The sequence below is a fragment of the Lepidochelys kempii genome, chromosome 4 (assembly GCF_965140285.1).
Source record: "Lepidochelys kempii isolate rLepKem1 chromosome 4, rLepKem1.hap1, whole genome shotgun sequence".
Lineage (NCBI taxonomy): Eukaryota > Metazoa > Chordata > Testudines > Cheloniidae > Lepidochelys > Lepidochelys kempii.
Window position 1 is genome coordinate 89258477 of NC_136383.1, and position 144179 is coordinate 89402655.

A 144179-nucleotide genomic window follows, 5' to 3' on the forward strand; every position below is an offset into this window, starting at 1 on the left:
TATTCGCAGTGTAGCACTGAGAGTCTGATTTGCAAACCCTTAAGAGCTTGGGAGTGGCCACGCCTGCTCCACTAAACTACAGCCCACACAAGCTCCCCACCCGCGACACAAAACCACGCAGCAGCAATGTGACTTGGCTCAGAGTAGGACAGTAGATGTTAAAAGAGTGCCCCGGGGAGATTAATAATGCAGCACGAAGGCTTACAACACCTCTCACTGGGGAGGTTAGGTCCGACCAGTGAGAACTGAGGCTGCTGGTGAAGTCTGCAATATCTTTGGCCCAATCTGCTTTTCGCTAACAGCGCCCACAAAATGTAGCCAATTTGTTTTGTTTAACACTTAGTAATATTTTAAAAACACAGACAGATGGGATACATATGGTTTGAGAAAGCTGGCTGCTAACTGATTAGCACTGAAGAGAACTAAATATAGAAATATTTTGTATTGGCTAAAATGTGTTGTTTGAAAGGTTACATGGGAAAAATTATAGCCTCCTCAATGAGGAAGATCATTTTTCACTAAATGGATTTCTTCTTTTATGCAAACCTTTGCCTCTGGCTGGAATAAACATAAGCAAGTGTTTTAGGCTAATTAAATCATATATGGGTGAAAAGTTGAAAACAACTTCAGTAGAAGCCATTCACAATATTAATTTCCCAATGGCCACATCCTGTATTCTCTGTACACCATAAATTTCCACTGAAGCTGATGTAAGTGATAGGTGTTGGTGGATTAGATGATGAGGCTCTTTTATCATCAGTAATTTAGAGGAATTTTGCTGCAAAGCTATCACAAAGAAACAGTAGGTCAATACCCATCCATCACTTTTTAAGCAGAAATCCCCATTTTACTCTTTGGGGTGCAGTTTCTCATGATTAATTTTACAAATTTCTTACTTAATTTAGTTAGATTTTAATTTAAATTCCTGGGGTCATAGGCCCCATGGCCTGTGGACTAAAAAGAGTAAGAACTTAGGCCTAGATCTACAAAAGTATTTAGGCTTCTAACTTTCACTGAAATCCATGGAAGTTAGGAGCCTAAATACCTTTGTGGATCTGGACCTTATTCTAAAAGCTGCCTCTAAATTCTATGTGCAAGGACAAACCTCCTTATTCAGTTCACTCTCATATCAGTGCACAAATCTGAAACAGTTCCATAGAAAGGTCTATAAACTCCACCCACAGAAGAAATGTGGGAGGAGTCAGAGCAAAGCCAATGTACAGTGGAAGAAAATTGAGTAGGTCACCTCAGAATCTGCAGCATTCCCTAGTACTCCTCTGGATGTCAACTTTTCCGTGTCCCTCAAATGCTTCCATACGAGGCAACATCATGCCGTCCACTGCAGCTATGGAGTAGAGTAGATAGGAGAGTAGATATACCCTATCATTGAAATCAGCCTTGAAACCAAAACAGTTAAACCACTGCAAAAGGATGCATGGACATTTATTTCTGTATAATTAGCTGGGTTGTTGGTTTTTTTGAGTACCACCACTATCTCTGGGTCTGATCCGAAGCTCATTGAAATCAATGGCAAAACTACAATTGACTTCAGCAGGCTTTCACACATGCCCACTGCTAATAAAGAAATGCTCTGGACTTATACTGCACTTTTCACATATACACAGAAAGTAATACACTTTGAAATAGATTTTAGTAATATTGGCTCTGATCCACCAAAAATTGTAAGCACATGCAGAACTTAAAGCATAGGAATAGTCTCATTAAAGTTAATGAAACTACTGATCCATTTAAAGTTATGCAGGTCCTTAAGAGCTTTGCTGGACTGGGGCCACAACCGAGCCTTTTGAATCTGATGCCAGCAGAAGTGTTGCTTTTCTAGCCAGTTGAGTATGCATGGTATTAGCAAGGAGAGCCACCTCTGTCACCGAAAGTATATGAACCAGATTATTGTAGGAACTTTGCAGGATGCTACATTTAACCTATTTAAATTAGCATAGTTAGTTTACTTAAATAAACCACCTATACTATTTTTTTTCTTTCATAAAGTGAGTGGCTGGATTTTCTCTGCATATTGTGGCTCACTTATTTGCTACTGTATTGCTAGGTAGTTGAATAAGAGTTGATAGTGCCTCCCTGTAAGTAAACAATAATCAATATTAACATACAGTGGTATCTTCAGACTGCTTTGAATTATCAACTGACTTAGAAGTAAATGATTATTTAAGTGAATATATTACTTCAGGAAACAAGTTGGTCTGATCTTCTTGGAGCTAAAGTCCACTACTGTATTTATCCATAGAACATGTAAAGCATGGGCAGAAACAGGGCTCTAGCCTTGTGCATCTACTCCGTAAAGGAAAACCATCTCAGAGACTGAGGAGGCAGTTCATTTTCCCATCTATTTAACCCTTAGCCTCTCTGCAGAGACTACCAACAAGGGTGGCAAATCTGGTGGTGTTCTGTGACAGTGACACTTATCTGCTAAGGATTGGACTGAGACTATTAACTTATTTTACATTGGCCATAAGGATACTGAAAGAAAGAGGCCGCCCAATCATTGGCGTTTCAGATCACATACTGAATTTCCTAGACTGAAAGTTTAAAAACAAAAAAACATCTAATTTTGAGTTAATCTGGATGTCTCAGGGAAATATGGAAACACACAAGGTCCTTCCTACAGGCAACTTTTTCACAGGACAGTCACATTTAAAGCGGCTGTCTCCAAACCTGGAAGATCCTGAACAGGATCTCTGAATACATTTGAATGAAAACCCTTCTACAGTGTATATCCTTAAATGTATATATTTGTACCCTTGGTTCAAAACATTGACACTTTATATTTTCAAGGAAGATGGACCCAAGTGTATAATTTTCCTAAAGTGTTCTACATTGAAGTTTCTTGCCATATAAAAGCAGACAACCCAGTTTTGTTGCCTTCTTCTTTGAAGAGATTGAAAAGTTTATTTTCTTACATTTTCTTCATATAAAAACAACCATCTTATATTATTAATTTTAAGAATCAGCCCATTTGCAGTCCAGTGATAGGGGTTAAGTAGTTAATATTTATTCCAGTTTCTTGCTATCTATGGGAGACGGGAGTAATCATTTTAGAGATTCAGTCATATTTGCTAAGACAAAAACAAGTGTCTTCCAGAAAAATATGAACTATCCAGTGAGATATCAAAGGATGTGAAAACAAGGAGGAAAAATAAAGGATGGAGGTGAAAACCTGGCCCTATTAAGTAAAGAGGAGTTTTGCCATAGAATTCAATTGCACCAGGATTTCACCCTGGGATTTTTGCTAATCATATTGAAGTTCCACTTAAATGTGTCTATACATTAAATTTACACTCACTTTAAGGTCCCTTTACACTGCCAGAGTGATGTGAGAATCAGGCCCAAAGTGTCCACTGACAACTGTTTTAAGCAATTCCAAAATATGTTGTTCTTAAAGATGATCTTCAGGAGGTAATGATTTGGCATTGTACATTTGTCATTTTTAAAAGACTTCTTAAAATCTTGAACTTGCTTTAGGACTGTTGCATGTTTGCTTTTAAAAATATATTTTATACTTTGCAGACCTAACATGAACAAAAATATACAAAAACATGTCAAGGTGATGAACATTTTTGCAAGAACACCTAAAATTTTATAGGTGCCTTTGTGTATGTGTGCATAATATGGTGTGATCACAAACAAAGTAAGCAAGGACTCTGTCATATTATAGCTCTCTCTTATGAAATAAGTGACCACACACATTCCCTACTTCAGTGATTCTTACTACTAAGAACAGGGGGAAAAATTAGTGGAATGCTTAAAAGCATATGAGAGTTTATCTTGGCAGTATATAATGTGGAACACAAGTAGTTCTTTAAGTCAGGCATATTACACATTCTTTCTGGATTAGGGGATTCTACCCTCAATAATGTGTTGTGTCATGTGGTCCTTAAGAGAGGCAGCATCCAACTGCACCAGTCCACAGATCTGAAGTTACAAGGGATCTATTCTTCACTATACTTTACTATATTTTAAGAGCATTGAAAAGGAGGATATCTGATTTTTTTCTTTATAAGGGATCTATTCTTTACTGTACTTTACATGGGGCTTATAAAGAGTCTCTTTTGAAGAAGATACGACACCTCTACATAAATACCTTTTGAACCCTCTCCTCATTAGTGTCACATACAACATCTAGCTTCTTATATTATAAAGGAAAAACAGAATAAATGACTTGACTGGAACAAAAAGGACATAGAAAAACATGAAGAAAATTGAATCCACTCTCATATCTCTTTGCTGTAAGGGCCCAGTTCTGCACCATTAAAGTGAGTGACAAAACACCTGAAAACTTCAATGGTTCAAAATCAAGCCTCAGTTGAGAGTATCTCTTCCCTTTTTGGTTTACAAAGAGCATTTTTATTCAGATAACTGTAGATAAGGAGTTTGCAAACTAAAAGATGCATCAACATAAACAGATCAGCAAACCTAGACAGGGAAATTACATCAATTCTCTGATTACATGACATGGATTCTTTTTACTGGGCTAATAGTGAATTGTATCTACTTTTCCTTTCTTGATTGTGCCCCTCCATGTCTCTATTAATACATTAAACTCAACCCTTTTTACTTTTCTGCTCATGGTTTGGATTTTTTGTTTGTTTAATGTTATATAATTAAACTACATTGACCTTTAGCTCCTTTTCCTGTTTTGGATTGTTTTTGTTGGTACCTTGAGAAGAAAACCATCAGACCCCTTTGATGATCAATTTCTTTCTCCATGTGACCTTACATATTAAGTTTTCCTATTTTTCATTAGTCTGCCTTTTTCAAGTCTATTCTTCTTTCCTGATGCTTTCATCCTTCCCTGGTTTTATCACTCTGACATTTTGTGATAACTGATGCACAGCTGTTACCTACAGTTTCCAAGATCCCAACCAGTTAATTCTTGTTCATTTGTATCTGATCTAAAGTAGTGTCTACTTTCTCCTTCTATCCTTTCAAACAGAATGATGTTGATACCATTTGAGATGTACTGCAGGCCTTGAATTTTGCTATCCTACTTTTCAATTCAGATACCTAGGTAAGTAAAGCCTCTCTTCCAACATCACTATCATTTCTTGGGGTGTGGGCACTGTTTATCTTTCTCCCTAGACATACTTTGTCCACCTCTTTTTTCTGATTTGTTGACTTTTATAGCTTACCCCCTTAATGAATTCCCTTCCATTCCTTATCTTTATCTTAACTCAGATACTTGCTGTATTTTGACGATGCAACATGAGCCGTCTTTTCTTTCTCTGCCTCTGTGACACAAACTTTTCCTCTTGTAGATTTTCTAGCTCCTATCCCCCACACTTCTGTCCTCTAGTGCCTTGTCATGGCAGGACAGCTTGCGTGCTCTAACGATTCTCAGAGTCTCTGTCGGCTGGGGCTTTTTGCTCCTGGGGTTCAACCATGCCGGATTGGTCTGTGGGGGAGAGGCCAGACAAAACAGACATCCTGGTCCTCCAGGTTGGGGGTTAGGCACAGGGTTAACAACCCTGTCCCATAAAAAAAAAATTGTTACGGAAACAGCAATGGAAAAATCGACCATTACTGTGTGTGATGGCCTTCAGGAGTCAATGACCTGTAAGACTGCCAGCTGTGAAAGCCAAAAAGAAGCCACTGGCATGAAGACTGAAGTGCTCAACACCAAGACAAAAAACAAACTTGTTTTTTGGAACATATGGACAATCTATGAACAGGGAAGCTAGCTCAGGTCACAGCAGAGATGAGATGCTACAGCTTACACATCCTGGGTGTCAGCAAGAGCAGATGGACGGGATCAGGAAGATTAAGAACAGCCTCGGGAGAAACTTTGCTGTTTTCTGGACGGGATGATGGACAACACCATGAGTGAGTTGCCATCCTTTTGAAGAAGGGAGTGGAGCATTCCCTGCTTGAATGAAAATCCTTCAACAGCAGACTTATGAGAGCCAGACTGAAAGGGAAACATAATATCACCCTGATTCAGTGTTATGTCCCAACAAATGACAGTGATGAAGTAGTAAAGGACAAATGCTACCTTACACTAGAGGTGGAGTTAGAGAGAATATCACACCACGACCTAACTATCGCCATGGGAGACTTGAATGCCAAGGTCGGTAAGGACAACACAAGCAACAACAGAGCAATGGGAAGACATGGGTGTGGCACCATGAATGAAAACAGAGAAAGGCTTGTTGATTACAGTAATATAAATGACCTAGTCATTGGCAGAACCCTATTTGAACATCATGAAATTCACAGGCTGACATCGTGTTCTCCAAATGGCAGATAAGAAACAGATTGTCCATATCATGATCAATGGCAAATGGCGACGCTCACTGACAGATGTGAAAGTGAGAAAGGGTGCAGATATTGGCAGCGACCACCACCTTGTGACAGCCTCCAACAAGCTAAAACTGAGACCTGTGGGTCCACCAAACAAGGGACATAGACATTATGATATTGACAAGCTAAAGTCCCTTGAAATACAGAAAGCCTTCATTCTGCAGTTAAAGAACAGATTTCAAGCACTTGCAGACCTTGATGAAGAGGAGAGGAATGCAGATGAGGAGATCAACAAGAAGTAGGGCAAAGTAACAGCAATTTATAAACAGAGCAGTGAAACCTGTCTAGGGTACAGGCAGAAGAGAAGGAAGGCGTGGATTACACCCAGCACATGGAACGCCACAGAAACCAGACGAGCTCTGAAGAAAAAAAGTTTTAGACACAAAATCCCAGAAGTGAAAGGACAAATACCACAAGCAGTATAGCAAGGCCAGGTCAAACGCTTTGTGAGAGTGGACAAACAGCATTATATTGATAATATGGCAACACAAGCAGAGGATGCAGCTGCTTGTGGTGAATAAGGAACCATCTACAAAATCTTATCAGTGGTAAACGGCAGACACCAACAAACACTCTCATAAGGAACAAACAAGGACACCTACTAACAACCGAAAAAGAACAAGAAATACGCTGGACAGAGTATTTAAAGAATTGCTGAACAGGGCGCCACCTAAGGAGGAAGCAAACATCCAGGAGGCAGAAGAAGATCTTGATATCAACACAGACACCCCAACTAAGAAAGAGATCATTCAAGCCATCAAATCCTTAAAAAATGGGAAAGCTCCTGGCAAGGATAACTTGAATACAGAATTGTTCAAGGTAAATCCTAAATTAGCAGCATCTATCCTGGCCCCTCTATTTATAGCAGTCTGGGAAAGGGAAAAAGTGCCGGATGAGTGGACCAATGAGGTTATAGTGAAGATACCAAAGAAAGGAACTCTCAGTGATTGTAATAACAGGTGTGGTATCACACTTTTATCTGTGCCAAGCAAAGTACTGTGTAAGATCATAGTCCAGCATATATCAGAGGCAGTTGATAGCATTCTCAGAAAAGAGCAAGCTGGTTTTCGGAAAGGGCATGGATGCACAGACCAGATCTTTGCTCTATGAAACATAATAGAACAGTGCTTAGAATGGCAATGGCAACTCTACATAAATTTCATAGACTTTGAGAAGGCTTTTGATAGCATTCACAGGACCAGCCTATGGCGCATTCTGCGGGCATTTGGAATTCCTTTCCTTATAATCAATGTAATCAAAAGCTTCTATTTCAACTTTACATGCAGTGTTGATCACAGTGAGCTCAGTTTGGAAGTCAAAACAGGAGTAAGTCAGGGGTGTGTCATGTCTGCAGTCCTCTTCAACATTGCCATTGACTGGGTAATGCAGCGTACAACAGAAGACAAGCCAAGGGGCATTAAATGGACACTCTTCTCAACCCTTGAAGACCCGGACTTCACAGATGCTGCTGCTTTCCTATTACATACCCAACACCATATACAAGAAAAAACTACTCAACTCAACATATTCAGCCAGCAAATTGGACAGAAAATCAACTGCAGTAAGACAGATATCATGACCTTTATTATTGCCTCACCATCACCAGTATGGATAGAAGATTATGTTCTCACCAATGTAGAAACATTCACATACTTGGGCAGCACCATAAGCCAGAACGATGGAACAAGCCAGGACATCCGGAACAAAATCAATAAAGCCAGGAACACGTTCAGGAGCTTAAATACAGTCTGGAAATCATCAAAATACAACACCAAAACCGAACTCAAGATTTATCAGAGCTGTGTACTTTCAACACTACTTTAAAGTGCAGAATGCTGGGGAATAAGAAAGTATGACATGTCCAAACTGTTTTCATTCCGTACAACCTGCCTCAGAAAAACCCTCCTTATCTTTTGGCCCAGAACAATCTCAAACCAAGATCTACTGACACGGTGCAGCCAAGAGGATCTGAGCACCATCATTGCCAGGAGGCGCTGGAGATGGGTCGATGTGCTTCGGATGGAAACTGATTCCATCACCAGAGTAGGAATGAGATGGACACCTGAAGGCAAGTGAAAACGAGCCTGCCTGAAAACAACATGGCAAAGAGCTGTGGAAGCTGAGCTGAAAAACCTGGGGCACAGCTGGGGAACCACTGAAAGACTTGCCAGAAACAGACAGGAGTGGAGGAGCTTCGTCACTGCCCTAAACGCCAGAGGCTTAATAGGAACATCATGATGATCCCCCACACTTTTCATCTCACTTCTGTATAGAAGCTATTTGTTTTTTTGGGTTTTTTTTGGGGGGTGGGGGTTATTTTTTGTTTTTACACATCTTCCATCATCTTATCCCATCATTCCTCTTGATATCTCTCAGTTCCATCCTGAAAATATCTTTGGGGATCTGGGCCATATATTTTATGTAGAAGGCTATCCAAAACCAATGCAAGTAATCAAGGCAAGGAAGTTTAAATAAGTATCAGTGACACTTTGAATAGGCTTGTGGGGAGCTGTGTAAGAATTAGGGAGTCCAGAGATGCCTAGGGCATAAGCCAGGGTTTCAGCAGAAGAAATGGCAGGGGAAAGGATGTATTCTGTAGCAGTTACAGATGAAGAACCAGGAGCATTTGGTGACAGCTTGGATGTGGAAAGCCTGAGAGGTTTTAGACAATTCTATATTTGTATCAGCTGAACTGCACTATGATGTATGTGAATATAAGTTCCCTTTAGCCTTCTCTTGCTCCCCCCAGCTTTTTCCTCTCTCTTACTTTCTCTACTTTCTCTGTTCCCTTTTCCTTGCCAGTTGCCACCCACTTTTTCTTTTAACCCTCCCCTCGCCACTTCTCATAACTAATCAGGGTCAGGCCTGAAAAAAGAGGTTGTTGCTGCCAGCTTTCTCTGCTGCTTGGCAGCAGGAGGAGCTTAAAGAACAGGTTCACTCCTGGACCTGCTGTTTGTTCTTTGATGCCCTTCTTGAACGAAGCAATTTCACTTTAGAAGCCCAGATACTTGCTAATTAGCAAGAAAATGATAGGGGGAAACAAAGAAAAGGGGAAGATCTTCACAAGAATGGGAGAAGGAGTGAGGAAAAGAAGGGGGAGGTAAAAAGGAAAAAGTTAAAGATGAGCACGGGGGAAAGCATGAAGGAAGGGAAGGAATAAGGCCAGGAAGCAAGGAGAAAAATGGAAGAAGAAAGGGAAAGCAACAGGGCACAGAAAAAGAAGAAGAAGAAAGAAATCAAGGAGCAAGAGAAGAGGGCAATAGGAGTAAGGAAAGGAGCACAGGAAAAGAAGCAAAACGGGGACGGGAACAGGGTGAGGAAAAAAGCAGGAAGAAGAAAGGAGGTAAGCACTTATTGGTAGTTAAGATCTTGGTAGGTGGGAACACAGCTTGCTGCAGCAACTCACCCCCAGACACCAAGATTGACGTTGAAAACAAATACACTGGGTGTGCTAGTAATAAGTTATCACATGTATATTTTTGCCATAGCTACTGCACCTTTACACAGAATTTCCAGTCCAACTACTGGCACTTAATTACCAGTGTAGTAGGTGCCTTATAAATACAAGATGCTAATACAAAACTGTAGTTGTTCATAGTGTTCCCAGGGGAGTGACAGGTCTGAGTTGCTTGCATTTAATCTACTGAAAATCATTGTAAGCAGGGCTGGTAGTGGAAAAATGGTCAGGTGGTTAAGGTGCTAGAATAGAAGTCAGCAGATCCAGGTTCAATTTCCTGCTCCATTAGACATCTTGGGCAAGTCACTTAGCCTCTCCGTGCCCCAGTTCACCATTTGTAAAATGGGGTAATAGCAATTCTTTATGCAGGGGAGTGTTGTGAGGATAGCTACATAAAAGATTGTGAGGTGCTCAGATACCATGTTAAGAGGGTCACATAAGTACTTTATATTCAGGTTGCCGGACACTCCCAATTAGAAGACTGTTTTCAGTTGTCTAAAACTTTGCCCAATTTTAAGTGTTTGTGCTAAAATTTTCCGTGCCAAGTGTCTGCCACTGACAATTATTTTGAAGTTTGTCAAAAAGGTTAATGCTTTTCCAAGAATGAGGCAAGGGAAAATAGATTGTTTTGACATTTAAATTATTTTGGGCAACCCTTCTTTTGAGAATTGCTAGAGCCCTGTGCTTTGGAGCGGAGACTTGAAATTTGATAGTCGGGAGGAGGCGCTTTGTATCAGGTATGTGCCTTTTGCCATCCCCCAATTTTTGCCAACTTGTAAGCCTTTGAAAAATCACAGTTCGCATGTTCAGTAGAGAATTCTTGGGGTTTATAGAGAAAATCTCCAAAGATTCTGTTCTCACTCAGCATGATTCAGAAATGGATACTAGGACTGGTTGGGAAAGGAGACTAGGATGAGAAGTGGAGACTAGGACAGAGTAGGTAAGAAGAATGAGACTGTGATAAGGAGTCAGGGGTGGGGAAAGAGACAAGACAGGGACAGGATGGAGAGGACAAGACAAAAGGGGACAAGCCTGAAGGGAATGGGCAGAAGAACCTTTGCCCACTAGGACACATTGCTCTCGTGAGCCTGAAATGGAAAGCAAGAATCCAGAGTCTCACCATTCCTCTGCTATCAAATTATCTGTGAAACCCACTGGCACAGTGTGTGTCACAACCCCTTTTAGGACTAATCCACACAGTGGATGTCAACTTACTACTGCTATGTTTTGCTCTGTTAATTTATGTGGCAGAGGTCTGTGCAGTGCATCTCAAGGTTCCAAATCAGCTGATGAACCATATGGGTGTCAACATGATGCCACATGACAGAAGTTCTGTTTTTTCAGTTTTTTTTTAAACGGAAGAAATTACACGAAAACTATGTTAAAAGAACATTATTAAGTTTGTAAAGTCAAGCATTCAAAAGTTAGGAAATGCCAGAAATGAGGATGCCTGCCTCATTTGCTCCAGAAGTTGGAAGGTGCCTCCATAACCCACTAGTGCAGATGCAGCCTACGGCAAGAAAAGCATTTTTTCTGTCAGTGGAAGACCACCACCTCCCCAAATTAAGTTAGCTACATAGACAAACATTCTTCATTGACACAGCTGCATCTATACTCTGGGCTAGGTCGGCATAACTGTGTCAGTCAGGGGCGGGTTTTTTCACACCCTTGACCAACATACCTATGTCGACCTAACTTATAAGTGTAGACCAAGCCTTAGATTCCTTGCTGGTCTTGCATGTGGCCTGTGTTTTGAGCAGTACCTTCTACCATCAAAGCTATTTATACTGTAAAGGAGCTTGATCACTTTTTAAATTTACCCTGAATGAAAGGCAGCTGTGTTATACCTACCACTTTACCAAGGTTTCATGCAACCCCAAGAACAACAATATGATCTGGTTTTACAGTGGAACTTATGTCACACTCCAGTGTATCCTGGAGAACATTTTTATCAGTGATTATCATAAATGCTGTTGAAAATAGTAGATGAAATCCACTACTGTGAGATACAGGAAGCAATCTGGCAATCAATATTCTCAATCAATTCACCCTTTCATGGCAGCCTATTATACAAAGGCTATAGACCCATCACCTAAGCACAGGATCTAAACGTTTCTGCACATTTAATAGTTTATTAGCTTACACTGTCCAAACCAAAGATAATTCTCCCTTTCTAAAATGCCATCCTGTTCCCATTAAATCCCACACCAGCACGGTCTATGCTTTGTTGTCACAATAGCCAACAGTCTGTTACTAAAAGCCTTATTATATTGCTAGAATTTTGTACCCTTTACATTAACTTCCAGTTTTGACAAGTGTTAATGGTGCAAAGGAAAAACCAAAAGCTTTTTTTAAAAACAAAAAAACAACAAATGTATAGAGTCCTAAATGTTGTGGGGAATGGGGAAGGTCTTCTCATTGTTTGGATTTTTTTTAAGCACATTATAAATGCAAGTTTTATCACTAGTGTTCTTCCTGGAAGACACTATGTAGTATTGAAGAACTGGTAAGATGATGACATCACCAGTACCAAGAAAGTGAAATCTAAATAACAGAGTATGGAAGAGATTTTCTGTCAAATTGTATTTCGTTTGCTTTTTTTAAGGCAACTATTTAATTCAAAACCTGAGTAAAAAGTTGGGAGAAAAGTTCTCATTGTTTAGAGTTGAAGCAGAAGGCTGCTAAATGATGGCTAACAAAGCTTCATTTCCATTTCTCTGCTCCTCCAACAAGAACTCCAGCAAAACCAGTGAAGACTTAATAAACTTAATAAACAAAAAACTTAATATTTTAAGGTAAAAAAGAAACAGGAAACCCCCTGCCCTGCTTCATAACTCATAAAGAACAAAAAGAAGGGTGCAAACTGGGCCATTCACCTTTAAAAGAAAAAATGGTGCTTAAAAAAAGGCCTCGTATCAATGTTGCCATGTGGGTGATGAAATGGTCCCAAGGTTGCTATAGATAGCTAAAGGGCATGGGCAGAGGCCGATTAAGATTTATTGGGGCCCTGGGCACAAAACACCTGGGATCCCTCCACCCCATTAGAAACACAAATGTATCAAAATACAATAATACAAAGACTCCATGCATGCCCTTAACATTTCACATTTCTTTTAAAGAGATTATGTGTTGGCGTCATTTTGATTCTGTGACTTGTATCCCATCTATTGAACAGAGAGTAGCTTAGGAAACTAATTACAGCCAGACTTTCATTGCGTATCATTCCCAGTAACATCAGTACATAGCAATGGAAAAAATGTGCTACAAGTAATATACTATAAATGTCTCTCTTTAATGTACCCATTACATTTACATTTTAATAATACTATCACATTGTGTACCCAAAAACAAACATACAAAACATATCATAAGAATGTACAGTCTCCTTTTAAATGATTGCTTGCTTCTGAGTTTTGAGGGAGGAAAAAATCAGGTATAATGTCAAAGTCCATTTGTCAAACCAGTTCTCACTCAACTGCCATTAGAGACAAGGCATTCAGACGCCTTTGATGCATTGTTGATCTCAGTTCGTTTTTTATCCTTGCCATCTTGGAAACAGTACGTTCTCCTTCACAATTTGTAACTGGTAGGGTATGAAACTTCTGAGAGAAAGATACGTATTAGGGAATGTTGACTGAAGGCCGCTTTGCTTTAAAATTTGCAGCAAATGGGCTGGAGATTTGTCAGGCTCATCCTATACAAAGAATTTGAATTGTATGAGTCCATCAGGAAAATTTTGTTCCAAGTCATTCGGGTAAACTGCAGCATGCCTGTGAATGTTAGAAATGTCCAGCAAGTTGTTTTCAAATAGTACTCCAAAGTTGTCATTCAACAACTTACAGGCATCTTGTCGGTGATGAAGACAAGCTACATAAAAAGTCTCTGTGTGAAACTTTTGACTTCCCTCAAGTAAAACCTCAGGTCCTCCCAATTCATCTGCTAACTGTTTTTGTTTTCAGTAACAACTCAGATCAGTTTGATAATTCTATGAAAGAGTCTTGCATGTGTTTGTAGCAGCATTTTCAAAAATTTCGAATTAATCTCATAGAGAAGCCACAAATGATTGTAGTAATTGCAGTAAGTGAACTGCTGTATTCAGGTCGATGTCACTTTTCTGTAACTGCAAGCTGGTCATTTTAAACTGTTGAAGAATGATGTCCCAAAATTGTGCCATAAAGACAGTTTCCAGATGTTCCATTTTGCTCTGAAGGGAAGCCGCTTCCAGTTGGGTGTCAAGTTACTAGTTCACATCTTTTGACATGCTTTCTAGGGCATGTTGAATTGTATTATAGTTCTGATACAGGGCCCTTGTAGAATCTGCCCAACTGCTTCATCATGTGTCAGACAGACTTTTGACTGTCAAGAATGAGTGGCTCCTAGCATCATGGAAAACCTGTTTCCATTGATATATAGAGGCTGAACAGAAAACAAAGTAACTGCAGAAACCAGAAAAAATTAACTGCATTTGAACAACGGTTGTTAATACTGTTGACTCCCACTAAATTTAAAGAATGAGCAGCACACAAAATGTAGACAATAAGAGGGTTTAGTCGATTTAGATGTGCCTGCAGACCATTATATCATCCCAACATATTGCTGACATTGTCATGTTTGTCCACGGCAATTAGATTTGTCCAAACACAAGCTGTTTGTCATTGCAAGTACACAGTCAGCGAGGCTTGCACCTGTATAAGTCTCTAGCAGCTCAAATCCAATGAATCATTCTACAATTTGTCCCTCTGACTTGACAAATCTGCATACAAAAGTGAGCTGATCAACATGCAACATCAACTGTGTTGAATCCACAATAACAGAAAAATATTTGGCTTGTTGAAGTGCTGCAACTATTTTGTTTTAACTTTCTGGCCCATCAAATCAATGAATTCTTCACAAGTAGTCAATGACAGATAAGAGGTACTGCCTTTACTCTTCTGTCCCAATTTAGCGATATGACCTGCCAAAAATGGATCAAATTGAGCAATTAGCACCAAAATCCCCAAATAATTACCATAATGTGGTGAACCTAACAGCTCATCGTGGCCACGGAAAGTGGGTCCGCACTCACTTAAGAACTTAATAACTGATACAACATACTTAAAGACATCTCTCCAGTACTGACTCTCTGTCTGAAACTGCTGAGCGAGGCCTGGATCAACTCTACCTGTTGCCTTTGCATGCCGTATCCATGCCAGCATACAATTTCAGTGGTCCAAGCTTTTCTCATGTTCAGAAAGACATTCAGAGTGTTTCCAATCACTGAATCCTTCAATAAAGGCATGGGTTTTGGTTGAAAGAAGTTTGCAGGCAAAGCAGTAAACATTTCCAGAAGATGGTGAATAAATAAGCCCGTGTTCTGTAACAGATTCACCTTTGTGCAGCCGAGAAGAGATCTTCAGGCAGCAAACGCGTCTTCCCTCGAACCACCTGAGCAGAAGCAGATAATTTTTTAATGTTTTTACTTTAACAAGCAACTGAATCCATAGCAATCCAAAACCTCCTAAAACTTTCATCAATGTTACTCCACAATGCAGGATCAAGGCTAAATTTATTTGCTTGTATGGCATTTGTCTGATCACCATAACTCAGTACCAGCTTGCCTGCTTCCCGTAGATCCCAATCTGTACTTTCCTCCTGAAGGCCAAGGCCTCCACTGCCAACAAGAGTGTCTTCTGAACCAACCTTGTCGTCTTTGTCCGCTGTTTCTCCTTTCTCTCTCTCCTTGAAGTATTGATTTATTGTCAGTATCTTTTGTAGCAAAGCAACTTCTTTTACCACCTTTGCTTGTTTCTGCTTTCTGTTAGCTCTCCTGCTTAAGTAATGATGATCCATATTATGGGTTCTGTAAGCATATACAGCGGCAGTAAGATTTTTTTTCTTTTACTGTCTGTCACTTCTGACACTGTTGGTGTCTGACCAGTTATACAAGTCATTTGCATATTGCAACAGGCTTTGTCAGGGGCGGCAGGTTTGTAGAAATTTTGATGGTGCCCAGAACTTCCAGAGCCTGCTCCTCCAAACTCCACCTCCCACCTGCCTAAAGCTCTGGGAGGGAGTTTGGGTGGGCGAGGAGGTCTGGGGTGCAGGCCCTGGGCTGGGGCAGGGGATTGGGGTGCAGGAGGGGTGCAGACTCTGGGAGGGAGTTTGGATGCAGAAGGGGTGAGAGGTTGGGCTCTGGGAGGGAGTTTGGGTCAGGGGGGAGGTCTGGGGTGCAGGTTCTAGACTGGGGCAGGGGGTGCAGGAGGGCGTGAGGGGTGCAGGCTGTGGAGGGGTAGTTTGGATGTAGGCTCTAGGAGGGAGTGCGGAGGTGCAGGCTCTGGGAGGGAGTTTGGGGGCAGGAGGGGTTATGTGGGAAAGGGGTGGGGGTGCAGGCTCTGGGAAGTAATTTAGGTGCTGGGTGCAGGCTCCAGGCTGGGGCAGAGGGTGGGGGTGCAGGAGGGGCTGAGGGGTGCAGGCTCTGGGAGGCAGTTTCGGTGCAGGCTCTGGACTGGGGGTGGGGGTGCAGGATTTGGGAGGGAGTGTGGGGATGGGAGGTGGTGTGTGGGAAGGAGGTGGGAGTGCAGGCTCTGGGAGGGGGTGGAGGAGTTGCGGTGCTTACCTGGGCGGGCCGGGGGGCCTCTGCATGCTGCTACCCCCAGTCACTGTCCCCGCAGCTTCCTATTAGCCATAGGGGTGCTTGGGGCGGGAGCAGCATGCGTAGACAGACACAGACCCACCCCACCCAGGGGCCACAGGGAAGGGCCAGCAGTCACGTGGAGTGAGCAGGCAGGAAGCCGCTCAGCTCCACTGCGCTGCTGGTGATGAGTGGGGGCCCCGGGCTGTTTTAAATCTCCTGGGGGATGTGGGAGTGGAAGTGGAAGTGTGGAAGGTGGGGCCGAGGGAGAGACCTAGCCTCAAACATTGCTGGAGCTGGGCCCCGGGCCAGGAATATTCCTGGTGCCCAGGCACCACCGGCCCATAGAACTCGCCGTTGTTTGAAAAGACACATTTCTGTTAAATGTTCCTGATGTAATTAGTGAGAGAAAGGAATGGCAGGGGTTTCTCTTGGATTTTTTATTTTCTTAGGCTTATTGATGTAATGACATCCTCAGATGCATCTTCAAAGCATGCTCCATTCTCCTGCATCATGTGGGGACCTGGCATGTTGGAGATGAGTGACAATTTTACCTATTCATCTTGGTGCAGTGCCAAGAATCTGTATGTTTCTGAGAGCCTGGTGGAGGGAATATCTAAATGGCTATGAACCTTCATGGTTTGGGGCATGAGTCAACCTCCAACTGTCACCCCCACTTGGGAACCCCATAATTGCACCTTCCTCAAACCAGGGCACAGCAGGGCAGCAGGGGAATGCTCTGTGGAGCGAGGGGCTTGGGATGGGAAATCAGGGCACAGCAGGGTGGACAGGATTCCCCCCACCTTCCCTCAGCACTGCACCCCACCTCCAGAGGTGGATTAAGAGGAGGCCCTAGACCATCCACCTGCCCCGGGTGGGACACCCTGCAGGGCAGGGACATGGGCTGCTCCTGGGCTCCCCAGTCCTTCACCCAGGGCAGGTGGAGGGCCTAGGCTCCCCAGTTGCCCAGGGTCCTGTGTGGCTCTTACCACAGCCTAGGGCAGTAGTCCCCAAAGTGTGGGGGGTGCCCTCTAGGGGGCACAGAGGAATGTTTCGGGGTTTGTGTGGCAGGGCCCGAGTCAGCCCCCACAAAGGAGGTGGGGAGGGAGCACGACCCAGCCCTGTTCTGCCCCCAGTCCCACGCTGGCCCACCCCCAGCCATGGTTTTGTTCCTGGCCCTGCTCCTGGCCACAACCCCACTGCCAGCTCCACAGCAGCTCCTGGCTTCTGGGGGGGAGGGGGAGGGGGGCACAGACCAGGTAAGGTGGGGACACAACCCAAAAAGTTTGGGGATCCCTGCCTGAGGGTAATCATACCTTCCATTTTGGCTCCAGGTGTCCCAACTTTTTTGGCAAAACTGGGCATTTGTCTCATTTGCTCTTGCCAACTGATCACCAGTTGTCAAGGGCAAATGGTACAAATGCCCAGTTTTACCAAAAAGGGGTTGGGGAGGGGTGAGAGGTGGGGCTCAGTCCAGCCCTGTGTGGGGTACAAGGGGGCTTGGGAGAGTGGCTCAGGCCAGCTCCAGGGGGTAGCAGGGGACGGGAGAGGGGGCTTGTTCCAGCTCCAAACGGGAGGGTGGGGGCGGAGGGGGCGGGAGAGGAGAGGCAAATCTACCCACTCTACCACAGGCTCCATCACCTTCCAACCTGGCTGGGGGCGGGGCCTCAGGGGGAAGAGGCGGAGGATGGAGCAGCCGGGGGCGTGGCCAGAGTGCCAACGCTCCTGAGCAGTCCCCAAGCCCACCACTGGGCAAAGGCAACATTTGCCCCGCTGCCCTAATTACCGCCCCCGCCCTAGTGCCCCCTCCCCACACCTGTGGCCCCTGACCCTTCCCGAACTAGCCCAGCCAGGAGAAACGCCCGCCCGCTTTCCCCCGTCTCCACCCAGCCCCTCCCCCGCTCCCTGCCTCCGCCCTCCCGCCTCGTTCCTAACCGCCGCCCCCAGCCGCGCGCTCGCAGCCCCCAGGAGAGCCGGGGCCGCGCGCAGGAAGCTCTCGCGAGGTTGCGGCGGCGGCGCTGTTGCTGTGGTTCCCTCGGCTGGGGCGGAGCTAGCGCTGGCGCCGCGGCCCGGCCCGGATGTTGTTGTTTCTCCCCCTCCCCGGATAATGACGGGCGCTTCCTGCCGCTGAGCTGCAGCGACGCCGGCTCAGCCTCGCCGGTGGACCCCGGCCGCCTGCCCGCCCTTTATCCAGACACGCAGCGCGGCCCGGCTATGGCGGATTTCGACGAGATCTACGAGGAGGAGGAGGACGAGGAGCGGGCGCTGGAGGAGCAGCTGCTGAAATACTCGCCCGACCCGGTGGTGGTGCGCGGCTCTGGCCATGTCACCGTGTAAGGGCCGCGCCGGGGGGAAGGGAAGGGGGCAGGCCGCGGGCACGCGATGGGGCCGGGTCGCGGGGAGAAGGTGGCGAGCCTGGGCTCCAGCGGGGGAGCGGGCAGAGTTGTGCCCTGTCCAGCCCCTGCTCTGGGAGCTGGATCGGCCCTGGCCGTGCCCCGTGGGGTGTGATGCGATTGGCGGTGCCTGCAGTCTACCATCTGGTTGGAAAGGACCTGGCGGAAAGCTCCGCTGCTGCAAGGAGCCAGCCGGCGAGTCTGGCTTTGAACTTCCAGCCCAAGTCGGGGGAGCGTGGCTCCTCCCTCCCTCCCTGCTCCCTCTGCGCAGCCAAGCGTGGGGGCACCTGTGGCGTTTCCCCTGCGCCGCATCTTGCATTTGGTCGCGTTGTAAAGCCCTACAGATCGTTTATTGAGACAGTAAGAAAACAAAGCTGACCTGGGTTGTGATTAACAGAGGTATGTAAAGTATGAAATCCAGCGATGAGCTGTCAGGAAGTATTTTTTTTCTTTAACTACACGACCTGTAGTCCTGTAGGTCTTTTATGCTGCTGTTAGTCACAGTCTCAGCCTCCTCTTTTATCAAGCCTCAACTTTCTGCTGTGGTCTGAAAAGTCTTAGTAAATGAGAGCAGCCAGCCAGTCTGACAAGCACACCCAAAACAATGTCATTAGCTGTTTGGCATGTGATGAGGGTGACCCACTGTGCTGTGGGGTGTTTTTTTTTTGGCCAGGTATCAGTGCGGATCTGGTGGTGACTCCAACATAAAAGTGTATTTAAGTTTTCAGTAATTTCACAAGCTAGGTTGTTTTCTGTGATCTATTCTATTAGGAACTCTATTTTTAAAAAATCACTTAGTGCTCATGAATGGTACTGCACATTCTTGGAAACTTAAAAAGAATATTTGCAAAAGATAGAATAAGGGAAGCACAAGCGTCTTCGTGTTCTATTCACTACTGAACTGGGCTGGATTTGAGGCAGCAGCATAGAAGTTAAAGGCCCTGTATTTATCAGATGTGATGCAGAGCTATCCAAGATATTGGGGTTAATTTTGACAGTAGTGTGGTAACTTTTCATTAATTTTGTTTTACTATGTTGTTAATGTCAGAGAAAGTTTCCGTGCAGAAAGAGATTGATTTGCTCTCTGGTGAGAAATCAGAAAGCTTCCATACGGCCTAGGTGTTCTTTGGGAGAGATGTTAGGGGTTGAGAAGATGTTGAAAGAGAGGGAATGATTTGTTTGTAGGTCTGTTTGAATACAGATCTGGTTTGTAGTTGTTACCATCCAATAGCATATGTGAAATAGTTAATTTTTAGTGGACAGCTGATCATATATTATATTAAAATCATAACAGTTATTGCTCACTAGCTGGCAACCTTTTCATTGTTCTCATTAAAAAGGCAAAGAGGACTAAAGGAAATTAAGACACTTCTCTTTTCTCTTCCTTGGTTGTGGATCCAGTGGGCCAAGATCAAGGCCCATTGGTGGAAAAGCATGGAAAAGCCTTCACACTTGTGACTCATAGAAGGAATTTGGCTCTGGGCTGCCAATCCTGCCAGTTGTTCATGCGAATTGTTTTAATAACAAAAAAAAAAAAAAAATCTCCTAATCTCTAGTACTTGATCTTTTGGATGGCCAAAAGAATGCTTCCAGCAGTTATTTTGAGTGGTCTTCATCTGGTTTGTATATCCCACCCTTTATTAAATATGCTCTGAATGTCCTCAGCCACCCATTTTCCCTCTCTTCATCCTAAATTACATCTATTTAATGTAATTCCATGACATCAGAGAAGACTGAAAATTCCTATTGAAGTCTTTCACCTCTTTCCTTCTAATGAAATAGCAACCCATTTGTAATTCCTACTTCTGTATCATCACATTTCCTTAAATGAGGACTTTGAGACTAGAGATAAATTTCAAACATATTGGGGATAAGATATAAAAGCTATTTTTCATTTAGATTTTTGTTATAGAACTTGCATGCAAAGCATTCTTCTTCCTTGATTTACAGAAATATGCATTTTAGAAGTCGGGAAAATTTTATCACAGATCTAGCAAGGAAAAGGAATACTTATGGTCCTCTCACTGATTCTGCAGTTTAAAACAGTTGCTGACTATTTGTATTTAAATAAAGGCTTCCTCCGTCATAGTCTATTGTCTTATCCTTTCTGATCTTGCATTGAAGTCATAATGTTGAATTTGTATTATCAGTCATTTTCATGACTACAGATTAATGTCACAAAGACAGAATTATTACTTGAACATCATCCACCAGAAGGAGAAAATGGCCTATGTGTGATAGAGTCCTTAGTTAAAACTATTTAAAAAAATAACAAAGGGAATGCAGGTAAATACTGTGTAAATAAAATGTTTAATGCAGGATTAATCAATTACTTTTTGTCAAGGTCCAAATTTCTTGGTCAAAATATAGTCAAGGTCCAGACTCCAGAGAAAATGTTGTTGTTGTTGTTTTTGTATTAGTTAATAAAAAGATTTTGTGGTCAAATCAAAAGTGTCTGGTGGTCCAGATTTGGCCCACGGTCCACCTATTGACTGTCCCTGGTTTAATGTATAAAGACGGTTTTCCAAGTTTGCTTTCTAAACAGAGTTCTCCTTTAAAACAAGCTAGAACTATATGCAGAATGATCCAAATAGAGTAAGAGGTTAAAGTCTCTTGTCATTTAAAAACTCCCTCCACCCGCCCCCCCATTTAATTCAGGTCTACAACTTTCAGACCACCAGATTCTACTTGGTATGGTACCAAAGTATGTACACTGCTGGTGTTATCACTCCTACTATTTCATTCTACTACTAAGAGTCCCTCTTTTTTAAATATTACATATTTCTCTAAAGTTCTAATATCTTTAAACTTGACAAACCATAAAAAGTGATTTAAATCAGGGAGTTAACCATTAAAGTACTTATTTTTATATCAGTAGGTCATCTCAAGTTTTTAGTGGGGGGGTGGGTGATAGGGATGACATTGCTAGCAAAATATGCATGCTGGAGTGTCTCACCAACTAGCAGCTGGTGTTCTCTGTTGGGTATGAAAACTATGTACTTGGAAGAAAGAGGAGAAAAAGTTACGTTTTCATTGACAAATTTGCTCAGTGTTCCTATTCTTGATTATTTGAAGCATTTATAAAGCTCAAAGCTTATACATTATAAAATTGTTTGACTTTTTGTAAAATATGTGTTTCAGGTTGTCTTTCAGTGCATGGATTTCATGTTATTTGCCTCTTATACGTTGTATTTGAAATTGGTGTATATATCAATAACGAAGTATGGAAGGTTAGGTGTATTAATTTAAAATGGCTCATTCCCTACTGGAACCAGACAGTGCCCATGAGGAAGTTGCCTGATTTGAATGTCAAGAGGACAAGAACTGTACCTGGGTGGGGGAGTATATTGGGACAAGGAGCCTGGAGGTGGGACTGGAGGCTGGAAAACAAGGGAAGGGGAATGGGACTGGCTGGGCAAGGAGACAGGAACTGGGAGTCAAGGAGGGAAATAGGGAGTGGGGACTGGCAGAAAGTAAGGAGGGGGAGACCGAGATTGGGTGAAGATCAGAGTAGGAGACTGAAACTGGCCTGGCAAGGATACTGGAACTAGGACTCAGTGAGGTAGGGTGAGGGGATGCAGATCTGAGCTACAGTGCTGCACAAGGAAACGGGGACACCGAGCCTAGAGGTGGGGGAACACTGAGATTGGATGAGGCACCTGGAGAGGGAGATTGAGACTGGGAGCCAGTTGGAATGGGGAATGTGGAGGTTGAACATACAGTTTGGACGAGGACCAGGAAAATTGGGACTGGGTGGGAAAGGAGTCTGGGGTTGAGGAGTAGGGGGCAGATGGGATGTGGAATGGCTGGGCAAGGAGACTGCGACTGAGATGAAGAGACGGGATTGGGACTGGCTCAGAGAATTAGACTGGGACAAGGAGCTAAATGTGGAAAAGAGACAGGACTGGGACAGGTTGGAGAGGATGGGGTAGAAGGGATCAAGCTTAGGAGAAATTGGCTGAAGAGTATGTGACTACTAGAGCCTGGAATGGAATGCAAGATTCCTGAGTCTCACCCATTCCTTTGCTGTCAACAACTGTTTGTAAATCCCATTAGCAAAGTGGGTGTCTTATCCACCTTTAGTGCTGGGCATTTAGAGGATAACTTAATTACTGCTATCATTTACTCAGTCTGCTCAAGTAGCAGAGATCTGTACAGTGGAGCTAAAGGTTCCAAACCTGTTGAAGGCAATATGATGCCACATGATGGAATTTCTGGTTTTACAGTTTGCTTTTTAAAAACATAGGAAATTACACAGGAAAAAAACCTACATTTAAAGAACATTAAGGTTGCAAAGTCAAGTGCTCAGAAGTTAGGAAATGCAGAATTAGAGTTGCCCGTATAATGTTAATTCACTCTCCCCCTTTGTGCATATGCACTATGGTACGGTCTCTATATGGTCATATACCATTTTTTCCACAGAACCGAGCCTCACTCAGTGCAGATGATGGAGGTTGCTCATCAAATAAGCTGCTATTCAGTATTTTGTTTTCCCATTGTTCAATGTGTGGCCATTGGTGGATTGAGGTTGATGTAGGAACACAACCTAACAGTTTTTCTACCAGTGGTTCTAAGGCTACAAATAAGGTCCCCCACTCCTAGAGGAACATATCATACAGGAGGCTTTGGAATTCATTATGCAGTTAGATTATGGTAGGGGAGAGAATCAAGATTACATCTGAGATTCAGAAAGTTCTTCCTTTTTGTAGAATGTCAAGTATTTCAATGCTTAGTAATTGATAGGTACCATCTTTTTGTTTTTTGTTTGTACAGCACCTTGCCCAATAAGATCTTGATCCATGACTAGGGCTCCTTCGTACTACAGTAATACAAATAATAAATAAGTTGAGAACAGATTGATTTAATTCCAAATATTGTTTCAGAGTTTTATTTTTAATCTTTGAGACTGAAAATGTAGTTTAGAGGATCTCTTCCTTTTATATGTTTCTTAACATAGGTGCTAAAAAGGAATCATCATGCAGCCACTTTCAGGATGGATTATTTAAAAAAAGTGAATTTAAATGGGATATTTTAGTTTTTAAAAATACATTACATTTGTTGTAAAATTAAATTTAAGGTTAAACTCACTAATTTATAGTTATTTAAATTGAGAATGAAAGCTTAGCGAGTTGAAGTGGATTGATATTTTGTAGTATCTAGGGTAGATGTAAAAAGACCATTTTCAAAATTTGAACGAGTTTATTTTAATTTTGAAAAGCTGATCACTATGGGGAAAGCAGGAAAACTAGTTTTTCTTTGCCAATCAGTGAACAAAAAACATCTTTCAATCCCAGTTTCCCTGTTTATATAATCAGTTTATCGAAACTTGGTTTTTCTTGTTTTATTTGGTTTTTATTATGTACCACATCAGCAAGTTTGAGTACAATGAGGTGTTTTGTTTTTAACTGCAGCTAATGAAAACAATATTCTGAGGAAGGCAAAGTCAACTAGTAAGTTGCACTGAAGTGAATGCAGTTTAGTTATAGTTCTTTTGTTATAGATGAAAAGTATTAATCATTTAAAAACAAAACAAATAACCACAGGCATGTGACAAGGCAAGACTGGAGTATCATGTTGAATAATATAACTCTAATAAAAGCAAGAAACTTTTCATGATAGTTGTACCTTTCTGATTTAATTATGATAAAGCTTACGTTACACAGCACCAGTCTTGGCTCCATAGTTAAGGTTGAATTTAGTTTTGCACTTAAAGGAGGTATTCATACCTCTAGGAAGAATACAGGATATCCTCCCTAAAACACAGCACTTACTCTTCAACCTTTCCTTTTTTCATTCTCAATCAAGTTCATTTGGTATTTGTTTTCCTCTACCAATCTATGAATAAAAATCAAGCGTGAGAGGATGAGGTCTACTAGATCTATAATCTTGTAGGTCATAGTGACCAGAAACAATCAGTTCAATACACCAACTACAGCTAACACTGCCTTTGTTTGATAAATCAGTTAGTTTTAAATGCAAAACCTGTTCTGATAAATTTACTTTTTTTCTTGTGTCCAGAACATTTAAAGGAGCTTTATTTCATTAACAAAAAGCAGTTTTAAAATGCTATTTTGTGAAGTTAACTGAATTCAAATTTCCATCCAAATGCAGCTTGACGCAAATCACAAGTAAAAAAAAAAAATTTAGTAAATAAGAAATGTGTAATTCACCATTTTCTAACGCAAAAAAGTTGCAAAGTCAAGTGCTCAAAAGTTATGAAAAGCCAAAATTAAGGTTGCTTGTGCAACCTTGATTCAGCCCCCCTTGTGTGTATGAATTATGAGAATCTTTAATTACATGATCACAAACTACTTTTTCCACAGGACTCCTATCTCATTCTGTGTACGTAATGGACCTGCTTTTGGGATGAATCAGGGCAGTGTAGATTAAGAGACTTATTTGTAGGATCCCAGCCTCCTTTGTTGCAGAAGTTGGAAGGTGTTTAGTGAATGAGATGGGACTGCAGGAAGAGAGAGGATGAACTGACAGCTGCAGCAGCACAGGAGCTAGCAAACAGAGCTGTAAACAGGGGAGTTTGAGTGGGAGTTCTGTTGGAGGAGAAGGTATTTGTGTTTGTTTGGCTTTGTATTGGTAGTATTTGTATGTGTAGAGGCTTGTAGGGGCTTTGTGCTGGAAGAGAAGCTGAGCCCTGATTAGGGGGCGGGGCTTCACTGACTAGGGGTCCTATAAAGGTAGCAGCCAGTCAGGCAGCAGCACAGACAGCTGCAGCAGCACAGGAGCTAGCAAACAGAGCTGTAAACAGGGGAGTTTGAGTGGGAGTTTGAAAGCGGAGTTTGTCTTGTGGTGCTTGTGTGGGGTTTGGTTTTGCTGTGGGTGGTGGTGTTTTGGTGTGGTTTGTGTTTCCCAGATTAACAGGATTTAGGTGGGAAGGCTATGACAGATTCAGAGGTGGCAGTGGGAGTGACCCATGTAGCAGATGACACAATGAAGATGACTGGATGTGGAAGCTGTGGTATGTACATGATCCTGGAGGGGGCACCTGGTAAGAGTTTTGTCTGCATGAAATGCCGTCTGATAGAGCTGATGGAGGAAAAGATCAGAGGTTTGGAGATGCAGGTGGAAAGTCTGGTAGAGTTTAGGAAGGGGTTTGAGCAGATTATGGAGCAAAGACATGAGGTATCTGAAGGGAAAAGCTCAGACTTGCAGATGGAAGCAGGACTAGGGAATTTTGAGGGGAGACTGGGTGAGGAAAGTGGTCAGTGGAAGCATGTGACTAAAAGAACTAGGCAGAGGAAAAGACGGGCTAGTGAAGGAGAAATAGAGCTTCAGAATAGGTTTGCAGAGTTGGAAAATGAAGAAGGGGCTCAGCAGGTAGTCACTGAAGGTGACAGGGCAAGGAAGAAGAGAAGAGCGGTTAGTCCTATAGGAAAAGGGGAAGAGTTAATGGAGATTACACCAAATATGAGCCCCAGGAGGATACAGGATGGGTTAAAAAGGATTACAAGGGAGAATGGGAATGGAAAAAACTTGCAGCCAGAGGGAACAGGGGATAGACTGGAGAATAGCACTGTCACTAGGAAAAGGCAGGTCTATGTGATTGGGGACTCTTTATTGAGAAGAATAGATAGGCCTGTAACCAGAGCTGATCCAGAAAATAGGAGGGTGTGCTGTCTTCCAGGTGCTAAGATACGGGATGTAGACCTGAGGTTAAAAAGGATTCTAAAGGGAGCGGGAAAGAATCCCCTAATTATCCTTCATGTGGGAACAAATGATACGGCTAGATTCTCACTGGAAAGTATTAAGGGAGACTATGTTAGGCTGGGGAGGACGCTTAAGGAAATTGAGGCTCAGGTGATCTTTAGTGGGATTTTGCCTGTTCCTAGAGAAGGGCAACAAAGGTGTGACAAGATTATGACTATCAATAGATGGCTTAGGCAGTGGTGCTATAAGGAGGGCTTTGGGATGTATGGCCATTGGGAGGCATTCATGGATAGAGGACAGTTCTCTCGGGATGGACTTCATCTGAGTAGGGAAGGAAATAGACTTCTAGGATGGAGGCTGGCACAACTGATTAAGAGAGCTTTAAACTAGGAATTTGGGGGAGATGGTTGGGAGATGTCCAGGTAATCTCCACGCCAGAATTTAGCATAGAGTGGAAAGAAAATGAAGTAAGAGTGGATACAGCTGTAGGTAGGAGGAAGGGCAGTGTAGATACAAGTCTAATAGGTTATACTGGTAGTAAAATAACCGTGCCTAATAGGGTACAGAATGTGAGTGAGGCCAAACAGCAAAAATTAAGATGTTTGTACACTAATGCAAGGAGCCTAGGTAACAAAATGGAGGAACTAGAGTTACTGGTGCAGGAAGTGAAACCAGATATTATAGGTATAACAGAGACCTGGTGGAATAGTAGTCATGACTGGGCTACAGGTATTGAAGGGTATGTGCTGTTTAGGAAAGACCGAAATAAAGGTCAAGGTGGTGGAGTAGCACTGTATATCAATGATGAGATAGAATGTAAAGAAATAAGAAGGGATGAAATGGATATGACTGAGTCTGTCTGGGCAATAATTAAATTGGGGAAGAAAACTATTAGAGCCTCCCCTAGGATAGTGCTTGGGGTGTGCTATAGACCACCGGGATCTAATTTGGATATGGATAGAGCCCTTTTTAATGTTTTTAATAAAGTAAATACTAATGGAAACTGTGTGATCATGGGAGACTTTAACTTCCCAGATATAGACTGGAGGATGAGTGCTAGTAATAATAATAGGGCTCAGATTTTCCTAGATGCGATAGCTGATGGATTCCTTCAACAAGTAGTTGCTGAACCGACTAGAGGGGATGCCATTTTAGATCTGGTCTTGGCGAGTAATGAGGATCTCATAGAGGAAATGGTTGTAGGGGATAATCTTGGCTCAAGTGATCATGAGCTAATTCAGTTCAAACTGAATGGAAGGATTAACAAAAATAAATCTGCAACTAGGGTTTTTGATTTCAAAAGGGCTGACTTTCAAAAATTAAGGAAATTAGTTAGGGAAGTGGATTGGACTGAAGAATTTATGGGTTTAAAGGTAGAGGAGGCCTGGGATTATTTTAAATTAAAGCTGCAGAAGCTATCGGAAGCCTGCATCCCAAGAAAGGGGAAAAAATTCATAGGCAGGAGTTGTAGACCAAGCTGGATGAGCAAGCATCTTAGAGAGGTAATTAAGAAAAAGCAGAAAGCATATAGGGAGTGGAAGAAGGGAGGGATCAGTAAGGAAAGCTACCTTATTGAGGTCAGAATATGTAGGGATAAAGTGAGACAGGCTAAAAGTCAAGTAGAGTTGGACCTTGCAAAGGGAATTAAAACCAATAGTAAAAGGTTCTATAGTCATATAAATAGGAAAAAAACAAAGAAAGAAGAAGTGGGACCGCTAAAAACTGAGGATGGAGTGGAGGTCAAGGATAATCTAGGCATGGCCCAATATCTAAACAAATACTTTGCCTCAGTCTTTAATAAGACTAAAGAGGATCTTAGGGATAATGGTAGCATGATAAATGGGAATGAGGATATGGAGGTAGACATCACCATATCTGAGGTAGAAGCGAAACTCAAACAGCTTAATGGGGCTAAATCGGGGGGCCCAGATAATCTTCATCCAAGAATATTAAAAGAATTGGCACAAGAAATTGCAAGCCCATTAGCAAGAATTTTTAATGAATCTGTAAATTCAGGGGTTGTACCATATGATTGGAGAATTGCTAACATAGTTCCTATTTTTAAGAAAGGGAAAAAAAGTGATCCAAGTAATTATAGGCCTGTTAGTTTGACATCTGTAGTATGCAAGGTCTTGGAAAAAATTTTGAAGGAGAAGGTAGTTAAGGACATTGAAGTCAATGGTAAATGGGACAAAATACAACATGGTTTTACAAAAGGTAGATCGTGCCAAACCAACCTGATTTCCTTCTTTGAGAGAGTAACAGATTTTTTAGATAAAGGAAACGCAGTGGATCTAATTTATTTAGATTTTAGTAAGGCGTTTGATACTGTGCCACATGGGGAATTATTAGTTAAATTGGATAAGATGGGCATCAATAGGAAAATTGAAAGGTGGATAGGGAATTGGTTAAAGGGGAGACTACAACGGGTCCTACTGAAAGGTGAACTGTCAAGTTGGAGGGAGGTTACCAGTGGAGTTCCTCAAGGATCAGTTTTGGGACCAATCTTATTTAATCTTTTTATTACTGACCTGGGCACAAAAAGTGGGAGTGTGCTAATAAAGTTTGCAGATGATACAAAGCTGGGAGGTATTGCTAATTTAGAGAAGGACAGGGATACCCTACAGGAGGATCTGGATGACCTTGTAAACTGGAGTAATAGGAATAGGATGAAATTTAATAGTGAGAAGTGTAAGGTCATGCATTTAGGGATTAATAACAAGAATTTTAGTTATAAGCTAGGGACGCATCAACTAGAAGTAACGGAGGAGGAAAAGGACCTTGGAGTATTGGTTGATCATAGGTTGACTATGAGCTGCCAATGTGATATGGCTGTGAAAAAAGCTAATGTCGTCTTGGGATGCATCAGGAGAGGTATTTCCAGTAGGGATAAGGAGGTTTTAGTACCGTTATATAAGGCACTGGTGAGACCTCACCTGGAATACTGTGTGCAGTTCTGGTCTCCCATGTTTAAGAAGGATGAATTCAAACTGGAACAGGTACAGAGAAGGGCTACTAGGATGATCCGAGGAATGGAAAACTTGTCTTATGAAAGGAGACTCAGGGAGCTTGGCTTGTTTAGCCTAACTAAAAGAAGGTTGAGGGGAGATATGATTGCTCTCTATAAATATATCAGAGGGATAAATACCAGAGAGGGAGAGGAATTATTTAAACTCAATACCAATGTGGACACAAGAACAAATGGATATAAACTGGCCACTAGGAAATTTAGATTAGAAATTAGACGAAGGTTTCTAACCATCAGAGGAGTGAAGTTTTGGAATAGCCTTCCGAGGGAAGTAGTGGGGGCAAAAGATCTATCTTGCTTTAAGATTAAACTCGATAAGTTTATGGAGGAGATGGTATGATGGGATAACATGGTTTTGGTAATTAAATATTCATGGTAAATAGGCCCAATGGCCTGTGATGGGTTTTTAGATGGGGTAAGATCCAAGTTACCCGGGAAAGAATTTTCTGTAGTATCTGGCTGATGAATCTTGCCCATATGCTCAGGGTTTAGCTGATCGCCATATTTGGGGTCGGGAAGGAATTTTCCTCCAGGGCAGATTGGAAGGCCCTGGAGGTTTTTCGCCTTCCTCTGTAGCATGGGGCACGGGTCACTTGCTGGAGGATTCTCTGCTCCTTGAGGTCTTCAAACTACAATTTGAGGACTTCAATAGCACAGATATAGGTGTGAGGTCTTTTTTAGGAGTGGTGGGTGAAATTCTGTGGCCTGCATTGTGCAGGAGGTCAGACTAGATGATCATAATGGTCCCTTCTGACCTAAATATCTATGAATCTATGAAACTCATGATTTAAAATAGTTGAATGCTTCCCTGGAAAACTGGATTCTATCCTTGCCTTGGTCACAGAGTCCCTGTGGGTATGTCTACACTGCAGTCTCCATGCCCAGGTAGATAGAGTTGCAATAGTGGGGCTTGAGCACACTAAAAATAGCAGTGTGGATGTTGCTACAGCAGCAGAGGCTCAGTCTAGTCATCCAGCTGCAGTGTAGACATACCTTATGTGATGCTAGGAAAGTCACTGAAACCAAACTTTTCACAGGTAGTCACTAATTGTGGGTGTGAGAGAGATGGCAATTTCTGCAAGATCTTTGAAAAACCTATTGAATTAAGTTTAAGTATCTTTGGAGACCATTCTATTAAATGTGCAAAGCGGGGTGGATTTGATTTAAATCGTGATTTAAATTGCTAGTCAGGAAGACTCTATTTAATCATGGATTTCTACATAAAAGTGCATTCTTGTTGGTTGTTATAACCTTAATGCATATTCTTCACAACTCAGAGATAGATGTATGTTTAGTTTTTAGAAGGTACACACTATGCATTTTTAAAGTGATTTATTTTGAAAACTTTTCAGATTAGTTTTACAGTTATATCAGAAAATGAATGAATGATGGTTATTTCATTTACGAAAGGTAATTGAAGCAGATATTTATGAAAGCATTGGGAAGTGAACTATCTCCAGTTCAACAAGTTAATCATTAATATTTGGAGGATTTTCTTGCCATGCTGTATTAGGAGGAGAACATCACCAGAGAGACATTTAAATTGTTGTATTTAACTAAAACAACAACGTTATGTATTCTGGATTTTTTTCTTCAACAGCAAGCATATAATATTTTAACAAAACAAGCATATGAATTTTTGAATGTAGTTAAACATTCAAGTTTTTTAAAATCAGGTTTGTTTTTGTTCAAATTGTTTTTAACTAAAATAGTTAAATGAAATATTTAAAAACAACAACAACAAAAATTAAATTGACTGTCAACCAGGTCAACATGAGAAACTTAAAATATTGGCTTCTGCAGCTAACTCAGTCGTCTTCACCTTCATTTTCCTGTTTCTTCATAATCTGGAAAAGAAAAACAAGGTTTCCTGCTTTTTCAGGTCCCAAACTATTTCTCAATTTGAAATGAATTAGTCCAAAGGAAGAAAATGTTCTTTCTGTACTGGCAGAAGAAGCTACTGCTGTTAAAAGTGAGATTATCACTTCAACAGTCTCTGAATCCAAGTGCTTAAGTGACTTCCACCAGTTCACTAGTCTGACTTTCTTTAAAACATCATCAGCAAACACATAGTTCTTGAATGGTCTACCCTTAGGTCTGAAGTTTATTATAGTTGGCATTATGGAGGGATGATTTCTGGATGTCCATGTCCTAGCCAACTCCTCTTCTTCAGTAGTTAAGGTTTGGCCCTGGTACTGAGTATTGAGAATATTTGGAAGAAAATGAGCTGGAGATAGTGCTTGTCCCATTTGTTTTTTTAATGCTTGTAATTTAACTCTGTCATTGCATATTTCTCTTTTTAAGATCTCACTCAGTTCCTTCCAAATTTCAGCAATAAAACAGCTATTTCCCTGCATTTTGTTCAAGGCTACAGAAATAGGCTTCAGGGTACTCGGCATGTGTTCGACATTTCTCTTAAACCCAATGCTGAGAACTTTGGCTGTGACAGTGCCATCTATTTTTTCATGATTTTGTTCACAAACTGTCATCAGATTAGGCCAGTTCTTAATCTAGTGCTCAAAACGGTCCACTACTGAGTTCCATCGTACATCTTGTGGGAGAGTTAGCTTGGTTCCTCCCACTTTTTTCAGAGCAGCTGCTGCAAAGTGGTTGTTACGGAAGTAGTTTGCCATTTCAACAACATTAGCCTTTATTTCTGGAACACTGAAGTCTTTGGCTAGGAGGTGCATCAAATGAGCACTGCAACCGTATGTTATTAGCTTGGGACTCTCTGCTAAATAATTTCTTCTCATTTTGGAGACATTTGCAGCATTGTCTGTGACCAGGCTGCGTACGAAACATTTGAATTTTTTTTCGGTTTGTTATAGCTTTTACTGCTACTTCTTGTAAGTATTCTGCTATGTGTGCATTTCCCTGATGTATCAATTTTTTCTGTAAGGAAGACATTCCCTTCTTCTGTTGTCACACAAGCACATACAACAGGATCATTGCTCTACCCATCAAGACTAAGGTACAATTTTATCCTCTAGACCTTTTACACACCGCTCAATTTCTCTTTCATACACTTTATCCAGCAATTTGCCTGCAACATCTGCTCTGTTGCGTGGACTGTATCCTGGTCTTAATGACTGAACCATATTAATGAAGTGTGGGTTCTCAATCATACAGAAAGGAAAGTTTGTTGAATAAACAAACAGGGCAATTTTTTCATCAATTACCTCTTTTTTGTAATCTGCTGGTTCTTATCACACTTAGCTATGGTTGTTTCTGGATGATGGAGGTGTTTTTCTTCTTTTTGCTACAGGTGATATGCTGTGGCTGTGTGACATACATGATGTGACTGAAATGCTACCATTGGCAGATAACTCTGAAACTATAGAAAATGATGGTGATCTTGAAGGTGGATAGTCTTGAGAATCCCGTATATTGAGGATGGATTCTCTTAAACAAAATAAGTCAATGCAGTTATTTAATTATTATTACTATATTGCTCATTGCATTCACTGACACTCAGTACTATTTCAAAGGTGAAATTGTACAAGGACGATCTGTCTATTTCCTCTATTTATTTTTTATCCCAACTGCATCTAAAATGATAGTACCATAGAGTAACAACTATATTTTTTGCTCAAACGTGAGAATTTAAGAATAGTCCAGAAGGAAGACAGGCAGTCCTTAAGACAGAAGTATAAAATAAAAAAGTTTACCAACCTGAAGATCCTGCATGTTCAGATATGTTCCTTTCATCATCTTCTGCACAGCTTCCTCCTGAAAAGGAACACTTCTTATGATGTTGTTTCATTCGAGCAACCAGGCCTTGCATTTCTTTATTGCACTGTTTGCATTTTGCACGCATGCCTGTCTTACCCACAGGTAGAGGAACTTCATTAAAATATTCCCAAACTGGGTCTCTTTTACGGCCTGCTGCCATTATAGGTTTTCCCTTCCAGTGAGAGAATGGTATGGTAGATCTCAAATCAGTGAAGGCTACACTAAGAAAGACCTCAAGACTTCTAGAATATGCTGCTCAAACAGTTTCACTTTTGTTTGTACTGCCTGTCCCTCCCTTCTCACACTTATCTCCAGCCTACTTCTCCTTGTCCAGATCTATTCTGCCCCCAACAATCTTCTATTCATTGAACTTTTTGAAACTTTGCACTTTTAGAGAGAGGTAAGGGATTGACTCTGTGTACACAAATTTGCAGAGGGACAACAGGGTTGAGGTCTGTTATTTCTCACCCCCCCCCCTATTTATATATTTGAAACCATTTTTGCTGTTAACAAGCATGTTCTCTCTGGAGACACAAATCCACAGTTTGTGAACTGCAAAACTAAGCATCTCTGATGGTATCTTCTTGACTGAGCACTGAGTCCCGTTGGGTAGATAGAAAGATTAACCTAAATAATCTATACAGAAACCCCTGGAACCGCATAAGATTGGGTCCCTAATTCATGAACTATTGGAACTCATTTACAAACTTTTCTTAAACATTATATGACTATATTGTCTCATACTATAGAATCAGAATTTATAATCCCTATTCTATGATGAGATATCTTTGAGCTATAATGTATCTTAAATAAAACTATCTTTCAGATAGGTTTTTTTCCTCAAAAAGCATTTTATCAAAAAAATCCGATTTAAAGAAATCATTGATTTTTATCCACCCTGATCCCAACCAATACCACTGTAGAACAAGAGCCTAGGTTAGAGAAAAGCAGACCAAAGGAAATTTTGAGTATGGATTTCCAGCTGGGTTATGTATAGTAAGACTTCTTGGTCAAGGTACAGACCTTTTCTTAAGCACCTTATTCTATTCCAGGGCTCTCAAACTCAAATTACCACGAGGGCCACATGAGGACTAGTACATTGGCCTTTGTCTCCCCCCCCCCGCTTCACCCCACTGTCCCATTCCACCCTACCCCCTGTTCCCCCCAAGGCCACCACCTCACCTTACATGTGCTTCTTCTCCAGGGTCCAGGCACCTAATTAGTGGAGCCACGCCTGCACAGCTCCACTAGTTAGGAGGGTGGCCCTTCATTCTCTTGTGTGTGGCTGCCCAGGTGTGCACCTTAAAGGGAACTATCCGCGGACCACCCGAATGGAGATCGTGGATCACCAGTGGTCCGTGGAACACAGTTTGAGAACCTCTGACATAAAAAGTGTATGTCAGAGTAAACAAGCTGAAAAAGACAGATTTTTTTCCTCTAAACGTTTTAAGTTATGGTAATCTTAGAAGTTGCTTTTAACAATAATAGGTACAACATTTTCAGATGGAAATGTGATTTTTTTTTTTTTTAAAGTTTGAATGCTTGTGCAAAGGAACCTTCATGATGTGGTATTCATTAATCTCTTCATTGAATGATCGTGTTTCTGGTATGATCTACTTTTTTTTTCTTTTCTTTTTTTTTTCCCAGATTTGGACTGAGCAACAAATTTGAAGCAGAATTCCCTTCTTCATTAACTGGAAAGGTGAGTATCTGTGGATAAGACTCAATTAGAAATGTACTATAACGGCCTCTAAAACTTAGAATTTGGGTAACAAGATTTTGCTATTAGAAACGATTGGTATTTGGGTTTCTACATATAATTGAGCTTTGCAGGAATACTCATTAATTTACATTATATTGCAGTAGTACTGGATTATTTTTCTTTCTTCACAGGTTGCACCTGAGGAATTTAAAGCCAGCATCAGCAGAGTTAACAGTTGTCTTAAGAAGAACCTTCCAGTTAATGTTCGATGGCTACTTTGTGGATGCCTTTGTTGCTGCTGTACATTAGGTTGTAGTATGTGGCCAGTTATTTGCCTCAGTAAAAGAGTAAGTTGGACTATATTATCATTTGGCATTCTCTGTTGTAAATCTGGAAATTGTGATTGGATTCATTTGTGTATTGTTTTTTTGTTAATTTTCAAAACTCTGTGTGTTAGGTCTGGTCCACGCAGAGGGAAAATGAAAAAAGGTGTGATTTAAACTTATTTAGTTATTTCAGTGCAAGTTGTGTGCAGATCAGTCTTTAATATTACAGTGGAAACTAAACAGAACCAGTTTAGTATACTTAAGCAAGTACATGCTATTTTGAATGTTTCAGGTAGCATGGCTATACGTATACATTTTTATTAGGGCTGTCAATTAATTGCAGTTAACTCACATGATTAACTCAAAAAAATTAATCGCAATTAATTGCACTTATAACAATAGAATACCAATTGAAATTTATTAAATATGTTTGGATATTTTTCTACATTTTCAATATTGATTTCAATTACAACGCAGAATACAAAGTGCACAGTGCTCACTTTATATTATTATTTTTTATTATAAATATATGCACTGTAAAATGATAAACAAAAGTAGTAGTATTTTTCAATTCACCTCATACAGGTACTGAAGTGCAATCTCTTTATTGTGAAAGTGTAACTTACAAATGCAGATTTTTTTTTTTGGTTACATAACTGCACTCAAAAACAAAACAATAACACTTTAGAGCCTACAAGTCCACTCAGTCCTACTTCTTATTCTGCCAATCGCTAAGACAAACAAGTTAGTGTTTACATTGACGTGAGATAATGCTGCCTGCTTCTTATTTACAATGTCACCTGAAAGTGAGAACAGACATTTGCATGGCACTTTTGTAGCCAGTGTTGCAAAGTATTCACATACCAGATATGCTAAACATTTGTATGACCCTTACATGCTTTGGCCACCATTCCAGAGTACATGGTTCCATGCTGATGATGCTAGTGGAAAAAAATAATTTGTCAATTAAATTTGTGACTGCACTCCTTGGGGGGGAGAATTGTATATCTCCGGCTCTGTTTTACCCGCATTCTGCATACATTTCATGTTATAGCAGTCTCGGATGATGACCCAGCACATGTTTGTTTTAAGAACACTTTCACAGCAGATTTGATGAAACTCAAAGCAGGTACCGATGTGAGATTTCTAAAAATAGCTACAGCACTCGACCCAAGGTTTAAGAATCTGAAGTGCCTTCCAGAATCTGAGAGGGACGAGGTGTGGAGTGTGCTTTTAGAAGTCTTAAAAGAGTAACACCCTGATGTGGAAATTACAGAACCCAAACCACCAAAAAAGAAAATCAACCTTCTGCTGGTGGCATCCGACTCAGATGATGAAAATAAACATATGTCAATCCGCACTGCTTTGAGTCGTTATCAAGCAGAATCCATCATCAGCATGGAAGTATGTCCTCTGGAATGGTGGGTGAAGCATGAAGGGACATATGAATCTTTAGCGCATCTGACACGTAAATATCCAGCTACAACAGTGCCATGAGAATGCCTGTTCTCGCTTTCAGGTGATATTGTAAACAAGAAGCAGTCAGCATTATCTCCTGCAAATTGTACCCAACCTTGTTTGTCTGAGTGATTGGCTGACCAAGAAGTAGGACTGTGTGGACTTGTAGGCTCTAAAGTTTTACATTGTTTTATTTTTGAATGCAGTTTTTTTTTTATATAATTCTACATTTGTAAGTTCAACTTTCATGATAAAGAGATTGCACTACAGTACTTGTATGAGGTGAATTGAAAAATAATTTTTTTTGTTTTTTACAGTGCAAATATTTGTAATAAAAATATAAAGTGAGCACTGTACACTTTGTATTGTGTTATAATTGAAATTAATATATTTGAAAATGTAGTAAACATCAAAAAATATTTTAAAATAAATGGTATTCTGTTGTTGTTTAACAGCGTGATTAACTGCGATTAATTTTTTTTAATCGCACGATTAATCGCGATTAATTTTTTTAATCTCTTGACAGCCCGAATTTTTATACATACAAGAATAATAATTTTACTTCAGAAAATAATTTTCAACAATACAAATAAATACAAGAACTTCTGTTACTTCAGCTTTTCCATAATATCCTGTTTGTTCTTGTCAAAATATTAGACAGTTGTTGTTATTTGGAAATATTGGTTGAAATGAGTTTTAAGTTTTGAAGAGGTATTGATTATACTGACAAACTGATTACAGTCCTAATGATTACAGATGTTTTAGTGTCTTTCATTTCAAAAGGCCTTTTTTAAAGATATAAGTCAAATGAAGTGATCTGTGATCAGAGTATTGGATCTTCTTTCCAGATTCTAAATGAGGAAAATACTTTAGTGTGTTACTATCTAGACCTTGTGCTGGGGTCCACACTTCATTGGTTCTGTAGGCTGAGTACATTGCATACACCAGGGGCTCCTTGTATTCCTTCCCATCTAGCTGTCTATGTGCCACTCTCCCATTCCCTTCTATTTCAGGGACTCCATACAAACCCCCGTTCCCATGCCAGGGACTCTGCGTAGCCCCCATGTCCCTTTTCCCCCATTCTACTCACCCATGCCAGTTGCTCTGTGTACCCTCTTATTTCCCCTCTCCTCCCCCAGGTCCTTTGGGTCTCCATACCCGGGTCCCCTATTACCCACAGCATGCAAAGATTTTAATATTACAGACAGACAAATGGAGAAATGCCTTTGAGCTGAGCGTAAGACCTCACTTCTCTCAGCTGATAAATCAAAACTGAGCTCTTAAATTGCAGTAAGGCTGTTTTTTGTTTGTGATTTTAAGATTAAAACCAAAATAATTTGAAATGAGTTCTTCCACTTATCTTTTAAAATAGTTCAGGGTCCTGAGGTTCTGTTTTTTCTGTGCTATGGTTGATGACATCACTAAAACCAAAAATAGTTAAAGGAGCTTGCTTGGGATTAGATGTTAGTGATATCCTCAAATATTGCAGAAGCTATGCAGGCACTTGAGACCCACAGGTATTGGTAGGTAAAAAGCATTTTTAAAACAGCTTCTCTTACCAGCATTTTTAGAATATATGTTGGTGGACATAATGAAGACTGAAGAAGAGACTCTCTTTATTAGGCAACTTCCTGTCTTAAGAAGCCTCCCCAAAGTGTCTCCATTTCTGCTCTTTTATTAGTTAAGCAGTGACTTTTTGTCAGTCCCCTGAGTGATTGCTTGAGACCAGTTTTACTATATGCGAAATAAAATTAAGGTACATTAAACCTTCATTAGAGCTGATCCTGCTTCTGTTTGAGTCAATTGAAAACTCCAGTTGACTTCAGTGGGAAAAGGGTCAAACCTTTGGCTTTTGTCCGGGCTTGAAACTGTCATCAGCTACCATGGTTCCTTTCTGTTAGACTAGTTCAAGATGGTCATATGTCCAAGCCCCCAAATCCCTATTACAGTTGATCGTGATTAAACAAATCTTAAAGTGATTAACCACTTGGATGGCAGTCTCAGTAGAGATGCCATGGACTGAATGTGCTTGAACTATCTACTCAGCCCAAAATGTCCTTTTGCAGTTAGGCTTGTGGTGCAACGGAAGGGAAATCTGCACTGCTACTACTGAGGCTGAACTTGTTCTGTGGATAAACAGATGCATGGCATGCTGATCCTGCAGTCTTGATCTGACCCATTTCTTCTCTACATTGGATCAACTTCAGTGTGCTGTTGCAGCAGGAAGTCATTAACAACATGTAACAGGGTGGTAGGCTATAAAATTCTGAATAAGGATGCAGGTTTCCTTGTAATTATCCTAATGTGAAGTGCTTCCGCCCTGCATAAAGAGGCACAAAATTATAGCTGAGTTATTCTGACAGATGCATCTTATCTCCAGTCAGGATAGAAGAGGTTGGAGTATAGGAGACTGAGGGAAGTAGGGTTTGGGAGGAAAAGGAGTCCTGCTGGGAAATCCTAGAAACTGACAAGTTTGCGGAAAGTTGCACCTCTGGTTTGTTCTGTTTGTTGTTGTTTGAGTTACCAATAAAGGCAAGGTGTACCAAGGGGATAAATTTGGGGGGGTGTGTGTGTCTGTGTCTGTCTCTCTCGGAGGGAGGGGGCGGGAGAGAGAGAGACACACACCCTAAATATATTCTCTCTCTCGGAGGGGAGGGAGGGGGCGGGAGAGAGAGAGACACACACCCTAAATATATTCTCTCTCTCGGAGGGGAGGGAGAGGGGGGAGAGAGAGAGACACACACACTGAATATATTCTCATTCTCTCTCTCTCCCATTGACACCATCATTAAACACATAGCTACCATCCTGCTCCGAACAGAATATATTCTCTCTCTCTCTCTCTCTCTCTCTCTCAGGGGGTGAGGCGGAGAGTGAGAGAGAGAGAATATATTCTGTTCGGAGCAGGATGGTAGCTATGTGTTTAATGATGGTGTCAATGGTAGGATAGACCACTTTGCACAAGGAGAGAAAATGAGCAGCTCTGTGAAATGGATACTTAACAGAAACAATGACAGCAAGCCTGGGTTGCAGCACCCACAGGCATGGCTGCCGCAGTTCCGGGGTTTGCCCACATGCACCACTCATGCTGCCAGTAAATCCAGTCTCTTTCTTAGCAAAACTGGAACCAGAAGATAACCCAGAAACACATCTGGTTACATGAAGAGGGTTCAGCCAGGTATCTCTGTCTTATACCTGATAAGCAAAGTGACTCATTAGCTCAGGTTTGAGACCCAGAAAATAGGGACATAGATGGACCTAATAAAGGATCTTTACTTACAAAGTCTGCCTGCAAGAGTGCAGATGTGGCAGAACAATGTGTTCACACTGGCTGCACAGTGCAGCAAACAGAGAGCATCTTGGCGGCTGATGCATCCGAGACAACACAGCCGCAATGTAGAACTGAGAGAGCTTGATTGTTTGTCCAAACGATTGTCACAGAGAAGAATAAAAAGACTTAGAGCCTCAGAGAGAAACTGGAAAGGACAAGGATGCTCCTCCAAACTGAGATCCTTAATCCCAGATCTGGCTGGGGGAGAATTCAGGAGTTGAGGAAGACAACCACAGGCTGTCTTCCAAGAACTGCCTTGCAAACCCTGGTGTAAGTTGCGTGAAAGAAAGGTGATGGGTGGGGCATGCGGGGGGTGTGAGCCACAGGGTGTAGAGATTCTGGGCAGTGCTGCTTCCCATAGAGGTTTGGTAATAGACTGTGATAGCTTAGGCAGGCCTCCAAGATGAAGATGTGCTGGGGTCCACACTGACCCCCTGAGCAGCCCTGAACCTGGAAGGTACACTTTAGGTTCCCCCTTTTCCCCTAGGTTGTGAGTGTTGCACCTTTTAGAGGTTCAACACAGTATCTTGACCCCAGACTCTAGAAGAAAACCACCAAGTTCCTCCTTTTCTGTTTCACTTGTGATCAACAGAGACAGGTACAAATATATATTCTGACCACTGATGGAGCATGAGCACGAGGAAACGTAATCTTGCTGTGGTAATAGGGTCTGAAAGCTTTTAGCTTGTGTGTAATGTACCTATGCAACTAGGTGTGAGGGATGTTATCGTTATAGATGTGGACTGTGTCCAAACATTAGTGAGGGAGGGTTTGGTCAGAACTGAGCTCCTGCAGGCAGATCCTCTTTGTCCATCGGAACTTGTATACCCATTTCTCATTGTGTAATCCCCCTACAAGGAGTAAAATAAATGGGCTTCAGAGTGAGGTATCCTGCTCATTACCCTAACTGGTTGTTTTGGGTGGTCCCACTGGTCCATTAGATGCTAAAATAGTTACCAATTAATGCTATTAAAATTTGGAGGAAGCTTGGCAGGGAAATTTTGAGGAAAAGGGATAGAAGACAGGAGCACTGCAAGAAGGAGGTGGTCGTAAGAAGGAAGGCACTAAGATGCACAGTAAAAGATAGCAGAGGAAAAACAGAAGATAAATGTATCCTTTGCCAGAGATAGCACCTCTCTTGTCAGTCGACAAAAAAATCTAGCTTCAAGAAAAGCTGGTTCAACCACCAAGAAATAACAGGAACAATAGGGGTTTGCTAATTCACCTGTTGGAAGGCAAGCTTGTTAGCTTTTTTTTTTACGATCCTTCTTTTTAAAATGTGTTCACTACCTTTCACATTTTGTTTTTGGTGGGATATGTTCCCACTTACACAAACTTAGGAATTAAACCCTGCAGAAGACTTCAATCTTCAGGGCTCTCAATCCCTCAGAATTCTGGAGTACTAAATTTACCTTAAAACATGTTAAAAATGGGAGTGTGAACTAGCCCTTCTGTGTTGGGGACTGGTTGTAGACTAGCCTTGCTGGTTCAACTGCTCATCATAGTAGTAATAATCAAGATGTGTTAGATTGTAAATTCTTTGGAGCACAGACTTTCTTTTTATGTATTTGTATAGCACCTAACACAAAGGGATCTCACAAAACGGACTGGGCAACAAAATATTGATTAAATTCAATGTTGTTAAATGCAAAGTAATGCACATTGAACATAATCTCAACTATCCATGCAAAATGATGGAGTCCAAGTGACTGCACATGTCCATCCCTCTGTAGGGGTGTGTGTGTAGTGGCGTGAGGCGCCAGAGGGTGCTTGCACTGCCCTGACTGGTACTGCTGAGGGAAAAATCTCCAACCACTGTGCATAAGGTGCGCGCACACACCTACAGTGGAATGGTATGTGCTACATATCTTGAAGAACAACAGTTACGGAAAGGTAAGTAACCATTTTTTACCACTCAAGAAAGAGATCATGGAGTCCTCATGGACAGTTCTCTGAAAATATCTATTTACTGGGCAGTGGCAGTCAAAAAAGCTAACAGAATGTTAGGAACCATTACAAAAAGGATAGATAAGAAAATATCATAATGCCACTGTATAAATACATGGTACATCCTACCTTGTATACTGTATGCAGTTCTGGTCACCCCATCTCAAAAAAGATCTGAGAGTTGGAAAAAGTACAGAGGAGGGCAACAAAAATTATTAGGGGTATGGAACAGCTTCCATATGAGGAGAAATTAAAAAGAATAGGCGTGTTCAGCTTAGAAAAGAGATGACTAAAGGGGGGATATGATAGAGGTCTGTAAAGTCAGGAATGGTGTGGAGAAGTGACTAAGGAAGTATTATTTATCCCTTCGCATAACTAGGGCCCTACCAAATTCATGGCAGTGAAAAATGCATCACAGACCGTGAAATCTGGTCTTCTGTATACTTTTTCCTTATACTATACAGATTTAATGGGGAGACGAGCATTTCTCAAACTGGGAGTCTGGCCCCAAAAGGGAGCTGTGGGAGGTGGTGTTGCAGTGTTATTGTAGGGGGTTAAGGTATTGCCACCCTTAGTTCTGCACTGCCTTCAGAGCTGGGTGGCTGGAGAGCAGTGGCTGCTGGCCAGGCACCCAGCTCTGAAGGCCATGCCCCACAAGCAGCAGCAAAGAAATAAGGGTGGCAATACCATACTATGCCACCCTTACTTTTGCACTGCCTTCAGAGCTGGGCAGCCAGAGAATGGTGGCTGCTGGCCAAGGGCCCAGCTCTGAAGGCAGCACAGAAGTAAGGGTGGCAATACTGCAATCCCCCCGACACACACACACACACTCACTCACTCTTTTGGGTTAGGACCCCTACAGTTACAACACCATGAAATTTCTGATTTTTAAAAATCCTATGACTGTGAAATTGACCAAAATGGACCATGAATTTGGTAGGGCCCTTCGCATAACATAAGAACCAGGGGTCGCCAAATGAAGTTAATAGGCAGCAGGCTTAAAACAAAAGGAAGTACTTCTTCACACAACACACAGTCAACCTGTGGAATTTATTGCCAGGAGATGTTGTGAGGCCAAAAGTAGAACTAGGTTCAAAAAAGAATTAGATAGGTTCATGGAGAATAGGTCCATCAATGGCCATTAGCCAAGATGGTCAGGGACTCAAGCCCATGCTCTGGGTGTCCCTAAACCTCTGACTGCCAGAAGAGGGGACTGGATGACAGGAGATGGATCACTCGATAATTGTTCTGTTTTGTTGATTCTCTCTGAAGCGTCTAGCACTGGCCGCTGTTGGAAAGCAGGGTACTGGGCTAGATGGACAATTGGTCTGATCCAGTATGGCCGTTCTTATTGTGTGTCTCTCTCCATGAATGTTAAAATATTATTTTGGAACTTTCTGGAGATTACTGACACATTTCACTTGTCAAAATTTAATGAGGAAGGTTTATTTTCAATTGTCCATATGTACCTAAAACTTACAATTGGAGATGCACTGATATTTGCATGAATCATTTGGAAAAATGACATAATATGCCAGTATGCATGATCTATAAACTAATGAGATTCATGTCAACTTCTAGTGACTTGGTTTTGGTATTTTATCTTGATCAGTTTTTCATGATTCCCCAGAGGTAAAACAGTAAGAGTAGTGGAAGAAGCTTGGAAAACATTGTTTTGGATTTCTCCGGCTTTATTTCAGCCAGATAAACACACTTGTGTGGTTTTACTGGTTTTCATTGTCTTACAATACAGCTGATATTTATCAGAATATAGATTCATCACTATCTGCTTGTTCTGTCTACAACTATTTTAAAGCATCTGTAGGTTTTTCAATATTCTCAGTTGTATATTGTATTTTTCTTTAATGTCCTATAAAGCCCTAAATGTTTTTGAGTCTTACTGAGTCTCTGTTCTTTGGATTTCATGGTAGCTGCCATCAACAGTCACATGAACTAACAGTCCTCTGACTTTTAAAAAGATTGTAAAGCTGGCAGGGCATTTTAGTAGTGGGTCCTTGGCTCAGGAAATCACTACTCCACCTTTGTAGTATCAAAGCCCAGTTTTAATAAACTGCAGGGCACTCTGCAAAGACCCTGTCTGTTTTTTACCAGGCTTTTTTGGGAAGTAGAAAAATGAGTGAGGTTTTGGAGTAAGTGGCTGAGTCAGTGTCTTTTTATTTTGCAACCTTTTTTTGTTAAATATTAATTTTTGGCATGAAAGAGCATCTATACGAATATGAAGTAAATTACAAGATATATTCCGTGATATATAAACTTTTGTGTATTAAAGTTCATTTTTCTCATATTTCAAAAATGTTTTAAAGTGGATTCAAAATTCAACATACTAGAAAGCCTGTAAGGAATGCTACTTATGTGAACATTAGAACATAATTTTATGTATTCTGAATAAAGTTCTGTTTACATTTCAATTTAGGTGTAGGATACGCCTTTTAAATATAAGTGCAGTCATTTTTCAAAACGTGTTAGTGCATTCTTTGAATGCCGACTTACTGATCTTTCTGAAGTAATTGCATTTGTCTGTTGGAATTATGCCTTTGAACACTTAACAGTAATCCATAAAGGATATACGTCTACATATCATGGCAATATTTGAAATGTTTTAGATATAAACTAACTACAATATGTAATACATGGAAAAAATAAACCAAACAAGTTTTGTTGACCCTAACATTAGCTTAAAAAAATAAAATCAGTAAATGTTTAAATAGTGATGTGGACCTAGTGGCTTATAGTCAAAATATTCACTACTTATAGTGATGGCTATAATCCCAGCAAAGTGCAATTAACCAGTCTGAAACTGAAAGTACAGAAAAGAAGAGCAAATATACAGAGAAGCAGAGATTGTAAAAACATGAGACTAATAAATTACACTGGAATGATTTATGTTTGAATGAAATAAGTCTGGTATATTTCCCATTGGCATAAAAGGAAATGTCCTCTTTTGGCCCTAATGACAAGGAAGCAAAAAAGAGTATATTGGTGAAGGCAGAAAAGAAACAAACTGGACCTGTCCTAAAGGTACTGTAGCTAGAGCTGTGAAAATAACCTGATTTGTTTTTTTGGTTCATTATCAGTTTTGAAAAATTGGCAGAAGGGGTAAAATTAGTTTGACCCAAACTGAAAATGACCGTTCTTAGCATTTTTGGCAAATTGAAAAAGTTGGGAACAATTTGTTTCTGGTTGAATTAAATGTTTTGTTTTGGGGGCACTTTTAACTTTATTTTTTTTCCTGTGTTTAAAAAAAAAAGAAAGACTAGAGTGACAAAACCTGTGGTGCTGGTACAGCCCCTGTTCCCCTTCTTTATGATGGCACTCACCTGGGATGTGTGGCACCCTTCGGAGCAGAGACTTGAACCCAAATTTGCCCCCTCCCAGGTGAGTGCCTGACTATAGGGTATTCGTTGGTAGGTCTTGCTCAATCTCTGCTGTGGAGATTGTTCCACTTTGTATGAAATTGTTAAGTAGTCATTGGCGCAGGGACTGGAACCCTGCCAGCTCAGTGTCCTAGCCACCAGGCTATAGAGTCATTCAGTCTCACCCTGGCCCAGTGACTGTGGTTCACCAGAGGGGAGTTGTGGTCTAACAGGCCAGAGTTGCAGAGGATTAAAACCTTTCATGTTGCTCAGGGAGAGGAAGATCATAAATGGCTTTTTTGTCCTCATCTTTGCATGTACATCCCAAATGCCTCTCCATGGGACAGCACAATCGCCTTGCCATGCCATGCCTTCCACGCCAGCCACCTTCCACGGTCCCATATGCATCCCTACTTCTTCTCCCTAACTCCACACAACCCATCTCACTTCTACCAGAGCACCAGGCTGTAGCCCCTGGGACATTTGGATTGGTGGAGCAGGGATGTGAAGTGGTAGGGAGAGCACAGTTTTGTAAGGAGTGCATGGAGAAGTGGTGCTCAGGCTGAACAGGGAACCTGTGGTGGAATAAACAGAGCAGAGGGGGCTGCACTTTGATGAACGGGGGAATCCTCTGTGTTCTACTTTTTTCATCCCAAGCAAACCCAATGTACCCTATGCCCTTACCAATCAAGCTTTTAGGTATTCACATATATTTTGATGATAGATGAGGGTTGTGGTTGACGGTGACACTCATTGGCAGAAGTGTGTTAAGGAACAGGGCTGTGAGAGATGATGGGAGGAGTCAGCTGTTTGCAAGTCCAGTAGGAGAAGTGGAACAGGAGGGTGGGGGTGGGGGGGTCCAGCATTGGAAAGATATTAGAAAATCTGTAAGATTTCCCCAAACACACACTTGCTTAGCTTACAGTTAAGGTTGCTCAAGTGCACAGCCTCTCAACACAAACAATAAAACCAAAGGAAATCACAAGTACATAATCCAACCGCACACTTCAGTTGTGCGTTCAATTTACCTATCACGCCACCTATGTCACCCCACAACTACACAGACCTCCTTAGATTCAAATGCATGACACTGTGTTGATATACAACAATGCTAAACACTAACTCTCTACAATGACATTTTCACATGATTACAAAATCGAATCTCTTTTCATAACTCTTAACTGCATTACATTCTCACAAATTTCCTGCACAAATATAATCCCTCCGTTGTTTTACTTCTCTCACTGTATTACCACCATACCATATTTCAGATATAAGAACTACGTGTTAACTGTTCCCACAATCTCAACCTAAACACATTTCTCTAACTAATTTGGTAAGAATTGAGGTAAGCATTTGGTTGTAAAAGGGAGAAGGTCTGTGTGGCTTTTTTTGTAATCTGGGATGGTGAGGTATGTTGAAAAGTGTGGGAGAAATTTATTTAACTTGTGACTTCCTTGGCTTTCATTGTGTTGGTAGGATGTGTACCTGAGCAATTTTAACTGGAAGCTAACACATATTTGTATGGAGATAAACAAGAAGTTGTGTGTAAAATTTCCTTTTTAGGATGAAAGAAGCCTAGGTCAAGGTACAGATAAGATAAGGAGCCTTTCTGTCTCGATATTTAGTACAGCAAATGTTCAGATGCATAACCACAAAGGCCCCAGTGTTGCAAAGTCCCAACTAAGTGGTCAAGCATACACATAAGTCTTTGCAGGATCAGGGCAAAAATCATTATCATTTGATTGTGTAAAGGCTTATGTAAAATAAATGGTGATCTTGGTGCAATTCTTATTGGGCATGTTAGCACCCTTGTCTGCAATTTCAGGAAAGAAGCCAAAGATCGAATGGACATGAAAAATAAACCTCCCTATCAACCCCAGAGGAAAGTGAACAAAATTAATGGGTTGGGTGAGAAAGCCGTATTACTACTGGCCTTGTCCCTGTTCTGTTTGTTGAATAGAGGGACTTCATTCTCCAGGACTGTCACTGTTACCATTCATGAACAATACAGTCCTTTAAATATTTACAAAAATGTAGTATGACTAATCCTTAGGAATCCACACCTTAAAGTATAGGGAGGTACTCAAATAGCATTATGGTAGGTGCCAGGTTATTATAATTTAATATTTGCATTGCAGTAGCATCTAGAGGCTTCTATCAGGATTTCCCCATTCAGCCAGATGCTGTAAACATGTACGTGGAGAAGGTAGTAGGTTAACTTGAAATTGAATGATATGAGATGTTATAGGATAAGTGTTAAGCAAAATTGTAGGATGGGGTATGTTGTGTTCTTTTTGGTCTTCATCCCACAGAGAGACAGAGGCTTGGACTCGTGGACGGAAGCTCCACCCAGACTGCTCATTTGGAACTTTGAGGGGGTTGAATTTGAAGGATCATTGTTTGGCTCCTGCAGAGAGGGGGGGTCTAGACTGTGATCAGCAAGAGAAGCACTGCTGAGGTTTTACAAGATTATGCTTTCCCTAGTGGAGTAAGAAGTAGAAGGGTTACTGAATGCAACTGTTATGTATGTTATGTTTTTTACTCTGGTTAAATAAGTTTAGTGGTTTTTCAAATCCAGTAGTTGGAGGCATAGTCAATCGGTGGGTTTTGAAGAGATCTTCAGTAAAACAGAGTTACGAAAAGCAGCCAGAATCATCCGGTATTTACTGACAAGAGGAAGATAAGAGGGGTAAAAGGGCTAGTCTAATGATCCAGAGACACCAGTGTTGAAATAAGGTACGTGCCCAGGAAGAAACAGGTTGTTGCCTCACATAAGAGAAAGCTCTTACAGTCTAAGTAATTTTGATAGATAACACTTCATTGGTGGCTGATAATGACTTGTCACACTCATATTGCACCTGAAAAAACCACACAAATTAAATAACTAAAGAAACGCAATATAGCTTTTTAGCTAAAGGGCTCAACTTTGCTCCCTTTGCAGACAATGGCAAAACTCCCATTGACTTAAATGGGAGCAATATCGGGCTGAAAGTGTTTATTTTGGCTTTATATTTCCTGGTGGTTGGCAGAATAATTTTTCAAAGGAGGCCATCAAACATGCACATTTTAGAAGCTGAGTCAAATCTAACTGCATGTAGGAATTTAAGCTGCTATGGTTTCATTTTACTGAAATGTCTCATTAAATTCTACATCCAGCCAGTTAATTGAAGATGAATTTATGTTATGCCACTTTTTTTTAATGGAGAGTAAAGGTCATCTGATTTGTCACATCATCTGTCCTTCAACAATTTTTTAAAAAAAATCATAATCAATTTGAATTGGTAGTTTAGTTTTGTTACAATACTGATTTTAATTTTTTTTTAAAACGTGGACAGTATGAAATCTTCCTAATAACTAAAGCTTTCTTCCACTTAATTTGTGCTTTTGTTGCTACTAACAAATAATTTGCAGTATGGGTTTTTCTGTACACCATTGATAGACTCTATGTGCTTGTCATCCCAGTATACTGGAAATGTTACTCTCAAATCAAGGGTTCCTTTCTGGTTTTGTATGTCCTCACCTGCTCCTCACTGTAAATCATTGAGATGTCAAGTGTAGTGATTAATTAAGCTGCACGTGCAAGTACTTTTTTTCACCTGTCAAGTAGGAAAGAAGACTTGCTATAGAGAATTGTGTGATGCTGTTTAATTCACTTCTTTTTCCCCAAGCTGTGGAGTTTGCAGTAACGTTTTACATTTAAATTTTCTTTCACATTTTTATAGCTGTAATTCAGTGTTGGTTTATGAATTTTAAATCTTACAAGGCATATTTACAGGGGGATATAAAGTATTATAGTAGCAGTTTTACATAAGTGAGCAAGACCAACTGTATAATATAGTGTTATCAAAAGTTATATAGTCAAAATCTTACTAGTTAGAGTAGTTCTAATTGGATACAATAGATTCGTTTTTAAACAAATTGATTAAACCTACATCACTAGCCTAACAGGTTTAATAGTTGTAGTGATATTTTTACTGTAACGAAGGATCTTTTAATATTTTATGGAAAGTACGTTTGGTCCATTCTGTGTGCAAGATTTTAATATTGTATGTTCAGTTTCTTGTGTGTATGTATTATATGCCTTATATAGTACACTGTCTATACATATGTGTGTGTATGCGTACACGTGTGTGTGTGTACACACAATTTTATTGGAATTTGGAAAGCTTGAATGTTTGTTCCACTCTTTTTCAGGCAAGTAGTAAAATTAAATTGTATTGTGATTTTAATCTAATTATTAAAAGGTCCAGGAAAGGAAGATTACAAGGTAGATTCAGGTTTTGAATCAGTTTTGCCATTGGTTTAGCAGCGGGTGGGCAGGCAGATGCCTGCTCAGAGTAGAACCTATTGCCATTTTTCACCATTGATAGAGTAGCCTTTCAGAGTCAATGAGCTCTGTCAATGTGAGCTTGTCAAGGCTACAACTTCATAGACCTGAGAGGCGGTTTGAGAGGTCAGCCCTTTTCAGGTTTGCTGTGATGCAAATGAACTTTAATGCTTAAACAACTATTGGAATTTTTATGTCTGCTCCTTGTTCTTTTTTCTTCACAAAGTCATTGACGAGACATTCAGTGCTTTTTAAATTGGAAGTTGCATTGTGCTAAAGACCTAGTACAGATTTACGGAGGGCTGAAAGCAGTTAGATCATGTTCTTTTCATGGTGCGATTAGAATCAAATCGATTTCCCTACAGCCTTCAGCATTCAGATGGCAATTTTAACAAAGCTTGGGGGCTAGACAAGGGACAAAACGACTGAACTGAATGTTAATTACACTCTGCAGCCTTATTTTCTTTTGATTTGGAGCTGACTGGCAACTAAATTAACAAAAGTGTGACCATAACTGCTGCCCTATTTTCATTTAAAAAGAGAGCAGACTCTAAAAGGCTATCTTTACAAAGAAACAAGTTAGGTCTGCTGATCATTGTTAAAGGACACTGTCTTAAAAAATAGTAGTAGTTATAATAATAATAATAATTAATAATAATAAACAAAAAGAAACCCTGAATTCCAAAAACTGATTAAATAAATTTAGTCACTGACAAAGCCACCTTTTAAAGTTCTTGTAATGTCTGCTTTTAAAATATAATGTAGTAGAAACACAACCCAATAATGATTATTCATAGATTATAATTAATTTATTTTTAATCATATGACCATAGCTCAGGCTTAAACATGTTTGGTGTTGAAAGGTTGTATGGTAACTAGAGAGCAAGTAGCTGATTTTAAATAAATATTAACATTTTGCATTTGAAATGCCAAGCCAATCATTTGAAAACAGTTGAATTTTTATTTTATTCAGCTCATACTTGCTTGACTCACAGATTTCTAGTTTGTGATTGTGAGTGTTTGTTTATACTACCTCTGTTATTTTACAATAATAACAGCAAGATGCTTCCCCCCTTCATCCCCATTGCTTTGTAAGGAAGCTGCAGCTGCACTAAGTTGCAGTTGATCCTTGTCAGAGCTGCGTCCTTTTGCACCTGCAGCTCTGTTGGTCTCATCTTAACACCTGGCATCATGAATTATCCTCTTTTATTCGTACTTGCTAGCAAATCCCATTAAGGGCTGAGCAGTAGACATTGCGGCAGTCAAATGACCATAAATGTCAGAGTACATTTCTAAAATGTAAGTATAACTAAATTATTATACTTAGATACTCAAAATATCTCTAGGCATGAAGCTGTACTTCAGAAAGATTGCTGTTTTTCATTACATTTTGCATACATGAAGATTGATAAGTTATTAGAATTGCATACATGCAAAATTTTATTTGTAAAGATTTATCAACGTTTAGATTTCAGAATGTCAGAATTCTTTGCATGAAATGTCAAATGTAAAAGCACAAATGTCCAAATCTTGAGAATCTGAAATATTGGTATTGCACTGCATTTTTGTGTAAATCCTAGATTTTTTTTTTAACCATTTAGCATTTGTGCAAGTTACCATCCTACCGTTCCATATTCGGATTTTCCTGGCTAGTTTTCAGAGCTAAAGATATAAAAGATTTTCTTTAAGGTATTGGTTAGATAGAATATTTATACTTGACCTCTTGCATTACAAAATAAAGTTTACAGCATCTTTCAGCTGTTCAAATAGGGATGTTTTGGAAGCAGTATATTCACATTAATATTTTTGTGTAACATTCTTGCTGAGACTTAAAAATGGTCTGAAAATTGCTGTTGAGTACTCTTAGGAGTCCAAGCAATTAAAACATATGTATAAACCATTGTGCTCAAAGGTTGCAATTCTTTTTTCACATTGTCACTTAGTTTTTACTTTTTAAAAAGGATCATTTCTGCTCTAGTTACTGTTTAATACTACAGAAGGTTTGATAGTATTGCAGACCACCCTGTACTCAGTCACTGTCCTATACCTCTCCCCTTTTCACACAAAAGCAGCTGCAAAACAAAGTTTTTCTAAAACCAGTCAAGAGTAAAATTCTTTCTCATTTGTCTTCCAGACACGAAGATCGATTGAGAAGTTATTAGAATGGGAAAACAATAGGTTATACCACAAGGTGAGTGCCGCAGGGAGCAGCTTCGTACTGTTGGAGTCTGAATTGCACAGTATGGAAACAGATGCTTTTGTTGAACGAAAAATATGAAAGGTGGACAAATGGGCTAGTCTGTGTGCTGCAATAAAATACAGCTCATTTTTCTTCTTTTTCTTTCCTCCTTGTCTAGCTGTGCTTGCATTGGAGACTGAGCAAAAGGAAATGTGAAACGAATAACATGATGGAATATGTAAGTTAAAGGGCTGTTTTGTGAGTTTCTCTATTAAATGATCATTTATTTTGCTTCTGATCTTATTCTTTTCATGATTATTAATCAGTAAAGGTGTCAGGAGCTTAATCGCCTGAGTGCAAGGATTTTCTACGGTTCACAGATGCATGGTTTCATGTGCAGGACTGATTTATAAAGTTATGAATGACTTGAAAACAAGGCTTCACTGTGTTCTGAAAAATAATAAATTAATTGCCAAGATAAAATAGCTTGAACGTGTGTTGATGGAGTGTGAAATTTTAGATGCTGTATAAAGAATAACCACAACTTTGGTTACGCAGCAAGTCAGATATGGCTGTTTTATATAATGCTAATCAAGTCTAAAAGTATGGAAGAAGACCTTTCAGCTAAACTGTTGGAGCTTAAGAAATCTTTAGCCTTTATAGATATTAACTGCCCCACATCTCAACTGTCTTGAAAGTATCTTTATCTTTAATAGGGTCACCTAAAATATTTGTAAAGTCAGTCTTACAAGTAAGCTACAAAAGACACTTCGGTTTGGTTATTATTCCCTAAAAAGTTCTCAAGTTATAGAAATATATACACTGAAAAGTTGCATGCCTTCTTCAGTCAGTCAGTATGACATTTCAGTTTGCTCACCTAGCTGCCTTCTTGCTCTTTTATTTGTTTTCTGTTTTATTACTGTTTTCAAAAACTTTTGAGTGTAGTCAAGGGAGAGTGAATGTGGTGAGATGAGTCTGTTAAATTGATTACATCACTGAAATATGTAGGATTTCCTTAATTGGAGAAGTGAGTGGGCCAGGAAGGGGTTAACTATTGAAAATAAAGACTAACCTTGGAGAAATACTTAGGATAGCACTTCTTAAATATGCATGGTCTTTTGTTATGTGATATTTTGTCTATTCTTTGAAACAATAAAGCCATCATAGAGGCATATAAAAAGATTGGTTAAAATAGTGTTTAAATAATTAGAAATTATCTTAAAATCATCTTTTCACTGCTAGCATTCCCCTTTCTTCCATTTTCACACTAAATCCTATTTCTAGCCTGAAACATAAAAGGATTTTTAATGTCTCTTTTCACAGTCTAGCTCTATTTACTAAACTGAATAAGTAGATTTTTTGTATCATTATCTATTATATAAAACATGTTAATTTATGACAAGATACATGATATTTCACTATAAGCAGGAAAAATAGCAAATTTCAGTAAGCTGTTTTGAGCTTTACCCATATGAAGATGTCCTGCTTTTTTCATCATGGAATGCTTCTGTTTTTCTACAGAAGTAGTTAGTATTGTCACTTCAAATCCTTTGCAGACTAAACTGAAATTAAGCAAAAGAGGCTACAGTTTTTTTAATTAATTTTGGAGGGTGGCTTATTAGAGTTTCAACAAATGTTCATCTTTTTTTAGGTGAACTTGTATGAAATTATAGTCACTTTTTATATAGTGGACATTCTGTTAACTAAAGATTTTAAATCAATTGGTCTACTTACAGGACTAAAGTTAAGCTTGTGCATAAGTGTTTGCAGGATCAGGATCGAAGAGTGAGAAATATTTTTAAAAGCTTCTAACAAGTTAGCTGTCGAAATATTTAATATAGTTATTTTAATCCAACATTGATTTTCCACAGAACTTGTGTTCCATTCTTTTGTCTGTAGCTAGTTAAGATGCTGGTTGTATTAAAGCTGTCTTAAATTTTCCATTTATAAGTTAACTTTAAAAAGAAGTGGGGTGGAAAAATGAAGCTAAGACTTTCAAAAATGAATGCGGAAAGTGAGGCTTCCATATCCATATTTTGGCACCTAAATAGGGCTTGTCTACAGAAAGGTTTTATCTGTTGGTCTTGATGCTAAACAGTGTGCAAGTTGTTTCACTTCACCAGTAGAAAAAATGACTTGCACCTCTTCAGCTTATTCTAGTTTGAAACATGGCCTGAATTTCAAAAGCACTCAGCACCCAGCAGCCCACTGAGGTCAGTGGTGCTCAGCATTTTTGAAAATCAAACTACTTACTGAGTTGCCTAAATTTATATTTAGAATCCTAACTTTAAGGCTTTGAAAACCTTGGCCTCAGGGATCAAATCCATGGATTAAACACCCCCTGACCCCCCCGCCATACACACCTTTTTATAAAAGACAGATGAGGCATTCATCCTTTAAACAGCCAGCTAGTTTTTTTCCTATGCACCCAAATGTACCTACTGAGTGTCAGCTTTTTGTCTGTTTCAGGTAATATGCTTTTTATATGATAGGCTTTTGATGATGAAACGTATTATTTAAAAAAATTTTAGGAATGCAATTTTAATTGATTAGAAGAAAGGCTACCTCCTTTTACCAGTGTGCTTTGAATTGCACAGTTAGAAACCAATAAAATTCAATTACATTCCTTTGTTGAACAGAGTAGAGTGTTAGGAGTCCCAATCTTACTGATGTGTCAGTAATTTTATGGACAATTTTATGGAGAGGAAAGTTTTGAAAGAGTAGTTTTTCTTAAGATGCCCTTCAACACACACTAAGGGGTAGATTATATTCAGATATGTTATATTGATGGCCTCCTATAGCAAAATGGCTCACACATTAGAATCTAGCTCTGAATATTCATGTTGAAACACAAGTCAAGTTTCTTGTTACCTACCTGAGAATTTGTTTGATATGGAGATGGGCCTTGAAATATGTAAAACAGATTATTAGTGGAGTAGTAATTAGTACTTTTTATGGAAAATCATTGAAACTAAGCATGTTTTTTTATTTTCAATTGATTGCAAAACTGATCTGAACTGAGAACAAGTATTTATAGTTTAGTTATAAAGTTGTTTTTACATGTATTCATCTTCTCTTTTTAACATCCATATCTTTACATTTTGTTAGAAAAAAATTATGAGCCAGTTAGCTGAGTTTGTCAATGGATAATTAGCTGGTGGCTTATTTTAACATGACCCGTGAGCCATATGTTTCTCTATCCCATATGATACTCTGGCTGTTAAGGTTTACTGCCCTTAGATTGGCACATGATGTGTATCATCATTTCCTAGTGGTCCCTTACCTAATGAGGGTAGCATGGCCCTTGATTGTTCATTCCTTCCTCTCTCCCCACATTTTTAGATAAATGTAAACAAATTTTGTGAGTGGTTGCTGTGATGAACTTCAGTTAATGGATAAGACTGATGCCAAGTTTCATTAAATTTGTTTTTCTTTTTATACAGGTCATTCTGATAGAATTTTTACCAAAGACACCGATTTTTCGACCAGACTAGCATTTGCTTTATTTATAGAGACTTATCCAAGTATGTTGTCTTTCCAATGGTGCCTTGCTTGGTGCTCTCCTGGTGGTGATATAGCATTGGTTCTACAGATTATTGTGGTGGTTTTTGTTCTTTTTATTTTTTAATAACAGCATGTTCTAAGTGCATTTTGTCAAAATTTGCAAAAGTCATTTCATGCAAATGTTAAGTACTACTTAAGTTATTACTTGTACTTCCTATGTTTGTTAATGTATCTTGATTTTCAGAGTCTTTTATATGTGTGTGTGTATATACATAACATAAATATACAGGTGAAAATAGCCTACAAGCGAGCAGATATTTTTTTAACCCATAATACACATAATGAGTTGACTGTAAATTGTGGAAGTTTTTAATATTTAACCTGTATACCTAAGTAACTTCTATGACCCTCCCCAGATTTTGCCTGTGACATTCTAGTTGTATATTTTTATTCCCCCCCCCCTTTTTTTTTTGGCCGGGGAGGGGGGGGAAACAAAGGGAATATCAGCCAGCCACCTCTACTGAGATAAAAAGATATGCTTGTTTGAAACTGTCCATTTTGGAACCCAAATGTCAATGCACCAGTAGAAGTTTCTGTGCTCTTTTGTGAAGAAATCTATCAGCTGGTTCTGAAGAAGTTCTATCTTAAAGGTTAATAAACCAGGATTTGAAGTATTTTATTCAGACTGGAAAAATCATGGAAAGGTTTGCATGCATCTAACGATTACTAGAGCTCAGGATCACAAAAATACATTAGTATTGCAACTTATAATGTATATATCTTAATTCAGGTTAATGCCATGTAACAGCTTAACTCTTTACTTCTTATTGTTTACCAGAGCTTGTACACAAGGGTGCAAAAATATTTGTTTCAGTAAATTTATTGTCCCAAGAAAATCTTTTCCAGGTTTTTTAGGGCTTTTAAAAATGCATTTATAACCTTACGTAGGCCGTTGTTTGAGAGAAATCTTGAAAAATACAGTTCCAGACACAAATGGAGATGGATGCCTTGTATCACAAAATTAGTCAAAGCAGGGTACGCTGGACAATAGTGAGAACTTAAGAAATGTACTGGATAAATATTTATTGCACCCTGATTTCTTCCCATTTAGGTTTACAAGGTTTATTTTCTGCACAAATATGATTTTAAAAAACCTGGATATGTGATGTATGCTTGGGTCAGGCCAGTCCTATTTCATTCTGTTACTTATCTCACTTTGTTGTACGTATCTTCATATATGCTTGTTTTTAATAGCTACTCAGTAATCTTATTTTTAAGTTTGTTCTTTGTATGACTGGAATTACTGTACATGAACATTAATGTATGCTAAGAAACTGTTACTCATACATCTGTGGTAGCAAGCAATAATGTGAATAACTATGACAAATATACTCTGCTTAATATTCGTATGAATGAAAAGTTGATATCACGACACAAATACCTTTCTCTTTTTACTCTTTTTACTCTTTTAAATACAAGGTTCATTTCTCATTAATATATACAAGTACCTGGATGTTATGAACTATTTTTGTATTCTTCTTCAAAATAGTTATTCTCTATAAATCTTCACTAGTGAATGTCATATTCATTGTTTGATATTGGGAGCTGTCTAGAAAGGTCAAGGGTTTTCTCTGAATTATCTTAATCTGTGTTCTCTATATATGCTCCAGAATAGAGATCTTCCATTACTCAGCTTTTATCTATTGATTCCTACTCTCTACTTTGAAGAAAGGAGCTCTTGTGCTTTTTGTGTAAGCTGCAGGTATGTTTTACTGTTATCAAAGTTCCCAATGGACTGTATAAAATAGCTCTTTCATGGACATATTGTTGGGTATCTGTTATCCCTTCCAGTTCCCCATTGGTATTTCATTAATGAAGAAGTGTCTGAGTGGCTTAAAGATTTGCACTTGGGGCATATCTCTTGTAAAGCTCTTATATGTAGAGCTCTTATATGTAGAGCTCTTGTGTTAACACAAGAGCCATGACAGCTCAAGGTGTCAAATGTTTATTAACCAAATGGATGTCAGTCTCATTTTATCAGACTTTACAGCTCATTTTTTAAACTTCTGTATCACTCTTTGAATATCTGTTGTAGAAGTCCAAATTAGAGTTTTTGTAGATCAAAAACTTTGGAAATTCCTTGACATGAAGGACAAGTCAAAAATATCTGAAATGCTCGAAGAAGCAATTCTCAATGTCTCTGAGATGATTGGGATGGCTCTAGAGAGACTCAGGAGTTTGGGATCATTGAGGCAGTTATGGCTGACCAAGATTCTTAAATCCTCGTGGTTTCTCCTGTCAAAGTAGACCATTCATCCAGTAGTAATTATAAAACTTCTTTACACAAATCCCTTAACTTCTGAACAAAAATAATAGAAATTAGAGATGGAAAAGACCTTAAAAAGTCATCAAGTTAATCTCCGTTGTGGCCAATAGGGATTTTTTTTAACATAATTTCTAGTGTTTTGTCCAATCGGCAGTAGGTTTACGTGACTCTAGCAATGGTTTCTTTCCTACAAGTCCCAACTACCAAAATAAAACAATTTATAGTTTGGGCAGGCCGCAAGACAGTGGTAAAGAGAAAAGGGAATCAAAATGCTGCTCTCTGTTGCAGGATATTTTCAGGCTGCCCTTTTATAAATGAAAAGCAGTTAACACACTAGACTAGTCTGTGTGTTAACTGCTTTACAATTATAAAGGATAGCCTGAAAATATCCTACAAAAGGAAGTAATCTTTCTGATTCCCTTTAACTAGTTAACTTATCAGTCTTTGCTTGAACTGTGAAGGCTGGATATGCACTTAATTAAAAAGGCTGGATATGCACTTAATTAAAAAGAATACTAATGAGAAATCTTAACACAGTATCTAGTTATGCCTATTTAACCTTTAGCGTGAAAAACTGGTGCTAAGGGCATCATTGACTGTATTTGAAAGTTATTTTAGATAGTTGATTTGTAAATGCAGTTGCCTTTAATTGTTTGGCCAGGATTTCTCTTTCTTTCCATAGTATAAGCAAAGAAAATCACTTGTCTCCATCATCAAAAGATGCACTGTAGTTTTTGGGGAAAGGCTCCCATTCCGGAGGGCTTTGGATCAGGCCCTACATGAGAAGTCCTGATGGTATAATATATTTACAAGAGCCTTTAACAGTTGGCCATTGGTTAAGGTCTGAAGCTTCCAGTGGGATTTGCAGAGTTTGCAGTGAGCTGTTAATTAGAGGAGGGAATCTTTATAGATAAAAGTTACATAAAGCTAGTAAGCATTTCACAGTCCCTTTGTTAAGGGTACTTTTTAATAAATTTTACAAGTAAATCCAAGAGTCCCAGTTATACTCATCAAAATAACTGAATTTTTCATTACCATATGATGTGGATTCTGAGGACTTGTAGTAGTAGAGTTCTAAATATCATAGGAAAGGGTTTAAAAACTGTTTTTCCCCAAATAGTTACCAATTTCAATGTTGCCAACTCATGATTTTTATCACAAGCTCCTGGAGGCACGTGATTAGGTTAGAGTGTCAGCTTTTTTTTAATTAAGTAAATTTGTAGCCCTCGTGTTTGCAGGCAAAAGCTTGAATACGTGAACCCTAAAGGCTCAGAAACTAGAAGGAAAAGAACCCTCAAATGTATGTATTTATTTATTTAAAATCAAGAGACATTTAAACAAATCTAACTTTGAGGAGGAGTGACTCATGATTTTGCAATAGTTGAGGTTGGTAATCCTGCAGATTGCTGATCCAGAAAGCTTAATACTGAACAATTTAAAGAGATATATAAATGGGACATGTACCTCTTAAATCCAGTAACCTGTGCTATATATATATATAGACAGCTCTAGTCTACACTTCAAAGCACTGCATTTTTGTAGATAAGGGCCTTCTCCCTCCCTGAGGTCAAATTTTTTAATGTGAAGGATACTTAAAATCAATCAAGGATGCATCCTTGTCTCAAAAGATGTCTTGGATTCATTGTAGGAACCCAGTAGTATGGATGGTGCCTTCAGCCTGGCTGGCTTTGGATCCATGACTAAAACCAAGTTCTTGCTTAGATAATTTGCTTTTGAAAGGAGGGTGTTTCAGAAGAGAAATCTGTATTCATCATCATTACTAATTCCCTCCAATTTCTGTGATTCTTTCCCTAAAACCATCCTTCCCATCCTGTTAAGTGTACACTATATACTGATTTTGTTGGCCACGCTTAGGTGAAAATATAATTCCTGAGGCATTAATAGGAAAGATAATAACAGAGCTAATAGGCTGAATGGGCCTGACTACATGGAAGCTTATTTTACAAATTGCTTCCCAGAAGATTACTTGGACTTTAGTATGCATGACCATTTAAAATGTAATCAGCCTGTGGCCAAGGCAGCCCACTTCACTGTGTGGTGCGAGGATGTTAAACACAATGAGCATTTTAGATCACCAGATAAGGATAGATGAATTCCCTTGCTGTAAATGCAGAACTTGAATGTTTCCAAGGAAGACTAGTTCCACATTGAAATGCTTTCCATATGCTTCCCCTTTCTATGACAGGTGTGTCTGCAAACTGGGTGAGCCAGGATTTTCTGGTAACGATAAATGCAAATGTTCTTTTTGCTGGGAGACTTAATCAGCGGGTGCCAGTGGGAAAAAGTGCAGTGGAAGCAAATGCTCTTGCTACTGTGTGATGTGGCTCATGTGTGCCATATCCTCAGTTAATGCAGTGCTCTAGTTCACCGCCAGATTAATATATTCAGTTTTGTTAGTAACAGTGTGTCAAACTTTGGACTTTGTTATTGTCTACTGATATAGATAGCATCGTTCTTTACTGCTGGAATCTCCTGGAAAAGTGGTAGTCAGTGTGATTTGGTATGTTTTGAGACTAGTTGTTAAAAAAAGAATCCTCTGAGTTATGTGTATTAAATTTAATTTTGTCAGTGTATATCCCCACCACATCACAGCTGGATGAAATAGATTTTTTGTAACCTAGATTGTTTTGTTTAATTGAAAGACACTCTTTTTAAAAGTTCATCCAGGCTTATTTCCTTTGATACTGCTTCATTAAAATCAGCTTGTCTTGGAGAAAATGAAGTTACTCTCCCATTTACCCTCAGGAGTCAAGCATTTGTGAAAGTTACAATAAGGCAATGGTGCAATCAAGGTAATTGTAATAAATTTTAGTTAGGAAGGCAAGGTGCAAAAGGCTGAACATAGAGCTTGGTAACAGAACTCTCTGAGTGTACTTCAAAATGGGTTTCTTTCTGTATCAAACGGTATTGAAGGATGAAGGTTATGTCAAGGCTAATTGAATCCCTTTCCTGAGCTTTTTGTAGACAATGTTCTAATTCCCACTACATTTTGGGTCTCCAGTAAGTGCCTCATTAACCTTTTTGGCTGTGCCCTAATTGATAGAGATTTCTCCAGCTCTGTTATTTATGAGAAACACTTCCACTGTAGAGATAAAGCATCTTCTACTTTTCTGTTAAACTAGTTTAAAACTTAAGATATCTAGCTCAAATAGGAATCATGGATAAAAGTGGGACAGCCTTAATTACACACCAATCTCTTCCAAAGCTAGAGCCTGTAATGCATGGTTAATTGTATTCAAAGAAAAATCTTAACTTGTCCATACATGTGACAACACATATAAGACCCAAGAGTTAGGATCCAGTGAGGATAGCTTAAATTCAGGTAAATTAAGTAGATTTTGTAGCTGGGTGTGTCTTACTGAAATGGAACTGTTAAATGTTCATCTTTAAGGGGCAGATATAACATTTAATGGTTCTTGCAGTTTAATTTTCTCTTTGTAACAAACATTGAAAATTACTTTGCTTCAAATGTCAAAAATTAGGATCAATCATTGTAATCTAAAAATTTTGTTTCAATCATTTTTATTTTGTAAAAATGGGGTTGTTAATCCATTTTATAGACCATGCTTTAGCAACCTTTTATAAATCAAAATATGCTGGTGCAGTGTAATCCTAAAATACTTTAAGGAGGGTCTGCATATGGAGGAACTTTCTTAAGGAGCTTTAAAAGTTAAGTTTGTGATCTCTTATGTTATGGTTACAACACACTTCCTAATCCATCAGGATATGCTTTGTATATATTTTAAAATAGAAGGTTTTTTTCAGAGTAAATTATTTCAAGGAAATTAGAGTAGTTCAGCATTAAAATGTGTAACTTATTAGATATCCCTAAAAGACCTGAATTTTGCAGTGAAAATGCTGACCTAGGTTCAACTAAAATAAGGACAATTTATTGCAGATTGTATGGGCTAAATTAATCTCTCTGTAACTCAGCTGATTAAGTGAAGTTACAGAGATACCGTTGACTGTATATGGTTAGTAAAATCCTGTGAAACACGGTTATAAATCAGTAATCCTAAAAATGACCTAAGAGAGCTGTCAAATTGGCCAAATAAACAAACTTGTTAAAATAACCACACTGCATCAATCTATGTTAAATAAAAACCAAATAAATAAATTTACTTTACATTAAGATTTAGTAGCAGCCTCCCAAATACCTAAATTCAAAAGTAATCATGTGATTTAAGGGTATCATGGTAATAAACAGTTGAGAATATTAGAAGGATTGGATTGCTGTGACTTGAGGATATTAACATTACTCTTCAGATATTTTAAATCCAGGATGAGTGACTGAAAGCTTAAAGGCCAGTACTATGTTAATGGGGAAGGGAGGGAAATGAGTGAGGAGAGGATAATTTTAAAACTGCGCAATTGTAAATATGCACATTTAACAATATTTAACCACCTCTGCTACTGTTACTGAAGTTAATCTCTTGTTGAATTTCACAACTTTTTTTAATGCATCAACCTTCTGTAAGTTTTTTCTGACCTGACCCAGGATTGGAATGGATTCCAATACAAAACCTTTTTAAAGCATTTAAGTTGTATGTATTACAAACTAATAAAATAATTGTGAAGCTATTTACTCAGGCTTATTTTCTTCTATAAAACATTGAAAGTTGTTTTATGGCATAATAGCTTATTTTAAGTGTTGAGAGACAAGGTGGGGGAGGTAAGAGCTTTTATTGGACCAACTTCTGACAGTGAAAGACAAATTTTCCTTACACAGAGTTCCTCTTCAGGTCTGTTTTAAATCATATCAAGTTAATACTTTAAATCTGATTTAGATAGAATGAAAAATCAATTGTGAGTGATTTACTGTTCATAAACTCTCTAGAACTGCATTATTCAAATTGGATAGTTTTGCCTACACTGAATTTTTCAAACTAGCTTTTATTTAACTCTGTGGCTAAAGTTCTTAAGTATTTCATACCAGAGTGATATTGGTATATATTACCATTATGGTGGAGTAAATAACACCATTGTTAAGGCTGTGTTTCAGTTTTGTTTTATATCTTACTTACTTACACAGTTAATATATTATTTCCATCCAATTGACAAAGTCACCAGCTTATTCCCATCAGAGTCATTATTGTTTCCTTACTTCATATTAGGCAAATCTACCAGACTGTCTTACAAAACCTAGTAATGTTCCTTAAACTGAACCTTAATGAGCAATATTAACTCCACTTCTATCCAGTGCTGTGAGGAGAGCGTTGAATTTAACCAGCCAACTTATTTCTTTATGTATGAAACATTTTACCCTCTTCGGTTACTCTGCTTAGGAAATCCCTAACAGCCTCTTTTTAGATATATTTAAAAAAACGCCCTGGAACTATTCTGAAGCATGCAGGGTGTTGTAATTTCAGCTTGCAAAGCGGTATGATACAATGTTGCTGAGCAGAAAAGCGCACGATAGATTTAATGTAGCCAATTGTGTACTTTTGAAAAAAAGAGTAACTGTTCAGTGTGAGTTAATTTTGGATTTTTTCAGCATCTCTCTTTTAGGCTTTGTGCTGCATTCTTCTAGACAAATGCGTATTCCATGTGGGCCACTGTTCTGCTAAATGCTCTCAGTTCTCCCTTTGCAATCAAGATTATGTTGCTAAGGAGATTTTGCTTTTATTGGTGCCATTGATTTGTGTTAATACGTTTTGAATACCTCTCGGTATTCTTCCGTAGACAAGGCCAAAAGAAAAACTTCCCCGAGTTTCCCGATTTACATTACAAATGGAGCGGTGGTGTAATGAAGCCGATATAAAGTGGGCAGTTGAAAGGGAACTAAAGAAGGGCACTCAAGTGAGAAATGAAGAAATGTGCCGAGTGCAGTCTGCGGGCCGCCTTCGGCCCAGCTGCAGGAACTGGCTCATCAGGCCCGAGGGAGCAGAGCGAGCGCCTCCCTCCGCACAGACCACCCACTCGCTGCTCTCCGGGGATTACCTCACTGCGCACAGCGCTGCTCTGCCGGCCGGGGCACGCTCGCTCAGCGCCGCAGCTTCCCCTGGGGGTCCCCCAGCCAGGCCGCTCGGCTCCCCGGGCTTTTCCCGGCCTCGCCCTGGGAACAACCTTAGCGCTGCCCGAGGGCGGGTGTCACCTCGCCATCGGACCCCTCCGTGCCCCCTCATGCTGCTGGGCAGCTTCAGTTCGCTCTCGGGCGGGGCGCAAAGGATCGGCTGTGGCCGGCGGGGCACCTGTTGTGAATGCCAGGGCAGGAGGCAAACGGGGAGAGCGGCTCCCGCGGTGTGCCGGTGCTTTCCATTAGAAAACGTGGATTCGCGTCCGACCCCCCCCCCCCGACCCCGGCCAGCCAAACCCCGCTGCCTCGGGCCTAATAAACAGTGAGCTGACTCACTACTGCAGCAGCCGTGCTACAAAGCGGCTCCCCTTGACACAGCTCCTCTGGCGCCTGCAAAATCAGGAGCTGAGGGAGGGCCCCACCGGCGCCGGCTCCCGCTCCTCCCAAGAGGAGTGTTGCCAGAGGCTTGAGCAATTTGAAGGCAAGTGCTCATCGGCACGTGATAAACTGGGGCCTCTTTAACGTTTGCACCGAACCATCAAACCCCCCAGGCGAGTCGGTTTTGGAAAAGAAACGGTGGTCGCAACTCGTTCCTGTGCGAGCAGGATCGGTGCACGGTGTAGGGCATCGCTGCAAAGGTAGGACCCGGTCAGATCAGGGACAGAGGGTGTTTCCTCCCCCCCCCCCTTTCAGCCTTATCGTTATCTGTCAAAGACCTGCTGGGCGAAGCGGGAGTTGGTTGGGGTGATGGCGCTGCCAGGCAGCACTGCTAAAGGCGGACCAGGCACGTGTGCAAACTACCAGGGTAAACACCGCATTGGCGGACAGGCACTAGGTATGTCGTCAGGATCTAAGCCGTCAACGCAGTTTCTAACCCGATGCAGCCAGAGGACTGAAAATGGATGTTTAATACTGATGCTAAAAGAAAAGGAGGACTTGTGGCACCTTAGAGACTAACCAATTTATTTGAGCATAAGCTTTCCTGAGCTACAGCTCACTTCATCGGATGCATACTGTGGAAAGTGTAGACGATCTTTTTATATACACACAAAGCATGAAAAAATACCTCCTCCCACCCCACTCTCCTGCTGGTAATAGCTTATCTAAAGTGATCACTCTCCTTACAATGTATAGGATAATCAGGCTGGGCCATTTCAAGCACAAATCCAGGTTTTCTCACCCCCCTGCCCCCCCCCACAAACCCACTCTCCTGCTGGTAATAGCAATAGTATTACAATATTATATTATTACAATAGTATTACAATAGTAATAGTATTGATGCTGTTTGTCCCATCAGGTCTCCAGGCATTTGTGCTCCCTTCCTTCCTTGTCCCTCGTCACATCAACTTGTTTCTTTTTCTCCTTCCAAAATGTGCACAGCTGAGGAGCAACTTGACCCTTTTTAAATATTTGGCCATCATGTACACAGTTGGCTTGCTCATCTTTTTTAGGACTATGGGCTATGCTGTAGCTCATGAAAGCTCATGCTCAAATAAATTTGTTAGTCGCTAAGGTGCCACAAGTACTCCTTTTGTTTTTGCGGATACAGACTAACACGGCTGCTACTCTGAAACCTGTTGTTAGCAGTGAGTATCTCACTGCCTTTGCTTCTGCCAAGAAATTAGTACAAAAATGCAATTAATTAGCAATTCACTTTGTAAACATTCACCAGGCAAACAGTTTGTTCTGCTACGGAAACCGCAAGGCTCAAGCTCTGGGTTAGGTTTTGGTTTATTTTATTGTTTTGAAGGGGGGTTTCAAAGGAAGGAAACAAAATGTAACCCCACTTTCCGAGAAAATGAACCATGCTTGCTTCTAATAACCCTGCTGACCAAAGCAGTTTGATACAGCCAGATCAGAGAACCAGAGTCAGTAATACCCTGTGAGCAGCCACAGCCCAAGAGCTCATGCTAGGCTAGAAAAATGTCCTCATTTTTTCAAATGTACAATTGTTTACATTGTGTTAGATGTCTTACAAACTGAAAAAATGAGCATTTTCACCCTGAATATCAATCCCTCTCTTTAGGGATATCATAAGTGCAATAAAGCAGTGAATATGTGCTGGTTGAGTGACTTCATTACCTTTCACTTCCTTATGAAGGTGATAGCCATAGTACTGATGGTGTCTAAGTGTCTTTAGTTAGAGAGAGAGAGAGCAATTTAGCTCTAGTCCATACCATTTCCATGCATTCTACTTTTCCAGAAGGCTGTAGAAAGAATGAAAAATAAAACTTCCCCTCCTTTTGAAGATTTGGTACTAATGCATCAGATCTTCAACTATTGAAGTGAAAACATTTTTGTAACAAGCATATTTCATTCCTGAATTAATGGGAGCAGGTAGGAAATCCAGTAGCCAAGCCTAGTAGTAGATGTTACAGCATTCTATATAATAGAACACTTTTTCTTCTTCCCTACCTCTTATAGCAGAGGAGGCTTTTAAAATTATTTATGCCTTTCTGCACAATTCAAAGAAAACAGCCCAGTTTCAAAAAGGGAAATCACAATGGCTGTATAGCGGTAGCACTGTGAGAACTCCTTTAACAGACCCCCCCCCCCCATTAGTAACAATTGAACAATATTTTTCGCTTTCATTTAAGAAAGTCAAAACACTTAATAACATAACAACGGCCATACTGGGTCAGACCAAAGGTCCATCTAGCCCAGTATCTTGTCTTCAAACAGTTGCAAATGCCAGGTGCTTCAGAGGGAATGAACAGAACAGGTAATCATCAAGTGATCTATTCTTAGTTTCTGGCAAACAGAGGCTTGGGACACCATACCTGCCCATCCTGGCTAATAGCCATTGGTGGACCTATCTTCCATGAATTTATCTAGTTCTTTTTAGAACCCTGTTATAGTCTTGGCCTTCACAACAGGGGCCATTTAGGGATTTGGGTCAGAAATGAGGGATTGGTCCTGCTTTGAGCAGGGGATTGGACTAGATGACCTCCTGAGGTCCCTTCCGACCGTGATATTCTATGAACCTCAACAAACGTGAATGAAGCCTCACTTCAACTCCGTTATGCCCAATATACTGTTGGGTTAGCTGAAGTCAAGCGATGTTAAGTGAGTTGTGGGCACAAAGGACATCAGTAGGAGAGCCAGGAAGGAGAACCCAGCTCTCCTGAGTCTTAGTCCCACATTCTAGTCACTAGATCAATTCCTTCCCAAAATAATTCAGACAAGCTGTTTTTCTGTTTTTAAGCTTACTAATTATTTTCTAAGAAGTCCAATAATTGTTGCTTAATTTGAACTAAATTAGCTTAGAGGCTTAAAAACAGTGTAGTCTTAACAAATATGAATTTTTCCAATATAAGTTGTATGTATTTCATATACAGTTTTACAGATCACAGGTGACTCACTTCACGGCACTGTTCCCTCTAAGCTGTGCGCGTGCGCACGCAGATCCTAAACCCCGCGCACATGGCGAAACACCATGCATACAAAACTTTGCACAGAAGCACAAAAGAAATTTTTTGCACACACAGCCTGTCAAAAATTGGCACAGAAGGAATTTTTTGTGCAAACGGCCTGTCAAAAATTAGAGGGAACATTGCTTCACAGTATGTTGTGCCAAAAAGGAAATAGAGAACAATCGGATTCTCTTTCCTTTAAAGCTTGCACTTGTAGTGCACCACAGTGCTTATGTACTGCTTACTCCATGTACATAGTTTGTTTTGGGTTTGCAAAGGGCTCATGGATTTTTGAGACCTTTTAAAGAGCAGTGAACAAAACACTTTTTTTCAAAAAGGGGACACTGGGAACTTCCTTTTTAAATTCCAGAAGACAGTTAAAAGAACTTAGTACTGGCTATATATTTAACTTGTGCTTATACTGTCTATGGCTATACAATATACGTTATAACCTAAACCAAGAATTATTCTTTTCATGGGGTAGTGCAAATAGCTATAATAAAAGGCTCTAAACATCAGCAGGAGAAACGTAGGTTATTTTTTTCTCTCTAAAACCTTTAATCTGATGCTCTCAAAGCTTTTTACAAATAGTAGTTAAGCTTTTATCTTACCCTTTGAGGTGAATGCTAGATCTGTTTTACAGATAAATAAACAGAGGAATGGTCCTTATGCTGTGTAGCAGCTCAAGCAAGGAGCTGTCACAGAGCCCCCTACTAGTCCTGCAGCCAGGAGAGAGAGTTGGGTACATATAATGGAAGATACACCAGAACCCCATAATATGTAGGACCTTCTTCTCTACTAGTCACTCTTCCTCCATGTGCTTGAGACCTGCATAGCCACTAGAATATACGTAGAATAGGCACTCAATCCCTTAGGGAAAGGGCATGGCAACTGTGAAGAAGCAGAGAAACTGCCCACCAGCAAAGCAGGGGTTAAAGAGAACCTTTTGGGCCCAGCTACTCCAGCCCCATTATACCTGCAGCCAATGCCAAGTCTGGAGGGGGGAAGAAAAGGAGAATACCTGGCTCAGTTTGGTGCTGAACGCCAAAGGCAAGAGCTAGCTATCTCCATACCTGAGAGGAAGGGTCACTAGCCTGCCAGCCAGTGCAGCCACCTGGTAGTAAGTATTGTCTCTTCAGCCAAGGAGGAGACCTAGGAGTCTCCTGCACCTGAGGAACTGGTCTATGAAGCCCAGAGACATTGTGGGGTTCAGCCTCACCATCTCATGGCTGCCCCACTTGAAGGAGCCTAGGACTGTGGCAAGGTGCCGGCAAGATCCATGAGAGGGCACTATGAGAGGCAAGTCACCCAGCGAATTGGACTAGAGGGCTAACACCCCGAACTGAAGAGACAGTGGAAGCAAGAAGCCCAGGGCAGTAGATTTAGACTCTCTTTTTCTGGGAGGCTGCTCCCCCCTCACCCAGTTCAAGGGTCAATGCACACAGGGCCAAGGGCTGGAAGCCTGTGGAGAGAGATGGTCTGGGTCCCCCTCCTTCCCTGCCTTAAAGACTGAGGCTCCTCAACCAAGCAGTGGTCTAAAAGTCTAACGTTCCAACCACTAGGCTGCCCAGCACCCCAAGCCCCCTGATACAGCAACCTTCAAGAAGAAACTGATGAAGATAATTTGCCTGTAACCCCTGTAGATTAGATCTAGTGGAAAATCAGATCTCAGCCAAAATATTTAAATATGTGGTGTGCAGACAGATAAAGAACACCAGGATCTGAGAGAATATATGGAAACAGATAATCTTGGGTTCACACATGTTTAAAATCCCAAAGAATGTTCACATAATCCAGGAATGCCATCGCTTGGCCTCGAGTGCTCTCTTTTGCAGTGATCAAATCTCTCACACACAGTTTGACTTCTGAAAGTTACAAAATAGAGACCTAAGCCCAATTACACAGTATAGGAAAATTTATTGGTGTTTGTACTGCAGCATGTGCACCTGCCAGTCAAGGTAGAGATACACAGTATATATATATTTGAAGACCCACAAACTTGTACCTAATTAATTAATCAAATTAAAACAGCATTCCAGTTTTCAAAAGTGTTGCTTCCCTAAATAAGAAAAGCCCTGTCATGACATTTAATAGTGTTTATCAATATCTTAGTACTCTCAGAGGATATCAGTACTTTACACACATCTTAATTATTGCACACCATCTCTGTGAGTCAGGTAAGCATTATTATAGCTATGTTCCCCACTAATGGGTAAATGAGGCTTGCCTCAAGATTACAGAACTGGTAAAAGAACCAAAAAGCATCTTGACTCCCTGCACAAGAGAACCCTATATTCTCATATAAAAGAGGGCTGTTTATCACTTACATTATGAATGCTTGAGTAGTCTTTTTGTGGCTGGAGCTCAGACTGTTCTCACTGATATAAAGTGTTAGTGCAGTTATCTCATATTAAACTTGTTTTGATTTTCAGTTTGTTGTTCCATATTGTGCAAATAATTTCATTCTAAGGTTTAATGACAGCTGGACACATTGCAACCTCTCCGCCCACTGATTTCTCCAGTGCAATGCAATGGGAATGCTAATAGTAGAAAGATCGATGCCTCTTAGGGTTGGATCTTGAGTTTGTAATATAAACACACTTAGCAATTTCTTAAAGTTGTAAGTACTACTTTTCATGATTGGGTACTTAAAGACAAGAAGGTAAATCTTTCCTTAAAAATTTTGCCAACATTATTTTACCATTCGACCTTATTCACAGCATATTATACTATTTGAGTGTAACTTTATTAGTCTCTCAAATTAAATCCTTCCATAAACATTCACAAGTCTGTGCCTGGGTATCAAATGCTTGGTATGTAAAGTTCTTCACAGACTTTAAAGGCGTAACTTTTCCAACATGCTCCAGGTAAATCCTGCTCCCGGAGAAGACAATGAGAGTTTTGCCCATTACATCAGTGGGAGCAGGATGAGGCCCAAAGCTCCTACTGGATTGCGTATAGCGTACATCTTTTAAAATCCTCTTTTTTGTTTATATATTTAGCATTCAGAATGCAACTCAGTTGCATGTTCAGCTGATTTTAATGAGTATCCTCTAATCAGTTAAATGGGAATGTGTGGAAAACCTGAAGAGTTACTTCATATCTGCAGAGAACGTCTGTTTACATTGTTGTGCCTCAGCTCAGAGGACACTTGGCATGTACGATGCATCTAAAAGAAAAATGTGGAAAGCCAAAGAAACCTTGAAGAGGATTGGATCCAATTCTGCTTCTCCCCCACTCCACAATACAAGCTCTGATGACTTAGTATTTTAATTAATGTCAATCCTTACCATCAAGGCTCATGGGAGCAATCATTAAACCAACACAAAAACATTTTAAATGGTTGGCAACCTACCAGACACTGAGCTAAGCATTCCCATGGTAGACTGGATTGCTTCATCTCCAACTCTGCGTCAGATTAAATACATTCTCTGTTAGCACAGACTCTAAAGCATATTATTTTCATACTAAATAGTGCAAAGTTTCAAATGGTTTCAAAGTTTTCTATTTTAGAATGTTTTTATATTGACTTTCCAACACGAGTCCATGATAGTTATATGGATGTGGTTTACTTTGTTTTTTGTTGTTCCTAAAAATTATTTTCTCTTTCATATTCTTTTTTCCACTTCCTCTCCACTAAACCAAAAACATTTTCTCTCAAGAAACTCTCATGATCATCAGACAAAGTATAAACCAATGATGGTTGTGTATGTAGTTCTAAAAATTGCTGGCTGAATAGATTTTAAAATTAGACAAATTTATGCCTCTGGCACCTAGTTTCACATTATTTCACAATAAGATCATGTTGGTGTCCTCCGCTATCTATCCTGGTCTGTATGTGACTCTCATCACTGTAATATCTGAGCACATGTTCTTTCTCATCCCTGCCAGTCTTTTTTCCTCCCACCTTCTGTGTTTTCTGTTAGCTCAAATTGTTTTAACATGATGCTCAGTGACAGGCTATTAGTGCTTGTCAGAGCCACACATAATGTAGCCATATTTTATGTAAGCTTGACCTGAAATACCTCTGCTATTCCAATCCGTGGACCGCTTCCTGAGCAGATACTGTCACCCGTTCTAAGTTACGATGAACTGGTGAAATCAGATATTGGGCCAAATCCTGCTTGGCTTTCTCACATGGGTAGCCCCAATGCATTCAGTGAGTCTGCTTTGGTAAGGAGAGCAGGATCTAACCCTTTGTCAAAATGTTGTAGGAAAGAGAGAGAGAGACCTGTTCTCTTTCACATGGGATATCTCTCTCCCCAGGTGACATAACAGTCTAATCTATTGTGGTGTCTCCTTCTCTCAGCCTTCCATTCTTTCTTATGTGGACACCTCTTGCTTAAAGGCCTGAGGACATACCGTATACATTTAGTTTTTGATGTGGCAGTCCTGTAAACAAACAGATGACAAAGGCGTTGACTGTGTGTTAGGCAGTTCATTAAAAAGAAAATGACTTCCAAGACCTGGGTGACAGCAGAAGACTGCAGAGGGAATCTTCTTGATGATTCTGCCTGTGTTGAGATCAAATGAAGCAAAAGAGGAGCAGGATAACAGAGGCAAACTGATCTTGGCGGAGTGAATGTAAAGGGGGGTTTGGTTCATAAAGCACTGCTCTTTCTTTCATGGGGGTGTGATGGGTGACCACCCACCCAGGACTGAAAGGGGTTAAGGTGGCCAGGGAGGCTATTTTAACTCTACAGGCTGCACCTGGAGCAAGAGGCAGGGAGCTAATCAGTGTGTAGGAACAGGCAGGACCTGTATAAAGCCAGGTAGCTAACATCAGACAGCAGTGGCTGCTGGGAAAGGCTGCAGGAAAGCAGGCAGTAGTCACTTCCTTAGCAGAGGGTTTGGAGTTAGTACACCCAGAGAGAGAAGGGGAACCAGGTGTGGCAAGAAGTGGTCCAGGGAAGGAGCAATGAGGGAAAGCGCAGAACTGCTGAGCTCAGGGGCCCTGGACTGGAACCCAGAGTAGAGGGTGGGCCTGGGTTCCCCTAGCAGCTTCTAAGAGAGTGGCACTAAAGAAGTGGAAGGGAAGACTGCCTAGAACTGGTAGAGAGAGGGGACTTTGTTACTCTGGAAGGGAGGAACACTGAGTCACCTGGATGGAGGGCTGAGTCACGAAGAGGACACTGCGGTTCCTGGGATGAGAGTAGCTGCAGGCCTGAGTGAGAGAGAGTGACTGCATGGAAAGGGAAGTTGACCTCAAGAGCTAATCCCCAGAGTGGCCAGGAAGAGGTGCCAGACCAGCAGTGAGTGGTGCACCCCATGTCAGGGGATCAGAGAATGAATGGGCCCAACTGGAGCTAAGGGATGGGAATTGTGGACAATCAAATGGCTACATTAGTACATAAGGAGCTGTGGCTCACAGGATTCATTTGCTGGGAAGAGGGCACTAGGTACTAAGGGACGGGGATGAATTGGATTAGTAGGGTTTTTTGGAGGGAGGGCTGAGGCCAGAGGATCTTTAAATGAGAAGGAGGTTGGGGTCAGAAATGCAATTGGCTGGAGGGAAGGCCTGCAGGACAGAGGATGGCTTGATTAGAAACTGGTGGGGACACAAGCTCAATGGAGCTGTAGGGGTAACGGGCTGGATGAATTGATGTGGATGAAGTAGGGAGGTGGTGGAATCTCCTTCCTTAGAAGTTTTTAAGGTCAGGCTTGACAAAGCCCTGGCTGGGATGATTTAATTGGGGATGGGTCCTGCTTTTGAGCAGGGGGTTGGACTAGATGACCTATTGAGGTCCCTTCCAACCCTGATATTCTATGATTAAGTGTGCATGGAAATAAAGGGAGGAACAGGACAAGAAGGCTATGGGGGCTCCAGCAACAGTGGATGGTAAGAGAGAAACAGTTTATGGAAACTGGAGAAAAAAGAAAAGAAGGGAAGTGATGGGAGCAGCTCAGCAGAGCATAGGGAAGCCATTGGTGGAGTGGGGCATAGACTGGCAAGAACATGAGAGAGTAAACCTAAGCAGAAGTCAGAAGATTACTAGCAAAGGAAAGCAGATAATGTGGGAAGGGTGAATAAAAAGAAAGAGCTGCTGGAAGGGCAATGGCAGAGACAGATAACTAGAAAAGGAAAGATTTGGAGGAGGAAGGGGGGAATGTGGAAAATAGACATAAGGAAAGGAGACAGCCATGAAAAGAAAGTCAAATGAAGATAGAGGAGACATACCTCTCTACCCCATCTCCTCTCAGAAGAAAGGCAAACACATACTTCATTTATTATTATTTGTATTGCCATAGTACCTAGAAGCCCATTGTACTAGGCACTGTACAAAAACAGAACAGAAAGACAATCCCTGCCCCAAAGAGTTTACAACCTCCATAGAGGGCAGGAAACAACAGATGGATACAGGCAAATGGGGGCATACAAGGAAACAATGAGACAGTATTAGTCAGTGTAACAGGCAGTTGTCTCAGCACACCAGCAGGCTAACCATTGTCATGGGTTTTGTAGGTATGAGGACAAAAGAGAGTTGTGAGAAGAGATTTGAAGGGGAACAATGAAGTGGACATGAGAAGCCCCAATCAAGCAAAATGACAGAAGGTGCATCTCTCTTACATTTTTTAAAATAAATAAGCTGCCCCAGTGTTCTCCCTACATCCATTGTCTAGGACTGACCCAGCCAGCTCCTTCCACCATTGCTGCCCAAATGTGTCACCCTTATTTCAGCCTGCTCACTTGTTGGGAGAGGAAGTCTGATTTTTTTTTTTATAAATTCTCAGAAGCCTTCATATTTCCTGACTCCTTTCCTTCAGAGAGGCAGTTGTCTTTCTCAGTTTCAGTGTGACTAAAAAGAGTGAGTAAAACATCTTTAGATGTCATAGAAGAGCTGTATCTTCTCAACCCTTTGTGTTGCTCCAAATGTTGCAGCCAGGACAATGGGGTCATCATCATTCCTGCCACATTTTGCCTCCCGCCAATGGCAAGCACATGGTTGTTTTTTTCCCCTCAGATTAGTTTAATGTGCAGGGTAAACTTGATTTGAAAAAGACTTCTCTTCTCTTGCGCTAGTCAGCACAGAACTGATTCTGTAGCTCCAATAACAAAGCATTTAGAGCAGTCACTACTTTTGAAAATGTTGATTCAACTCTTTGAGTGACCATGGCAACAAAGATAGGATGGAGACCTTTGAAGAAAACTTTGAAGACTATTTAAAAGAGGAAGAATGGATGGGGGTGACAGAGGGAAAGAGAATAGGATTCATTTGCTTCTTAGTGATGCTATCATTTTAAGAGGCTGTACTAATTCCTATAATAGATTTCGCTCCTGGGCAAAGAATGCTACCGAAAAGCCTAGCATGAGTGCCACTTCCCATTGAGATAATGTCTAGGACTGTAGTCAGGTTTTTTGCTATATTTGTTTTGACAAGTAGATTCCTTTGCTTTATCTCTCTTAAACAAGAGAAGTTTTAAGGCTTAAAGATTTGAGCCCTCTGAGAAATCAAAACTTCAGTCTTTGAGGTTGTGCTAAGTATATTTACTCAAGATTTATGACAAATCCCACAGAAATAAGGAGAATGCTTAATACAATTCAAATAGGCTGGAATTTACCATCTAAATAAGTACTAATCTACTGCCTGCCTGTGCTTCCCTGGTAAGAGACACCACTACTCTCAATGTAAAACAAAAGAGGACTTTAAGAAACTAGAAAGTCTGAAAATCCTCATCTTCGATTCATGGGATATTCCCTTTTAACTGAAATTTCAAAGGTTATGCCTGCTCATGACAAAGGCATTTTTCAGGTTTTGCAGCAGTTTTATTCTTTACCATTTTTAGTCTGTGTTAAGAAAATCCCATCTCTTAGTTCTGTATCATATTCCTGCTATAAACGAGTAAGTTTCTTGATCAGCAAGCCTTCTGCACTTCTAACAGCTATCTTTCATTGTACTGTGTTTTCTTGTCAGTTTCATCTATGTGTTTTGAAGACAAACAGAAGTCTTCTCAGATTTGGGGTGAGATACAGTGGAATACTTTATCTTCTTGAGGCTTTATCTCAAAGCCCTGATGAGGCAATAAAAGGGGTGTCCTGCAGCAGGAGCCTTTAACTTAGTTTAAAGGAGGGATAACAATGGATTCTGCTTTTGTATTTTCCTTAGCATTCCCCAACTGCCATGTCCAGCCATCCAGAAATGGAACTTTGTTTCCTATGAACAAATATGGACAGGAATTAATTACAAGTGAAGGGGGTTCAGGAATACACTGCCCTCCTCTTTCTCTAAAAGCAGAAGGAGAAGTCCCCTCCTCCTGCCTTTTCACTGGCTGGTAAAGAGACAACTTATTAGGCAAGACAAGCAGCAGGAGCAGCTGGTACCTGAGTGGGGAGCCTTCTCATCAGTAGGTGGAGTAGCAGCAGTACTCACACTGTCCCAACTCAGAGTCACTCTTATGTCTAATCTCTGTAGGAAGATTTGTTGCCCCAGTGCCTTTTTCACTTCCTTTAGAATAGTCTATTTCAGTGAAAAATCCTTGTGCTGCTGTCGAATAGATTCAAAGTGCATATTGCATCAGCAGCATTCTAGTCTTAGGCCTTTGTATTTTATCTGTTGCTGTTAAATAGGTTCCCTGTTAGTTCTTGGTTCACTGGATTCTGAAAATCTCAAAATTCATTGACTCAATAGACTTTAAGAAGGAACCATTCTAGTCAGTTTGCCACCCAAGAAAGATAGTGGGAAAGCTATGATTTTCACTTGGATGAGGTGATCATCTGACAGAGAGAAGTATGTTTTTTATGTTCCCAGTATCCACCCCTTGGCTAAAGCTAGTCTAGTATGTGTCTGGCTGACAGTAAAGATCTGGAGATAACTTGGGAGAAACCAAGTATTTACCATGCAGGTCAGGATACAAGGTTGTTGATAGAATTGTCTAGGTGGGTATTTAAGTCTCCAAGGACCTAAATAAATAAATACAATCTAGAGGACTCCCACACCATACCTGGCTCCCTCTGGTAATTCCTCTAAGGCTTGAAACAGTAGAAGTCCCATGTTTCTTGTCCTTTTCTACAAAATAGAGTACTCCAGACATCCTTTATTACTAATAAAGCTGGCCACTGAAGAAATTTCTGTTTTGCAAGAAATTTACAGGTTGTTGGTGTTTCATTTTGTTCCACATCAGCGTGAAACATTGACAGCACAGTATTTCTGGCAAAACAGAGCAATCAATTTCAGGGCCCACCAACCGAGGAGCTAGCGAGCTGGCTGGCTTGTTGACTGTCTAGCAAACGAGCAAACAAGCTGAGGCAGCCCAGGGAGCTCACTGGGCAGCAGGTGACACTGGGTTCCTACCAGCCCCGTGGCTGGCTGGTGGGCGGACTGTTGGAAAATCAGGTTGAGAGGGTGGCCATGAGGCAAGCAGCCTGGCCAGTCCACCAGTTAGCTTGTCTGCCTGACTGGTTTCCCTCTAAGCTTTTGGTGGAATTGACGTGTTCCCATAAAATGTTTAAATTCCACTGAAAACTGAAAATTCCAAAGGAAAACTGTTCCATCAGAAACTCTTCTACCAACTGTTGTCACGCATACACGGTACTGTGTTGTTTTTTGCATACAGGTCTGAGTTACATTTCAGCTAATTATGTAAAGTAACAGTGATTTACACATATAAAACCTTACTTTTTATTTAGTGTAAATTACATTATATTAGAATTTCGAAGTATTTGAGGAGGGAGTGTTTGGTGGATTATTTTATTTACATCAGAACCACAGGATAGCTAAGTGAAGTCCACAGGATAAATGCAGCTGGCAGAGTTCTAAATGTTGGCCTCTCGGAATCAACATGGGGCATTGCGTTCTATGAACTGTAGTTTCCATGGCCATGGTATTAGATTAAAATGGCTGCTCCAATTTATGGAAATTAGGTATGGTCATTGGTCTTTGGCATATTGCCAATGTAGCCCTGAATTGGCAATCCTGGTATAAATGACCTGCCCGTGACTTGCTGAAGGTCATTAAATGCATAAACTTCTAACCCTATCAGGTCTCCTCCAACAGAAAATCTTTTTTTAAATGTTGCTTGCTCCAGTCAATTCAGTAACACTGTTTGCTTTCTTCTGTGTTGACATGATGGCTTAGCCTTAGCTTCATCATGACTGTTTTATTGTCTGCTAGATCTTTATTTTCCTTTCCAAACTTCCTGTGAACAAACCAATTGTACTTCATCAGATTCAAACTTTGACTGTCTGCCAATTGCTTTCAAATCTAAAAACAATTAACCAAATTTAAGATCATTCAGAAAACAGTGAGAGATGAGCACTTCCACTTCACAAAGGTTAACCAAATGTTTGGGCTGGGTTTTTTTTAAACTTGGCTTTTCAGCATCTCGGCTTTATTTTATATGTCAGTTCTCAACACTGTGCCTGACTTTCCCTACTATACATGCACACAAACAGTCTGCTGTTCAGCTCATCATTCAAATTCTGTTCAGTGCAGACTACAGATTCCAGTCTTATCAGCAATTGCCAAGAGAGATGCTTTTTGAATACATGTGGAGGATATCTGCTTTCACTGTTGCTGATTATTATAAATCACATGACTAGAAAAATAGAAGGACAGTTGCATCCTTTCACAGACAACTAATTTTGCTTGTTTTAAAGAACTAAAGAAAAGATGTCTATAATAATTTTTTTTTTCAGAGTCAGATTCCAATCAGTTGCGTATCTTGGAAGCAAAGAACACAGCTAGCTCATACAAGTGTCAGGGCTAAATGCAATTTAGTTTATCAGGGAAAAACTCATTCCAGTTCTAACACTACTAAAGTTAATGGAGTTTCACTATGGATATACTTGGCCCCAAAGTTTTATTTAAACCTTAAGAACTCCAACCAAAGAAATACGACACAGTGTAATAACCTACCATTTTCCCTCAGTGTGTAGCTTTTTCATGAGTTACTGCATGTAGAGCCCAAAGTATGGCCCCTTATCCTCCATGTGGATCCATCTTAATAGCCATTGCATCTGCACAGTCCCATTGACTACAAAGGGGCTCCATGTGTGTGCAAAGGGCCACTCATTTGCATCTAACTGCAGGATTGAGTGTAGTTTTGTACACAATATGTACTGATCTCCTGATTTGTGTACTTCCCCAAACTGTGTTCTTCTGTGGATTTGAAAAATAAGTACTTCACTATAAGTTTTTCAATATTTTATTTTTGTCTTAAAAACAAAACAATAGAAAACAATGGAAAAAAAACCTTGGGTTATCTATTCAATTTCCAAATGCTTTTTTGCATCTGAGATGGTCATATTGAAAGCTAAAGGGAGGGGGCTAAATTCTGCTGTTACATCAAAGTCACTCCATTGACTTAAATGAAAATCTGCTATATTTACATCACTGTACTTGGGAGGGGAGCAAAATCTGGCTTAAGAACCTGTATTTTCTACAATACTACATAGTTTGCCATTCAATCCTTGTCGTGCCACAGAATTAGGATACAGAATATAACCTTCCTTTAAAAAGTGTGTAGGCCTCATATTTGTGAAGAAAATCTTCTAAATATAAAATGTTGCAGTGTTACATATCAGTTTGCAAACATGCAGCAAAACAATATATTTGAGAGGCATCAACTGCCACATTCTTCTCAAGGGGGTATTAACTCTAAAACACAATTATGACAATTTAAATGTCACTTCAAGCTACTGATCATTTTAGCAGAAATATACAGATAATGTTCCACTCCATCACTGCTGAATGCAGTAACAAATACTGTTGGAGGAGTGAAACAGGGCAAATAGTTGTTCTCAAAGGTTACAGGGGGCAGAGAAAGAATGGTTACTTACCTTACAATTACTGTGAGTCTTCCTAAGATGTTGTCCACATAGTTTCCTCTTGGTGCATATGCATCCAAGATTGGATTCTTTTGGACAGCAGCATACAGCGGTCTACACTGCCTCTTTGTTAGACTGTTCACTGCCTTTTGACTATTGAACCCAAAACAACTCAGACACTTGCTGATTCTTGTGTCTCAGGTGGGCACCAGAGAGAGTTCCTTCCTGCTGCTCTCTTGCTCTCCAGGATGCAGGCAGACAACTATGGACTCTTCTTTGACATAGCAAAGGACCTTGGGCTAGAATCTCTTGGCTCACTGGGACTCTTACAGCGAGGAACTGACCAAGGTCTGAGGTTTATATATTGTTCTTCCTGTTGATGTCTAACAAGGCTTGCATAAGTGTCTGCCATAGGAAGAATTTTAAGAAGGCTGCTCTACCTTTTTGAGTCTACTTAGAGAAGGAGAATTGCTCAGGAAAATCATCTTCTACTAAACAAACAAGGCACCTTTAGTGCCTGTCATTGAAGCTTCAGTGCTGCTTAAACAAGGGTCAGGTTTGAACCCCAGAGGTTTCACTTATGCCATACTGCTAGAGCCCCTGCACAGAGGGTAGGGTCTAATCTATAAATTAAATATCTAACTAAAAATGTTTGGGGCTTTTTGTGCCAACAGGCAAAAAGACTAACACTACTAATTAATTAACAATACTACTAATTAACACTAATGCTACCACAGTGCTCAAAGAAGCAGGCAGACACTACAGGGATTCTGTCTCACTGCTATGATTGGTAGGGAACTGAGGGATGGTTGAGCCTATTCTGCCTTTTACACCTTTGGGTGGTCCAAGCACGAGTTGCAGGTACTGGCCAAAAATATAATCCATGTGGACAGTCACTTGAGGAACTGAGTTTAAGCCCTGCTAAAAATGTCAAATTATCTCCACCCATGTCCAATTGGGGGAGGAAAAGAAGAGATGCATCCCTTCTCCAGTGCCAACAACATACTTCTCAAGTATCAAAAACAAGTGGTCTTCTACAAACAATCCAAGATTCCTCCCCAGTGTTCAGATCCAGCTATAGTCTGTATTTTGTTTTATTTTTTAATACTTCCCCAGAAATGATCACACTAGGGTACTTTAAGAAGTCTTAGTAACAGCTTCAAATAGGTGTGACAATTCCTCAGAAAAGATTTTTGGAGTTTAATGTCCCCACCTTAAGCACACCCACATTATATGTCATTTGAAAGCTTATTTTATGTATGTTTAGATAAGGTATGATGTGGAACTGTCAAGTGGTGCCGTAAGCCTGTAGGCAAGGTGAAACAATGATACCCCAAATGAGTCTTTTTGTTGTTGGTGCTGCACACTTCCAGAAACACTGCAACATGACTATGACTTCAGTTTTCACCATCTGAGTTAATTTCAACACCTTAATGTGGTATTTATTGATCAAAGCTATCACACAACAATGTATTAAATTTTTTTAATTGGTTTTGCATGGGCAAGTATTTTTGCCACACACTGTTGGCATATGGCAAATATTGCAAAATGTTCATATACAAACAAGAAAACACGTTTTCACATCGTATATTCTTAATTGTCAAAGTATTTCAAATGATAATAGTTTTCAATTGAAATTTGCTGACCAAATATGTCTCTCACTGAAGGCTGTGCATCGGTAGCAGTAGATTGCATGTACTGCATAGTGGGTAGATATAAATGTATGCGAATTCCTAATGTAATGCTTCTCTCTTTGTAAGCTTTTGTACATACTGTCTAGCATGTAGTCTGTCTGGTAGAAGGTTTTAATTTGTAACTGCCTACCCATGCAGTACTAGCCTTTGAAACATTCTAGAAACTAGCTTTTTAATTCAGTGACACTTATGCGCAGGTCAGTATTCGTGTTAGAGATGGCAAATCATAGCTTCGTATTATGAATATGCAAAAGCAATGAGAGAAAGAAGTGTTCTAACAAAAAGTGTGAAGACAAAGTCCACGAACAGGTCCTTGCCTCTGCTTGTTGACATGCTTGTTGACCCCCCTCAAAGAATTCTAGGAGATTGGTGAGGCATGATTTCCCTTTACAAAAAACATGTTGACTATTCCCCAACAAATTATGTTCATCTGTGTGTCTAACAATTTTGTTCTTTACTATAGTTTCAACCAGTTTACTTTACTATAGTTTCAACCAGTTCAACCGGTACTGAAGTCAGGCTTACTGACCTGTAATTGCCGGGGTCTCCTCTGGAGCTCTTTTTAAAAGTTGGCATCACATTAACTATCCTCCAGTCATTTGGTACAGAAGCTGATTTAAATGATAGGTTACAGACAACAGTTAGTAGTCCTGCAATTTCACATTTGAGTTCCTTCAGAACTCTTAGGTGAATACCATCTGGTCCTGGTGACTTATTATTGTTTAGTTTATCAATTTGTTCCAAAACCTCCTGTGGTGACACCTCAGTCTGGGACAGTTCCTCAGATTTGTCACCTGAAAAGAATGGCTCAGGTTTGGGAATCTCCCTCACATCTGCAACCGTGAAGACCGATGCAAAGAATTCATTTAGTTTCTCCGCAGTGGCGTTATTGTCCTTGAGTGCTCTTTTATCATCTTGATCATCCAGTGGCCCCACTGGTTGTTTAGCAGGCTTCCTGCTTCTGATGTACTTAAACATTTTTTTGCTATTACTTTTTGAGTCTTTGGCTAGCTGTTCTTCACATTCTTTTTTGGCCTTCCTAATTATATTTTTACACTTTATTTGCCAGAGTTTATTCTCCTTTCTATTTTCCTCATTAGGATTTAACTTCCACTTTTTAAAGGATGCCTTTTTGCCTCTCACTGCTTCTTGACAACTGTTCTTAGTCACGCAATAGGACCTGTGCCTACGTCCCTCATCCATGTCTATGGAACAGTGAGAAAAACAGAGAAAGCTGAATTAGAGCATCAGCTGGAACCTCAAGCAGAAAGACTTTATGAGCTAAGAACATACAACAAAGAAACCACAGTGTACATCAGAGATGCCATGCTAATAATGCAAATGATGGCTGGAGGCAAATTTTACACATTCAATGTATTGGCTGCTGAGTACTCGAGGCAGGTACTAAAATGATTTGACAAAGCTAATTCTGTAATCCAAGTCTTTGCCAGTCTATGACAACAGGAACTCTGTGAAAACTGCAGAAAGACAGGACCAGACAGGATCTAAGATTAGACACAAGAAGTACCTGATGATTGGTAGATGCTCTGTTCCTCCATGGAAGAAGTTTCTAAATGTGGCATCCAACAAGAAGCCACTTGTAAAATTCTTCTATGAATATATGGTTTAACATGCACCCTAGACTGTAAGAGCATACCCAATTCAAACACTTCTTGACAGAGGCTTTTCAAATGGTGAAGTAGTAAAGACCATCACCAGTAGAGGTGTTGAGTACTGTATAAATTAGGGCTGTCGATTAATCGAGTTAACTCATGCGATTAACTCAAAAAGATTAATTGTGATTAAAAAAATGAATCGCGATTAATGCAGTTTTAATTGCACTGTTAAACAATAGAATACAAATTTAAATTTATTAAATATTTTGGATGTTTTTCTACATTTTCATATATATTGTGTTTGTAATTGAAATCGAAGTGTATATTTTTATTACAAATATTTGCACTGTAAAAATGATAAACAAAAGAAATAGTATTTTTCAATTCGTCTCATACAAGTACTGTAGTGCAATCTCTTCATCCAGAAAGTGCAACTTACAAATGTAGATTTTTCTTGTTACATAACTGCACTCAAGACAAACAAGTGTGTTTACATTTACAGGAGATAATGCTGCCCTCTTCTTATTTACAATGGCACCAGAACTTGAGAACAGGCATTTGCATGGCACTTTTGTAGCCAGCATTGCAAGGTATTTATGTGCCAGATATGCTAAACATTTGTATGCCCCTTCATGCTTTGGCCACCATTCTAGAGGAGATGCTTCCTTGCTGATGATGCTCATTAAAAAAATAATGTGTTAATTAAATTTGTGACTGAATTTCTTGGGAGAGAATTGTATGTCCCCTGCTCTGTTTTACCCACATTCTGCCATGTATTTCATGTTATAGCAGTATCAGATGATGACCCAGCACATGTTGTTCATTTTAAGAACTCTTTCACTGCAGATTTCACAAAACACAAAGAAGGAACCAATGTGATATTTCTAAAGATTGCTACAGCACTCGATCCATGGTTTAAGAATCTGAAGTGCCTTCCAAAATCTGAAAGGGAAAGGTGTGGAGCATGCTTTCAAAAGTCTTAAAAGAGCAACACTCTGATGCGGAAACTACAGAACTCGAACCATCAAAAAAGAAAATCAACCTTCTGCTGGTGGCATCTGATTCAGATAATGAAAATGAACATGCATCGGTCCACACTGCTTTGGATTGTTATCAAGCAGAATCCATCATCAGCATGGACGCATGTCCCCTGGAATGGTGATTGAAGCATGAAGGGACATATGAATTTTTAGCGCATCTGGCACATAAATATCTTGCAACGCTGGCTACAACAGTGCCATGAGAACACCTGTTTTCACTTCCAGGTGACATTGTAAACAAGAAGTGGGCAGCATTATCTCCTACAAATGTAAACAAACTTGTTTGTCTGAGCGATTGGCTGAACAAGAAGTAGGACTGAGTGGACTTGCAGGCGCTAAAATTTTACATTGTTCCGTTTTTGAGTGCAGTTATGTAACAAAAAAAATCTAAATTTCTAAGTTGCACTTTCACAACAAAGAGATTGCACTACAGTACTTAGGTGAATTGAAAAATACTATTTTTTTTTACAGTGGAAATCCTTGTAATAAAAAAAAGTATAAAGTGAGCACTGTACCTTTGTATTCTGTGTTTGTAATTGAAATCAATATTTGAAAATTTAGAAAACATCCACAAATATTTAAATAAATAGTATTCTATTATTGTGTAACAGTGGGATTATGAAAATATTTAAACAGAAAATAAGCTGCAGTTTAGATAACATCTGGACTGTTATGCTGGAGAAAGACAGACATAAATGAAATAAGCGGAGTCAAAAGAACAATATGTCACGTGTCAATAGGATGCATTGAAAAACGTAAAGACTACAATTTGTGAATATGTTCTTCATGTTAGCATGAAGTGGAAGCTTTTTATTGCATGTAAGGAAATGATGAATGCTCAGTCTAAAGAACTGTTGCAAATTTCTGTGGAAAGCATTGGATAGCTCCATCTACTACTTCAGGCAACTTTCTGTACCACATTAATATCTCTTATTTTTTTAATAGACAGTCTCAGTTTTCACTTTATATAAGCTGAATGATACGCAGTGTCATCTGTGTGGGGGGATTTTAGTTTTATGAGCATACATAAATTAAGATGAAAATATGATGCTGAATTGTATGCTCTAGTGAATCCTACACGTACAACTTCAAGTTAAAACTCCCAGATTTACAGGCACTTTGCTCTCACTTCTCAGAATGTGCTATAACCACAGAATATCCACAGCCATGAATTTATAGAGCACATAGCAATGAAATACCAGTGAGCAGATATTATTACCTTGAGTTGTGGAGAAAAAGGATGGGAAAGCTACCTGTAACTATTCATTTGACCTTCAGCTTTCTCTTCCTTGTTAGTATTGCATTGTTACCATGAGATATTTGAAACTGCCTCTTGAGACACTCTCCCTCAAAAGTCGTTGGTGTACATCCAAAACTTTGTGGAGTCAGTTTTCCACAGAGATGCAGAATTTTCTCAGTCAGACCGAGACATCCCACACAGCAGTGAGCAGTCCTGCACTGCTTCTCAGGCTACTCAGCATCTTCACTCCCGGATTACCTATTGTGAAATTAATGCATTCCAGAAAAAGGTGGAATTACTTCAGCTTCTGGCTTCCGGCTGGGAGGATGGAGGTAAAGCATTCCTTGATTTTCTTGACACTACAAATGATGCAAAACCAAACATGCTTATGGATGAGGGACATATAGGTCAGAATGTGACTACTGTTCCATTTACCTCCTTAAAGAAGGAATCATCAGGGCAAGCAAAGGTTTTCTTCCATCCATCTGTTGCCCATAAGACAACTTTTCATCATCCAGCTAATATTGAGAAAATTGTTTATCCTTTACCCCTCACTCATTGTCACTTGCAATGTTAGATGGCTCTCTAAAGACTGATTCTACTTATGACAACATATCTGGACTACTACAGATGTTGAATGCACACTTACCAGTAGTAAAAAAAAAAAAAATCAGGGTAATTCAAAGTTGTTCAGGAACAATTCAGAAAATATAAGGGAGAATTCTTGTCACATTTGTAACAGGGAAAAGCCACCACAACCAGCTAATTATGATATAAAAGTCTCCTGGGTGGGCTGTAATGATATGTGCTCTCGGTGGTTTCACTGTTGTCTGCCAGCTTCTGTAGACAGGAGTCTACATGTATATGCAAACGGTGTTTAGTGGCTAATTTAGAATTAGTTGTGCTGTACAGCCAAGGTGACTTCCAGAGGGGGCTTAATTGAATGGGAAGGACGGCATGAAAATAAGAATTCATAACATGCTGGTTGGCTATTCTTTTCATCTTAACTTATTTTCTTTCTTATAAGCTCTGTTGCTCGTATTTATATGTGTTAACTATGGACACATGACATTCTGGTGTGAGAATGAGGGGAAAGTAGAAACAGTTCCTTTGGTCTTCTTCCTCCCACAGCTTCTCTGCTGAGCGCCCAGGTATGTTGTATAGAATGAGCTAACTATGAGTAGGCTAGCGGGTTCACTTATAGAATTGTTCTGAAGCATGAGTGTCTTAGCTACTCAGCATGGGTCAGCGAGGAGGACCTAACCACCATAGAAATGGTAGAGCATAAAGGAAACCAGAGACGTGGCAGCAGCTTTTTAAAAAGACCATATTTATTTCACCAGATTTTACAGTCACTTTCAGTCCCGTTTCTCCATGATCATTGTGCCTCAAGTGTGATCAAAATAATTGCTTTCTGGGAAGTCCAAAGTTTCTATAGGGAGACAGGTCCCACCCAGTGTGTCAAAATTCAGTACCTTCTTCTGTAACTTTTTCAAGCAAGAGAATCTCTTCAGGCCTCTACCGAAGTGTCCCCACAGGTTTAATCTTCTCAGGATCCTTGGAACTGCATTTCTTACCCTGAATGTTATTCTTAATACACCTCTACCCCAGTATAATGCGATCCGATATAACACGATTTCAGATATAATGCGGAAAAGCAAAAATGGTTTTCTGTCTTGTCTACAACATTGGTTCTCAAACTGGGGGTCGCAACCCCTCAGGAGATCACAACCCGGTTATGTGGGGGGTTGTGAGCCTCGACCCCAGCGTGCGGCTGCTAGTTGTGAGCCCCGACCCCAGTGCCGGGCTGTGAGCCCTGACCGCGAGGCATGGCTGCGAGCCCCGACCGCTGTGTGGATCTGTGGGGCTACAAGCCCTGACCCCGGCATGTGGCTGTGAGTCCTGACCCCGACCCCTGTGCCAAGCTATGAGCCCCGACCCTGGCCCCGGCGCGCGCCTGCGAGCCCCGGCACCAGGCTACGAGCCCCGGCCCCAACAGGGACGCATGGCTGCGAGCCCTGGCCCCGACAGGGATGCGTGGCTGCAAGCCCCGATCCTGGGCGTGATGTGAAGGACAACATCAGATGTGCCCTATCTAAAACAACACCAAGAATAAAACTTTTTATGTCAAATACTGTATTAATAACGGAAATGCTCAAGGCCAAACCAAGTTTGATATAACGCGGTTTCACCTATACCGTGGTAAGATTTTTTGGCTCCTGAGGACCGTGTTATATCAGGGTAGAGGTGTATTCTCTTAAGAGCCTGCCTTTACCTGGCATTGTCTCTCCTCCTGCCAAGCCTGTATTGCAAAGGCCCCAGAACCCTCCCACTCCCAGCAGGCTTTGCTGAGGATTAATGGCCTATTGAAGCCAGATGGACCACATCCTAGTTCTAATTCCTGTGGTAGTCACAAACTATATACAGTCTGCTTCTTGGTAAGTCTCACTTCTTAAAGGGCTTGGGTTTTTTTCCTTCCTTTTCCTCCTGTGACAGTTTACTCTGTTACAATGAGATTCTGGCCTCCCACATAGATGCCTATTGGCAAAATAAACTCCAGCTGGGAGGAATGAGTCATGTAAAACTGGCTTGATCCCAAACAGCACTTATTGTGGTGCTTCAGAAAGTGGCAAGAGACTTCACAGTTGTGGCAAAGCTTTTAAGGTGCCAGTGGTTTCTTGATATATGTATGCCAATAGAATTCAATTTCCTTTCCTTTATTGGAAGTTTCCATCTCACTCCTGTATTATGACTAAGACTAGGCAGATGTTAGTTGTGGTGATATAAATGTTTGGCGTGATGAACTATAGAATAAACATGTAGGATATGGTTGAGCAGGACCATAAGGATAATATGGACTGTTCATCACTAGGCAGTAAATTCTGTTCAGACACACACACAAACAGAAACTATGTTAAAAGAATATCAACATTGCAAAATCAAGCACTGAAAAGCTAGGAAATGCCAAAATTAAGGTTGCCTGTGCAACCTTAATTCAGCCCTCTTGTGCATCTGCATTAAGACAAAGTCTTTAATTACATGATCACATATTATTTTTTTCCATAGTATTCCTGCTTCATTAAGTGGTCAGGATGGGGCTTTCTCTGGTGAGGCATAAGATTGTGTAGTCAAGGAGACTTGTCTATAGTACCCCTACTTCATTTGTTGCAGAAGATGGAACATGTTAATTGAATGAGACACAGAACTGCAGGAAGAGTGAGGATGGTTGATTGCCACCCTGGAGAACTAGATTCTATTTCTACCTCTTCCAGAGTTTGTATGTGATGCGAGGCATGACACTTGGACCAAACTTTGCACAGGTGGTCACTAACTATATTCCTCATTTTCTGGGTGCCTGACTTGAGACCTGTGGGTTTAACTTGCAGAAGTGCTGAGCACTCACAGCTGTAACTGTGTCAACAGGAGCTGTGCTTTGAATGTATTGCTTTGTACTTTGAAGAAAATCAGATCCTAGGTGTTTCAACAAGGGCACCCAAAATTAATGGATTTTTTTAACCTTAAACTCTGTGCCTCAGTACCTCATCTGTAAAATAGGGATAATACTCACTCACCTCACAGGGGTGTTGTGAAGATAAATTCATTAATGTTTGTGAAGCATTCAGATAATATAGAGATTAGTACCATGGAAAAGCCCATGAGGAAATTAATATGTCTGTCTTCAGAGCAGGGTCTGAATACAGTCCACTAAATTAGACATGGAGTCACATATTGAACAATGAGGAGAAAACAAAACATTGAATAGCTCCCCATAAGTGAGCACTGTCCATCCTGTGCACTGAATGAGGCAGGGGGCTGTGGAAAAAATGGTATATGATCATGTAATTAAAGACTATATCCCACTGAATACACTGGAGATGGGGGAGAGGACAAATTAAGGATGCCTGCCCCCGTAAATTATATGCACAAATGCTAACTAAAAACAGAAATTCCATCAAGTGGCATCACAATGACAGATGGGCACAGATTATTTTGCCCATTTCCCCCCAAGCTCGACCACTTCTGCCCCATCCCCTCAAACCCGTTCCTGTAGCAGCCCTGTCTCGTCCACAGCCCTGGCTTCTTGTCCCAGTCCTGTTCTCCTTACCTGGCCAGTAACAGTCTTCACTCTTCAGACTCCTCATTCCACTCACCCAAGCAAATCTCCTTGCCCAACAAGTCTTAGTTTCTCCCCAACACCCAGTTTCCCTCTTTCCCCACAAGGCTCCTTGTTCAAATCTACTCCCACTATTCCACCCCTCCCAGTACAGCTCTTGTCCCCTTTTCTTTCAAACTGGGCAGCTTTCTCCATGATGCCTGGGCCCAGAATGGTGGACATTCAGAACACAGGAGACACAGGCATCCTGCTGTTAATTCTGGTAGTAGGCCCACAGCAGCCCGGAACTGCAATTGTAGGGGGAAAGTCCTGCAGATGGAATCTTCAGGAAATTTAGGTGCAAAACTGTAGCAAAATTCTAGAGTGCGAGCTGCAATTTTTCAAAGCTTTCTAACTCAGCCAGATTTTGGCGGATTTTCACAGGGATGGCAATCTGACACAAAAGCCACTTCCTGCCAAATTTCATATCCCTGCTCCAAAATAAGGGGGTACTAGAGCTCAGAGAACAGTTTGCCAGAATTTTTTTTAAAATGGGCAAAATCAGTGTATTTTCCCCTATCCTCATTCTTGGAAACAGCATAACCATTTTAATTTAAATTTTCCCCTTTCTCCCAATGGCTTCATTGGGAGTTGAGGGTGCTGAGCTCACAGGTTCAAACCGAAAGGGATTCAGTTGACTCCAGTTATCTCCATGGAAGATGGGTTCCTGCTAAATACTACAACAAGATTATTTAGAAATTTTTGAGGATAGGAGGGGACCACAGGTTTGTTTGCTTTTTTAATGATATAATATAGGGTTGTACATCTTAGAAGGGAGAAGAGGAAGGTGAAGTTGGCTGCATTCGCCTACTCAAATGTTCCCATATCTCAAAGAAGAGGGTCCTCAATGGAATAATTTTCTTTGCAATATACAGTACTGCCACAGTATGTTGCTAAAACAAGAAGTTTACTTAATATTCAATATGGAATTAAAGGCTTGTAAAAAGAGCACCTGCAATTATACTAACTAGTATTAAAAATGCAACAGCACTTGCCATAATTCTTCAGTGTATACATTTGACTGGGATTAGAAATGATGTTTTTCTCTATATCCATAAATAAGCAAGTGTACTATATGTTCATGGGTTTTTTGTCTGTCCATGGAGTAGCAGGTGTAGAATATAAGATGCTAAATCATTGGCAACAATGACAGGATGCTTATGCTATCTCTGCAAGCAAGCACTTGGGTAACTTAGTCACTAGCTCTGTCTTTCCAAAGGCACTCCAGCTGGTTATGTACATTGGGATCTTACTGAACTAATGGTTAGGTACAGAAGGGAATAAGTGATCTGGACAGGTACCCTCCCCTGTCTTGCAATAAATAAATAAATAAATAAAAATAAAAAAATTGGAATTGTGAGGGGCCAGTAACATGACTTGGATAAGATTTCTTTTCCTTTTTCTTCCCTTGTAACTCATGCTGCTGTTCCCAATAATTTAAAAAATAATATGGTCTTTATTTAATGATTTTTTTAATCTGCTGTGTAAATAAACTAATTTTTTCTTGACAAACATTTTTGTGTAATGTTTAGCGAGATGAGAAAAGTAAAATTCTTCAATGGTTAAGTGACTTTTACACCAAATATTTGGACAACTTTCATCTCTACATGTGTTCAATTAAATACAAAAATCCATTCACTTCATGTCTTTAAAGTAATGTAAGGATATGACATAGCATATCATAGAGAAATTGCATCTGAATCAGATCCTTCCAACATAGTTCAGCACTCAAGATGTTCTTCTGATTGGTGTTGTACAAATACCATAGACAATCCAAAGACTCATGGATTACTACTTTCAAGTGTGTGTTTAATGGTCCTTTGTTTCACTTCTAGGCAAGGCAAAACATGCAAACTGGGTAGTAATACTATAGAAAATAATGTTCATTAAATAGGATTCCTCCTACCTGTTAGCATATGCAAAAAAGACAGTTCTTAGGAAGGAATGCTCTAGCTCAGTTTACCACCCGAATGAGCCAATCTGCCAGAAATAAAAGGGTGTTTTTTTCTTTCAGAAAAATTCACCACCAATTGCTAAATGAGAATTATACACCAATGCTAGGAGCCTGCATAATAAACAAGAGAAACTAGAATTGTTCATTTATGAGCATAAATTCAATCTAGTTAGTATTACTGAAACCTGATGGGATGATTCACATAAATGGAATGTTAACATTAATTATTATAACCTATTTAGAAAGGAACAAGTGGGCAAAAGGGCAGGGGGGTAAGGAACTCTGTATCAAAAATGACGTTACCTGTTTCAAGTCACTGATAACGTGAAAGAAACTGAATGCTTAGAGTGTTGTTCCATAACCGATAAAGCACAAGATGGGGTACTAGTTGGTATCTGTTACAGACCACCAAATCACACTATGGAACAGAATGACCACTTCCTTATGCATGTATCTACAATGTGTAGGGAAAAAAGCTGTGTGGTCAGGGGGAGACATTAATTTGGGTGACACATGCTGGAGGTTTCATGCTGTCAGTACTAAAAGGTCCTTGGAATTTCTAAACATAATAGATGACAATTTACTAAATCAACAAATGTTGCAGCCAAGATGGAGGAATTCTATATTAGACCTTGTCTTAACAGATAAAAAGGAACTGATCTCAGAACTAAAAGTTAATGATAGCATAGGTACTTGGTGCTTTAATAGGGGCAATTTCACAGAGCGGAAAACAATTTTGAGCCAGATCAGGTGGGAGAAAGAATTTAATCAGAAAAATGTGAATGATGATTTGGAATCATTTAAGAACACTTTATTAGATGGCCCAAAAGCCACAAGTGAGGAATAAGGCTGTGTTGGTTTAAAAAACAGCCTAGTTAAGACAGGAAGTGAAAGCAGCTGTAATATATATATAAGCCAAGGGAAGAAAGGGGGAGTTGATTGTAATGAATATAAATCAGAAGTTAGGAACTGAGATGTGTTAGTATCTGATGCAAAGCTTACTGACATCAATGAAGACATCCATTGACAGTAGTGGGCTTTGGCTCGGGCTCTGAGTTGGGTACAGAAAAATCTCGATTGTAAAAAACATCAAAAGAGAACTGGGCTCTTTTCATGCGCCATTCACAAAAGGAGAATGAAGCAGGAAATGACAGTCTTCCCGGATCACAAAATGGCAACACACCTCTAAAAGACCATAGTCCTTGAAAGCCCAGATTGGGGCTCTTTATGGATGTAGTAGCAATATAGAAAATTGAATCTGTAAGAAAAATAAGGAATGGGAGGAATACAGCTGCCATACTGCACACCAACTTTGGTCTCTTCTCTAGCTCCGTAGTTCTTTCTGCATAAAGCTGAAGCTCCAGGAAGCCAGGGGAGGGGCGGCGAAGCAGAGCAGGGCAGCGCTTTCAGGGGAGAAGGCAGAGGCGGAGCGGAGGTGAGGTGAGCTGGGGCCAGGCAGGGAGCTGCTGGTGGGTGCTCTGCACCCACCAAATTTTCCCCGTGGGTGTTCCAGCCCCGGAACACCACGGAGTCGGCACCTAACGTGCCACTTTTGGCCAGTTGTTAAATTTAGAAGCCAGTTCTAAAAGGGCTTCTAAATTTAACAACGGCTTCCAGTGAACCGCTGTGAACCGGCTCCAGCTCACCTTTGGTAGTATCCACCTACTCCAATGGCTTGTTACATTTTTTCCTTTTTAAAAAAGGATGCAAATATAACAGACACAAATTCATATACTAATTAATAAAAATACAAAGAGAAACAGCCAGGATGCAAGGAAATGTATTAGACAGCTGTTAGTGTTAGGTGACCAGGTCATAGGAGGTCAGGCCTTCTGGTCAGAGCAGGAGTCATGCCTAGTGGTCAGAGTCAAAATGCCAGGCCCATGTGTTGAGACAGAGGCAGTAATCAGAGTCAAGGTCAGAATCAGATTACCTGGAGTCAGGAAAGGCAGGAGCAGGGCTGGGTGCAGGGCAGAGTCTAGACTAGAGTAAGGCTGGGTGCAAGGTAGGGTCCAAGCAGGAGCAGGGCTTGGAATGAGGCAAACACAGGCAGATAGAATTCACAGGCATGTACACTGAACAGCCACTGATCCTCTGCAGCTGCTGGGCTAAAGAGCAAGCCGCCAGACAGCTTTAGCCAATCAGGTGGTTCTGTTGTGGCCCAGCTGCGCTCTTTGGCTGCCCAATGACTGGGTAGGTGCAGCTGCAGGCCCTTATTCCTGATAGTCAGTAACTATCATTTTTGAACCTTGTTTTGTTCTCAGAACAGTTGCTTCTGCAGGGGCTGATCTGACACTGAGCCTGTGTTTTCTGCTTCTGGTGTCTCGTATCATCAATGAGTGGATGAACATATATTACTTCAGTCAAAGAAATGCTGATAGTGTTCTGGATGCTCTCAAGAAACAGAGGGTATGTCCTTTGTGATTATGTTTATATTTCTTGGGTTGTTCCTGAAGGACAGACCCTCTGGGGTGATTATAATATGTGACCTTTTGTGGAGGGTATAGCTAGTCACTTAACAGGTTGCTGTCCACTTTGTTTTGAAATCTAACCCTTTCCTCCTTGGGGGGGGGGGGGGGAATCTTTGGTTTTCTTGTCATAGTATTTCTTCTGTTCTAGTTCCTAGCAGATAACTCTCTTGTAAGCAATTCAGTGTAAATTTGAAGTTTGTTAGAGTACTAATACTTTTGTTCTTCTGCCTATGATTTGCTGATATTTTTATCCTAAAAATTTAAAATAAAACAGATTTTTCTAACAGTGGTGATTATTAATCTTTGAAATCTGCAAGGTTTCTCTTTCAAATTCCTTGTTGTTTCCTTTGACTCTTATCCACTTTTCTGGGCATAGTTAAGTGCTTGATGTTAGAACATGTGTCTTAAAGAAAATCACCAAAATGAGCCTCTCCTGAATTGTGGGTCATTATTTATTAACTCATCTGGAATCCCATGAAGTAATTTATACTGCTATTTGATGTGTTGTACAATAGCTTAGCTTTTAAGAAAGTAGTTCATCACAGACAGTGGAATAAATAACCTTGGTTCCTCTTATTGGCTCCACTCTGCAACAGTACAACAGAAACACTTTATGTAATCAGTATTGATATCCATACTGTGAATTATTTAAGTCTGATTCCTGTGTAGCTAAGGGCCTAGCTTTCTATGAGGAAAAAGCAAGGCTTGTGAAGTAAGGATCTTGCAATTGGGGGGGGGGAGAGGACAACCCAATGGAAATTCCAGGCATGGAACTTATTAGAGATAATGTCCCCTATACATAGGGAAAACAGGTAGGGGACAATCTGGTGCTCGCTAACTTTTCCTGGATAACTTACTGACTTTCAATTAATGCTGCTTAATGTTTCAAATGAGTTTTTATAATATGATCATGTATTAAACATTACAACTTTTTCATTACAAAATATATTTTATCTGTGTGTACATTTATTGCACTTCCCACACAGCAACCTGCTTGAATTTAGACACTTTCTATTTATGTTAAGATGAATAAAGTACACTAATGGTGAGCTACACCTGGAATAGGAGATTATTTACAGTCTTTTAAAATAAGTAGAGGTTATCAACATCCTTCCAAAAGTGAGCTCTGTTGTGACAGAATATCTCTAATGACAATAACAAATTTTAATTGACCAGAAGGCTGTTGATCTGACACTTTTAGGAACAGTTTAAACATGCAACTGAGATACATAAATTTATTATTTATGTAAACCCAATAAAAGATTATTGCAATTAAATGAAAACCACTAGCAATTAATGTAATCTAGCCTCAAAACTGTACTAATACTTATCATAATTCCAATGACAAGAAGGCATTTTGTTGTTGTTTCTTTGTAAATAGGATGTAAGTAACCTATGCAACAAAGATGATAAATCTAACTGCATGACTACCAGGTGCACAAATTCTATTTGTGTGCTAATCCCTCACTAGCTCTTTACTGTGTGGCAGTTAAGTATTTCCTGGTGTGCACTGTAATAACAGGCAGCTGTCCTGTCAGCTCCACTGAAAAATGAGATAATAAGGCAGGCAAATGATGTCCTTTAAGTGCCAAATCCTCTGTTTCCTGCAGCTTTCCTTTAAGAGGGTTCAAGCAACTTTTAACAGTTTTTCTTCTTTAAAATTCATTCCAATTGCATGTGAATAACAGTATTGAATATCATCTCCCAAAGAAGAGACAGCATGCTAAATAGCTTAAAAACTTCTAAAGAGACAAACCAGTTGACTGGAAACATGACACTAAAAGTCACTAAGGTAATAAGACCTGTAGACTCCAACACTGCTTCTGTTGAAGTTTTGCCATTAACATCATCAGCCTGACCCTGCTCCCAGCTGAAGAGCATCCCATCCTTCAGCTTGTTGTCTTCTGGTTCACACACATTACTGGTAGTCAGGTGATCAGTATTCTAAGTTCCCACCTGTGTCACAACTTCCCTTGTGACATTGGGCAAGGGGATGAAAAATGCTGAGTGCCCAGGAATTGAGGTTGCTTCTGGGCATCTCCTGTGAAGTGCTGAGCCACTGCAGCTGTTATTGATAGAATCGGCCCCTCTAGCCTTGGCCATGAAACTAAACCTTGAGGCCTATGGCCTTGTGGAGCCCTCAGCACTGGATGCTTTTCACCTTTAATTTCTCTATGCCTCAGTTTCCCCATCTATAGCATTAGGCTATCGGGGAGTCTCAGATTAAATTAATATTTTGAGCTCCTCAGCTAGAAGGTGCTATGAAAGCACTAGGTGGTATTATCATTTATTATGATGAAATGTTTTGAAGATTTCAGTTATCCTGGATTTGATGTCCCATGATCTGTCCTCTGTTCTTACAGATATGAACCACGCTAATTCCAGACACAAAACAACTTCTAAAATTAGCAGAGCTGTCAGGAAGGGAAACATGTTTAATTCACTTAATTGAGAACCCTTGGACCGATAACTGTGGAATAATCTGTCCATAAAGGAAGTTTCCTTTTAATCCTCATCAGTTAGTAGATGGCTTACACCCTAAAACAAAAGAGTTTACCCCCTGTTCTGAGGGATATAATCGATTATTTTTTGTTAAGGTCCAAATTTCTTGGTCAAGGTATAGGCAAGGTTCAGACTCCAGAGAAAATAATACAAAAATATTAATGAATAATTGGATTTCACAGTCAATTCAAAAGCGTCTGGTGGCAGGGGTTCTGGAAAAATATGTATAGTGGGGATGCTGGGAGCCATTGAACCAAACTATAAGCCCTGTATTTAATGGAAACCATTACAAGCCAGAGGTGCAGCAGCACCCCTATTCCAGCATCTATGTCTAGCAGCCCAGATTTGGCCTGCAGTCTGCCTATTGACTACCCTGCCTTAGGATAAGTTTTATTTATCTTCTCTCCCTATACATGTGTACTTCTAAAATCCTGTTAGAACCTTGGATTCTATCTCATGATGATGTGTTCTATAGGTGGATCGTATGGTGGGGGGTTTTTAATATTTCAAATTTATTGCCTTTCAGGGTTATTGGCTGTCCCCTTGTTCTTGTATTAGGAAATAGGGTAAATTGGAGCATCAAAATTATCTTCTTTGTACCACTCAGTATTATGTGTATCTCATGTCCTCTTTTATTCATCTCCTCTTTAAACCAAACAGTCCCAATCTTTTTGATCTTTCCTCAAATGGAAGCCTCTTATTTACACTCTGTTTTGTTGCTTGTCTCTGGGCTTTACCTATTTCTGCTCTGACTTTAAAAAGAGAAATTTTAGATTGATTTTTCTAATGGTATTGCAGTATTTTCAGTATTGGTTTTTTTACCCCATTCCTTATGTCCTAACATTTTGTTTGTGTGTGGTTTTTTGAACCACTGCACCTTGAGCAGAAGTCTGCATTTTGTGACCCCACAGTGATAAACAGAATTTTTCATTGGAGATTACAGCTAATGGAGGAACAACTAGTATGAGTAGTTTGAATTATTCCTTCCAATGTGCATTAACTTCCATTTATGAACAGTGGTTTTCATCAGTCATCATGCTGCCCATTCATTAGTTTTCACAGGTGCCTCAGCAGTTCCTCAGAGTCTTCTTTAGTCTTGATTCTCTTCTATATAGGTTCTTATACCACACGTCTCACCATAGCATCTGAGCACCTTCCGGTAACGCATTAAGCAAAGTAACTAACCTCCGTCACACATCATTTGTTCTCTCACCATCTCCCCAGGGGTAGAATGGTGCTTCCATTTGTTGCTTTTTGGGGTGCGGGGTTGTGACCTTAACAACATCCCAATGCAAGAGGGCAAGGGGTTCATGGTATCTGGTAGTGAATTTCAGCTGGCCTGACCAGTTCAGTTTGCACCAGTTCATTAATGCCCATCTGTATCTGATACAAGGCATGTAAGGTATCATTGGAAAAGTAATAACACTGATCATTTCTTGCCTGGTGTATATATGGTAAATGCCCAAGAGACCATACAAATATTAAAAATGTGGAATTAGAAGGTGTTTATCAGACAAGTCTGGGAAGTGGGTAAATAGGTTTCTTCTAGACAAAGATCAGGCCAAAACCTCCAGCCAGGTGTCATCACAGTTAGTTAGCCATCACATGGCAAGTGGCCATTTATCTGCATTTTAGGAGACACCAGTGGGGGAAGAAACCAGCATGGAATTTCCTTCATCAGCAGACTCCATGTCTCCTTCCTCACAACTTGAATGAACTTTTCTTTGGGGGGGAAGGGAGGAGGTAACCTTCGGAAGAATCAATTTCAGAGGTTCACTAGACTATAACAAAGAGGGGCAAAGAACCCCAAGGGATCTTTCACATAAGAAACCAAAGGAACTGAGCACTTTGGACTCTGTAGAACATCCTAACTAGAGATGTGGTCAGCCATCTTGCTGGAAGGTAGATTGGTAAGGAAACTACCTTGAACAAAGACTGTAGCTTGTCGTTGTCTTAAGTTTTAGCCACTGAAAGTATTTTTTTGCTGTTAGCGAATACTAACATTTCCTTTATACTTGAACTCACTTAAAATCCTATCTCCTTTTGTTAATAAATTTTTACTTTCAATATAAACATGCACAGTGCTATGTTCAATTTGAAGTGATTGCTAACACCAGTTAAACTGATAAGCTGTGTATGCTGTCTCTTTAGGGGACCAAACAAACATTATTCCTCTGAATTCTCCAGGAAAGGGCTGGCCATTGCAGAGTGCATGCTTTTGGGAAAATCTGGGACTGGGTAGTGTTGGGGTCCTCTTGCCAGGTGCAACCAGAGCTGATGTATACCAGAGTGTGGCTGGGGCATAACAAGCAGCCTGCTGGAATCAGAATTGCTGGTTCAGGGCTGCTTATCATACAGACTCTCAGTGTGTGCTTATCTACTGATTGTCAGTGTCCAGGCGGTGAGCCACACCACTAGAACTTTGACTGACCTGTAATCCTGGGTGCCTTAATCACAACCCCTCGCTGGTCTGGATTGCACCACAAGATGGGACAGGGCTGTTTGGGGTTTTGTTGGAGTTTCTATGCACTAGGGCTGTCGATTTAATCACAGTTAACTTGTAAAATTAACTCAAAAAATTACTCTCAATTAATTGCAGTTAAAACTGCATCATTAAACAATAAAACACCAATTGAAATTTATTAAATATTTTGGATGTTTTTCTACATTTTCATATATGTTGTAATTGGTGTATATTTTTATTACAAATATTTGCACTGTAAAAATGGTAAAAGAAATAGTATTTTTCAGTTCACCTCATACAAGTACTGTAGTGAAATCTTTGTTGTGAAAGTGCAATTTACAAATGCAGAGTTGTTGTTTTTTTTCCCCCTTTTGGTTACATAACTGTTTTGTTTTTGAGTGCAATGTAAAACTTCAGCGCCTACAAATCCACTCAATCCTACTTCTTGTTCAGCCAATCGCTAAGACAAACAAATTTGTTTACATTTACAGGAGATAATGCTGATCTCTTCTTATTTACAATGGCACCAGAAAGTGAGAACTGGCAGTTGGTTGGCACTTTTGTAGCTGGCATTGCAAGGTATTTATGTGCCAATATGCTAAACATTCGTATGCCCCTTTATGCTTCGGCCACCATTCCAGAGGACATGCTTCCATGCTGATGGCACTCATTAAAAACGTAATGTGTTAATTAAATTTGTGACTGAACTCCTTGGGGGGAGAATTGTATGTCTCTTGCTCTGTTTTACCTGCATTCTGCCATATATTTCCATGTTATAGCAGTCTCGGCTGATGACCCGGCACATGTTGTTTATTTTTAAGAACATTTTCATTGCAGATCCCAGGGGTGCTGCAGCATGCCTGTAGCGAGGCGATCTGGTTCCCTGCTGCCCCGGAGAGTGATGAGCCTCTCTGGACACCAAAGTAGGCGGAGCCAGCGAATCCTGCGCCTGCCCCTTAGAGGTCAAGGCACAGGACAGGAAGTATAAAAGCTCGATCCCAGAGCTCAGTTAAAAAACAGCCACCGAAAAGGCCAGATGCCTGTGGCGGAGCTTCCAGCTGGGAGACCACAGCAAGTGGCGGCCGACCTGAGGACTGGCCAGACCAGCCAATGCCTGATGCTAGCCTGAGCCCAGAGACGCAGCCAAACTTGCCACTCGCCAGTTACCCCGAGGAGCTGCCAAGCCACCCATATGCCAGTTACCCCGAGGAGCCCATGGTGTGTCACCCCCTTGGAGGATGTCCTCCAGGTACCTCTAGAGGGGGACGTTGGGAGCAGCCGACCCTAGTAAGGCGGCAACACTGCCAGAGCCAATGTCAGTGTGTTGGGGCCAGGAACCCCACTGACACAGCAGCGGGTCGTCTGCTGCTGCTAGGGCCCCGGGCTGGGACACAGTGGAGTGGGTGGGCCTGTGTCCCCCCCTGCCACCCATCTCGCGGGTGGCAGTCTCCCCGTCTCCCAGGCCACTTGGAGCCAAGAGCCTGGTTTTGCTATTGAACTCTTTGCTCAGCCCCTCCCTGAGGGCCTGAGCCACTGACTGTTTGTTGCCCTGCCCTGACCCAGGGCCTGGGCTGTGCTCATAGTGAACTGTTTTGCTCAGCCCCAACCTGGGGGCCTGAGCTACTAACTGTTGGCCCCGCAGCCAGGCTAATTCCCCCAACACACCTAACAGAATTAGCGAGGCAGTCTGGTTCCCCGCCGCCCCGGAGAGTGATGAGCCTCGGCCAAACTCTTACAATGCCCCTGCACCCTTAGTTCCTGTGCCTACGCTGATGTGTCCCAGGCCCTGTACCCCCTTAGAGACAGACCTGGCCCTCAGTTATCAAAACTTTCTTCCCCATGTGTGTATTTAGGCCTGGATCCACAAAGGGACTTAGATGAGCCCCCTCTGGGAACCCCTCTCATGGAGTTGAATGCCTTAAGCTCCTAAGCCATTTCTTGTGAGAATGGCTTAGCTGCCTGTCTACCCCACATACAACAGTGGGGCGGAAGAGGATAAGGATTGTGGCATTTGGGACATCTAGTGTCTTGCAACTGACTTAGCTCATAATTTGGTTTCAGTTTTTTGAAATCGGCCTTTTTAAAGCATCAAGTGTAAATATATTACAGTTTGGACTTCACTCTGTTTGCATGTAACAAATGTGATCAAGTCATGATTGATTGTACCTATGCTACCACTAGTTTTTAGTTCTGTGACAACTTCCTTTTCATCTGTCAAGATGAGGTCTAAGTCCCCTGTATTGAATACAAGATTGAGTTAGGAATTTGTCATATATAATTTTCAGAAATTCTAGGGACTTTTTAGTACTGGCAGCATGAAACTTCCAGCAGATCTCACTTGGATTGAAGTCTCCCGTGGTCATGCTGCTTTTTCCACCCTACACATTATAGATAAGTGCTTGAGGAGCTGGGTCATCTTGTTCTTTAGTATAATTTGTTGGCCTGTAACAGACACCAGCTAATAACTAATACAGCACAAAATAGGATAAGACTGTAATCCATAATCATTCAAGACCATTTGCTTCTGAGTTGTCAGTGACTCAAAAACAGGAAGTACCAGTTGAACATTATTCCTGAACCTAGATTGCAACCACTATGTTGAAGTCTCTTTAAGATTTAAAAAGAACAACTTTTTTTTTTTTTGGTGTAACATCAACAGGCCCAAATAGACTTCTCAGCATTAATTATATTAGCTTGTCTTTTGCTCAACGAGGGAAGAGTCCGGAAGACACATTAAACAAACAAGTAGCATACAGTGCATAAAGTCATGTGTTTGTGATCCGATATGAATTGGTGGACTGGGAAAGCACTGAAGATTTGCCAGCTACTGAAGTCCCTGGAGCTGATTTAATCCTAATGTCAGAATCAGTTTTTTAAGTGTGGGCAAAAAGCCCACGATGTAAGCTCTAGAGATGAAGCTGAAATTGTTGGTCACTTGCATGTTTTGCGGCACAGAAGCAAACTTGTGGTTAAAGCTTCTGTCAAGGATTATGAAGGTCTAAAGTTGAGAGCAGTGATCTCCAAGGGGGGGGGGGGGGAATAAACACAAAGTGCTCTTAGTTAGAAAACTTAGCTGCTCCACTAAAAACTGGTGAATGTGATTAGGACCAATACATATAATCACCTTATTATTAGTAATGAGGCAGGTCTTCTGCTTGTATAAATTGGCATAGCTCCATTGAAGCCAATGGAGCAAAGTCAGTTTGCATCACTTGAGAATATGGCCTATTGTGTATTGCTAAATGTAGGCCAGGGAAAAAAGCTTAATCTTTCTACTAAAGTTCAGTGGGCTATACTTAATATTATAAACCTTTCTGACTGAAAGAGAACCTGCTCAGCTCCTAGTTGTAGGAGATGAAAGAATCTTACACTTTTTGACATTGGTCTCCACAATTATCACTATTTGCAGCACGGCCTAGAGGATAGGGCACTGGGTAGTAGACCTGGGATGAAATACTGATTCCACTGAAGTCAATGACACATTTCCCCCATTGACTTCAAGGCGGCCAGTATTCACCACAAATTCTATTTCTGACTCAAGTATGAACTTGAAAAAGTCACTTGGATCCAGTTTCTCAAAAATTTACTTCAGTTTGTGTGCTCAACTTGAAATTCTGATGGCCAAATTTTCAGAGAGGCTGAAACCCATAACGTATGAGTAAATCAATGGGAACTGCATGGGGCTCAGCCACTCTGAAAAAGTCAAGTCTCAGGTGAGTGGAGATGGGCACACAACAATTTGGGGCACCCAGAATTAGTGGACATGCTTTTGATAACGTGGGTCTTAACCTCTATATGCCCCAGTTTCCTTCCCTGTAAAATGGAGATTTTGCTGCTTGCTTACTGTTTCTAAAGTTCTTGGAGATGTATGGTTGAAAAGTGCAATGTACCAGTAAGCACTAAGTAGTATTGCTGACCCCACCTTGCTCTGGACAAACAAGAAACAACCCTGATAGGGCTCCCAATCATTCCTTACCAGCTGGGCAGATGGTGACTGTGATGACAGTAGGTTTTGAGGGGTTGCAAACTCTAGATGGAAGAAAGGAAAGCAATACTTTTGTTTTCATTAAAGGACATAATTCAGTATACAGTATTTATGATTGGGAATTCACTCTGGTTATTTCATTTAAAATCTAGGGTGTTATGACACAAGTCAAGCATGATGCTGAATGTTTCAGCTTGCTGGATGGTTTTAACACTGTCTCAAACCAGCCCCTGCAAGTTTGCTTGGAAGTGTGAATTCCCACCTAGCAACTGTTTCCCAGTCAAGTTCTCCCTTCCCCTCTAACCAGCCATAAGGACCCTTCTTATCTACGTTTTGGGAGTTGTTTGCTGGGAGAAGGGGCAGGTATTGAGGTTGAAGCATGGAAGGCCAGTTGGTGGAAGCAGAGCTGCCCTCAGGGAGACTTCAGTAACCCATGTAGTACAAACATATAAAGCCATATTTATTGCCACAGACTCCATTGTACTAAGCTTTTAGTGACTTATCTTCTCCTAGCACTGCTTGGCACTTCACATTATTCCAGAATCAGTTAATTTGTCCAGTACCCACTTGTAGATTCACAGATTTTTGGACAACAGAGCTCAGCTCAACCTGAATTGAACAGTCCTCTCTGATCGGGATCAAGGCCTGCACATTAGCCTCATCCCAAGTGGCTAATAAATCCACCAGTCTGTCATGAGTATGACTTACCAAATCTGATAGAAAAGAAGGACAGAAGGTGTGTGGTGAAGCAGCCTGTTGGGATGTAAATTCCAGTATGGCACTGTTTTTGTTTTGTTTTTTAATGCAGCCTGCATTGCCCTAACCAATGCTTCGGCCAGGGTACACTGAGGGAGAGCTCTCCAGGTAATACCCTGGCTCTTGGGATTGCCAGCTGCAGAACAAAGTTGGAGTTAGGGCACATCTACACAGGGATACTTAGGGTGTGTCTACATAAGAATGTTCAGAAAAGTTAAGATGAAATAACTAAAGGTGTAAAGTTAAAGCATGTTAAACCCCTAGGTAGATGCACGCATTCAGAAATGAAGTGACCTTAGTTCACTGTAACTTTAATTCCCCTCACACTTTGAAGACTGGTCTACATATGTAGACAGAGCTACAGTGCTCACGGGTGCAAAAAAGAAAAAAGAAAAAAAATCCTGAGTGTCATAGCTATGCTGACCTAACCCCTGGTGTAGATGCAGCTAGGTTGATGGAAGACTGCTTCCTTTGACCCAGCTGACCTCACCCAAAGAGGTGGTGTTCCTACAGCGATGGGAAAATACCTTTTGTCGCTGTAGACTTCCTCCATGCTACGGAGTTTTGCTGGCATGGCTACAACGGTGCCTACTGTAGCTATGCCATTGTAGTCCCCATCGTGTAGAGATGATAACTTTCCTGAGTGTCTCCATGTAGACAAGCCCTTAGGAAGACTAGCTAAACAATTCCACAAACACAGAGCAAGCTAACCCGAGCATGACTTAGCAAGTTTTTCTTGCTGCAGCTTCTGAAAGCACGTTATATGTAGATGCAAAAAAAGTCTCAGCCTATAGCACATTCAGAACTCTAGCTTGGCTTTGAGACTCTGTTTTTTGTGTGGAGAGATTGGCAACTAGGCAGGGTTTCAAGGTGCTTTTCATCGGGGAGCTAGGTAGCAGCAGCTGCCAGGGGGTGTGCATTGAGTTGCTTATCTATGAGGGGTAGTAGATGGTTAAGCCTCCAAGTTCAGCTTTCCATGTGGGAGGGATCACAGCAAGAATAGGAGGGAGTAGTTGTGAGCCGAAAGGAGTTGCTGACATAATAGAGGTCCCAAGAGTTTAGGGTTCTCTTGTAGGGCTGCTTACATAGCGCAAAGCTAGAGCCATCTGTGGAGCTGGGGAGATTTGGTGATTCCCCAGCTGTGTGAACAACCCCATTCTACAGTCACCAAACTCTTGCAAGCAAGGGTTGAGGTTTGATATTAGAGCAGTGTGAAATAGCCATATTTGCTCCTATCTAAACAAGCATTTACCAGAGAAGACCAATAAGTCATTCAAGGAATTTCAGAGGTTGTGGCTTGTTATATAACCCTGGATCTGATCACCACACCAACTTTGGAGAAGTTCAGATCGGCATCTGAGTGTTTTAGTTTGTGCCTATCTCTACTTTAAGACCATGAAATCAGTCCAGTTGCCATCCTTATGCAATATGTCTGCACACTAGAAATCCTTGAGGAAACTGATATGGGAGAAAAGGGATCAAGAGTGAAATTTATTTCCAACCAAATCAGTTTTTATGATTCTATTATAAACCCCTGAAATTCAGGATTTATCAAATAAATTCTGACACAACCATATCCAGAGCAGCATGTATACGTGGCTGCGGTCATGTAATCTGACTACTGACAAAAAATTAAGTCGCAAAACATTACTGAACTGTTTGTTAATAATATCCAGTCCCTAATGGGGACTAGAAATTCATTTTCATTTAATAATAAGCTATTGTGAAGTGTAAAGGAAAATACAGTGCCATGCATAGTAAACTGTCCTGTGTTTTCTTTGACAGAATGCCAGTTCCTCAGCTGCAGCATTACAATACTATTCATCTTCATAAAGGGCTCTTTTGAAAACGTTATTAAACAGCAGGAAGGGCTGGAGTATGAGAGTTTCATTAGTCATTGGAGGTAAACCTGGCTAATCTCTTCTGTGAATTATTAGCACATTCCTAAACATCCCTGGCTTGATGGCATCCAAAAAGAAGAAGAAGAAAAAAATCCGTTTCAAGCTTCTGGAGTGTATACAAATCTCCATTTTGAAACCTCCTGGGTCACAGTTTAGCAATCTGTTCATCTCAGAGTTCAAGTAGGAACTGTCTGCTTAGGGACCATGGACTCCCCCAGATTGTAGACAAACCCTGGACTGGAATTTTTACACTAGTGAAACTATACCGATTGATTTGGAACTGGGATGAACTGGACTAGTGCTGGTCATTTTGGACACTGCTGCAGCACTTCTACACTAAAAATGTACACTGGCAGTGTAGCTACAGCAGTGCTAGCCCAAAGTATCCGATCAAATGAATCAAAAATTCTTCCACACCGGTTTACAAAAATGTGCAAAATACAGGAAATGCGTCTGTACAGAGCCTAGGACAATGGGGTCCTGGAGCATGGCTGGGGCCCCTAGCCCCGTGATAATACATATATGGTTGATAACGGGCAAAGCGCCCAGCACTAATAACACACTCAATCCCCATAGCCCATATTTCCTGGAGCAAACTACCGTATTTCATAACTCAGGTGCTGCATGTTTCTAGATTGTAAGGCCATGGTTCAGAGACCATTCGTGTGCTTAAAGTTAGGCACTTGCTTATGTACGTTGCTCAGTGAGGGCCTAAGATGTAGGATACACACTTTATGATATAATTTTATAGGCAGCAGGTCATATGATTTAAAACGCCTCCCAAAACATCACAGGTAACTTGTAAAATGTAGTAATTTTAGTCTAGGATGAGCCTGTTTAAATTCTGCTGTTTTGTGAGCATTATACTTAGCTTTGATTCAAGTACAAACATAATCTAAAAGCTTTCCTTAAGGGCTAGGACAGTATTATCCATATAAATTAACCCTTTTACAGAAAACAGGAGTGAACTAAATCTCGTGTGTTGGCTGAGATCTCCTTAGATATATAAAGTAAATAATAAAATATTTGCAAAGCAATGACCTATGCTAAAAAATGATGAGCAGTCTGTGTTGTTTTCTTCAGAAGCTTTTTGCCCCATACAAGAATGTAGTGTCATATATATGTGCCCTGTCTGGTATAATGACAGGTTTCAGAGTAGCAGCCCTGTTAGTCTGTATCCGCAAAAGAAAAGGAGGACTTGTGGCACCTTAGAGACTAACAAATTTATTTGAGCGTAAGCTTTCGTGAGCTACAGTTCACTTCATCGGATGCACTAATGGTGCCACAAGTACTCCTTTTCTTTTTCTCTGGTATAGTTACCCAAGGGATAGTAGAAATCTATGAGGTGGTTTTTTGTCTACAAAATTTTTTTAATATCTCTGTAGGATTACTACAGGATTTACATTTTGGTTTCTATTTTATTTGGCCTCTGTCTTATTTTTAAGGATTAATACCAGAAATCATTCTCTGGTAAGAAGGATGAACTTTCAGAAATATTTATCACCCTACTAAATTTCGCTATTACTGGGGCTTGGAAAATTTGTATATTCAAGATGCAAAGAGTGAAATTCACTTACTCCATTTAGAGCCTGAGTAATCTGGTAGTACGTGGGTGAAGTACTCCAGATGTGGGAGGGTGAAATCCAACATAGGCCAGCAGCAGCTATGTAGCCCCAATGCACTGGATATGCACAATATCCGATCCTAAGGTTTCTTGTGGAGCCCTCTTCAAAGACATCTTCAATGGCAGTCTATGCAGGGCTAGCACAGAGGGGAGACAGATGCCCCCTGGAAGGCTGTTCCCCAGCAGCATCCACATACTATAACACACTGGGATTTAAGTAGCATGGAACATCTGGTACGTGGTGAATTCTACCCATAATATTTTAATACTCAGTAGATCCCACAAGCCACACTCAAGTCCAAGGAGGAATGTGCACAGAGAGCTCTGTTGCTGCTCCCCTCTATGTTGACATTGTCACTTCTTATACCTGCTGGGTTTCTGTCAGACCACGGTATTGAAGCCAGGCCCAGTAGTTCTTAGGAAGTATCCTTGGCTGCTGTGCCACAGGATCACACTGAACGACCATCTCTGACCAACCGCCTTAGTACTAAGGGCCCACAGCAGCCATACCACAGGCTGCTGATTGGATGGACAGGCAGCCCTCTCATGTACCTGAACCTCAACAGGAAGAGGAAGCTGTCTGAGCAACAAACCACTGCCTGCTGATTGCTGCCTAGACTGTCTTGCTGCCTCACCTCCCCAGCCCACTGACCTGGGCCCTTGGATTGGATCTTCTGGCTACTGACCCCTGTGAGAACTCTGATCATTGCCCCAGACTGCCTCTGATACCAATTGACTTGCTGGCTACCCAACCACCCATGCACGCTTGACTACGGCTCTGGACTGTCCCCTAGCCTGCGTTGGCTGCTGGGCATTACAGTTTGATCAGACCGCTTCAGTCTCCTCTTAGGCTCATCCTACCCAAAAAGGGCATAGAACCCACAGGTACAGCCCATGGGACACTGAGCCTCCAGGAGCAGATTGCTTGCCTTCAGGCAGAAACCCAAACCTTGCGGATTGGCTTTGGGCAAAAAACTGCACCCTATGAGAACAGACCACAGAACTGCAAGCAGGAATGTCTCCTGCATCCCCAGGGCCCATGTTGCCTTCAGGACCTGAACATGCGGTACCTGTACCAGGGCATGACAACGGGACCGATAGCAGATTTTGTGAACCATTGCTGTGTCTATTCCTACTACAGCTCAACTCCTACCAGATGGATCTGGTGAAGACTGGCCATCCGCCTTCTAACAGGTGAGGCTCTGGACTGGGGGTCCCCTCTGGTAGAGCAGGATCACCCCATACTGGCCAGCTGGGACACCTTCCTGAGGGTCTTTGTGACAATCTTTGATGGGCCACACCCAGCTTGCACTGCAGAGGGGACCCTACAGATACTCTACCAGCCCTCAGGGTCAGCTGCAATGTATGCAGCCTGCTTATGATAGCCCAGCTACACAAATTCCATCTTGGTCTCAGCAAGGAAATAAAAGATGAGCATGCCCACATGGAGACCCCCAGGAATCTGGATGCATTTATTGAGCCGTGACTCCAAATCAACACCTGACTCAGTGAGTGGCAACTCGAAAGGAAAATGATTCCATCCTGCATCCAGGCACCACCCACAACCCTGGCAAAGGCCCTCTCACCTGAGCCCACGTAGGTGGATGTGGCGTGGACCAAATGGGAATGCCGATGGTGAGAGTATTGTGTTAGTACTCGCCACAGGGTGTCCCCGTCCTGCTAAATCTCCGAATCATGTGTTTCCAGGAAATGACTATGCCCAGCCTCAGTAAGAGAGTTGAGCCTGCGCATCATCTGGAAAATCCATCAAGCCCCCTCCAGCAGCTGAAACCATAAAAGTAGATCTGGTCACCTTGGGATGAAATATAGAAGGGAAAGAAGAGGGCACCAAGACCGAACTCTGAGGGATGCCATCAGGGTAAGGAGTGGGAGGAGCAGTCTCTCAAGTATATGCTGAAGGAGCAGTTGGAGAGAGATAAGGAGAGCACAGAATCAGTAAGCCCAAGGAAGAAGTGGAAGAAGAGGGAGGGATTGATAGTATCAAAAGTGGCAGAGAGGAGGAAGAGAAGGAGATTAATTGGTAACTTTTGGTGAGTGTGATTGCAGGAAGGGTGGAGAGGATGGAAGATGCATTGCAAAAGATCCAAGAAAGAATCAGAGAAGAGGAAATTAAGACATTGCATGCTCACTCATGCAGCAGGGAAACAAAGGCAGTAGCTGGTGAGGGGGACAAGTGTGGGAGAAGTCAGTGAGTTACCTGTGAGGATTTAACAGGTGCAGGACTCATCTCTCCTCAGAAGTTTCTTGCCTCCTCTTATACCTCAATATAGATCAGCAGAATCTTTTTTTTCCTCTATATTCCTATGTACCATTCTGAAAATGTCTCCGGACTTCTATAAAAATTTCAGGGATCTTTATACCCTAGACAAAATGTATTCTAGATTGCTTCATCCACTGAAATTATGGTGCACAAAGCAATTCCGACTGCCCCCTTTAAAGAACACTTACTCCCCTTTCATTGTGAGGCTTTTCCTATCTGCCTCTGCATACGACATAGCAGCTGCTACTTTCTCCTATAGCTTGGCTTCCTCAAAGGCTGTCCCCAGTTCTAAACACTAGTAATTGAATGTTTCCCCAAAGGTTTGCTGCCTATAAACAATGGAGAGAAACATCTGCTTCTCTCATATGGATCTCATAATTTTTGCTTTGGGTTTCATCCATTACTGCATAGAAGAGTGATGCCTCCTAGCGTCAGAGACCTGACTATGAGGGACATCGCTGACAATAGTCAATGCCTCCATTTTTGTAGCTGATTTTGGAGAGAGGGAAAGGATGGGTAGGAAGAAGAGTTCTTATGATTTGTTTCACTCTGAGCCTTGCCATACATGGTTCACTCTCTAAACTTCAGGCAGATCAACCCTTTCAAATACATGGTGATTGGTTTTTGTTTTTTTTTTGTTTTAATTTTCAATAGCACTCAGAGGCCTCAGTCAGCATTAGGGTCACATTTTGTTGGGCCCTGTAGAAACATATATGTTCAGATTACCCATGGTCATGTGCAGCTGTGAAGAGGCAAGAAAAAAGCTTTCCTCCTCCACCACCACTCCTGCTTTCCCTTGATAGCCGTTCCTGCACTCTGGGGAGTAGGATGCGGAGGAGTCAAGATCATGATCCTGTCCTACTCTACATCAGCTTGTGGAGCTGGGATGATGAGCAAGGGGGAGCAATCAGCACTTTCCTCAGGGATGGGACAGATTGGCACGTGTAACCCTTCTGCCCGTCAGAGTTGGCAGCAACAAGGGCCGGGTTCAATATCTAGGGGATCCATTCCAATAACACAATGCAAACCGGCTCGAGCCCCCACCCAGTGACCTGGGACAAATCTATACCACCCCCGCTGGGCACCTCTAAGAGGCAATACTTCCCCTCTCGCAAGCACATAGTCTGAGTGTAGCAAAAGCCTTTTAATAACAGAGAGAAACAATGTGGCATTATGTTGGGGAAACACCACCAACAGGATTCATAACGCAACCCATGAGCAAAAAAACCCACCCCAAGCAAATTGGGGCATACCCCTTTCCCTTTGGTGCTTGAGTCCAGCTACCCTAAATCACCCAAAGTCCCAAAAGTCCAGTGACCCAAAAGTCTCTGTCCCTGGTCAGGGCAGCCCCAGAGTTCGAAAGTTTATCTGCGGAGCTTTACCTCCCAACCTGGGTGGAGATGGGATGGGGGTAAGAGGCACCTTTCATGATCTGAAGCTGACCACCCCACAGCTCCATAGGCCTTCGCTTCACTCCGCTCCGCCAGCCGCCCCACGAACTCCTTCGCTCGGCTCCGCTCCGCGGCCCACAAGCAGCTCCTACTGTCCCACGAACTGCTCCGCGTCCCACCAGCAGCTCCCACCGTCCTACGAACTGCTCCATCAGCCTGTCCACAAGGCACTCCAGCCGTCCCACAAACTGCTCCACAATATATCTTCAGGCTCCCCCACTACTTAACACAACACTCAGTGATTTCAGCTCTTAGTCAGTTCAGCTCTTTAGTGAATTCAGCTTGCAGTAGGGGAGCCTCAGCGCTGGTGCACTATTAGCCCAAAGTGAGCTCAGCAGCCTGTAACTAGACTCCTAATTGAATCAAAATTAGCTCTGATATTCCACAGTGGAGAGAGGAGGAAGTACAATTAGCATGTAAGTCCCTCACCAGGGGGCCCATGCCACCAAGTATTAATACTTGTCCCCAGCCTCTCTCCAGTCACAGAGTTTTAAAACCCATGCCCCTTGCCTAGCGAGTGCTACTTAGTTGATGGTGAGTCCCTCCATCATAACAAAAGGCCAAGTACAGTTCCAAGCACAGTTCCCATAATCAGGGTAATAACAATTTATTCTTCCTTCCCCAATAACAGAGACACTGTGGATTCCACAGCAGCCAAAGTGACCATTTGGGCAGCTATGGCCTCATTCTAGGCGGGGTGGTGTGCCTATGCAAATGAGATCGGCCCCTGAAGTTCTTTTCCACAACTTGCCACACCTCACCACCAGATGTCAGGGTGGAGGTCATCCTGACATTGCTTACATCCTCCCCCCAGCCAAGAATTTGTCGTGCCCACAAATCACACTCCCTTTATACCAACTCATTGGTTTCCTCCAAAGGGCTTCAGGAAGCCCACTTTAGCTTCCACAAGCCTGTGTGCTAAATGTATTGGCTCCTCACTAGTCACCCCAGATGCATCATAAGTTAACCGTTTCACTGGTCTTATGACCCTGTCTCGTCTATTGAGAATCTCTGTTGCCGAGGTAGGGGGAACATCCTCTTGAGTGACGGATGGAGAGGCTTCCCTGGAGGGTCCCTCGGCTACTGGCGTAGGCCCCTGCACTCCTAGTTCTAACGCTGGAGGGTCCAAGGTGCCCAGGACATCCTCTATCTGTGTGTCTCCATTGTCCAATAACCTGTGTGTGTCATCACACGGGGGTCTCATCAGCAGCACCGGGGTGTCAGAAAGGGGCCTAAATAATTCTGCCATGGGGTTTAGGGCGGAAGAGGGAAAACTCTCGTTTGGTTCAGCTGATCGAGACTGAAATCTTGTCTCCATCCCAGGATACACCAGGGTTGTGTCTTCCTCCTCAGACTCACTCTCAGATGTGCAGAATAGGGGTAAGTTAGCTGCACGGGGCCCGCTGTCTGTGTTGGATGGCGGCTTTGGTCTAGCACCTGTATTCTGCCCAGCTGCCCTGTTGTGGCCCATCTCATAAGGGGTGCTTACCAATTCCCCCACAGGGAGCAAAAGGTTTCTGTGCACCGTCTTTATTTGCCCTGGACCGTCTTCAGGTTTGATCTTGTAGACCGGCAGATCTCCCAGCTTTTCCATCACCTGGTAAGGTATTGCCTTCCATCTGTCAGCTATCTTGTGTTTGCCAGCAATACCCAAATTTCGCAGCAGGACTCTGTCCCCCGGCTGGAGCTCCTGCGAACACACTCTAGCATCATATCGATGTTTGTTGCGGTCTGCGTTCTTCCAAGCCGCAGCAGTAGCTAAGCGATAAGCATCCCACAGCTTTTCTCTTAGTCAGGATACATATTGCTGATGAGTTTCATAGCTATCTCCATTCTCTGGTACACCAAAGCACAAGTCTATGGGTAATCTTGGTTCTCGCCCAAACATCAAGAGATATGGGGTGACTCCCGTAGCATCGTTCTTTGTGGCAATGTAAGCATGCACCAGAAATGCGACATGCTGGCTCCAGGTTACCTTCTGCTCTGGTCACAAAGTTCCCAACACATCTAATAGGGTTCGGCTGAACCTCTCTGGCTGAGGATCACCTTGGGGGTGATAAGGCGTGGTCCTAGACTTTTTAATTCCTGCTATCTTCAGCACCTCCTTCAGATGGTGACTCTCAAAATCGCGCCCCTGATCAGAGTGTATCCGAGCCGGGAATCCATAGACTGAGAAATATTTGTCCCACAATACTCGAGCAACGGTGGTGGCCCTCTGATCATGTGTGGGATATGCTTGTGCATACCATGTAAAATGGTCAGTCACTACTAGAATGTTCCCACCATTCCTCTTGTTTACCTCTACAGACAAGAAATCAATGCATACCAATTCCAAAGGCTTGTTGCTGGTGATGTTCTTGAGATATGCAGCCCTCGTGGGCAGAGTTTTCCTTTGAACACATCGAGCGCAAGTCTCACATTTCCTGCAAACATCTTCAGCCATTCGGGGCCAATAGAACCTACTATGAATAAGTTCCAGGGTCCTCTCCATCCCTAAATGCCCAAAGTCATCATGCAGGGCCCTCATGGCCAGGGCTCTGTACTTTTTTGGCAGTAGTAGTTGTGCTTGTTGTTTTTGTAAAGGGTCAGTGGTCATTCGGTGTAGCACTCCCTGAATCAGTTTTGGTTTGGTCCATTCTCTCAATAGTAGTTTACCCTCCGGGTTAGGTGGGACAACCGCAGCTGGGCTTCGCCCCTCCCTTTTGGCAAGTAGTGTATCACGAATGTCAATATCTTGCCGCTGGGCTTCTTGCCAGTCAGCCGCATTGAGCATGGGCAAAGGAGATTGGTCCAATGCAATATAGTTCACTGAAGCAGAAGGCATGCATTCAGGGATGCATGCAAAGCTTCTGCAACACATCCCTGAAGGCTCTCACGGGCCTCTGGCTCTCGGCGACTCACACTGCAAATAGCTCTCACTCCATCTGTGGGTATCACAGCAACTTCTGGAGCCTGCGGATGCCTGGACAATGCATTTGCATCTACATTGCTTCTCCCTGATCGGTACTGAATGCTGAACTCATAGCTAGCCAAGGCGGCCACCCATCTCTGCCCTGGTGCATCCAGCTTAGCACTTGTTAACACATACGTCAGTGGATTGTTGTCTGTCCACACCTGGAACTGAGCACCATACAAGTAGTCTTGAAATTTCTCAGTGATGGCCCATTTCAAGGCCAAAAATTCCAGCTTGTGGGTGGGATAGCGAGTTTCACTATCAGACAATCCTCGGCTGGCAAAGGCTACAGGTTTACGTTTGCCTTCCATTTCCTGGTACAGGATTGCTCCCAGACCCTCCAAACTGGCATCAGTATGCAGGACAAATGGTTTGCTTGGGTCAGCAAAAACTAGGACTGGAGCATGAGTTAGGCAAGTAATGATTTCTTGAAAAGCCCTTTCACATCTCTCATCCCACCGTGGCCCAAATGGTGCAAAGGGGCCATAGTGTCTCTGCACAGGAGGCTTTGGGGACCTCCCCTTATTCTTAGACTTAGATTTGTTCTCGCTGGACTGATGTCCCCTGGTAAGATCGTTCAGAGGCTTTACAATCGTAGCATAGTTTTTCACAAATCTGCGGTAATAGCCACTAAATCCAAGAAAGGTCTTGAGTTCTCTGTAGTTACTTGGATGCGGCCATGTAGTGAGTGCTTCTATTTTATCAGGATCAGTACTCACACCCTCTTGGGACACGATGTGACCCACATACTTCACTGAGGTTCTGCAGAACTGGCATTTGTCAATTGAAAGCTTCAGACCATGATCCTCCAACCTATCAAGCACTTTAAGAAGTCTTTCTTCATGCTCCTCTAAGGTTCTTCCAAACACAATCAGGTCATCCAAATAAACTAACACTTGCAGTAAATTCATGTCTCCCACAACTTTCTCCATGAGACGTTGAAAGGTGGCAGGTGCTCCAGAAATCCCTTGGGGCATGCGTTCGAACTGATAAAACCCTAATGGGCAGATGAAGGCTGTCTTCTCCTTATCTTCTTCTCCCAGAGGGATCTGGTAGTATCCATTTCGAAGATCCAACACAGAGAACCACTGGCTTCCCAGCAAACAGTCTAAGGCATCTTGCACTCGAGGCATAGTGTACTGGTCGACCACAGTACGGCTGTTTTAGGGTGTGGTAGTCAATACACATCTGGATTTTCCCATTATTTTTACGGACTACCACAATGGGTGAGGCGTATGGGCTGCGGGACTCTGTAATGATGCCATTCGCAGCCAGCTCCTGAAGATGATGTCGCACGTCTTCCATCTCAGAGAGAGCAATCTTCCTAGATCTCTCCCTGAAAGGTCGAGAGTCATGTAGTCTGATATTGTGCTCTACTCCTTTTGCACATCCCACTCATGCAGTGAGAACACCTTGGATCTTTCACAAAGTTTCTTCCTCAGGCGATCTTTCCAGTCCTCAGACACTGGTGAATCTCCAAAGTCAAACTTTGCTGGGTCTATTGTCGGAACTTGAGTTTCACTCTGGGGTTTTACAGTCGACTCAGGCTCAAAGAGGTCTGCTATCTTTTGTCCTTGCTTCACAACATCACGACTCGTTTCATTAGCAGTCAGTATAGTCACCCTTTCCTGGGCTTCAGCAGGTAGAGTTATGACTCCACTGAGGACCAGCACTCCTTCAGGGAGCTCTCCTCCCATCGGCTGCTCTATCATTGCTAACGTCCGTTTACTGCCTTTCAGACAGGTACTCATGACAAGCACTTCTTGCTCCGTCCTTGCAGGCACTACTAAGGGGGTCGTGCCTGCGTACTTCAGTGCCCCAAGCGGTAGCTCAGATGTGTCCCTTTTAGTGCTCTCAATTTTCCTATAGGCTTCAGCACAAAGCGTATGGATCATCAGGGTATTCAGGTACTGGTCCCCAGCCCGCCTTCTGCAGTAATCCGCGAGTACCTTGAAGAGACTGGAGTTGGTCCCTATCAGCACAGACACATCAGAAGTCCCTTTAGGGTCAGGGCCTATTAAGGCAGCTGTGTCTACCTCTTCTCTTACCCCAGCAACCTCCTCTGGGAATTCCAGGTGCACTATGACATACCCTTGGTAGGGGTATTCATCCATGCTGAGGCCACACAGGCCAAGGCCAGTCAGTGGCTGTATAGGCAGGTGCCTAAGCATCTGTTGGTAGAATGACTGAAATATAATAGTCACTTGAGATCCAGTGTCAAGCACTGCTTTACACTCCACCCCTTCGATCCTCACCGTGACCTCTGCTCGAGGCCCTATCAGTCCTGCGGGGATCCCAGCTGGACAGTCTTTTCTGGGGGAATCTTCAAATCCTGCAGACCTGGGGGGTCCCCGTCCCCAGACCCTCTGGCAGCTACCGGATCTCTCCCAACTGATCCTCAGCTTTCCATACACTAAGGAGGGGTTTTCTTCATTATGGCACTTGGCAGCACTGTGTCCATCCTGACCACATCGGTAGCAGAAGAACTGACCTTTCCCCCTTCGCCTGGGTGGGATGGTGGCTCTAAGTGCGGGCTTCTCAATCGCCCCAGTTTGAGGCTTCTTATTCCTGGAAGTCTTAACTCGGTCAATGGTACTTTGCAGCTCAGCTATCCGTTCCGTCAGGACCTGCATTTGTTGGGCAAGTTCCTCTCTGGTGCTCACCATCAGTACACTGGCCGTTTGCAGTGGTGTTGTGCTGGCTGGATCTGATGTTTGGGCTTCCCAAAATTCACTGGCAGCCTGCCTTTCTTCCTCCTCTCTGACCTCTTTTATCAGCTGGGAGTAACTTGGGGGATATTCCCGTCGTTCTCTTAGCTGGAGATGAAGTAGAATCAGGTTCTGATACTGAGTTCCTCTTACAATTTGAGCCAGTCTGGTCTGATCCATCTGCTCAGCAGTCACTGCTCCCCTCATGACAGCTCTCTGAAGCAGTCTCTCCAGTCTCTGGATGTAGGCTGAAGCCTTCTCGCCCTTTTGTTGTCGGGAATTAAGGAACTTACAGTAGCTGTCTTCAGGGCCCTCTATGCTCCCAAAGTTGTGTTCAAGGGCCTCTAGGCAGTCCTTCACACTGACCCCAGGGTCAATGAGCTTCAGGGTGCGAATCACATCTAATGCTGGGCCGCCAAGGCTCTCTATGAGGCATCTTCGCTTTTCTGCATCTGGTATGGCCCACTCTTGCAGCATTTCAGTGGTATGCTCTAACCAGTGTTCAAACTCCTCCTCCCCAGCAAATAATCTTAACTTACGACAAGAGTTTGACGCAGCATGGGACAGCACAACCTTTTCCAATGTTTGCCCCAGAGCTTTTGTCCAATCATCAGCCGAGGCTGCAGCCTCTGAGCTAGAAGCTGCTGAGCCAGGGCCCAACAAACCTGACATATTAGCCATTATACAAACAGTAATTTCCTCAAAATATAAGCACAAACAAAAAAAAATATAAATTGTTTCCCAATGTAGTGGATCACTCAACAGGTGCTTGCGAGGGGTACTGACCCAGGCATCCCGGACGAGCCCCCAAAAATGTAACCCTTCTGCCCGTCAGAGTTGGCAGCAACAAGGGCCGGGTTCAATATCTAGGGGATCCATTCCAATAACACAATGCAAACTGGCTCGAGCCCCCACCCAGTGACCTGGGACAAATATATACCACCCCCGCTGGGCGACTCCAAGAGGCAATACTTCCCCTCTCACGAGCACATAGTCTGAGTGTAGCAAAAAGCCTTTTAATAACAGAGAGAAACAATGTGGCATTATGTTGGGGAAACACCACCAACAGAATTCATAACACAACCCATGAGCAAAAAAACCCACCCCAAGCAAATTGGGGCATACCCCTTTCCCTTTGGTTCTTGAGTCCAGCAACCCCAAATCACCCAGTCCTAAAAGTCCAATGACCCAAAAGACTCTGTCCCTGGTCAGGGCAGCCCCAGAGTTCAAAAGTTTATCTGCGGAGCTTTACCTCCCAACCTGGGTGGAGATGGGATGGGGGTAAGAGGCACCTTACATGATCTGAAGCTGACCACCCCACAGCTCCATAGGCCTTCGCTTCGCTCCGCTCCGCCAGCCGCCCCACGAACTCCTTCGCTCGGCTCCGCTCCGCGGCCCACAAGCAGCTCCCACCGTCCCACGAACTGCTCCGCGTCCCACCAGCAGCTCCCACCGTCCTACGAACTGCTCCACCAGCCTGTCCACAAGGCACTCCAGCCGTCCCACAAACTGCTCCACAATATATCTTCAGGCTCCCCCACTACTTAACACAACACTCAGTGATTTCAGCTCTTAGTCAGTTCAGCTCTTTGGTGAATTCAGCTTGCAGTAGGGGAGCCTCAGCGCTGGTGCACTATTAGCCCAAAGTGAGCTCAGCAGCCTGTAACTAGACTCCTAATGGAATCAAAATTAGCTCTGATATTCCACAGTGGAGAGAGGAGGAAGTACAATTAGCATGTAAGGCCCTCACCAAGGGGCCCATGCCACCAAGTATTAATACTTGTCCCCCGCCTCTCTCCAGTCACAGAGTTTTAAAACCCATGCCCCTTGCCTAGCGAGTGCTACTTAGTTGATGGTGAGTCCCTCCATCATAACAAAAGGCCAAGTACAGTTCCAAGCACAGTTCCCATAATCAGGGTAATAACAATTTATTCTTCCTGCCCCAATAACAGAGACACTGTGGATTCCACAGCAGCCAAAGTGACCATTTGGGCAGCTATGGCCTCATTCTAGGCGGGGTGGTGTGCCTATGCAAATGAGATCGGCCCCTGAAGTTCTTTTCCACAACTTGCCACACTTCACCACCAGATGTCAGGGTGGAGCTCATCCTGACACTGCTTACACATGCAAAGAATAGCCCTGGAAGAGAGTGAGACTGAACCTCACAAGCACGGTCTCTTTCTGATACTCTTCCTGAGGCAGCACCTCGCCTTCAGGGTATGGCTTAAAAATCACATCTTCTCTTGTAGTAAGAGACAGTCCCTGCCAGGAAGAGTAAATCTAGATTAAAATGAGATACAAGAGGTGGGTGTAGCAGATAATAGTGTGGCAGACAATAGTGTGGGTGGGACTGGGGGAGGGAAGATAAGGTAACAGTAATGGGAACATAAAGTTGGAAATAACATGTCTAAAAACCCTTAAATAAGTGCCTTCCAGATGCTGGTTTTGGTGGTGGGGTTTTTTTGTTTTGTTTTTGTTTTGTTTTGTTTTTTAAATCTACAATACCTCCAAGCATTGTAATTCACTAACTAGAAAAACAGAATCCCACAGCCACATTCTTCCCTCACTTAAATCTTCAAACCCCACTCAGTTCAGTGGGGCTAAACAGATAGGGCAGACTGTCATTCAGTTTTTCTGAATTGGTAGCATTTTCTGGTAGTTAAAGCATAGAGCTTAGAGCCTTGTGTCTCATTTTGGATGCTAGCATGTTGCGGTATCTTGGAAAAATTAATGTATTGGTGCCTTCGCCTTTGATCGTTTTATAAAAGGGAATACTGTTTAGTGACCTTACAAAAAAGTAGTGAGACTTAGGGCAGGTCTACATTACAAACTTGCATCAGCGCCAGCGATGCTTCTGATTGAAGAAGCTCTAAACCAAAGGGAGAGAGCTCTCCTGTCAGTTTAGCTACTGCCTCTCTCAGAGGTGGAATTATGTTGGTGGGAGAATCTCTCCTGCCCACGTAATGCTGTCTACGTGGGGGGTGAATAGGTTAGGTCGATATATCTACATCGCTTGGGGTGTGGATTTTTCAGATCCCTGAGCGACGTAGTCATACTGAAGGAAGTGTGTAGTGTAGACCTGGCCTTTGGTTTCGTAACACTGTTTTTTGGCTTATTGTCTCTGAGGAGGAAGGAACTAGATTTATTTATGTTTTGCACAACTCCGAGTGCACTGTCAGCCCTTAACAAATTATCAAAATTATAGTAATTTCCTCATGTGAGAGGTTCAACGTGTGTGCTAAGTATTCTTGTTCTATGTTAGCTTGAAGCATCATATATCTTTTTGGCTTTTGATTGCTATGATCCACACCCTTCCCTTGTGTTTGTAGTAATCTGTTACATATGTAGGTTTGTTTTTCTATGTGTCCTGACCTCAAATAGGAACAGCAAAGATTCTCTTTGGGAATACTAGTGATGAGGTACATATCCTTTCTATCCGTGTTGGTTTCTCTCTTCCTTCCCCCTCCCCCTTGTTGATATGGTCTTCCCCAGACTTTGGATTATTATTTTTTTTTACTTTTATTTTTCTGCTTTTCAACCTGCTCTTCTGTTGGCTTTTTCTTTGTCCATGTGTTTGGGTGTTTCCACATCCTGATGTGTCAAAATAACACCAGTTCTTTCACTAAAGGAATGCATATAGAGAAAATGACCTAAAGAAGAGCCCTGTGTAGCTTGAAAGCTTGTCTCTTCCACCAACAAAAGTTGGTCCAATAAAAGATATTACCTCACCTACCCTGTCTCACCTCCTCTTTCAATAGTCCAACAAGGGAAACATGAAGCCCCGTCAGGGAGAAAACCTGGAACGTTATAAAGACTGGGATGAGTGATATATTAGTTGAGTGAAAACTAATTATATTTTCCCAGAAACCTTCAATATTTTAAAACGTATATCTTTCTCTTCCCCTTTTGCCCTGGTGCCCCCATTTTTAATCCCTCTCCTTTATGCCCACATATCTCTCCCCTATCTCCCCCCCCCCCAAAAAAAGGGAAAATAATGACCCTAATTGCAATGGGTCATTAGCCTGATTGGCCTGATGACACAAAAATAAATATCCCCTTCACCCTGTCCCAGCCCCTTGATAAGAGTTCTGTCTGAGCAATGACTGAAGATCAGACTCTAGTAGGAGAAGGGAATAATATAAGCATCCATATGTTGTTCTGGGATATCCTTACTCTGGTTTTGCACAGCTTAAAAACTGAGGTGCCAAGTTGCAGTCAGAGGCTGCAGGGAAGTTGAATATTTATAGGGTCAGAGGGATATCTGATAGCACAGGAGGAGAAATTAGATTAGATTATTCTTACCAATCCACTTTTTTAGCATGAAAAGAGCAAGATTTCCCATTAATATTTTGATTCAAATAAAGATCTATTTTGTCTACCATAAAATAGAGAGGAAGGATAGTCCTGTGATTAGGCACTAGCCTAGGACTTGGATTCAAGTCCCTGCAGTGTCCCACACTTTCTTGTGAACTTGGGCAAGTCATTTAACCCCTTCTGTGCCTCAGTTTCCCCATCTGTAAAATGGTCTATACTACTTCTCTACCTCACAGGGTTGTTGTGAGGATAAATACATTAGCCTATGAGGCACTTAGATTACAGTGATGATGCAGGGGAGGTTGTATACGTCCCTAAAGTAGGTAGATTATAACATCAAAACTTTTTTGTTATGGTTTATTTTTGTAGGATGTAGGGTGTTTTTTTTTTAAAAAAAACCTGAACTTTGCATGGAGAGCTCATTGGCAAATTTCAAAAAACACAAATAAAAACAAATGGATACAAATAAAAATTATCTACAGATAGATCCATAGAGATATATAGTCCAAGGAAAAGTGCTGCTTCAGTGTCTTGCTTTCTCCATGTGTGGTAGTTTTTGAGGAGAGTAGAAGGCTGTTGGGGGAAGGGGCAGCTGCTATATTCTGCATGAAGTGTTTTTCCTGCTGCTTTCAAAATTCATGTTCTCCATCAGGCCCCGAATTAGCAGTCTATCCCTGTAAGTCAAACATCTAAACGTGCTTAAGCATGTGCTTAACATTAAGTTTTTATGGTTATGTGCTTTGTGGAATAAAAGTGGATTTAAGAAGGCACTTAACTGCGTTATTGAATTGGGGCCTCAAATCTGATTCTTTAAAACTCCAGTCTTGCACACACTGCAGTCAAAGGCAAAAATTCCTTTGTCCTCAATGGTGCAGGACTGGGCCCTACGTTTTCAAACCCACAGTATGAATACTGGTGATAATACATTTTGTGTGCACAAATGTCAATATGTGGAAAATCTAGTGTCATCAACTGCGCATCCACTGGCTTTCTCCACATCTGTTCTTTTAGATGTCTGCTCATTCATTTTCTAACTTGCACCATTTAGTTGTCACAAGAAGAATTTATTCATTGACTGTTCATTTGTTTGATTCCAGGTTTTTCAAATCTGGAGAAAAAATAAGTCACTGTTCCTGGGCTTCCCTCTGTCGGGTAAATCCTACTGCCAGCTGTGTTGTTGTGGCCCCTCTAACTCTCTATCCTTTGCCAGGATAGTCTGTCAGGAAAAAACATGGCTTTACAAGGGTGTAGTATGCCATGTACTGTGTGTTCTCTGTCTGCCCCCAATTTCTGCTGTAATCCCACCTCACAACAGCACTCTTGTGGAAATGTTGTATGTGTCTTTGCTGTGGCTGTACTGCAGCATATCCATGAATTGGAAAATACTACTTAGGCTGGTTACACCCATGCAATGCATATGTGGTCTGTTTTAGGTATAAGTAAATACAAGTAGCTCCCCATATGGCATATAAAGCATGTGCCTCCTATGTAATTGGGTTATTAAAAATGTAGATATAGGGGGCCAAATGGTACAGTTTTACCAAGACCTTATTCGGGCAATATATCCTCTGGCCTGAGTAAAGATGGGATAATGAGTAAATAGTTTCTTATGGCCAGATGTTGCACTCAGCTGTACATGAATTACTTCCAGTTAATGGGTTCTAATCACCCTGTTATCCTCTGGGAAAGAATGTTGTCCTAAGTATTTCTTTCATTCTGATAATGAACAGAGAACTATAAAAAGGTGAATTTTTAATGTGTATAATTAGTGAAAGAGAGGAAAATCTGCAACTGTATTAGTACGAAAAGGGAAGGATTTTTTTGAAAGGTTTTTCTTTTTTCTTTTGGATTTTTTGTTTTTGTTCTTTTTGTAACAGCAGAGGTCAATATCTAATCTTCTACAGTCTACATAATCGCTATTTCCTGTATTATGAAATGCTGGAAGCTGCTCTGAACTGCAACTGCACTGTAGTGGAAACAAAGCTGCCTTCTGTGAGATAAGATGTAGCAAAACAGCGCCCTCTTTTGTCCATTATTTGTTGTTCTGCTGCCTGTCCCAACCATAAGAGTATTTGGGTTAAAAAATAGAACAAAATTGAGTTTAAATTGCATCAGATTGAAGTTTATAGTGTTCTGCTTTGTCTCAGTTTGATTCAAATGTCTGAAACACTGATAACTAGTTTTATGAGCATTAATATTATACATAAATTTGAAGACAAGGCAACTATTTTTTGTTAAAGCAGTAAAATATTGATTCTGAAACCTATTCTTTAATGATAGCAATAAGGAAATTAAGGAAAAAATGTTTTTAATTATATTTTATCTTCAGTTTGGGTTACCAGAAAGACTATTGTGTGTGTGTGTGTATGTATAATTTCATAAAAATGAAAATCTTATAATCTTCACTTTCCAAGGCAAACTGGGCTAAATGATTTTCCTGGTGTAACTCCATAGATGTCAAGAAGTTTTACTGAGGATGAATTGAGACCTACAAGTTTTCATAGAATCATAGAAAGGTAGGGATGGATGTGACCTGAAGAAGTCATCAAGTCCGGCCCCCTGCATTGTGGCATGACCAGGTAAACATAGACCATCCCTGACAGCTGTTTGTCCAACCTGTTTTTAAAAACTTCCAATGATCGGGATTCGACAACTTCCCTTGGAAGACTATTCCAGAACTTAACTACCCTTATAGTTAAGGTTTTTTTTCCCCCTAATATCTAATCTAAATCTCCCTTGCTGCAGATTAAGCCCATTACTTCTTGTCTTAACTTCAGTGGACATGAAGAAGAATTGATCAGTCCTCTTTAATAACAGCCCTTAACACATTTGAAGACTATCAGATTCTCGTCCTCCTCCCCCATTGTTCTCAAGACTAAACATGCCCAGTTTTTTTTTTTAAGCCTTTCCTCATAGGTCAGATTTTCTAAACCTTTGATTTTTTTTTTGTTGCACTTCTCTAGACTCTGTCCTGTTTGTCCACATCTTTCCAAAAGTGTGGTGCCCAGAGTTGGACACACAACTCCAACTGAAGCTTCACAAGCATTGAGCAGAGTGGGACAATTACCTCTCATGTCTTCCATATGACGCCCCTATCAGTACACCCCAGGATTATATTAGCCTTTTGCACTACTGCATCACATTGCTGACTCTGATTCAATTTGTGATCCACCATAACCCCCAGATTGTTTTCGGCAGTACTACCACCTAGCCAGTTAATCTCTATTTTATAACTGTATGCTTTGTAAATGAATACTTTGCACTTGTCTTTATTAAATTTCATCTAGTTGAATTCAATAAATTCTTTGATTTGTCAATGTCTTTTTGAATTCTAATCCTGTACTCCACGGTGCTTGCCGAGGATACCAGTGAAGGGTTTGCAAATTTTCTAAGCATACTCTCTACTCCATTATCTAAGTCATTAATGAAAATATTGAATAACACCAGACTCAAGACTGAACCCTGTGGGACCCCACTGTATACACCCTCCCAGTTTGACAGTGAACCATTGAGTACGGCCTTTCAACCAGTTGTGCACCTACCTTATAGACCACATCTAGACCACATTTCCTTAGTTTGCTTATGAGAATGTCGTGGGAGATTTGTCAAAAGCCTTACTAAAATCAAGATGGTTCATATCTACTGTTCTCTCCGCCCCATCCACTAGGGCAGTGACCCTGTGAAAGAAGGAAATTAGGTTGGATTGGCATGAGTAGTTGTTGAGAAAATCCAATCTGGCGGTTTCTAATCACCCTGTTACCCTCTGGGTGCTTGCAAATTGATTATTTCATAATTTATTGCAATGTCTTTCAAGGTATAATTCCCTGGGTCTTTGTTCCACTTTTTAAAGATGGGTACCATGTTTGCCTTTCTCCAGTCTCCTGGGACCTCACCTGTCCTCCCAGAGTTCCCAAAGATAACTGCTAATGGTTTTGAGATTGCTTCAGCTAGTTCTTTAAGTATCCTAGGATGACTTCATCAGGCCCTGCTGACTTGAAAACATCTAACTCAAATATCCTTCAATCTGTTCTTTCCCTGTTTTGGTTTGCATATCTTCCCTCTTGTTGTTGTTTAATATTGTACTGAGCATCTGTTCACCATGAACCTTTTAGTGAAGACTGAAGCAAAATAGGCATTAAATACCTCAGTCGTCTTGATGTCGTTTCTTAGCTCTCCTTCCCCACTAAGTAGAGGACCTACACTCTCCTTTGACTTGCTCCTAATGAATTTAAAGAACCTCTTCTTCTTGCCTTTTATGTCCCTTTCCTGGTGTAACTCATTTTGTGTCTTAGCCTTTCTGATTTTGTTCCTACATGCTTATGTTGTTCTTCTGTACTCCTCCTTAGCAATTTGTCCATGTTTCCACTTTTGTAGGATTCCTTTTTTATTTTCAAGTAATTAAAGAGCTACTGATGAAGACACATTGGCTTCTTAGGAAGAATGCTATCTTTCCTTTGTATTGGGATAGCTTGCAATTATGCTTTTAATATTTCTTTGAGAAACTGCATGAACGCCTTTTTTCTTTTAGATCTTTTTTCCCCATGCGACTTTACATTGCCAGTTCTGAGTTTAAAGTCTGCGTTTTTGAGTCCATTGCCCTTATTCTGCTGCTCTAACTCCTTCCTTTCCTTAGAAATCTATCACTTGGTGATCACTTTTACCCAAAATTGCCTTCCACCTACGATTCATTACCAATTCCTCTGTGTTGATCAGAATCAAGTCTAAAATGGCTATCCCCCTGGTTACTCCTCCACTTTCTGAAACAAAAAATTGTCCCCGGTATATTCCAAGAACTTACTGGAAAGTTTGTGTTTTGCTGTATTACTTTTCCAAAGGATGTCTGGGTATTTAAAGTCCCCCATACTACCAGGTCTTGTGTTTTGGATATTTGATATTTCAGTGGCTAATTATTGTCTAGATCTAGTAACTAATAATTTGTAATACATTACTGTTTTCTAAGTACTTTAACAATCTGCACACATCATGATATGATTCTCTGGACAGAAATGTAACGAGATACAGCATAAAAGGCTCCACTTGGTTTGTGACATATCTTGTAAAATCAAGTTACTATAGTTCCTTGCTTAGTTTTCCAGTTGTCCAGTTGGAAGTAGGCATTTAATAGCTAAATGCCTACACTAAAAGGGTATTTAATGATACATCCAAAACTGTAAATGTTTGTGTATTTTTACTTTGTGAAATATTTTCACTGTAGGTTTATGATCTGAATAATTGTATCACCAGTTTCATTATTTTACTTTTTTTTAAATTATTTTGAGAACACTATTTGGCATTACAGCTTTCAAATATAAACAAATAATCCCCATTAATTTTTGAATATGGAATGCTGTACCGCCACTTCATAGCATAATGCCTAGTAAAGCTTTGCAGAAAAAGGTATTTCTGTTTTTGTTCACAAGGTCACACATGACAAGTGATTTTGTTGACTGCCTGTCTGACACAACAAGATAAAGCAATCATAATAGTGCAGCCTGGTAACTCAGTCCTGCTATACACAGAAGTTGATAAACAGTGTTACGTTGGCATGTATTACTGTACATATGTCAAAGTATGAGGGTCAATTTACCACTAAAATGGCTTTAAAAATCCATATGGTGCTGTCCTAGCATTCCCTGTAGGGTTTTTTTTGATTTCCCTCTCTTGAGTATGCAGTTACACTTGTGATGGCATTGGCAGATTTCAGCCAGATTCCAGATTGTTAAATCTTATCAATGGTGGGGGTACAGACCTTGCGAAAGAGTTAGATATTGTGAAGACCATTAACTGGGCATCTAGTACTCAAGATAAATGATGTTGCCTTAAAACAGTTGTCAGAAAGGTCTTCAAGGTCTGAGATTGGGATTAATTAAAGAAGGAAAACAGATCTGCCTCGCAGTTTGTTTGGTTGTTTTCATTAAGTGTTGCTAAGGCAACAATATTTAGCTTAAATCTTAAGGTAAAATCTCAAACCTCACTAATTTAAATGCATAATATTTCCAGCAATTTCAAATCCCCCGTCACCTAGACGATGAGACCAGATGGTGCAGGTAGGGGTGTGTGAGTGCACACACTTCATTTATCATCTTCAATGTATAATCATAGTTTCTGGAAGGGTATGTACCTTGGCTGTTTAAAAGTTATATGGTAAATTCTATTGCCTTTCTAAAATTCCTGTTATGGAAGCTGGGACAGAACTAAAAGCTCTTCCATTAATTAATGTATTCGTGTGCCCAGTGGCCAACTGTACACCTTATAAGGAACTCGCCTTCTTATACAGACACCCCTCGACTTATACAATCGTTCCGTTCCGGAAAGCTTTGCGTAACTTGAATTTTGCGTAAGTCGGAAATGTATACCTGTACATTACGCAAAAATTTCAGCAACTCAAAAATCCTATTTCTGGCTTATGGAACTTTTTCCGTAAGTGTGAATTTGGGTAAGTCGGGTCTTGCATAAGCTGGGGAGCGTCTATATGTCAGTAAACATAGAGTTAGCAAAACACAGACACTCCTAGATCTCTCTAGTCACATAAAAAGGAAAGCTACTCTAATCTTTAAAATGAAAATGAGTGGAGTTTTAAAACTTCTTAGTAGTCATCCCACTGCTATAGGTCCCCAGATGCTTAATTTGATCTTTTCTTATCAAACCTTAAAACTGTCTAATTTTATATATGGGCCATAGATGTGCTGCAAACTAAGCAATAAACGAGAGAAAATAGTCAAGTAGTTAACTGCGTTAGCCCCTATAAGGATGACCAGAGACTTCAGTTGAAATGGGATGTTTTCCCTTCCCGTGGTGGTAGTCTGCCCTGCTGCAAATTGTCACAGATGCTGGGGTAGTAAGGTAAGACACAAGCTTTTTGATTGAAGATTTCTGTCTCTCCTCCTTTCATCCCCTACCATCCTCCCTTGACCATTGTTCGAACACATTTCAATCACCACCAGTCCCAGCAGGGCATGGCTGCCACATGGCTGTTAATAGTCTCCCAAATGAGGTGGGGGAGGGGGGGTTCATCCAGGAAGCTAAATTTTACTTCAACAAATTACCGTATTTATCTTGAAACTGACACCTAGCACATTTGGGTCTGCCCTGCTGGATGGTAGGCTACTGTTTTGTACCAGCTTTAACACTCTTGTGTCCTGCTGATATACCAAAACAAAATTAATAAAACTAAAACAGATGCCTTTTTTTTTAAAAAGGTCACTTGTTTAGCTGACTTTCTCAAAGAAATACAGAATCTGCCAGACTTAACTACTGATTCTTAGCTGGGATCTGAATACCTATGCTCCTGAGTTCTGAATATTTTTCTTTATTCATTGCAATATCCATGAACTGCTTTAGATGCAAATGAAAAGTACAAAGTTGTAGTGTCCCTGGAAAACAACTTTACACACAGCAAAATTTAACATGCTAACTCACTGAACACCTCTCGGAACAACTAACAGCAAGTCACTCCATCTGACCAACCAGATTTTCTAGTCAGGCTTCGAACATGTCAGCAGACAGAAAAGTGAGAAAACGTTTACATAAGGTGTGACTCGCAAATCCAGTCAGGACCTGGCTCATGTATTTTCCTCAATGCCTCACCAATCTCTGTTTTCAGCATTTAAAGTTTCCAAGGGGTTGCACATGTAACAATTATGGTGTTGAGTTCAGATTGTTTCTTTCATCTCTAAATAATTTAAACTAAAGAAACAGAGGGGACTGTGGTCAGAGCTGTTGGGTTTTGCACTAGTGGAGAGCCAGACTGAAAAGAATTCATGATATGATGGTTGTGAAATCTGAGGAAATCCAGTCCAAGACTTCGAAGGCTATAATCCATATCATAAAACACATTACATATTAGGCAGACTCAGTGGTCTCTGATGAAAAGCCAGTCAGAATGCTGGTACAATAATGGGCAATGGCACACAGCAAGATCAGTCAGTGAACAGTTACTGGGCCATATGCTTTACAAGGAATGTTGATTAGGTCTGTCTTAACTCTGTGTGTCATCACCTCCATCCTTCATTTCACTTACAAAAAACAACCTCTGAAATGTTTACTGTCATCTTCTGAGCCACTATAGTTTCTTATTTCATCCTGTGCTTGTCTGCTTGAAACACCCTGGTCACAATTCTCCAATGCTTTCCTGGTGTTTTGATATTACGTTGAGGAAGGGGCCATTTTTAACTTTCTACAGCATTGCACTGTGGTACACTGTCCTTAATAATCACTCAGCAAGCAAGTCACCTGCTGCTGACATCTGAAGCTAGAAGCTTAGAAATGATGGCACAATAAAGCATGCAAGCCAATAAACCAACACTTGATTTGTCTTGCCCCTCTGCTTCCTGCTACATCCAGCCCCATTTTCATCCCCAGACTGAAAGCAACCTTAATTTCCTCAAGCATTTCCACAACAATGTCACATTAGTTCCAGGTATAAACCTAGGTTCTGCGGTAGTTGCCATTCCACAGCTGTCCAATGGAATTGAGGAGCAGAGAACACTGTATATTTCAGGGAAGTCTTGGATACATGGTTGAAAATGTATTATTAAGATGACTTGTCTCCTGGGCTGTGTGTGCACTGGCAAAATGGTACATATAATTTGCCACTCATGCAGCTCCAGCCATGAAAACAACTGTAGAAGCTGTGTGAAGACAGGACTCTGACAAGCTCAGGTGGTTGGTGGTTTTTTGTTTTGTTTACAATCCCATCTACTGTTTGGTAACAATTACCTTATTGCTGATCAAATCGCTTTTCCAAAGAAAAAGTCATTACGTCTACCACAGGGTGGTGGTTTTATGTGACTGTGAGGGAAAATGAGGAATTCACAAAATTCTTTAAGCTCTGTAAAATAATGTTCCTACTCTCCACTAACAGTGAGCTATATTGCCTTCCTTCCCATTGCCAGCCTGGCAGGTTTAAGAAGTTGGTTCTGCCCGGTGTTAGCTATCATACTCACAGAGGTTGATATAGACTGCAATGGCTCAGATTCTCTGCTGCACTGCACCTATTTTGTGCCTGTTTACCATCACTTTGTGCAGATCAACCTGGCACATCTGCAGTTTGAAGGATTCCCTCATGCAGCTTCCCCCAGCTTCCAGAGTATAGGTGTGGCCATGGGAAGGGGAGTGTAATTGCGGTGTTGCTGCTTCTGGAAAAACCCTTTTAAAGGCTATTGGCTGCAAGTGAAGAGTAGAGCAGCCCTGAGGCTGTTCCACTTAACACTGGAGATAGAATTGGTGCCTAAACAGCCCCGGGGCTTAAAGCCATCTTTTCTCCTTTTTGTGCTGTGAACTGTGCGAAGTGCATGGTCCAGGATCTGGTCCAGTATGCTCATCCACTGCTCGGGATTTATTTTCCCCCCTGTTCCTTCTAAGATCAGATTTATGCATTCCAAGGTAGTATCTTATTTTGTAGAGTTTTGTGTAAAGGGATACAGATCTGTGTATGAGCTCTTTAAGAGCTGTGTTGTGCAATGACCGCTCTTATTAAATATTTTAATGTACTATTGTATTTTAATGTACTAATGGAAAATACAATCCTGCCAGAAGCTGGGAATGGGTAACAGGGGATTGATCACTTGATGATTTACCTGTTCTGTTGATTCCCTCTGGGGCACCTGGCATTGGCCACTGTAGGAAGACAGGATATTGGGCTAGAGGGACCTTCAGTTTGACCCAGTATGCCTGTTCTTATGATGATTGCATCTTTAAAGCTGTTCAAGTCTCCGAATCTGTTTCCACTTTTTCCCATTTTCTTCCTAACCCAAACACATGTACTTGGTTTGACATACAGTATAGTCATTTGTGACCTTGGTAACACTGTGCATGAAAGGCAAAGAACTGTTGGTCTGGTGGGTTACATGGAAAGTTGGTAAAACTATGCTAATAGTTATGTGAGAGAGAGCCTGGGTATAGAGTTAGAATAGTACTAGAGCATTAGGGCAGCATTGTGCCCAATCCTGAGTGACTGCCCTGAATGTCTGTGTCTTAAAGAAAAGGAGTACTTGTGGCACCTTAGAGACTAACCAATTTATTTGAGCATAAGCTTTCGTGAGCTACAGCTCACTTCATCGGATGCATAAAGTGGGAAGTACAGTGAGGAGATTTTATATACACACAGACCATGAAAAAATACACATTGTAAGGATACTGATCACTTAAGATGAGCTATTACCAGCAGGAGAGTGGGGTGGGGGGAGAGAAAACCTTTTGAAGTGATAATCAAGGTGGGCCATTTCCAGCACATTTCCAGGAGTTAACAAGAACGTCTGAGGAACAGTTGGGGGGGAGGGGGAGGAAGAGTTTTACTTAGCATAATGACTCAACCACTCCCAGTCTCTATTCAAGCCTAAGTTAATTGTATCCAATTTGCAAATTAATTCCAATTCAGCAGTCTCTTGTTGGAGTCTGTTTTCGAAGTTTTTTTTGTTGAAGGATAGTCACTTTGAGATCACAAATCAAGTGACCAGAGAGAGATTGAAGTGTTCTCCGACTGGTTTATGAATGTTATAATTCTTGACATCTGATGTGTGTCCATTTATTCTTTTACATAGAGACTGTCCAGTTTGCCCAATGTACATGGCAGAGGGGCATTGCTGACACATGATGGCATATATCACATTGGTAGATGTGCAGGTGAATGAGCCTCTGATAGTGTGGCTGATGTTATTAGGCCCTGTGATGGCCCTGAATAGATATGTGGGCACAGTTGGCAACGGGCTTTGTTGCAAGGATAGGTTCCTGGGTTAGTGGTTCTGTTGTGTGGTGTGTGGTTGCTGGTGAGTATTTGCTTCAGGTTGGGGGCTGTCTGTAGGCAAGGACTGGCCTGTCTCCCAAGATTTGTGAGAGTGATGGGTCGTCCTTCAGGACAGGTTGTAGATCCTTGATAATGCATTGGAGAGGTTTTAGTTGGGGGCTGAAGGTGACGGCTAGTGGCGTTCTGTTATTTTCTTTGTTGGGCCTGTCCTGTAGTAGGTGACTTCTGGGTACTCTTCAGGCTCTGTCAACCAGTTTCTTCACTTCAGCAGGTGGGTATTGTAGTTGTAAGAACGATTGATAGAGATCTTGTACGTGTTTGTCTCTGTCTGAGGGGTTGGAGCAAATGCGGTTGTATCGCAGAGCTTGGCTGTAGACAATGGATCGTGTGGTGTGGTCTGGGTGAAAGCTGGAGGCATGTAGGTAGGAATAGTGATCAGTAGGTTTCCAGTATAGGGTGGTGTTTATGTGACCATCGCTTATTAGCACCGTAGTGTCCAGGAAGTAGATCTCTTGTGTGGACTGGTCCAGGCAGAGGTTGACGGTGGGATGGAAATTGTTGAAATCATGGTGGAATTCCTCAAGGGCTTCTTTTCCATGGGTCCAGATGATGAAGATGTCATCAGTGTAGCGCAAGTAGAGTAGGGGCATGAGGGGACAAGAGCTGAGGCAGCGTTGTTCTAAGTCAGCCACAAAAATGTTGTCATACTGTGGGGCCATGTGGGTACCCATAGCAGTGCCGCTGATTTGAAGGTATACGTTGTCCCCAAATGCGAAATAGTTATGGGTGAGGACAAAGTCACAAAGTTCAGCCACCAGGTTTGCCCTGACATTATCGGGGATAGTGTTCCTGATGGCTTGTAGTCCATCTTTGTGTGGAATGTTGGTGTAGAGGGCTTCTACATCCATAGTGGCCAGGATGGTGTTTTCAGGAAGATCACCAATGGATTGTAGTTTCCTCAGTGGTGTCTCGACGATAGCTGGGAGTGCTGGTAGCGTAGGGCCAGAGGAGGGAGTCTACATAGCCAGATAATCCTGCTGTCAGGGTGCCAATGCCTGAGATGATGGGGCGCCCAGGATTTCCAGGTTTATGGATCTTGGGTAGCAGATAGAATACCCCAGGTCGGGGTTCCAGGGGTGTGTCTATGCGGATTTGTTCTTGTGCTTTTTCAGGGAGTTTCTTGAGCAAATGCTGTAGTTTCTTTTGGTAACCCTCAGTGGGATCAGAGGGTAATGGCTTGTAGAAAGTGGTGTTGGAGAGCTGCCGAGCAGCCTCTTGTTCATATTCCAACCTATTCATGATGATAACAGCACCTCCTTTGTCAGCCTTTTAGATTATGATGTCAGAGTTGTTTCTGAGGCTGTGGATGGCATTGTGTTCTGCACGGCTGAGGTTATGGGGCAAGTGATGCTGCTTTTCCACAATTTCACCTGTGTCTTAAAGGTATCCATTTGCATGATTCACAAAGTGTATTTAAATAATGGATCGTTTGAATATTGATGATACATTATTTACTTATTTAATTGTGCAACTTAAAATGTGTATTCATAGCAGTGCAATGATTACTTACAAACAGAGCATTAAATTTGTATTTGAAATTGTAATATTACCTTACTGCTCTTGGGGAAAATGCTCTGCTATTGAGCCAGAATAGCACAGGGATTATATTAAAAACACTCCCTTTTTATACTGTTGCAAAACTTCCACATTCATAAAATGCACTAATTTTGTGGAATAAGATTTGATTTTTTTTCTTCTGTGACATTTCATGACTGTAATATTATAGTTTAGATCGTTTTTATAATGTCAAGCGTCACATGTCAGCGCTATATGCTGCCTGATACGTAAGAGCAGAGTCACAGCTAGATCAATGGCTTTGACATAACTGTTAGCCCTCTCTGACGTGCTTCTGGGAGCACTGAAAATAAAATCCGCTTTATCCCATCAAAGTTCAGAGGCTCTGCACTTCAGTGCATCCGTTTTCTGGAGTGACTTTGTAAAGTGAGGCTTTGCTAGGCTACTGAAAGCAAGCAGATGAACATGCATGAGCCTGATCTTAGTTTCAGAACATATAAAGAGGGGCAGGTGTAGTCTCAGAGTGGCAATTGAGGGGGGAGAGAGCGAAACCTGTCCAGGTGGAAGAAACTGCCTGTGAGAAAATGGACAGTAAAATAGCCGAAGAAACAAACTCCTTTCCTGGAAAAAGTGGAACTGAGTTTATTCCACAGATGATAAACTGAGGGGGCCTGTAGCATCAGAAGAAAGGAGAAAAGAGACATGGGCCACATCTTATGGTCAGCATAGAGTTTGATTATTGAAACAAAGAACTGTATATCCTGAGGTAAATCTTTAGATTCTGTATGTGCATAAAACTGTATGCTTTGCAGGAGCAGCCTTTGAGTGTATGCTTTTAATAGTCCAGCACATGACTGATTATAAGCATTAGTGTTTGCACCAGCAAGGAAGTGCAGGCACATGCAAACATATGCTCAACTTTGTGCACACAAAAGTAGAGTCCTCAAAGAGGCTCTTGAAAATTTTCCCCTCTGATTGTTAATAGGTAATTTTAATGATATATTTTTATTTTTGGCATTAGGGGCGTGTGGGGGAGGTGGGGGAATTACATCTATAAGCACCACTACCATTCTGTTGCAATAGGGATATATTCTTTATGAACACTCATAATAGGTATCATATATGCTTTGTTTTTATTGCAGCTATTTGTTTGCTGGCATTTTAGTAATTCTGTCGAAGAAGCCACATTAAACCTGCAAACTTTAGCAGATAAGCTCCCTGCTGATTGCTGGCTGAGCTCACACTATAGCACTTAATTGGTGTCAGCAATGTACATTTTATACCTGAATTTGTCACAGAGGGAGACAGCAGGCATCAGTAGGGAATGAGCAGGACTGGCTGGGAAATAGGTGGCGGGACTGCTGCAGCTACTCAATCTGTGGATCCTGATGGCTCCATTTCCATTAGCTGAAACCTTTTGCCCCCACAAACATTGTTGCAGTTGTCCCTTTGTGGTGCTGAAACAAGGGATAAGGGGAACAAGCTGGCTCTTCATGTGCCAAGATTCAGATACTTTAGCCTGGACCAGTAAGGAATTGTACTACTGTTCAGAATGGGCGACAGTGCAACTAGCAAAAAGAACAGGAGGACTTGTGGCACCTTGGAGACTAACAAATTTATCAGAGCATAAGCTTTTGTGGGCTACAGCCCACTTCATTAGATGCATAGAATGGAACATATATAGTGTTTCTCGGCAACAATGATGCCATACAGAAATGTTTAAAAATAAGACAAATGTGAAGTGGAGACTACATTCCAACATACCGCGAGATCCTTTGGGTCAGTGTGTTCCAAACTTTTTTTGAAAGCGGAGTCCCCCTTTCAGGAAAATGAATCCAATCATGCCATCCTTCTGCCTTACCATGCGTTGTTAAAGATCTTCCTATCTTAATTTATACATCTTCTTTGCCTCTCCATGCTCCCTGACTGCTCCTGTGTTCCCCCTCCCCCACTTTGGGAAATGTTGCTGTAGGTGTACCATCAGTGGAGCTGAGGACTAAAGGAGACTGCCTGGGTACAGAGAAATAAAGGAGTGTCACATTGCCAGAACTGCACTGAAAGGAGATTCCCAGCAGTGAGTGAACTGGCCTGTAACGGCCCCAGCCCCTAAGGTTATATGGATTCTTTTTCTCTGCCATGTTGACTTAACTTTGAAAGAATCCCATTGTGACCACAGTTGAGCATCCCTGTGGAGTTTTCTCATCATTAGCGTTGTCTTACCAATTAAAGAACTTTGACAACCTTAATTTCTTTTTCTGCATTTGTTAAGGGTCTTTTGATACTTTTTACTGATTGGGAATGGTTCCTATCCATGCCAGTTCATTGTTTGGCCTACTGATCATGATGATTTTGGGGTTTTAGGTGTGTATAGAAATTTGCCTCTTCCTAATCCAGAGCCTCCATGTGGCAGTGTATAGATTCTTAGAGAGGGGTGAGAGGCAAATTAGCTCTAATTGCACCTTCTTCACCATTGAAGAACTACAGAGTATTACTTTAAAAAGAAAAGGAGTACTTGTGGCACCTTAGAGACTAACAAATTTATTTGAGCATTACTTTGTAATCATCTTGACTTGCATCAGAAATGATGGCAGTGGCTTGCTTTCTTCACGTTGTCATTAACATTCTGTCACGCTCTGCTACGTGGAAGTATGGCTTCCTAAGTAGTAGGCAAACTATGACAAGGAGCAACTAACACCTCTTGTCACTTAAGAGTTGTCACTTTGGATGGGCTAGCACCAGCAGGAGAGTGAATTTGTGTGGGGGGGTGGAGGGTGAGAAAACCTGGATTTGTGCTGGAAATGGCCCACCTGTTGATCACTTTAGATAAGCTATTACCAGCAGGACAGTGGGGTGGGAGGAGGTATTGTTTCATGATTTCTGTGTGTATATAAAGTCTGCTGCAGTTTCCACGGTAAACATCTGATGAAGTGAGCTGTAGCTCACGAAAGCTCATGCTCAAATAAATTGGTTAGTCTCTAAGGTGCCACAAGTACTCCTTTTCTTTTTGCGAATACAGACTAACACGGCTGTTCCTCTGAAACCTAACACCTCTTGATTTCTGTGGGGGAAAGCACTTGGCTTGGAATGCTGATTGGAGGTCACTTTCAACATATATCTAATTTTGTTTGTATGTGGCAAATGTAGCTTTGCTTTAATTTTAGCCTGTTTGTTTACTTGACAAAGAAGTGGGCTCTAGCTTTTACAGAAGAGAGAAAACTCTCCTTCTCTTGAGAACTGATGTTTGTTCATCTCTGCCCCTTATGTACATTTTTCTGATTCCACCCTCAACTTGTAACATACCACATCTCCTCTGCAATCTGGGCCTCAGCAAACTATCTCCCACCATCAGCCATGTAGTCTGGCCTTGCACCCCAGTTATTCTCCCTGTCTGACCTCTGCCCTGGATCCTGGTAAATTTCCAAGTCATGAGTGGAGAGAGGAAGGGATGATGCAGAAGTCATTATTCCTTGATTGCAGATATTGGGCAAAATCAGAAAGGCTGCTATGCAGGCCCTCTGCAGCAGGAGCAACATACACACAAAGATTTGTGCTCTCTGAAAGAATAACCTAGTTAAGATTTAGGTGAGAATAGTAATATAAATTAATGCTGCTTTGGCGCTGTTCCATGTACCAGTTTGTATAGTGGGTGACGTAATATCAAATTTTTGGCATATAAACTAGAAAACAGGGGAGAAGATCAAGGTTTTGGGAAATGAGACTGCAAGTTTATGTGTACCTGAGATCTTCAATTATGTTGTAATTTACACCATAGCTTTTGTCAATCGCCTTACTACTTTCAGTGTGTATTGAGCACTTTATTCATGCTTGTCCATATGCAATAACTAACTACAAGAAAGTTTTTACCCAAAAGGAAACTGACCAGTATGAAGTGGACTGCAAAAAGCAATCAGAGAAGGATTGATACTAAAACATTAGTAATGGAATTTGACATGTTTGAGGTATCTGGACACATTGACCTGTTTGTGATGCATCTCTTAGTAATTCTAATTGACAGGCTGCTGCATTATTAATAGTTTAACTTGGATTTAAACTTGGAGAGTGGTCAGTTTGGATGAGTTGCCAGCAGGAGAGTGAGTTTGTGTGTGTGTGTCCCTTGGGAAAAAAAAAAGGGGGGGGTGAGAAAGCCTGGATTTGTGCTGGACATGGCCCACCTTGATTACCATGCACATTGTAGGGAGAGTGGTCACTTTGGATGAGCTATTACCAGCAGGAGAGTGAGTTTATGTGTGTGTGTTCCCCCCGGGGGGGGGGGGTGAGAAAGCCTGGATCTGTGCTGGAAATGACCCACCTTGATTACCATGCACATTGTAGGGAGAGTGGTCACTTTGGATGGGCTATTACCAGCAGGAGAGTGAATTTGTGTGTGGGGGGGTGGAGGGTGAGAAAACCTGGATTTGTGCTGGAAATGGCCCAACTTGATGATCACTTTAGATAAGCTATTACCAGCAGGACAGTGGGGTGGGAGGAGGTATTGTTTCATATTCTCTGTGTGTATATAAAGTCTGCTGCAGTTTCCACGGTATGCATCCGATGAAGTGAGCTGTAGCTCACGAAAGCTCATGCTCAAATAAATTGGTTAGTCTCTAAGGTGCCACAAGTACTCCTTTTCTTTTTGCGAATACAGACTAACACGGCTGTTACTCTGAAACCTATTAATAGTTTGTTCATCTAGGGAAAAGTCTCCAAATATATATTAATTTTTGTAATATGGTCCTGTGCTGCCATAATAGCTTTGATATACGCCCCTTTCTCCCCAAGAAGTCGATTTTATCTTTATAGACATTATGCTCAGAATGAAACAGTATACTGAAAATGGAAAAGGATGTTTTTAATAGGGCTGTCAATCGCAAAAAAAATGAGGAGGACTTGTGGCACCTTTAGAGACTAACATTTCTTAGAGCATAAGCTTTCGTGGGCTACAGCCCACTTCATCGGATGCATTGAATGGAACACACACACACACAGAGGAATTTGCCACACAAACTGTAAAAGGCTAATTAATTACGATGAGCTGTTATCAGCAGGAGAAAAAAAACGTTTGTCGTGATAATCAAGATGGCCCATTTAGAGAGTTGACAAGAAGGTGTGAGGATACTTAACTTAGGGAAATAGATTCAATATGTGTAATGACCCAGCCACTCCCAGTCTCTATTCAAACCCAAGTTAATGGTATCTAGTTTGCATATTAATTCAAGCTCAGCAGTTTCTTGCTGGAGTCTGTTTTTGAAGCTTTTCTGTTGCAGAATTGCCACCCTTAAGTCTTCTACTGAGTGGCCAGAGAGGTTGAAGTGTTCTCCTACCAGTTTTTGAATGTTATGATTCCTGATGTCAGATTTGTGTCCATTTATTCTTTTGCGTAGAGACTGTCCGGTTTGGCCAATGTACACGGCAGAGGGGCATTGCTGGCACATGATGGCATATATCACAGGTAATTTCAGTTAATTCACATGCTTTACTCAAAAAATTAATTATGATTTAAAAATATTAATCGCGATTAATCGCACTGTTAAACAATAGAATACCAATTGAAATGTATTACATATTTTGGATGTTTTTCTGCATTTTCATATTTACTGATTTAAATTACAACACAATACAAAGTATATATTTTTATTACAAATATTTGCACTGTAAAAATGATAAACAAAACAAATATTGTTTTTCAATTTGCCTCATACTAGTTACTGTAGTGCGGTCTTTGTCGTGTAAGTGCAATTTACAAATGTAGGTGTGTGTGTTGTTTTTTTTTGTTATATAAATGTTTTTTTTTGGAGTGCAATGTCACCAGAAAGTGAGAACAGGCATTTGCATGGCACTTTTGTAGCCGGCATTGCACAGTATTTACTTGCCAGGTATGCTAAACATTCGTATGCCCCTTCATGCTTTGGGCACCATTCCAGAGGACATGCTTCCATGCTGATGACGCTCGTTTTAAAAAAATGCAGTAATTAAATTTGTGATCGAACTCCTTGGGAGAGAATTGTATGTTCCCTGCTCTGTTTTACGCACATTCTGCCATATATTTCATGTTATAGCAGTATCAGATGATGACCCAGCACATGTTGTTCATTTTAAGAACACTTTCTCTGCAGATTTGACAAAATGCAAAGAAGGTACCAATGTGAGATTTCTAAAGATACAGCACTCAACCCAAGGTTTAAGAACCTGAAGTACCTTCCAAAATCTAAGAGGGATGAGGTGTGGAGCATGCTTTCAGAAGTCTTAAAAGAGCAACACTCTCCGATGTGGAAACTACAGAACCCGAACTACCAAAAAAGAAAATCAACCTTCTGTTGGTAGCATCTGACTCGGATGATAAAAATGAACATGCATCGGGCTGCACTGCTTTGGATCGTTATCGAGCTGAACCTACCATTTGCATGGATGCATTTCCTCTGGAATGGTGGTTGAAGCATGAAGGGTCATATGAACCTTTAATGCATCTGGCACGTAAATATCTTGTGACACCGACTACAATAGTGCCATATGAATGCCTGTTCTCACTTTTCAGGTGACGTAAACAAGAAGTAGGCAGCATTATCTCCTGCAAATGTAAACAAACTTGTTTGAGCGATTAGCTGAACAAGAAGTAGGACTGAGTGGACTTGTAGGCTCTAAAGTTTTACATTGTTTTTGTTTTGAGTGCAGTTATGTAACAAAAAACCTACACTTGTAAGTTGTAATTTCACAATAGAGAGATTGCACTATAATACTTGTATTTGGTGAATTGAAATATACTATTTCTTTTGTTTTTTTTACAGTGGAAATACTTGTAATCAAAAATAAATATGAGCATTGTACACTTTGTATTCTGTGTTGTAATTGAAATCAATATATTTGAAAATGTGGAAAACATTCAAAAATATTTAAATAAGTGGTATTCTATTATTGTGTAACAGTCTGATTTAATCGGGCGATTAATCCAGATTAATTTTTTTAATCGCTTGACAGCCCTAGTTTTTAAGGATCTAAAAGATTTACAACAAAAGTGTAGTGACCTACAATAGAGCTAGTAATTCTTATTGCTGGAGTATCTTATCCGCTTATCTGGTCTTAGACAATGGTTGATCTGAGATGGGACTGGCCACTTTTATACCTCACTTTTCTTGTGGACCCTGCAGTTTCTGAAAAACTTCAGCTTTCATTTTCAAACTGACAGATGTTTCTCACTCTGATTTGTGAAACAAGCTTCAGAGTATGAATGGATACAGTGTTATTTCCAACTGACTGTAGACAGGTAGCCTGAAAGAATAATTCTGAGATATAGGAACCACCACATCACCTAAATTGGGTGGTAACATTGCAGCCTAATTAGGACCACTTAAACATCAACATTATAAGCTGTTTCTCTGTTGATAATTTTAAATGCTCATGTTCAGCTACACTGGGATTGTGAACATCTTGATTCTGTGGGTGGAGCCTGAGCAGTCCACTGCTCTTTCTCCCCCCTTCCCCACCTGACCCTTGGTTTTAGGGAAAAGTAAACTTCCACTGTAGATAGATCACTTCCAGAATGCTGATATTAACAATAACATCATGGGTCAGATTCTGAAAGTTAGGTGCAGTTGTGGTCATACATTTGTGTGCTTCCGACTTCTTAGTTGATCAGTATATGTAAATTAGGCATTTGCACATGCGCTTAACCAGTTAGGTGTCTAATTGGCCACATTTGTTCACAAATACCAAATATGCACATGTAGGTAGGTAAATAAATAACAAATAAGTTAGTAATGTGCAAATGTGTATCTATAGTTATGCACAACTCACTTAAATTCTGCCCTATGTTTCTTTTTCTTCCTAATTACAGTTAAAAGAGCATTAAAGCATAATATTCCTTATCTAAAATTGTGCTTGATCAGGATACCTTTGACTGTTGTTTGAGACAGTTGTTCACAAGTGCATTTCAAACTGAGTTCATTTGGAAAGGTCATATCACATGGCAGTACAGTAGCTAGTGTATTTATTGTCCTAAGAGGAAGTAATATTATCCCCATTTTACAGATGACTAACTGAGGCACAAAAAGACCAAGCGATTTGCCCAGGGTCTCACAGGAAGTCTGCTGTGGAGCAGGGACTTGAACCCTCGTTTCCCAAGTCCTAGATTAGTGTCCTGATCACTGGACCAGTCTTTCTATCTATCATGAAACCTCTCTGAACTCTATGTGATGGTGTGTGAAACTGAATCTTACCTGTGAGTTTGCAAAGAGATTTGACCATGGAAATACCAGTACCATTCTGTCTATGAATACTTCCAAGGTTTGGGATCTGCAGCTCATTGTGAACAGTTGCATTCAAATATATATGAAGACGTTTTTAAAAAGTCAAACTTTTTTCAAGCCAAACTCAGAATGGATTGTACAACTATAAGAAAAAGAACCTATGCAGGAATACAACTATCAGTGATCAGAGAGTGATCTCTGGGCTTACTCTAGCCAATTAAGCAATAAGATATAAACACTGAGTTTGGGCTTCAGCAATAATAGTACTCCAAATATTTCATCTCAGTGGAAGGTCTGTTTGTCATCTCAGTTAAGCATTATTTTGTACACAGAGATTGAGCCTTGCACAAATCTGCCAGTAGTCCCAGAAGGTGTTCTGTGCTTGGTATGAATGCTGAATTAAGCTCTGAGTTTGTCTAGTAATTTTGTGAAAGATTCTTTGTCCTACAAGATATATTTTGCTTCTATAACCCACCTGCAGTATAGTGGGGTATTGTATTTTGGCATCAGTTTCTTCGCTCATGAATGCTCTCTTAAATTCTGCCAAGTTTTGCGGGCCATTTTGCATAGTTAGTCTCAAATTTGGAGAAATAACAGTTCTGCATTCTTGTAGAGCATGTTTCCTGTCTTCCTGGCTGCAATAAGCACTACTGTTGTCCCGGATGTCTGCAAAAGAGACAACCACATTATTACCTTGCTAGGGTGATTATGAAGTCTTCTCATTGAGTCAGGGAACTCTGGCCCGTCAACAGAGAACGTTTTTAGTATTTAGTTACAAGGTCTCTGTAATAAATTCTCCATCAATTCAATTGGGTCTGTATATCCTTTTCCTGAAGGGGTTCCTAGTACTAATATTTCTGGTGCACATTTGGTTTTCCAACATTTCTAACTGGCAATCAGCCATCTGGGAGTTTCTCATTACCAAGTTCACTGCTTTCATTCCTTTTGCTATTAGTTTTCTTCAGGGTTAGTGTATTCTGTTATTTGTCTAGCCTCATCACCAGCCCTCCTTTTTCTTCAGTGATTCATAATTTTGACATTACTAGGAAAGAGAAGTATTTTTCTTGTTACCGATTTTCCATTAACTTTCAACAACAATTCTTCTTGCTTAGCACTTGCAGGAAGGGCTGTACGCAGGCCCGCCCCGAGCGCCAACTCTGCAGCTCCTGTTGGCTGGGAGCTGCAGGGATGGTGCCTGCAGGCAGTGGCAAGTGGAGACATCCCCACCACCCCCCGTCTAGGAGCCACTGCCAGAGGGGTGTGCCAGTAGCTTTCGGGAGCTGCCCGAGGTAAGCACCAACCCCCTGCCCCACTCCTGCACCCCTGCCCCAGCCTAGACCCCCACACCCTCTCCTGCACCCAAACTCTCTCTCTCTCTCCCAGAGCCTGCACCCCCGTCACGCACCCCAACCTCCTGTCCCAGCCTGGTGAAAGTGAGTGAGGGTGGGGGAGAGCAAGTGACAGAGGGAGGGGAATGGAGTGAGCAGGGGCCAGGGCCTCAGAAGGGGCAGGACAGGGATGTGGCCTCAGGGAAGGGGCGGGACAAAGGTCTTCAGGGCAAGGATCTTCAGGTGTACGCAATTAGACAGTTGGCAACTCTACTAGGAGGGCATGGGGAAGTCCTGGTCGGGCTGGAAGAGCTCACCCAGCAGTGCAGCCGGCAGGTTGCTGGGCACCACCCAGTGCAGGTGCAGTGCCGCCCAAATGTCAGATGGACCGTGTCCGCATGGGCGTGGTTTGTGCGTGCATGGGGGCCCACTGACTGTTCTACCCTGGGGCCCGGAATTGTTGTCGGTGGGCCTGTGACTGCTTCAATTCCCCTTTCTTGATTGGAGCTGGCTGAGTAAGCCCAGGCCTGATTGGCAAATGGGGAACAGCTGCGGCCTCGTTAGCCAGGGGCTACATAAAGGCTGGCAGGAAAGAAGCCCGGGGGGGGCAGGAAAGGGAGGAGCTAAAGAATTAGAGTGAGTGGGAGCTTGTCTCTGCTGGCTGCAGGAGCTAGCAGTCCCTGAGGCTGTAACATTGAAGCTGTTTTGTAGCTAGAAGGTGATGGGAATAGATACTGTAAATAAAGAGCATGGGTGACTGCACCAGTGCAGAAGTCTCCGGCTGGTCTGTGGGCACAGCAGGGAAGAAGCAAGGAGGGCCCAGCGATGCCACTATTACAATATGAAATTAATTTAAAAGCAGTGACTGTAGCCTGCCTAGTTCTTGTTTTGTTTAAGCTTTGTGTCCAATTGTCCAAAGCGATTTGTACAGCAGGAAAATGTTAAAGATTTAATTAATTCAGTGCATTTGGGGTTTCCTGTCAAGATGGTTGGCATTGATCATGAATGTGATGACTGGTTCAGTCCACTCAAAAGGGTGCTGCTGAAAATTTTTTCCTGGCACCTCATTCTGACCAAGTTACATTTCTCCTCACTTTGGATTCCTCCACTGGCTTCCTCTCAACTACCATATCATGTAGTAGTTCCTTATGCAGATCTTCAAGGTCAACCCTGCCGATGTCTCTTACTACTCTTCCTTATTGACACTCTGCACGCCACCCCAGGGCTGCTCTAACTTGTCCTGCTACTCATGGCCTCAAGAGGAGCAGTTCTATCACTGACATGAAGGGATGCTTTGGTTTCACCTCCTTTGCTGACCACACCCTGTAAACAGATCATAGGATGGGGCGGTGGCATAGGAACTGCTACAATGGCTCTACGCCACTAGCAGGTCCCCAGGCAACTGCAGCAAAAAAGGGGTAGGAGCAATGAGAAACTGAGGGGAAAATAAATTTGGGGGGACTATAGGGTACTGAATCCTGATCGGGGAAAGAGCAGAAGGTACTTAGGCATTGTTTTGCTCAACATTGCAATGCCTGAGCCCTAGATAGCCTGGTGCCCAGTGGAAATTTCAGCACCAAGATAGGGTCCCAGATCCCCAGCCAGTGCATGGGGAGAGTTAAGTGCCTAAGGAAGGGATTTTGAGAAGCCAGCCAGCTCAGTGGGGAGTTGTCTAAACTAACCAGGAGTGAAATGCCAAAGAGATGGGTGGAAAGAGGAGAGGGGCTTAGGACTCTAAGTGGCTGACCAGGTGCACCTAGGTGATAGGACAGATGGGCTCTGCTCTGCACTGTCCTTTGAGAATCCTCTCCTGGATTTAGGCACCTAAGCCAGGTAAGTCACGCAGGGTATGTCTAGCCAGCCCCCTGCAATGAGCCTCCCAGTCCAGGTCAACAGACTTGTGCTTCTGTGCTAAAAACAGCTGTGTAGCTATTGTTTCTCGGGCGCTGAAGCCAACCTCCATCCCGAGGCTTCAGAGCCCAAGCTGCAGCATCTACACAAGTATTTTTAGTGCAGCAGCCTGAGATCTGCAAGTCCAAGTCTGTTGACCTAAGCTGGGAGACTCACTGCTGTGGGCTGTGTAGATGTACCTTGTGGGTAACCCACGCCCTAGCAGTTGAAACCATCTCTCTCCTGCTTGATACCTCTCTCATGCTCACCCTCCATATCTTCAGGTTTCAGAGTAGCAGCCGTGTTAGTCTCTGTTCGCAAAAAGAAAAGGAGTACTTGTGGCACCTTAGAGACTAACAAATTTATCTGAGCATAAGCTACCCTTCCCTTTA

At 41.4% G+C, this 144179-nt stretch overlaps 1 protein-coding gene and 3 long non-coding RNA genes across 6 annotated transcripts; 2 read left to right on the forward strand and 2 right to left on the reverse strand.

Moving 5' to 3' along the window:
- Positions 1-14270: 14270 nt before the first annotated feature.
- Positions 14271-16421, reverse strand: LOC144930504 (uncharacterized). The gene is made up of 4 exons (XR_013635721.1): positions 16383-16421; positions 15467-15626; positions 15156-15211; positions 14271-14741 (listed from the first exon to the last, which is right to left on the reverse strand). It is a non-coding gene; the product is annotated as an uncharacterized LOC144930504 (long non-coding RNA).
- A 1982-nt stretch (positions 16422-18403) lies between these two features.
- CHIC2 (cysteine rich hydrophobic domain 2) lies at positions 18404-57183 on the forward strand. Of its 3 annotated transcripts, XM_073342021.2 has the most exons (6): positions 18408-18730; positions 34860-34914; positions 35106-35261; positions 51815-51871; positions 52038-52097; positions 55303-57183. In XM_073342021.2, the coding sequence occupies exons 1-6, from the start codon at positions 18612-18614 to the stop codon at positions 55351-55353; spliced, it is 498 nt and encodes a 165-aa protein (XP_073198122.1). In that variant the 5' UTR covers positions 18408-18611; the 3' UTR covers positions 55354-57183. The 3 variants fall into 3 exon arrangements, 2 of the variants coding, with proteins under 2 accessions (XP_073198123.1, XP_073198122.1); XM_073342022.2 differs by lacking the exons at positions 51815-51871; positions 52038-52097; positions 55303-57183 and adding an exon at positions 38765-39256 and having other exon boundaries at positions 18404-18730; XR_012158672.2 differs by lacking the exons at positions 18408-18730; positions 51815-51871; positions 52038-52097; positions 55303-57183 and adding exons at positions 27088-32451; positions 32746-32841 and having other exon boundaries at positions 35106-35138.
- On the reverse strand, positions 30814-64186 carry LOC140910624 (uncharacterized). Its single transcript, XR_012158673.1, has 3 exons — positions 64063-64186; positions 33153-33209; positions 30814-31327 (listed from the first exon to the last, which is right to left on the reverse strand). It is a non-coding gene; the product is annotated as an uncharacterized LOC140910624 (long non-coding RNA).
- Positions 62378-105888, forward strand: LOC144930505 (uncharacterized). Its single transcript, XR_013635722.1, has 4 exons — positions 62378-64364; positions 92865-93009; positions 98529-98616; positions 104564-105888. It is a non-coding gene; the product is annotated as an uncharacterized LOC144930505 (long non-coding RNA).
- Positions 105889-144179: the final 38291 nt, after the last annotated feature.

Bases quoted from the DNA above. Each gene is read 5' to 3' on its own strand.
- CHIC2 (XM_073342021.2), top strand. From the start codon at position 18,612: ATGGCGGATTTCGACGAGATCTACGAGGAGGAGGAGGACGAGGAGCGG. The intron at 34,915-35,105 runs GTGAGTATCTGT...CTTTCTTCACAG, and splicing joins CTTCTTCATTAACTGGAAAG to GTTGCACCTGAGGAATTTAA. The intron at 35,262-51,814 runs GTAAGTTGGACT...TTTGTCTTCCAG, and splicing joins TTATTTGCCTCAGTAAAAGA to ACACGAAGATCGATTGAGAA.